This window comes from Bufo gargarizans, chromosome 7 (genome assembly GCF_014858855.1).
Source record: "Bufo gargarizans isolate SCDJY-AF-19 chromosome 7, ASM1485885v1, whole genome shotgun sequence".
Taxonomy (NCBI): Eukaryota; Metazoa; Chordata; class Amphibia; order Anura; family Bufonidae; genus Bufo; species Bufo gargarizans.
This window is the reverse complement of record NC_058086.1, coordinates 64,422,267-64,566,445: the sequence shown is the minus strand read 5'-3', so window position 1 is coordinate 64,566,445 and position 144,179 is coordinate 64,422,267. Positions and strand designations below refer to the sequence as shown.

General features: G+C 46.1%; 1 protein-coding gene and 2 long non-coding RNA genes across 3 annotated transcripts; 2 read left to right on the top strand and 1 right to left on the bottom strand.

Annotated features, from left to right (window-relative positions):
• The first annotated feature begins 30,518 nt into the window (after window positions 1–30,518).
• On the top strand, window positions 30,519–32,603 carry LOC122943489 (immediate early response gene 5 protein-like). Its single transcript, XM_044301266.1, has one exon. It carries the CDS (start codon window positions 30,644–30,646, stop codon window positions 31,427–31,429), a length of 786 nt encoding a protein of 261 aa, XP_044157201.1. The 5' UTR covers window positions 30,519–30,643; the 3' UTR covers window positions 31,430–32,603.
• A 3,966-nt stretch (window positions 32,604–36,569) lies between these two features.
• On the top strand, window positions 36,570–106,343 carry LOC122943468. The gene is made up of 3 exons (XR_006390870.1): window positions 36,570–36,676; window positions 75,394–75,464; window positions 103,868–106,343. It is a non-coding gene; the product is annotated as an uncharacterized LOC122943468 (long non-coding RNA).
• LOC122943467 lies at window positions 57,461–69,370 on the bottom strand. Its single transcript, XR_006390869.1, has 3 exons — window positions 69,245–69,370; window positions 62,866–63,010; window positions 57,461–58,151 (listed from the first exon to the last, which is right to left on the bottom strand). It is a non-coding gene; the product is annotated as an uncharacterized LOC122943467 (long non-coding RNA).
• Window positions 106,344–144,179: the final 37,836 nt, after the last annotated feature.

Here is a 144,179-nt window from a genome sequence, read left to right as displayed (position 1 = left end):
AGTCCTCCCAGATTCAGGCCTCCAGCCTGGCACAAGGCTCAGATTCCACAGAGATTGCCAGAGCTCCAATGTCAGAGAGAGATCATCACCACCACCTGACACTGCTGGCTGTTATTTATAGGCCTCTCAAAACCCGGCCTGGAACGTGGAGAGTAGTCACCCACCCAGCACTTTGGCTACTCCCAGTAAGAGCCGTCCCGGATCAGCTATTACAGCTATACTAAATAGCAAAGTGTCAAACAGCAACTGCTGCTGACACATGAAAACCGTCTCTTACTCCACCGTGGCCAGGAACCTCGGTGACACATACCTTCCGTCAACGACTGTCCCTTGCGCCTTCCTACAATACCTTCTCCTCTGCTAGCCCCCAACACCTTTGACATTCCCTGCTCATTTTAACCACCTCTCAGACAACCCATAACTTATACCTTTCAACTACATTTAACCCCTATTAAATATGGATTGCACTGACCCTCTTTATGGCTCCACATTGAGAATCCCTGCATTCGCCGTTCTGAATGTGTTCACAAACTTAGGTGCCAAAGTTTCCAACTTCCTTGACCTACAGGTGGAGTAACCAGTTGTCTTTGGAGCTGTTAGAACATATTAGTCATACAGTTACCTCAGCTTCCATACTCAGATATATTTAGAGCACTTTCTGCATGAACGCTTATGATAAGATCTTTTGCTTGTTGGAATGGTGCCAACTTATGATTATGGCCAGCTTGAAGGAGAGGAGATTCCTAATGGGATAGTAGGCCATTAAGGCATAAACAGTTAATGTGGTGGGGTCATATATGGAACAGCAGATTGAAGGGGAGCAAAGCAGCACTTTTGTTTGGTTGACCTTGGATGGTGTGTGTGTGTGTGTGTGGGGGGGGGGGGGGGGGCGGGGGGGGGGGGGAGGGTGCTGTACAGGTATAAATAGATTTTGCAGCAGGTTTTTTTACTGACTTATCTTCAGGATATGTCATTAAAGGGGTTTTCTTAGATTTTTTAACTGATGACTTATCTTCTGGATAAGCACAAACAAAAGTGGAAGAGCAGCACAATCGGACCTTTAGACCAAAACCGGAATGCAACAGCCATGATGGGACCACAGATCCACAGCAGTCCAGGAACAGCAATGAAAAATGGTAATCACAGCAGCATATCCAGTGCGTCATTTATTGGAAGCCTTGAGTGCACACACAAACAAAGTTCGACGTTTTGGCTACGCAGTAGACTTTGTCAAGTACAGTCAGGTTCATAAATATTGGGACATCGACACAATTCTAACATTTTTGGCTCTGTACACCATCACAATGGATTTGAAAAGAAACGAACAAGATGTGCTTTAACTGCAGACTGTCTGCTTTAGTTTGAGGGTATTTACATCCAAATCAGGTGAACGGTGCAGGAATTACAACAGTTTGCATATGTGCCCCCCACTTGTTAAGGGACCAAAAGTAATGGGACAGAATAATAATCATAAATCAAACTTTCACTTTTTAATACTTGGTTGCAAATCCTTTGCAGTCAATTACAGCCTAAAGTCTGGAATGCATAGACATCACCAGACACTTGGGTTTCATCCCTGGTGATGCTCTGCCAGGCCTCTACTGCAACTGTCTTCAGTTCCTGCTTGTTCTTGGGGCATTTTCCCTTCAGTTTTGTCTTCAGCAAGTGAAATGCATGGTCAATCGGATTCAGGTCAGGTGAGTGACTTGGCCATTGCATAACATTCCACTTCTTTCCCTTAAAAAACTTTGGGTCATTGTCCATCTGCACTGTGAAGCGCCGTCCAGTGAGTTGTGAAGCATTTGGCTGAATATGAGCAGAAAATATTGCCCGAAACACTTCAGAATTCATCCTGCTGCTTTTGTCAGCAGTCACATCATCAATAAATACAAGGGAACCAGTTCCATTGGCAGCCATTCATGCCCACGCCATGACACTACCACCACCATGCTTCACTGATGAGGTGGTATGCTTAGGATCATGAGCAGTTCCTTTTCTTCTCCATACTCTTCTCTTCCCATCACTCTGGTACAAGTTGATCTTGGTCTCATCTGTCCATAGGATGTTGTTCCAGAACTGTGAAGGCTTTTTTTAGATGTCGTTTGGCAAGCTCTAATCTGGCCTTCCTGTTTTTGAGGCTCACCAATGGTTTACATCTTGTGGTGAACCCTCTGTATTCACTCTGGTGAAGTCTTCTCTTGATTGTTGACTTTGGCACACATACACCTACCTCATGGAGAGTGTTCTTGATCTGGCCAACTGTTGTGAAGGGTGTTTTCTTTACCAGGGAAAGAATTCTTCAGTCATCCACTACAGTTGTTTTCCGTGGTCTTCTGGGTCTTTTGGTGTTGCTGAGCTCACTGGTGCGTTCCTTCTTTTTAAGAATGTTCCAAACAGTTGTTTTGGCCACGCCTAAAGTTTTTGCTATTTCTCTAATGGGTTTGTTTTGTTTTTTCAGCCTAATAATGGCTTGCTTCACTGAGAGTGACAGCTCTTTGTATCTCATCTTGAGAGCAACAGATTCCAAATGCAAATAGCAGACTTGAAATGAAGTCTGGACCTTTTATCTGCTCATTGTAATTGGGATAATGAGGGAATAACACACACCTGGCCATGGAACAGCTGAGAAGCCAATTGTCCCATTACTTTTGGTCCCTGAACAAGTGGGAGGCACATATGCAAACTGTTGTAATTCCTGCACCGTTCACCTGATTAGGATGTAAATAACCTCAAATTAAAGCTGACAGTCTGCAGGTAAAGCACATCTAGTTTGTTTCATTACAAATCCATTGTGGTGGTGTATAGAGCCCAAAATGTTAGAATTGTGTCGATGTCCCAGTATTTATGGACCATATACTTGACAAAGGCTACTGCATAGCCGAAACGTCATACTTTGTGTGTGCACTCTACAGGGAGTGCAGAATTATTAGGCAAGTTGTATTTTTGAGGATTAATTTTATTATTGAACAACAACCATGTTCTCAATGAACCCAAAAAACTCATTAATATCAAAGCTGAATATTTTTGGAAGTAGTTTTTAGTTTGTTTTTAGTTTTAGCTATTTTAGGGGGATATCTGTGTGTGCAGGTGACTATTACTGTACATAATTATTAGGCAACTTAACAAAAAACAAATATATACCCATTTCAATTTATTTATTTTTACCAGTGAAACCAATATAACATCTCAACATTCACAAATATACATTTCTGACATTCAAAAACAAAACAAAAACAAATCAGTGACCAATATAGCCACCTTTCTTTGCAAGGACACTCAAAAGCCTGCCATCCATGGATTCTGTCAGTGTTTTGATCTGTTCACCATCAACATTGCGTGCAGCAGCAACCACAGCCTCCCAGACACTGTTCAGAGAGGTGTACTGTTTTCCCTCCTTGTAAATCTCACATTTGATGATGGACCACAGGTTCTCAATGGGGTTCAGATCAGGTGAACAAGGAGGCCATGTCATTAGATTTTCTTCTTTTATACCCTTTCTTGCCAGCCACGTTGTGGAGTACTTGGACGCGTGTGATGGAGCATTGTCCTGCATGAAAATCATGTTTTTCTTACCTTGCAGACTCCTTCCTGTACCACTGCTTGAAGAAGGTGTCTTCCAGAAACTGGCAGTAGGACTGGGAGTTGAGCTTGACTCCATCCTCAACCCAAAAAGGCCCCACAAGCTCATCTTTGATGATACCAGCCCAAACCAGTACTCCACCTCCACCTTGCTGGCGTCTGAGTCGGACTGGAGCTCTCTGCCCTTTACCAATCCAGCCATCTGGCCCATCAAGACTCACTCTCATTTCATCAGTCCATAAAACCTTAGAAAAATCAGTCTTGAGATATTTCTTGGCCCAGTCTTGACGTTTCAGCTTGTGTGTCTTGTTCAGTGGTGGTCGTCTTTCAGCCTTTCTTACCTTGGCCATGTCTGAGTATTGCACACCTTGTGCTTTTGGGCACTCCAGTGATGTTGCAGCTCTGAAATATGGCCAAACTGGTGGCAAGTGGCATCTTGGCAGCTGCACGCTTGACTTTTCTTAGTTCATGGCCAGTTATTTTGCGCCTTGGTTTTTCCACACGCTTCTTGCGACCCTGTTGACTATTTTGAATGAAACGCTTGATTGTTCGATGATCACGCTTCAGAAGCTTTGCAATTTTAAGAGTGCTGCATCCCTCTGCAAGATATCTCACTATTTTTGACTTTTCTGAGCCTGTCAAGTCCTTCTTTTGACCCATTTTGCCAAAGGAAAGGAAGTTGCCTAATAATTATGCACACCTGATATAGGGTGTTGATGTCATTAGACCACACCCCTTCTCATTACAGAGATGCACATCACCTAATATGCTTAATTGGTAGTAGGCTTTCGAGCCTATACAGCTTGGAGTAAGACAACATGCATAAAGAGGATGATGTGGTCAAAATACTCATTTGCCTAATAATTCTGCACGTAGTGTAGGCTTCCAATAAATGATGCACTGGATATGCTGCTGTGACTACCATCTTTCATTTATCCTCTGGATAAGTCATCAGTATCTTATCAGTGGGAGTCCAACACCCAGGGCCCCTGACGATCAGCAGTTGCTTGCGGTAGCGCCGTGGCCTTCTAGCAGCTTTGCCTAGGCCATGTGACATCACGTTTATTGGTCACATGGCCTAGGAGCAGCTTAGCCCCATTGAGGTGAATGGAGCTAAACTACAATACCAAGCACAGCCACTATACATTGTACGGCTCTGTGCTTGGTGAGCTGAGAGAAGGCCGCGGGGTCCCAGGTGTCGGACCCCCACCGATCTGATACTAATGACCTATCCAGTGGATAGGTCATCAGTATAAAAGTCTCGGAAAACCCTTTAATATCAGATTGGCGAGGGTCCGATTCCCTATCAACTCTTTGAACAGGAGGCAGTGCTTATGCGAGCGTTGCTCCCTCTTCAAAATTACCTGCGCATTGTCTCACATGAGCGCCGCCTCCTCTTCAAACAAGTGATGGGTGAAGGTGCCTTGTGTTGGACCCCCGTTGATCTGATATTTATGACTAGGTACCACTTGGAACCGAACCCGAGTTTGGGAAATGTTTTTTTTTACAGTAAAAATTAGTTTTTGAAGTTATTGCGCGAACAGCCGAAACGTTGCTGATTTTTTGGTATGCTGTGAAGCTCTAATAAAGATGGAATGATGGGAGATGCTGCCACCGCTGTTTAATTTTTACGTATTCTCTGGCTGATTGGATCCGCGGCTGGTGCAGGGCTGTTGCAACTCCCCACAACAAGGACGGACCGTTGAGTGCTGCTCCTGCACTTTTGTTTTTATCCTGAAGATAGGTCATTAATATAAACCCATTGCACAACCCCTTTAATATCCAGGATAGGCTATCAATTAAAAATCCCTACTAGCTGGCCATACACATAACATCGCTGTCATGCCCCCCCCCCCCCCCAAACATCACCATAAACCTCCACCTATCCTCATGTACATTCGTTTTGGCAGAACCTGTTGAAATCCGCAGAACTTGTACTATGTAATAAAGGAAAGCCCAGATGAGTCACCGGTTTTATCTCTATTTGTCATCAGTATATCTCAGTATGGCTCACTGCCCCATATGTGCCAAGCGTTACAAAGGGCATGCTAGGTAATTGGTAGCAGGTGTGCACTCTCGTCTCGCAGACAGTGGAATACATAGGACTTAGTTTTGACACCATGTTTAGTACACAAGTGTCAGTGAGGTTCCCTCGGTGTAGTGTGCACATCACTAAACCAAGCCGTTGACTAAACCACGGCTGTGTACACAAATGGCCGGTGCTTTTCCCAGAATAGTACAGTCACTTGTGGAGTTTCCCTGTTTGCCATTTGACTCACAGATGTGGTAAGAATAACTTTAACCTTGTAGTATCTGTGATGGATTAGCTCTATCTCCGGGGTCTCAGTCACAATATTCTCGCTTACAACCGTGTTGAATGTCCAAACGTCCTGCCCTGCTGCGACCACACTAACAGAGCCTCACCAGGCCTCTGTCTGTACATTCCCCACTAACTGACACCCTGGAAGGATCTTTATCCCAGTCTGATTATCGCAGACCTCACCTGCGATCCTCTCTGGTCAAGGGAACACCCGTGCTGGAAGGGTGTGGACTGGCAGATCCCACTTCCAATCTTATCTGCCAATCCAACTAAAATCGGGCCCACACTACACCAACAAGAACCTTGTCTCAGCAACCTACATGCTGCTGAGACTATTACCTCCCGTATTTTAGCTATCCCGCCCAGCTGAGGTATCTGAGTGGGATTATACACCTCTTCCTGCACTGTCCACCTTATCACACTTATCACATTACTTAAACACCAACAAAATGCACAACAAGGCTTTAGAGAATTACAATCGTTCACCCAAGGCTTAGGCCATCCACGTGTGCCAATATTACAGTTGCTCTTCGACACTTAACTCAACACTTATCACTGTTAACATACAGTGTCAACCTCAAGATTTTCCATGACATCTAGGCACTCTTCTGCTACGGTAGAGCCTCCGGGTAAGAGAGCCCCATTCAGATTGGCTGCATCCCCCATGAGAGGTGTGTAACTGCAAGGCTTCCTCTCTCTACAAGCACTACATAGAAATCATTGTGAATTACAAGGCTGCCTCTCTGGTCCCTCTAGGCCCCTTTGCAAAAAAAAGGGTGATATTTCCGGCCAGACTTAACACTGACCCGGTAAACTCAATGGGTATATTCACATGGACGATTTTCCACAAAGATCACTGGTCTGAGCAGAACAAATCACAGTATGTTCTATTTTGGTCCAATGTTCCAGCACGGTCTGCAGGAAAGTTGGACCACGCATGGAAGTCACCCACATGCAGTCCACTGAAAGAGTAACTAAACTTTTATTCAACTTTTTTTTTAAATGTCCCAAATGCCCTAAAAATTATTTGCACACGGATTCCTTGCGAACGGTGTACAGGCAAGAGCACACATCGCTGCTCCTGCCTGTGCGCCCTCAGCTAGGCTAAATGCTGGCATAGCACATTGGTACCCTGTACCGACGTGCTATTACAGGATTAGCTGAGTAAAGCCGGCACAGGCAGGAACACTTATGTGTGCTCCTGCCCGTACACAGTTCACTGCAGGCTCCATTTAGGGGTGCACCTAGCCTTTCTGCTGCCTGAGGCGAAAAATAAAACGTCTGAAAGCGCTCATGGCCCTTCTGCTACCAACCTCATGCCCCTACCTGGTGCTGCCTGGCCTCATTTGTGGTGCATCCCTGGCTCCATTGCTATAGTGCATGGAATCCGTACTCTGTACACCGCTGAGAAGTCAGTGATTTGCAAACATAGTGAATTTAAAGTGCGGTAGAAATCAGGACTTTGACAGGCATTTGGGACATTAAAAAAAAAAGTTGAATAAAAGTTTAGTAACTCTTAAAATACTTGTCAGGGTTCTGTTGGTGACTGCACAAGTGCGGCGGCAACGTGCGGTGAGTTTTCCTATTGTCCATCTAAGAGGCGTCTAAGTGACCAGCATTGCTATGAAGCAACAACCTAACCCTATTTGAGCTGCTGCTAAGTGAAAATGATGGTGTCGAAATTGTTATCAAGTCCAAAAGACTCCTGAATGTATAATGACATTAGAAAAAGGGATTTTCCAGCAGAATATATCAGCTCTTATGGCCAATACGGCTTTTTTTTTTTTACCTTTATGCATGAAGATACTGTAGTGCTAGGGTCCCTTTACATGGGCCGACACAGCAGGCAATTATTGGGAACGAACTGTTCATTCCTGATAATTGCCTGCTCGCCAGAAGAGGTGAGAGCTGCATTTACCTCTACATGGGGACAAGCCATTTCTGCTGCGATTGTTCATCCCCATAGAGAATAATTACTTCTAGGCAGCAGAGTCATGTTTAGACGGGACGATCTGCTGCCCAAAAATGATGATTTAGGCGACTGCATCAGCAATACTTTCACCGGATTAATGAATATTTGCTTGGGAGATCGGTGACACCTTTACATTGGGAAAGTATCAGAAACAAGCTTTCCTAGGATCACTCCTCGATTATTGCCCCCATAACTGGCCCTTAGCCATAGTAGTAAACCATAAAGTTTATGTAATGTAGATGTACTGCATACGGCCTGCAATGCTTTACTGTACAGCCCATGGCAGGGCAGTCATGATATGTCGTGGGTATGTCCAGTATTAAGAATCCCATATGAAAGACCTCCATTGAAACGTTCATTATGAATATTTTCATTAAGCTGATTTTCAGATACACGTATGGCCTATTCATAGGATATGCTAAAAATATCTGGTGGCAGTTGGAACACTTTTCCCCAACGATTACTAAAGAAGATTTGACCCTCTCCTTTGGTTCAGTGTCACTCTTGGCCACAGATAAAGATGAGCACAGCTGATGGGAGTCATGGGAGCACCGTAGCCACTTCTTTTTAGCAATTGGGGCGGCGGGTCCCAGGGGTTGTATCTCCGATAACCCCACATAATATTACCTACAGTAGATGACAATGACATTGTATCGTTCATTACATTCACAGTATAATATATTCAGTGATTTGGCGGATGGAGCTGTTCCTTGCACACAAAAGACTTGAATCCTTGTGGGGGCTGATTGTTTCGGAGCCTGCTGGTCACGTCTTGCTGTGACCTCTGCCCCGCATGTAACCTCTCTGCATTCTGTGGTCTGAGACCCTCCAGGTGTCATGACTAACCCCCACCTATTCTTTTCACATTCCACCCTTTGTCTCAGATCTACGACCCCTCTGCCGCATTCCCTCCTCCTTACAGTTTTATCAGAGACAATCCTGTGTCAAAAAGCCACTAACCCAAAGCTGCGTCTGAAGACAGAAGACGACATGAATGGAAAATGAAAATAAATATTACATAAAATGCTCTTGTCGGTTCTCCATTTCCACAGAAGCCGTATGACTAATGCTCCCGCTCTTAGAATTACTACCCGCTTCCTGGTCAGATATGGCAATCTGAATAACCGAAAAGTCCCTGAGAAATCAAAACCTTTAAAGGGGTTTTCCAGGACTTGGCCTATTTTCACACTTGCGTTGTTAATTCCTGCATTGAAATCCGGCAGAAGATCTCAGTACCGGAATTTAACGGAATCCGTTTAGATTTTGCACATCAAGATGCATCCGTTCCGTTAGGATGCGGTTGTGTCAAATCAGCTGTTGGAAATTTTCACTAAGACCTGGCTGAAAGTGACCGACTGTAGAAACCAACATGGAAGTAAATGGATCCTCTGCAAATTTTTAATTCAATAAAATTTTTAATTTTTACTATTTGATCCCTGTAATCACTAATATCGGAGAAGAGAGTTGAGCTTTATTTTGTTTAAAAAAAATCTTATTATAACGGTAGCATAATATCTGAGCAGAGGTTTAAAGGGAACCTTTTGTGTATAGAGCTGAGGACATGGGTTGCTAGTTGGCCGCTAGCACATCCGCAATACCCAGTCCCCATAGCTCTGTGTGCTTTTATTGCGTAAAAAATACGATTTTATACATATGCAAATTAACCTGAGATAAGTCCTGTCCCAGAGATGAGTCAGGGACAGGACTCGTCTCAGGTTAATTTGCATATGTATCAAATCTTTTTTTTACGCAATAAAAGCACACAGAGCTATGGGGACTGGGTATTGTGGATGTCCTAGTGGCCATCTAGCAACCCATGTCCTCAGATCTATACCCAAAATCCTGGTGACAGGTTCCCTTTAAAGCGGTTTTTAATATGGATGGCCTACCCTCCTGATAGGTCATCAATATCGGATCGGTGGGAGTCTGGTACTCCGGTGAGCGCTACGGCCACCTCACAGCACACCAAGCACAGCGCTGTACATTGTATAACGGCAATGCTTGGTATTGCAGCCCAGGCCCATTCACTTGAACCATGGACCGATGAATGTGATATTACTGCCCTAGGAAGAAGACGCAGCGCTCACCGGAGCACCGCAGCTGATGGGCAGGTGTCGGACCCCGCTGATAAGATACTGATGACCTATCCTGAGAATAGGCCATTAAAATTTTACAGGAAAAACCCTTTAAATTCAGTAAGTAGGCAGCTCCGGCAGACTTTTCACATACTAAACATGCAGCGAAACCTCTCAAAAAGACCACCTCTTTGTAGACGGTATTTCCTGTGACATTTTTAGCTCTATCATATACTATGCATACCACTTTTGAAGATCACTTTTTAATGTAGTTTTAGATGGACATCTCATAGAGGTTCCAATGTCCAGTCATATGTCATGAATGTCTGGTAGGCATGGTCCCACCTCTGGGGTGAAGGTGTACCTAATTTAGGATAAGACCCACACCTCGTCATAAATTAGGTGCATCTTCCGCCAGCAAAGGCAGCGCAAAGGAGAGTAAAAAAAAAAACAGCGTAAAAATCCAGTCTTTGTAAATGACCCCCAATATTCCAATACTGAATGCAGTACTGCAACACTGGTGGCCAGCGTATAGGTTTTAAGCTGTGCAAGCGGACTGAAGCAGATCACTTGTGTTCATAGGACCGGTAATCAAGTAATAAATGCCTGAGCCCTTGTCATAGAGCAAGTAAAGCACTTGACCATGTTTTTCCTATAGTCGCAATGAAGAAAATATGGTACTAATTATAATAATCAGTGATCGGTGTGATATATGCATTAATGAAGGATCGTATATCCACATATGTTTCTGAGAAAAAAGTGCCTCAAAACAACCTGTGTCAAACATTTTGATGTCTTGTACTTTTGTGCAAATAACCATCAGTCTTTAAAGGGCATCTGTCAGCAGTTCTGTACCTATGACACTGGCTCACCTTTTACATGTGCACTTGGCAGCCAAAAGCGTCTGTGTTGGTCCCATGTTCATATGTGCCCGCATTGCTGAGAAAAATGATGATTTAATATATGCAAATGAGCCTCTGGGAGCAACGGGGGCGTTGTCGTTACTCCTGAAGCCTCTGCACCTGCCGCGCCCTCTGCACTGGCAGGGACAGGTGTGATCATGTTTTCACTGCCTGGCCCTGTCAATCAAAGTGTAGGGGGCGCTGCAGTTGCTGAGCGTCCACTGCTCCTAGAGGTTCATTTGCATATTTTAAAACATCATTTTTCTCAGCAATGCGGGCACATATGAACATGGGACCAATACAGATGCCTTCAGCTGCCAACTGCACATGTAACAGGTCAGCCGGTGTCATAGGTACAGAACTGCTGACAGATGCCCTTTAGAACCTGAAAATTAGGCTTCATGTACCCAACCGTATTTTTCATCTGTGCGCTATTTTTTTGACCCATTAATTTCTATGGGGCCATGCACGCATCTGTATTTTTTTGCGGATCCATGTGGCCAATTCAGCAAATTATAGAACATGTGCTATTCTTATCCACATTGCAGACAGGAATAGCCATTTTCTATTAATGGAAGTGAGGAGAATATGGAGAGCACACAGAAGATATACGTATGTTGTGGATCAGTTGTTTGCGACCCAAAATAGGGACATGACCGGGTGCATGAGCCATCATCGTGAGCTCAGCAGGCTATCCAAAGATTTTGAGAGCATGGTTGGAAATGTTGGTAATGTTATGGTTGGCCCAACAATGGGTCGACAATCTGCCAGTTTTAGTCTCAAGTCTATGAACAGTTGCACTGGAGTGAGAGCACAGTAGGTGACCTCACTTACCTTATCTGTGGCCAATAAAACACGTTCCAGGAATGACACACTCAGTAAAGTATTTCAATTGTAATTGTTTAAAGGTCAAAAATTTTCTAAAGACACAAACACCTGGGCTGAACGTCTATAACCCGAGGACACTAAATAGCTCACTTTCTAAGTGTTGAGATATTGGGTAAGGCTAGTTTTGCAGTAGCGTCTGACAGCTCCGACAGGCAGTTCCGGTAGAGAACAGCCTGCCAGAGCTCTCTGGATCCTGCCCGACGCTGACTGAATGCCCGCCAGTCCAATTTACTATAATGGGGACCGACGAAGATCTGGCTGCAACCCTGCAAATATGCTGAGAATCGGTCGGACAAATACAGCTGCGCGGTATACCAAGGGTAATGTCCACCGCACAGGTCACGCTCCATCTGCGCAGAGAATCCACAAGAAATCATCCAGGGCTCGGAGATGAAACCAGGATCTATATGCGTTAATATCCCTCCACTGTGCATATTACAGGACGGCAACGCATTTCGATCACTGATCTTACTCATGACCAGGGTCCTTACAGGGCTGGTTCTATCTTTGTTAGGCAGAGATGATCATGGATTATATGATGTCTGATTTTCATTTTTTATATTAATCATGGGATAACTAATTTTAAAGGGGTTGTGCAGGGGTTTTATATTGATGCTCTATCCTCAGTATAGGCATCAGATCGGCGAGGGTCCGACACCCGTCACCTCTGTTGATCAGCTGTTTGAAGAGGAGGCGGTGCTCCACTGTAGAGGCGATCTGGATTCTTAACGGCTTGTGGTACTGAAGGTGCCGTACGGCCATTAAGAATCCAGACAGCTTATACAGTGCAGTCTTCATTAGGTAAATATCAGGCAGGTGCAGCCTAATTCCTATTAACCGCAGCTGGCCGCGACCCGACCAGATCATGGCCACGCCGCGTGGTCGCATCCGAAAAGATTCTAGCAAAGCGATGCCCAGGCTTTTATGATAATTTGGTGAAGCAGGTTTATATAAAAGTGTCCTCATTGGGAATGGTTGCAACAACAGTGAAGTTCTGTGTATAATGGAGGAAGGCCCAAAATCGGCCTTCAGGGTTTATAGTAATATGACAAATATGTAAAGTTGATGTCATTTGTGTGACACCCTCCCAGTCAAAAGCAATATCGTATTGGAAAGGATGAGTGTCAAATCATGGGTGAGGCACTGGCCAGGCCTGCAGTTATCTTCTGTGCGGACATTAGAAGAAGCCATCTGTTCACAGGACAGTGTTGCACTGCAGTAAATCTGTATTCTGGCCATAGGAAGGGATGGTGTGGGGGATTCGCAATGTGAAATGTCTCCTGCAAGCTGCAACCATTAAGGCCAGCAGGTAAATCCTGTAGTCCGTCCGGCAGAGGAACAGAATAACCGAGGTACCATATCTGGTACAGCCGGACACCACCACGCATCTCCAGATCCCCAGTAACTATGATGGGATCCAGTGGTTTGCCGGCAGACAAATATCGATGCAAGCAACAGTATTTGTCTAGAAGAATGCAGGCATTTATGTTGGAAACCTGCCGGATCCCACCATAGTCAATGGGGATCCAGTGGTTCCTGGCAGTGTGTGCTGCTATGCTGGATACGGTAACTCTAGTGCTCTGTTTCTGTGCCAGAACATCCTACCGAATTTACCTGCCGGAGATGTGAACGTAGCCTAAGGCCTCATGCACACAGCCGTTGCCAACCGTGGCCCGCAAACAGCCATGTGCTCACCGCATTACGGATGCTGTGGTGTGGAACGGAGGCACGGAACCACTACGGGTTTCTGTCCGTGCCTCCGCACCGCCAAAAAATAGAATTAGTTATATTGTTTTGCGGTACGGACGGATCACGAACCCATTCACGAATGGTTCCCATGCATTGGGGACCGCAAATTGTGGTCTATAATGTGCGGAACGGCCAAACAATGGCCGTGTGCAAGAGGCCTAAGGCTGCGGAATCTGGCAGGTTTTTCCGGCAGAGAACAGTCTCTTTATCCGGCATTACCGGACGGTATTGGAATGCCCCCTGGCCCCAATAACTATAATGGGGTTCGGCGGAGAGATCCAGCCACGACCCAGTGTGCAGTGATTCTTGTCCGGCTGATTGTCAGCATATTTGCCGGGTAGTGGCCGCATCTCCACTGAACACAATTAAAGTTAATGGGGCCGGTGGGCATTTCGGTAGCGTCTGGCAATGCTGGATCCAGAGACCTCCAACAGGCTCTGTTTTCTGCTGGACCAGCCCAACAGCTCTCTTACCCCATATGTGAAACTAGCCTAAGCTGGCCATACACATCCAATCTCTGTTGGAGAAGCAGTTCGGATGACCATCTGATGTGTATGGTATCCTCCGACGCTCGCCCAATGGCTAATGTCAGGGGAGACAAGCATCAGGCATGCTGGATTTTATCTACCCGATCCTTTTTTTCTTGGAGAGATAAGAGGTGTCTTTCTTCCCTCTGCACTACATGTGCATGCTCGGGAGAGCTGAGCATGCATGTGCGCGGAAGGTTTGGCTAGCTTTAGTCCCTAGAAAAACTGTAAAAAGTTGACGACAACTATGTCCTGGTCCATAGAAGATGTGACGGGTGTACTGGGTTATAGAGAGCCTGTATACACAGAGAGAGTACCGGCTAACATGAAAAAAATAGAAAAATTCTGTTTTTTATAAATTATTTATAACTTGGAAAATGTATTGTGTAAATGAAAGCATTTTGATGGCTGGTGTTTGCTACAGACGTTATATATATATTCTGGTATTTTACCGAATTCTCACCTTACTGCCTTAGGTTTTCCGACTAGTGATCTAATCACGTATAGTTCATGTCGCATTGGCGGCAGCGGCACATTTCTAGACCCTGGTTGCTAAGGAGTTAATTTGTGTGGATGTCTCTAGACTATGGCTTTATTGTAGAAGTGACACCGGCCAAGACATGGGGAATGGGCTGTGCGGGGAAGCCATTAATCTCTCCCTGGCTGGCTGCTGCTCTCATTGTTATGCGGAGGGATGGGGGGTTGGGTGGGAGAACATGATTATAATTTCGCTGCTTTTGCCCTGAGGTTGGAGTGTGCAGTGTCTGCTGCAGAGGGCTCCAGGGACAGACCGGTCAATGCTTCATTCAGGCAGGAACCAAGACTTATCAACAAGAAAAATGTGCTAATGAGGAGCTGCTGAAGCCACATGCTGCTTGCAGATCTGTCTCTACCGCTCTCTCTCTCTCTTTGCCAGAAAATCTGGGTCGAAATTTACTGAAGGTTGGATGTATAAATCCTCCCCGTCCTGGTGTGCACCCAGCTGAGCACCAGCCTCAGACTTCAGTGCACCTACCACCTGAGCCCCAATGATGCAGGTACAGGCAGAATGCCAAGGGGGTGCAGAACTCGCACGCAGAGAGAACAGGGCAGCCGCAATTTTCTCAGTAACCTGCTGGTTCTGAAGCTTCTGAAAGCACAGAGATCTATTCTGCATACTAAAATCCTAGGCACGTCGATGCGCCGGTCACACTGCTGTGCTACGCTTCTGCCAACATCGATCTACAACTGCAACTACAGACTCTCATCCGAACCGTAAAGATGGCGTGATTCATCTAGTCGCTGCCCATACACTTCAGATAGCCGTCAGCTGAATCCCTGTACAGCCATCTACCCCAACAACCCCCCCCCCCTTTCCTGCTCAGCTCAGCCGAGCATGCATGTGTTTTTATGGAGCTAGAGGCTGTAAACTATTGCCATCTGTTGTGGCCTCTTTTCTGCCCAAGAACAAAAGGACTTGGCTATGTTAAAATCCAAAATACCCGATCCTTCTTTCCCCCTCGACTACTATGCTGTTAGGGAAAAGTCGAGAGGCCCCCGTACTTATTAAATGGTTGGCCGAACCCACCAAAATAGCGTAAGGCCCCATTCACACGACCGTATTTTTGGTCCACATTAGTTCCGCATTTTTTGCAGACCCATTAATTTCAATGGGGCTGTGCACATCTGTATGTCCATTCCGCAAAAAAGATAGAACATGTCCTATTCGTGTCCGTTTTGCGGACAAGAATAGGCATTGTTTTTACAAAAAAAAAAAAGGATGCAACACGGACGTCCTTATTTTTTTACGGATCCGCGTTTTGCGGGCCGCCATATACATATGGTGATGTGTATGGGGCCTAAAGCTGTAATTAAAGGGATATTCCCATCTGAGACGTTGATGAGGATGTGGCAACAATGTCAGATAGGTGCGGGTCCCACATCTATCTCCAGAACGAAGTGTGGCCACCCTCCATTTGCCTCTATGGGAATTCCAAAAATAGTCGAACACTGGCCCTATAGAGGTGAAAGGAGAGGTGGTTGTGGATGTGCGGTGCGCTCTCCATTCACCGCTATAGGACTCCAAAAAATAACTCCTATAAACAAAAGAGATTGGGATAAAAAAAACAAAAAAATAAATAAATGTGTTTCAGATACAGCGCCACTTTTGTCCACAGGCTGCAATGGGTATTGCAGTTCAACCTTGTTCACTTGAAAAAGTATGAGCTACAATAACACATACAGCCCATGGACCAGAGTGGCACTATTTCTAGAAAGAAAACATTTTTTTACTTTATTTTTATTTTTCTGGCCGAGTGTGCATGTGTTCTAAAAGGGGAGAGGGGATAGATCAGCTGCCAGACACCTCTGGTGGTGGCATATCTCCCGTGAGGATAACGAATCGGGCATGTTGAAATCCAATCCCTCTGGCCCCCCCCCCCCCAATATCTGCTATCGGGGAGAGCGGGGAGATTCCCATACACATTTAGATGATTGGGTTCAGTGGTCTCGGGAACTACAGCTGAGAATGGGAAGCAGTGGCACTGTTTGTTTACATATGTCTAAATGGTTGTCACCCAAGTTTCCTGAACACATTGTGGCAGGGACAACAATTATTTATTTAAATTGTATTTATTTTTTTTGGAGGGGGGGTGTCTTCTGCTTGCAGATGGACAGTATCCGCCAGAGCTCAGACAGTTCAGCTATTTCTAGGGCAATTACATGACACTTTTCGTTGTCCAATAAATGTACCCTTTGAAATGCATAGTGTTAGTAAACGTATGCTCACGCGGGCGTGTTTGTCTGTGGCACCTATGTCAACAGAAAGACACTTAAAGACGTTTCCCTTTTGTGGACACCTATCGCCCTCCCCCCATGTGGAGATGATAATGCAGCTCTGTGCGTGTCTTTGTCTCTCGCCCCCCCCTCCGCCGCAGAACGGTTATTTTGGGAAAGAGCAGCTGAGGCCGGGAAGTGCTCTGTCCAGACTGGTTCTTCGCACACACAAGCCACGTAACTCTCATGACACCGCAATGACACACTCTCCACGTCCGACCAAAGCTACCCTGTTGTCCTTCCGAACCTCACAGATTTTTCCTGTAGTGTTCATAAGGATTTATTTTCAGTGCTCTGTAATCTTGTGGGTCATGAGTGAAAGTATTAATGCAGACGCCCTCTTACCGGCAATATTACACAAGCACAGTGTCTTAAAGAGGGCCTGCCACCTCCCCTGACACGTGTGCTTTAGTAAAAACTCATATTCCCCATAAAATAACTATTCTGGAGCACTTGGGCTCGGCATGGTGCCATTCCTCTGTTATTCCTCCTAGAAATGTATGTATAGATTGCCAACTGGGTGTTTCCATTTTCCTTGCTGGATGGCGTGCAAGTGTGCAGTGACACCCCCCAATCTGGTATTACACAGGTGGCAATTTATTTTCAAATTTCTAGGAGCAATAACAGAGACATGGAACAGAGGCACAGATTTATGAGAAAGGATTCTACAGAGGTGATATATTATGGGGAATACCATTCTTTTTAAAGGGGTTGTCCTGTTTCAGGAGGAAACCGGACAAGACATGCGATCCGCCTACAGTGAAGAATAGATTGTCACCTACCCTGCAGATCCAGCTCTGTTGCTTTGGTTCTCTCAGCGGGGCTCTGTTTACCCAGCTGCAGTGGTGACATCAAGTCGACAACATTTGACCGCTGCAGTCAATCACTGGCCTCAGAAGTGCATCAAAGAGGCTAGTGATTGGCTGCAGCATCACAAATTGTTGATGTGACATCACTGCTGCAGCCGGGTAAACAGAGCCCTGCCGTGAGGGACGGAGCAATGGACGCAAGATCTGCTGGGAAAGCAACAATCCATTCTTTACTGCAGGCGGATCGCACAGGCTGCCTGGTTTCCTCCTGAAACAGGACAAGCCCTTTAAAAGGGTTTTCCATGTTCAAATTTGACATTCATTCAGACATTATTACATTAGAGGGAGATGTTGGAGCTGGGACTGTTCCTGTGCAAAGGGCTCATATATTTATTAGATTGCCTTGGATCCCCCCTAAAAACAAGGGAGACCACCAAGGCAGAATGCGATGTCAGTGGGCAGCCTTAGGCCCCTTTCACACGGGCGAGTTTTCCGCGCGGGTGCAATGCGTGAGGTGAACGCATTGCACCCGGGCTGAATCCGGACCAATTTACTTCAATGGGGCTGTGCAGATGAGCGGTGATTTTCACGTATCACTTGTGTGTTTTGCGTGAAAATCGCAGCATGTTCTATATTCTGCGTTTTTCACACAACGCAGGCCCCATAGAAGTGAATGGGTCTGCGTGAAAATCGCAAGCAAGAGCAGATGCGGTGCGATTTTCACGCATGGTTGCTAGGAGATGATAGTGATGATCAACCCCGGACCCCATTAAAGTATTATTTTCCCTTATAACATGGTTATAAGGGAAAATAATAGCATTCTTAATACAGAATGCTTAGTAAAATGTCCATTGAGGGGTTAAAAATATAAATAAAAATTACCTCACCTCATCCACTTAATCGCGCAGCCGACATCGTCTTCTTTCAGGACCTGCAAAAGGACCTTTGATGACATCAGCGCAGGTCCTGCTGAATGAAGCGAGAAGATTACTCCATCAAAGGTCCTTTTGCAGGTCCTGAAAGAAGAAGAAAGAAGACGATGCCGGCTGCGCGATCAAGTGAATGAGGGGAGTTATCTTATATATTTTTTTAACCCCTCAATCGACATTTTAGTAAGCATTCTGTATTAAGAATGCTATTATTTTCCCTTATAACCATAAGGGAAAATAATAACATCTACACAACCAGTGTCGGACTGGGGTATCTAGGGCCCACCAGTAAAATTTATTTTGGGGGCCCACCATACAGATACATTCAAATATGATAAATAATCTAACACGTTTCTTATATGAACATAGGCTGGTTGAGGTGCTGTACATTGAATATATGTATGTAGTGCAGTAAATCTACTGTGTTATGTGCCACTTGTGCAGGGGGTGGGAGACTAGGGGCCCACCTTGCTCAGGGGCCCACCGGGGGATTCCCCTGTACCCCTGTGGGCCAGTCCGAGCCTGTACACAACACCAAACCCAAACTTCAGTGAAGAAGTTCGGGTCCGGGTACCACCAGTTTTTTATCACGCACGTGCAAAACTAATTGAAATTGCCTGCGCACTCGCGCGGGTTTCCTGCAATGCACCCGGGACGCATCCGGAGCAAATCCAGGACGCCCGTGTGAAAGAGGCCTTACTCTTGTCTTTCGTATGTTGGAACTGTTCCATTTCCAGAATGTAAAATTTACAGAGAAATTAGGAACAATAGAGTGAATGTTCTTCTCCTCAGTGTTTGGCCCCAGTCTTCCCGTATTTTGTACTGTTGGTGGCTTTGAACACTACTTGCCTGTCAGGCCCCTACTGTGCATCAGGCTGTCGCCTGACGGGCTTAAATTAGTTCCCACTCTGATCCGACAGCACAGCATTGTTTATCCCCTTGTAGCTCAGACAAAGATTAGCCGCTCATAAAATTAAAGGATGGCGTTATGTACTGCGGAGCTGTGCGGCGATGACCGAGGAGCTTCAAATCGTGGATTGCTTTTCGATGGTCATTTAAAAAATAATAATATATGTTTTGTAAGGGAAAAATCCAGTAATGCACGAACACCACCCCTTATATGAGATGATTCACTTGGTCAAACAGCGAGTCACCTGGCGTGTAGAAAAGAGCTTTTGGAAGAATCAAAAGGAAAGAATTCCCCATGTTATATGCTTGTTCTGTGGATGACAGGCAGGGGCAGACTGGCCACAGACCCCACAGGGAAATTTCCTGGAGGGCCAATGCACTGGGGCCACCCGAGCCCTCCTCATGGCCAACATCCGGGTATCAAAGGATATGATGCGCTCAGCATTGATTAAAGTGTTATTCTCATCTCAGACAATGGGGGCATATGGCCAGGATATGCCCCCATTGTCTTATAGGCTGCGGGACCTGCACCTAAATTGAGAACGGAGCTCAGAAAGTGCGCAACCACCCTCCATTCATTTCTATGGGGCCGTCAAAAATAAGGCTATTTCCGTCAGGCCCATGGAATTGAATGGGAGCGGTGGACGGTCATGCACGGTGCGCTCCCATTCACTTCTATGGGGAGTGCGCTTGGTGGTGACCGGATCAGAGTCCTCCAGCCACCACTTTGCGGGGCTCTGTTCCCGATATAGGTGCAGGTCCCAGCGGTGGAACCCGCACCTATAAGACAATGGGGGTATATTCTTGTGATATGCCCCCATTGTCTGGGATGAGACAACCCCTTTAACGCTAGTTGAATCAGGTAATTATGCATCGTGCTGGCGACCACAGGTGCCCTCCTGAATTCAACTGTATGGCCGTCCTATTAAAAAAGTCACAAACATTATTTGCACATTTGCACTTTTCACATTTCTCAAAAGCCCCGTGTAAAGGTGCAACGGATCACCTGAGCAGATGAAAGCATTGCCACAGCAGTAGCTCTGCAATCCGCTGCCCAGAAACAATGATTCTCTATGGGGACGAGCAATCACCAAAGCAATCACTGATCTCCATACAGAGGAGATGATTGCTGCATGTACCGTATTTTTTGCCCCATAAGAGGCATTTTCCCCCCAAAAAAGTGGGGGGGAAATGCCCCTGCTTCTTATGGGGTGAATACTAATGAAGCGCTTCATTAGTACCGGAGACCGGAAAGCGGTGAAGGCTCTGTACTCACCGCTTCCTGGTCCTCGGCTGTGCAGTGGCTGCGCACAGTGTAAGGCCTATTGCACACGACCGTATGGCTTTTTCAGTGTTTTGCGGTCCGTTTTTCATGGATCCGCTGTTCCGTTTTTTGTTTCCGTTGTGTTTCCGTTTCTGTTCCGTTTTTCCGTTCCGTTTTTCCGTATGGCATATACAGTATACAGTAATTACATAGATAAAATTGGGCTGGCCATAACATTTTCAATAGATGGTTCAGGAAAAAACGGAACGGAAACGGAAGACATACGGATGCATTTCCGTATGTGTTCAGTTTTTTTTGCGGATCCATTGACTTGAATGGAGCCACGGACCGTGATTTGCGGGCAATAATAGGACATGTTCTATGTTAAAACGGAACGGAAAAACGGAAATACTGAAACGGAATGCATACGGAGTACATTCCGTTTTTTTTGCGGAACCATTGAAATGAATGGTTCCGTATACGGACCGTATACGGAACGCAAAAAACGGCCAGTAAATGGGAAAAAAAAACGGTTGTGTGCAATAGGCCTAAGGGAGTGCTGTGACCTCACGCTGTGTGCACCGGGGCACAGCACAGCAGACTGAAGAGGAGGAAGACCAAGAGCTGGAGGTGAGGAGCAGCGGCGTCCGGAGCAGGAAAGGCGAGTGTTTATTTTATTTCCTATGAGGCTGATGGACACTGCTGGGGGAATATATGAGGCTACTGGGGGCATATATGGGACTACTGGGGGCATATATGGGGCATGGGGCTCTTATCTGAGGTCTGATTGGGGTCATTTACATTGGGGTCTGAGCTGAGGTCTGATTGGGGTCTTATTAACATTGGGGGTCTGATTGGTGGATTAACCTGAGGTGTTATGAAAAATATTTTTTTCATATTGTCCGCCTCAAAAACCTAGGTGCGTCTTATGGGGTGAAAAATACGGTAAATGCAGATCTCACCTTCTCCGACGAGCAGGAAATTATCGGGAAATGAAAGCTTTGTTCCCAATAATTACCTGGTAAGTCAGTGCACGTAAAAGAGCCTTAGGGAGGCTGGCCCATCTCAGATATTGATGGCATATCACTAGGATATGCCATCAGTGTCGGATAGGTGCAGGTTCCACCTCTAGCACCCACTCCTATCTCCAGAACGGGACTCCGAAGTAAACTGAGAGAAGCCGTTCATGCAGGAATTACTGGTATCCTAACACCCAAAATGTGTGCCCTGCGGACACACACCACATTTTGCACTGCCTTTACCCTGGGTTCACACCTGAGCGTTCCTCAAACGCGCGTTTTATGCGCGTTTTTGTCGCGCGTTTTTTGTAATAGTAAACGCGCGTTTGACGCGCGTTTGTGTCATTGACTGCAGTGTCCTATGGCCACAAACGCGCGTCAAAACGCCCCAAAGAAGCTCAAGTACTTGTTTGAGCGTCGGGCGTTTTACAGCGCGTTCGTACGCGCTGTAAAACGCCCAGGTGTGAACCCTTCCCATAGGGAAGCATTGGTTTTCATGTCTTAAGCGTTTTACAGCGCGTTTGAACGCGCTGTAAAACGCTCAGGTGTGAACCCAGGGTTATACTACTCAGCACAAGGAATTGTCTAGGTGACCATCTTCTCAATCATCTCATCTATCATGAGAATCATACTACAAAGTCTAAGAATATCAAGACAAATCAGAAATGCAAGACATGTAAGAAAACCCACATACATTGGGCATGTTAAAAGATGAAATTGAAGTAAAGTGCTGCACAAACGAACCTCTTCAGACTCTCCAAACATGGAGAACCATTCCATCACGAGCCTGTCACATGAAGATTTTTTTTTTCCATAGGTGGAACTAGCTATTCATAGCTTGAAGGCTCATCTATCCAAAGAATATCCTGTACGCCAGCATTTGGGCATGAGGAGGGACCTCTGGAGAACCTGTCCATTAACTGGTGGAGCACATGTCTACCTGAAATTATATATATATGAAGAGAGAGAGCGAGAAACAAAAAAAGTAGCAGCACACTACTAAATGCACTAATAATGGGTGAACAGGTGAATGTGTGAACAGGGTAAAATACATGACTCCAATACTTACCGTACTATTAGGCGGGGGAAGAAGCTCTTAGCGCATATAATTAATCAAAAATATGTTGGGCCCATCTACCAGACGTCAAGGTGGCTTCTAATCAGATGGGACCTACTCTAACACGGAGTGTCTAACTCTATTGTTACTCTGATTAAAAGCACCAGGGGGTGGGCGGGGAGTGCTAAGTTCCAAAGAGGATGCCTATTCCTCTATAATATACATATAACCAAAAAACGGAACAGCACCTCCAGAGACAATCTCTCAGGTGCAAGCTACCAAGCAACAATGTAGAAAAACAAAAAAAGTAGCAGCACACTACTAATGCACCCCCTGGTGCTTTTAATCAATCAGAGTAACAATGGAGCCGACACTCCGTGTTAGAGTAGGTCCCATCTGATGAGAAGCCACCTTGATGTCTGGTAGATGGGCCCGACATATTTATGATCAATTATATGTGCTAAGAGCTTCTTCCCCGCTTAATAGTAAGTATGGGCATCATGTATTTGACCCTGTTCACACATTCACCTGTTCACCCATTCTTAGTGCATTTAGTAGTGTGCTGCTACTTTTTTTTGTTTTTCTACATTGTTGCTTGGTAGCTTGCACCTGCGATTGTCTCTGGAGGTGCTGTTCCGTTTTTTGGTTATATATATATATGTATATATATAAGCAAGCATATAGCCAACCTGAAATCATGGTCTGAAAGAACACATAGGTGGTAATATTTAGAATATCGGACATTTAAAGGGGTTATTGCGTTTTTTTTAAACTGATGATCTATCCTCTGGATAGATTATCAGCATCTGATCGGCAGGGTTCCGACACCCGGGACCCCTGCCGATCAGCTGTTCAAGAAGGCAGTGGCGCTGGCAGTAGTGCCCGGCCTTCTCGCTGTTTACCGTAGGCCCAGTGATGTCACGACTAGTATCGCTGGCCTGGGCAGGGCTAAGCTCCATTCAAGTGAACGGAGCTTAGCCCCGCCCAGGCCATTGATACTAGTCGTGACGTCACTGGGCCTGCGGTAAACGGCGAGAAGGCCTCAGAGCTACTGCAAGCGCCGATGCATTCTCAAACAGCTGATCGGCAGGGGTCCCGGGTGTCGGAGCCCCGCCGATCAGATGCTGATGATCTATCCAGAGGATAGATCAACAGTAAAAAAAAAAATGCAGAACCCCTATAAGTATAAACATGTATATAAAATGCAATATTGTAAAATTGTTATGTTTGTTGCACTCCATTTAATGGCTTTTTATGCACTAAACTATTTTTTATAGACTTAAAGGGTTTCTACCACCACATTTTGACCTCATTAGCTGTCAGACACTAGCGATCTGCTAGTGTCTGCTGTACCTAACCATGCTATTGTAATCCCTTTCTCTGCAGCGGTTCTATGCAAATGAGCCTTTAGGTGCTATGGGGGCGTCTTTTCAGCACCTAGAGGCTCCGTCTACTCACCATGTCTGCCGCCCAGCTCGTCCCTCCAGCCCGTCCATCTCTAGATTGACAGCCTCCATCGCGGCCGAATTCTCGTGCCTGCGCCGTGTGCGTCTGTATTCGCCGCAGTGACTGTCGGACCGCTCAATGCGCCGGCATCTCCACTGCGTCTGCGTCGATGACGTCAGAGTGCTCCCAGGAACTGATGACGCCCCGGCCTCAAGCAGTGGAGATGCGCAGGCGCAGTGGAGATGCGGTCCGACAGTCACTGCGCCGAATACAGACGCACACGGCGCAGGCGCGAGAATTCGGCCGCGATGGAGGCTGTCAATCTAAAGATGGGCGGGCTGGAGGGACGAGCTGGGCGGCAGACATGGTGAGTAGACGGAGCCTCTAGGTGCTGAAAAGACGCCCCCATAGCACCTGGAGGCTCATTTGCATAGCAATAAAAGTTTGTTTTTGAGGTAACCGCTGCAGAGAAAGGGATTACAATAGCATGGTTAGGTACAGCAGACACTAGCAGATCGCTAGTGTCTGACAGCTAATGAGGTCAAAATGTGGTGGTAGAAACCCTTTAACATTGACTGGAAATTAAATTCTTGTTTTGGTAAAGCTATAAGATACTAGAACCTTCCCTGTAAGGACCGATATGTAGCATGCGGCTCAGGACTGTATATTAGGAGCAGTGTGTATCAGGGATATCTGTTGATTTCAGTAGTCAGCTTTTTATGTGGAGCTAACAAGGAAGGCAAGCACAACCATGGTGGATCTATGGGGTAGTGGTGGGGGCTCCAGAGAGGGAGACCCTCACAATCAGCCTCTGGGAGTGGATACATAGACTATAAAGGGGGTTTAATGCTCTGGTTCCCAGGAATCGATAAAATTATTCCATGTTGCTCCAACACATTTGATATATCAAACGTTTTGATGGGTGGAGGTCTGACTGCTGAGACCCCCAGCAATCGCTAGAACGAGTACTGATTGCAGCTATGGCCAACTAAGGCCTTGATCAGGTGGTTCTGGCACAGAGCAGCCTGCCACATCCTCTACTTCACCGCCGGATCCCCACTGACTGTAATCAGGTCTGGTGGTGATCCGGCTGATTTCCACTATAAATGGCGGTTTTCGGCTGGACAAAAACTGTTGCATGCAATGTTTTTTTGTTGTCGGTATATACCCCCATAGGGACCCTGAGACATCAATCTTCCCCCAAAGTGAAGGGGCACTAATGGGGTATAACTACTGTGTGGGGGCACTAAGAGGGTATAATTACTGTGCGGGGGCATAACTACTGTATGGGGAGCATAGCTACTGTGTGGGTTACTAAGGGGTATAACTACTGTGTGGGGGCACTAAGGGGTAAATCTACTGTAAGGGGGCACTACAGTGGTATAATTACTGTGTGGGGGCACTGAGGGGGTATAATTACTGTGCGGGGGCACTAAGGGGTAAATCTACTGTGCAGGGGCACTAAGGGGTAAATCTACTGTGTGGGGGCACTAAGGGGTAAATCTACTGTGTGGGGGCACTAAGGGGTAAATCTACTGTGTGGGGGCACTAAGGGGTAAATCTACTGTGCGGGGGCACTAAGAGGTAAATCTACTGTGTGGGGGCACTAAGGTGTAAATCTACTGTGCGGGGGCACTAAGGGGTAAATCTACTGTGTGGGGGCACTAAGGGGTAAATCTACTGTGTGGGGGCACTAAGGGGTAAATCTACTGTGTGGGGGCACTAAGGTGTAAATCTACTGTGCGGGGGCACTAAGGTGTAAATCTACTGTGCGGGGGCACTAAGGGGGTATAACTACTGTGTGGGAGCACTAAGGAGTAAATCTACTGTGTGGGGGCACTAAGGGGTAAATCTACTGTGTGGGGGCACTAAGAGGTAAATCTACTGTGTGGGGGCACTAAGGGGTAAATCTACTGTGTGGGGGCACTAAGGGGTATAACTACTGTAAGGGGGCACTACAGGGGTATAATTACTGTGTGCACTAAGGGGGTATAATTACTGTGCGGGGGCACTAAGGGGGCATAACTACTGTATGGGGAGCATAGCTACTGTGTGGGTTACTAAGGGGTATAACTACTGTGGGGGGGCACTAAGGGGTAAATCTACTGTAAGGGGGCACTACAGGGGTATAATTACTGTGCGGGGGCACTAAGGGGTAAATCTACTGTGTGGGGGCACTAAGGTGTAAATCTACTGTGTGGGGGCACTAAGGTGTAAATCTACTGTGCGGGGGCACTAAGGTGTAAATCTACTGTGCGGGGGCACTAAGGTGTAAATCTACTGTGCGGGGGCACTAAGGTGTAAATCTACTGTGCGGGGGCACTAAGGTGTAAATCTACTGTGCGGGGGCACTAAGGGGGTATAACTACTGTGTGGGAGCACTAAGGAGTAAATCTACTGTGTAGGGGCACTAAGGGGTAAATCTACTGTGTGGGGGCACTAAGGGGTAAATCTACTGTGTGGGGGCACTAAGGGGTAAATCTACTGTGTGGGGGCACTAAGGGGTAAAACTACTGTAAGGGGGCACTACAGGGGTATAATTACTGTGTGGGGGCACTAAGGGGGTATAATTACTGTGCGGGGGCACTAAGGGGGCATAACTACTGTATGGGGAGCATAGCTACTGTGTGGGTTACTAAGGGGTATAAATACTGTGTGGGGGCACTAAGGGGTAAATCTACTGTAAGGGGGCACTACAGGGGTATAATTACTGTGTGGGGGCACTAAGGTGTAAATCTACTGTGCGGGGGCACTAAGGTGTAAATCTACTGTGCGGGGGCACTAAGGGGGTATAACTACTGTGTGGGAGCACTAAGGAGTAAATCTACTGTGCGGGGGCACTAAGGTGTAAATCTACTGTGCGGGGGCACTAAGGTGTAAATCTACTGTGCGGGGGCAATAAGGGGGTATAACTACTGTGTGGGAGCACTAAAGAGTAAATCTACTGTGTGGGGGCACTAAGGGGTAAATCTACTGTGTGGGGGCACTAAGGGGTAAATCTACTGTGTGGGGGCACTAAGGGGTAAATCTACTGTAAGGGGGCACTACAGGGGCATAATTACTGTGTGGGGGCACTAAGGGGGTATAATTACTGTGCGGGGGCACTAAGGGGGCATAACTACTGTATGGGGAGCATAGCTACTGTGTGGGTTACTAAGGGGTATAAATACTGTGTGGGGGCACTAAGGGGTAAATGTACTGTAAGGGGGCACTACAGGGGTATAATTACTGTGTGGGGGCACTGAGGGGGTATAATTACTGTGCGGGGGCACTAAGGGGTGAATCTACTGTGCGGGGGCACTAAGGGGTAAATCTACTGTGCGGGGGCACTAAGGGGTAAATCTACTGTGCGGGGGCACTAAGGGGTAAATCTACTGTGCGGGGGCACTAAGGGGTAAATCTACTGTGTGGGGGCACTAAGGGGTAAATCTACTGTGTGGGGGCACTAAGGGGTAAATCTACTGTGTGGGGGCACTAAGGGGTAAATCTACTGTGTGGGGGCACTAAGGGGTATAACTACTGTAAGGGGGCACTACAGGGGTATAATTACTGTGTGGGGGCACTAAGGGGGCATAACTACTGTATGGGGAGCATAGCTACTGTGTGGGTTACTAAGGGGTATAAATACTGTGTAGGGCCGGGGCACTAAGGGGTAAATCTACTGTAAGGGGGCACTACAGGGGTATAATTACTGTGTGGGGGCACTGAGGGGGTATAATTACTGTGCGGGGGCACTAAGAGGTAAATCTACTGTGCGGGGGCACAAAGGGGTAAATCTACTGTGCGGGGGCACAAAGGGGTAAATCTACTGTGCGGGGGCACAAAGGGGTAAATCACTGTGCGGGGCACAAAGGGGTAAATCACTGTGCGGGGGCACTAAGGGGTAAATCTACTGTGCGGGGGCACTAAGGGGTAAATCTACTGTGCGGGGGCACTAAGGGGTAAATCTACTGTGCGGGGGCACTAAGGGGTAAATCTACTGTGCGGGGGCACTAAGGGTAAATCTACTGTGCGGGGGCACTAAGGGGTAAATCTACTGTGCGGGGGCACTAGGTCTAAATTAATTGTGCGGGCACTAAGGGTAAATCTACTGTGCGGGGGCACTAAGGGGTAAATCTACTGTGCGGGGGCACTAAGGGGTAATCTACTGTGCGGGGGCACTAAGGGGTAAATCTACTGTGCGGGGGCACTAAGGGGTAAATCTACTGTGCGGGGGCACTAAGGGGTAAATCTACTGTGCGGGGGCACTAGGGGTAAATCTACTGTGCGGGGCACTAAGGGGTAAATCTACTGTGCGGGGGCACTAAGGGGTAAATCTACTGTGCGGGGGCACTAAGGGGTAAATCTACTGTGCGGGGGCACTAAGGGGTAAATCTACTGTGCGGGGGCACTAAGGGGTAAATCTACTGTGCGGGGGCACTAAGGGGTAAATCTACTGTGCGGGGGCACTAAGGGGTAAATCTACTGTGCGGGGGCACTAAGGGGTAAATCTACTGTGCGGGGGCACTAAGGGGTAAATCTACTGTGCGGGGGCACTAAGGGGTAAATCTACTGTGCGGGGGCACTAAGGGGTAAATCTACTGTGCGGGGGCACTAAGGGGTATAACTACTGTGTGGGGCACTAAGGGGTATAACTACTGTGTGGGGCACTAAGGGGTATAACTACTGTGTGGGGCACTAAGGAGTAAATCTACTGTGTGGGGGCACTAAGGGGTAAATCTACTGTGTGGGGGCACTAAGGGGTATAACTACTGTAAGGGGGCACTACAGGGGTATAACTACTGTGTGGGGGCACTAAGGGGGTATAATTACTGTGCGGGGGCATAACTACTGTATGGGGAGCATAGCTACTGTGTGGGTTACTAAGGGGTATAAATACTGTGTAGGGGCACTAAGGGGTAAATCTACTGTAAGGGGGCACTACAGGGGTATAATTACTGTGTGGGGGCACTGAGGGGGTATAATTACTGTGCGGGGGCACTAAGAGGTAAATCTACTGTGCAGGGGCACTAAGGGGTAAATCTACTGTGCGGGGGCACAAAGGGGTAAATCTACTGTGCGGGGGCACAAAGGGGTAAATCTACTGTGCGGGGGCACAAAGGGGTAAATCTACTGTGCGGGGGCACAAAGGGGTAAATCTACTGTGCGGGGGCACTAAGGGGTAAATCTACTGTGCGGGGGCACTAAGGGGTAAATCTACTGTGCGGCGGCACTAAGGGGTAAATCTACTGTGCGGGGGCACTAAGGGGTAAATCTACTGTGCGGGGGCACTAAGGGGTAAATCTACTGTGCGGGGGCACTAAGGGGTAAATCTACTGTGCGGGGGCACTAAGGGGTAAATCTACTGTGCGGGGGCACTAAGGGGTAAATCTACTGTGCGGGGGCACTAAGGGGTAAATCTACTGTGCGGGGGCACTAAGGGGTAAATCTACTGTGCGGGGGCACTAAGGGGTAAATCTACTGTGCGGGGGCACTAAGGGGTAAATCTACTGTGCGGGAGCACTAAGGGGTAAATCTACTGTGTGGGGCACTAAGTGGCACTGGACAGAATTAGAGGCATGCCTTAGTGTCAGACATATTGGTGGTGGCACTCTGCTGCTGATAATGTTCCGGTGCTGTGGACTACATTAGCTGATGAGTCTTCTTGCAGGCTCCCATGCAATTCTTGAGGACAAGCAGCTCTGCGCCGCTGCAGGGCCCTGACCTACCACAGGGGCAGCGGTCCCGGGAGGCACGAGGTGTCTGTGTGCGTGCAACCCCGCACATATACACAAGAGCCAGTCACACCCCCCCCCCCTCTCGCCTCACAGCGCGTCACATGACCGCGTCTGAAACTTACAGAAGCATTACATCAGCCTGGGAACCGACACACGATCAAAACACAGCTACTCTTAAAGCGGCAACGCCTCCTCCCCCTCCTTGCCGAGGTTATACCGCAGCTAATACAGTTATCGGTCCCGCTGCTCCGGCTCTTACTACACGAGAGGGCGGTACATTAGGTAGACGTGTTTCCATAGGATATGCACGTAGCATTCGGCGGTAACACGGGTCAGTGGCATCGCCCCCTTAAGAGCAATCTCCGCGGGTCGTCGTTCGAATTGTGAGCAGTTGCTCCCGCGGAACCCGATTGGTTCCCGGTCACGTGAGGACAATCAGGCGCCTTTGCACGGAAGGGGGCGTGAAAGCATTCTGATTGGTCGCCGGGGACGTGACGTGTCACGTATATAAGACCTTGGAGGTAGCGCGCCCGCGTTTAGTTGGCGCTGGGACCTGATCGGAGCAGTACCGCTGTCTGTGAGGTGCAGATCCGCCGACGACAACGACAACACAGCCGCAAAGCTGGGCAACGAAACCGCTCCAGCTCCTCTGTCCTGCGAGCACAAGATGCAGCACGAAGCCGCAGCCCCCGAGCCGGAGTGCAGAGAGACCCATCCGCCCGGGCTGGGCTTCCGCCTGGAGGCGCACAGGATCGTCAGCATCTCTCTGGGGAAGATTTACCATTCCCGGGTGCAACGCGGAGGGATCAAGCTTCACAAGAACCTCATGGTGTCCCTGGTGCTGCGCAGCGCTCAGCAGGTGTATCTAAGCCAGTGCCCGGAGGACTATGGAGTGTATCCAAGCCCGCAAGAGCCGGAGGCGTCCCCTGCTGCAGAGGATCAGGCGGCCGCAGCCGGGAGGGACCCCAGGACTTGTTCCTGCCCGGCTCCCCGCTCCTGCAGGACGCAGGAGGAGACTCTGCACTCCCGGGGAGTTCCGTGCTGCTCCTGCCAGTCCCACGCCGGTTGCTCCCTCCCGGACTCCTCCGAAGCCCGTCACTCCACAGAGCCCGCCAGCCCGCCCTGCTGTCGGAAGAGGAGCGGGGGCAGCACGCCGGACGGGCCGGTCCTGAAGCGGGCGAGGCGGGAGCAGAGGGAACAGGAGGTGCCGGAGCCGGGTGAGGAGGTGGAGGAGGAGATGGAGACCGAGAACGTGGCCAACCTCATCAGCATCTTCGGCTCCAGCTTCTCAGGACTTCTCACCAAGGAGCCGGGGGCGCAGACGGACGCCGAGGCCGGGCAGGAGGTGCAGGAGCTGGACTCTGCTGCCGCCTCCTCCCCCGCCGCCGGCTGCAGCGAGCCGGCCATCAGCTCCAGCATCACCCCCTGGAGCACGGCCATAGAGGCCTTCTGATCCCCCCGGAGCCGCGCCGTGCTGTCCCGTGTCCTTGTTGTCTGGGGGTTGGAGAACGTTGCGTTATTTTTGTTTTATTTTCATTTTTTCAATGATATTTTGAAACTGTAGACCACGTGACGTCAGCGTTGGAATCTTGTTTGGTTACAATGTATCACTTCTCTCAGCTCGGATTAACCCGTTCGTTGCCAGGCGGGAGCTGCTGACAAGGAAAGGGTTAAGTGCCTTAGAGACCCATCATGGCTTGTCCTCCTGGTGGTCCACTGAGCCTCACCCTTTTAAAGGGGCACTAAACCCTAGAGTTTTTCTTTAAAGCGGGAAGTAATATCTGGTCTGACTAAGCTTTGCCTTTAAGGTCTAGTGCCTGTTTAAAAGTTCCCTTTAAGAGTATTTTGTCTTAACTCTATATTTGGGTTGAGGGCATCTTACAGTTGGTCCTGAGAACCCCCCTTGTGGAAATCTATTCACTAAATTCCCCCCTCCCCCCAGGCAAGAATGTCTCCCCATCCCCCCCTGTCTCTTTTGGTCACCACGTGCAAGGGGAGTTCCCTTTTAGGGGGGGGGGGAGTTCCCATCTGCTTCTACTCCCTGCCACCCACCCATTGTATGCTGGGGCCCTTGAGTTGACTCAGCCACTCCTTCCATTTACATGTCTTGACTTGAGAGAATAAAAAATACCTGACAACATGGATATAATGCACCCCCCCCCCCTTACTCCTGGTCGCTTTTGAACAGCCAGTCATTGCCTACGATGAAATTAAAGGGACCAGCCATCTTGTTGTGGACCACGCCGGCAGTTACAGCGCCAACCAGTCTGTCTCCTTTTGTGCGTAGGCAGTTCCCGGTACTACTTTCCCAGCGGCTCTGACACCATTACGGACTTGTACACGCAGGAGGAAGTGACTGTTCAGTGTTTGTGTTTCGACCCTCTAAGTATATTGTATGTGTATTTCTCGACAGCTCTTGTCAGAGTTCGGTGCTCGCGTTGAGAGACTTTGTCCACACCCGGCCGGATCGCCCACCCGTCTCCGTTTTAGAAGACGGAGCGGTCCGGCTAGAAGCCGATGACATTGGGAGTTTACAGTATTTTTCATGCACAATGCTGTAACTTTGGAATCCTGTACAAAAATGACGTTTCTACGTGTTTGACACGTATTAAATATTTTCAAAAGTTTCCACTGGTTTTCGCTTGTTTTGTTTCTTTTGCTGGAACTTTATAAATGATCGAAACATTAGAGTAACAAGTCGGTCGGAAACGGGCGGCATTTGGTTTGCTCCGGGTGCCAGCTTGTATGTATTTGGTGGGGGGGGTTGCTCATGGGGTGGTGGATGCTGGTGTTAAAGAAGCCATTGTATGCTAAAATTGAAGGGTTTGTCCAGGCAACACACAGATGGAGGTGGGGCCCCACCGAGGCAGAGAAGGGGCTCCAGTTCACAGCCTCTATCCATACCTGTCACTATAAGGCCGGGTGACCACACACCGCTCTATGGTGGTCTAGTAAAAGGAAATGAGGGGGTTGGAGTGTTGCCTGTATGATGACTTGTGTAAAAACTGGCCTGAGGCCCAGTGATCAGGTAGATTCCTAATAAAGGGGTATTCCCATCTGAGACATTGGTATATTGCTAGGATATGCCATAAGTGTCAGGGTGCAGGTTCCTCTTCCTGAAGTGTACCCCCTAAGTGAAGAAGGCACATCGCTCATGCTAGGTATGCTCTCCATTCATCACTATGGGAGTTTCAAAAATAGTAGAGCAAGCCCCCCCCCCCACCGCACCACGCTGAAGAGTGCATCGGCCACCCCTCCATTCACCACTGTGGGAATTCTGGAAATAGCCAAGCTGGTGCTTAGCTATTTTTGGAACTCCCATAGAGCTGAATGGAGGGTGACTGTTCCGCTCCGTTCACCTTGGGGGTCCCCTTCTGGAGATAGGCGCAGGTCCTAGAGGATATACCATCAGTCTGGGATGGGCCAACCCCTTTAAGGTAGTCATATCCGCATAGTGATGCAAGAATTTCATGCCATGTTGGATGTTGTGTGGAAACATGAATATCAGATTTTAGGGGACATCATCTGTCCAGTGGAAAGTAGCTCCCTCTGCATCATATTACAGGTAGAGGCGCGTAAGACCCTAGCGCCAGACATCCAGGAAACATCTGGATGCTGATCTGCACTTGGGTATGAAATCTAAATTGTTTTGCAGGCATTCATATGTCCCCTCCAATTTTGCATAAAGGGGGACTCTTGACATGTTCCAGGGGGCCCGGATCTGTTAAGAAAAAATAATGAAGCTTGACTTGCTGCTCCGATTCCTGCTGCTTTGCACTTTCTCTCCTGACGTGACAAAGCTGGATATGGTGGAAAAGCCCTGCCCGGTCAATTACTGGCTGACGTGGGTTGCGGCTTCGGCCGGTGACTGAGCTGGCTTTTCCTAGTGTTTCTGGCTGTGTAGACTTGGGGCAGGAAGTACAGAGCACTGGAGACCAGCACAGCGAGTAAAGCTTCTAAATTATTATTAATCGATCCTATCCAGTTACTTTAAATAAAAATTCCTTTAAATAACCTTTTTAATGGGGGTTTTCAAGACTCAGGCTAGGTCATGAGTATTGGTGGGGTCTGACACCCTGCACCCCACAGATAAGCTGTTTCAGGCTGGTCCTGGAAACCATGCGATATATGGAGCTAGAAGCTCAGCTTCCATTCAAGTGATGCTGGGAAATGACCGTGTGTGGAGCCTTCTGTACCCTATAGTTTACCCAAAGGTGAGGGTGCAGGGTGTCAGACATGTCCTGCAGATCAGTATCTAAGTCCTGGACAACCCCTGGATTTTTAGGAATTTACACTCAGCCAGAAGTCCTATAGAGGTTATGGCCACCACCAGATGCTCATCCCTGGTGCCTCTGGTTGAACTGTTATTTTTCTCAGCTTTATAACCTGACTGCTCTGCTCAGTAGATATCTAGTTTCACGCTTCCCAGAATTGCTATTTTTGTACAACCTTTCTGTCCCCGCAGTAAATCAAGATACAAAGTCCTTCCTGCAGCTGATGCAAATGAGCTTCCTCGTTTCAGGCTCCTGTGATAGGCCTTCAGTGATCTCATGTTGGGAGCAGGTGCCAGTGAAATGGTCACCTCCTATCTGACCAAAGGTCACATTGAACTTGATTAATGGTTTTCCTGCCAGCGCTGATCTGTATCCACAGAGGAACTGGTGGCTTATGTAACATCATACTTATTACCCCAGGACTTGTATGAAGAGTTGTATCTGCTCCTAAAAGTATTACAACTTTTTATTCCCATCTCACATTGGTGACATATTGCTAGGATATGTCACCAATGTCAGTTAAGTGCAGATCCCACGTCAGGGACCCGCTACTATTTCCAGAACGGGGCCCTCAAAGTGAAGGAGGGTGCACCACGCAGGCTTGGCTATCTTCTACCGCTGTGGGAGTCTATTTCCAGCAGTTCCTTAGCAGTGAATGGAGAGGTGGCCGTGCATGTGCGGTGCTCTTGCCATTCACCGTTGTGGGAGTTCAGAATATAGCTAGGCTCGCTCTGCCATTTTCGGAACGCCCATAGCGTTGAATGAAGAGCACCTTTCGTGTAGGTGGTGTGCTCGTTTTCACTTTGTCCCTTTGTGGAGATAGGAGCAGGTTCCAGAGGGTGGGACCTGCACGAATCTAATATTGGTGGCATATCCTTGGGAGGATGCCATCAAAGTCTGAGATGAGACCGCTCCTTTAAAGGACTTATCTGGGAAATAACATTCATAACCTATCCACAGGACAGGTCATCAATATCACATCAGCGAGGTCCGTGTCCTAGAACTCCTGCTGATCAGCTGTTTTAGGGAGACAAGGATCTCTGGTGAGCGCTGTGGACTCCCAGCAGCTTTCAAAGTACAGCGCTGTCCATCGTATAGTGGCTGTGCTTGGTATTGCAACTCTGCCCCATTCACTTCTATGTAGCTGAGCTGCAACCAGGTCATGTGATCGATGTACGGTGATGTCACATGACCTAGGGAGAGGCCACGGAGCGCCCAACCTCTTCTAACAGCTGATCTGTGGGGGTCCAAGGAGTTGGACCAACGTCGATCTGATATCTATGACCTATTCTGAGGATAGGTCATCAATATTTTTTCTAGGATAACCCTTTTTATTCCCTATCCTTTGAAATTCACTCCTGCCTTTGTCTTGAAAAAACACACCAACTCCAGCCTTGGTATAACTGATTTTCCAAACCTCTTTGAGGCAACCAACCAAAGTTTCATTGAAAGTGGTCTTCCAGGAGAGGGTTGTCCTCTCAAAGCAGTTTACCAGTATGTTGGAACTTAAAAATCGATCACAGGACATCTGGTCGGGTTAAAAGGGTGTGATCTTCTATTTGTGGTCACTGTATGTACAGAAAAGGTTGGCAGTGGTCTCCAGCTGTTGGGAAACTACTACTCCCAGGAAATGCTTTGGGTTGTAGTTTCGCTAGAGGTTGGAAACAAGATACCACTAGAACCCAGGAGAGCATGTTCCTAGCTTAGGCCTTGTTCACTGGTGTATTTCGGCATGGAATACAAATGATATTCGGCATCGTAATACAAATGATATTCGCCGGCAACGTGCATCCCAATGAATTCAATGGAAATTTTGTGCCGTAGCTAATATGCTGCATAATTATGTTTGCTAACTTGAAATGTAAGAACCAGCTTCTTGGTGTGTATCGTGCAGCGGTCAGCCAGCTTTGTATGGATGTGGAATCCATAGCGTGCAAATCTGCTGCAGAAATTTTAAGGGTCGGCCTTGGATTTCTGCAAACTTGTTTCTACATACTTTTGAAGGTCGTATCTTCTAAGATAAGGGGCCGTCAAGTCTACGCGTCATCTACGCATCTGATCATTTTGGGACAAACCTGGTAGTCAGCTGCTGGAGGAACCCTACAGCCTACGTTATCTACCAGTATTTTAAATATCCTCGATGGCCTCTCCATGTTTGAGAACAGATGATTTGTCTCCCTGACGGTAAATAACCACACTGCGCTGTAATCTGGCTCCGGGCACGCTGCAATCACCGTATGCAAAACAAGCTTATTTACCAGGAATAGTAGATGACCTGCGAGCAAAGGATCGTGGGAACAGGCAGGAAGAGCAACGCCACTTTGGGAAGCTTCTTCCAAGCGGGACTATGGCATGCCGTCGCTGAGATCACTGAATGTATGAAACTAAATCTCATAGACAGGGAACTGGCGATCATACCAGGCGAGGTATGTACATACTAGAAAGTATAAGCAGTCGTGATGCCAACGTGACAAGTCTGATATCGAGGCGCTTGTGACATGAATACCGTATGTGCCTTCTGGCCAAAGTGGGGACAACTTGTCCCAGACTGATCAATGATTTGCATTTCTAATTGGTTCAAATTGCCGACGCACCATGGGTATCCTCTGTGCTGACCCTTTACTACTGAAATGACATGTCCTGGAAATCATGTCCCATTAGATTTTTTTGTAATTGCTGCTGTTTCGTAGCTGAAAAAACAAAAAATAAGGTTGCAAATATTTTCTACAGTCAACAAGGAATTGAGGTAAATTTTTTATTTTTAGTATGGGATGGGGGCACGTACTGTAGGTACAGCAGATCAGTCCAGAGAGTCTTGAGCGCAGCGTTATTTTATAAGGCACCACGCATACGAGCGTCTCCTTTATGCAGTCCGTGTTGCATCCGCATTTTGTGGACCAGAACATAGAATTCAGAAAGCACACCGATCATCAGCGTGCTGTCTGCATCCGTGTGATGGAATACGTCTGCAAAATGAGAACCGTGAACGGAAAAAAAATGGTTTTGCAAGTAAAACCCGGGCAGCGCGCGCGCCGCCTCCATATTTTGCAGATCTGTGATTTGCAGACCGCCAAACAGATACGGTCGTGTGCATGAGGCCTAAATCGTAGGCAGCAACATAAGTTGAGAAGATTGACCCCCCCCCCCATTATGTCATCACCACGCATGTACTACAGCAGAGCCAAGGACACCAAGGAATGCATTACGTTGCCAGGCCTTGCACAGCGCCGTGGCATAAATCTAGTCTTTGTTGGGCATTTCGCTTGCCAGAAGCTGTGCCAGTAGGTTTCCCTTCTCAATGTGTGGTTTATTTTAACATGCCGGCTGATACATTGTTCTACGATGTTGTATATATAACTGGAAAGTCAATGAAGCTAGACAACTGCAGGAAATCATTGTAGGCGAGAGATCCTTTCATGAAGTGACGGCTGCGACTTCCTGAGCCGTAACCACATGGCGGTGGAGCGTGTTCTCTGTGAGGCACGATTGGTAGGCCAAGATTTTGCCAAAGCTAACCCTGCCGCTTGAAGTGGTAAAAAGACTGATGTGATGGATAATTAGTGGTCATCATCTGGAATCTGTAGAAACCCAACTGCAACACCTGCTCAGAGAATACTCGCTGGCGCTATGGCGACAGTACCAGAACTGATCGACTAAGGACGCTAGGACTATAGATTTTACCTACCGTAATTCCTGGGTTCATGCACATGAACACAGATCCGAAAAAAAAAGATTACATAGGATGCCCTTCGTCAGGCTGAAAAGTGTCCACTGGACCGAAAGAAAGAGCCAGCGCTGGCTCTTTCCCTTGGTCCAGTGGACACTTCTGCCTGACGAAGGGCATCCTATGTGCCCGAAACATTGCTTTGTGTACCGCCATTGAAATGAATGGTTCTGCATACTGACATGGAAAAAAACGGAATGGACATGGAAAAAAAATGTTTGTGTGCACGAGGCCTAAAGCCAAGCAAATCAATTTGTCATGAACACAAACTCTCCACCTATGAGCGGCTGTGCCCCCTGCAGTTGATTGGCAGGGCCAGACATCTTTGCCAGGCTTGACAATCTCACACCTGTGCCGCCGCTCCAAGTAGAGGAGCAAGCGCGGAGGGTCTGCTAACGGATCAGCACCTGTTCATGCGCCTCTGCCTGGAAGTGTAGCAGCGCATGACCAGAGCTGCTCCGGTAGCAGAAGCAGAGCCTTTCCGCTTGCTCTACTACTCGGAGCAATGGCGAAGATGTGAGATGTCAATCAAGTGTCAGGGCGTCACTTCTTCAGCGCAGGGACATTCCCTCGCGGGTGGAGTAGTCTTGTTTATGGATGCCCAACCTGCAGCCCTCCAGCTGTTGCCAAACTACAACTCCCGGCATGCCTGGACAGCCTACAGCTATTACGGCATGTCAGGAGTTGTATTGTGGATGAGAACAGTCCTTTCTATTGATGGGAGTGAGAAAAATGCGGACTGCACACAAGAGATATTCATATTTTGCAGACCGAAATGTGGACATGGCTGTGTGCATGATTCTTTCGCAATGAAATCTGCTGACCTTTAAGTTTCTGCTGCAGAATTGCAGTTTGTCATACAGCTACTTCTTTGCTTTCTATGACATGAAGTCCATGCGGCTCAGACTTTCCAATTACGTTAACGGGATGCTGCAAGGCTTTTGTGCAGATTTTGGTGAGGAATACAGGAAAAATTCACAGTTTGAACATAACCTTTGGGTGCAAGGAGTGTGGAATACTGTTGAATGAAAGCAGTTAGATTAGTCAACATGGGAGCCACGTTTAAAACTATGGATGTTGGGGGGGTGATTGCATTCCAGAAAACTGGTGCAGCACAAGAAAAGTCTTGGATATGAACGATCTGGATTATGGAGGATAGATGGAAATGTTAATAAAGGCTTCAAAAAGCAGGACTTCTTTCTTTCTAAAACAGTGCCACTCCTGTCCACAGGCTGTATGTGGTATAACAGCTAGGTGCCATTCACATCCCAGACACGGGCCCATCTCACACTCCCGGGCATCCAGGAGCGAAAGTGTATACACATTAAGGGGGGCATTTATTAACCTCTATAGTGGCGTAAATAGGTCGCACATTTTGTCACACGCCATTTGTGTGTCAATATGTGTGACATATTCCCCTTCACGCCACTATTAAGAAGTGGTAAGAAAAGGGGGCATGCCTTGGGTGGTGCCACAGGCCTATCTTTCTTCATGCCAGTTTTTTGTTGGTTAGAAAGGCTTAAAGAGGACCTGTCCCCTCTCCTGACATGTCAGTTGTAGTAACTACTTGCATCCCCCATGTGATAACAATTCTGGAGCATCTGTTCTTATGACTCTATGATGTGCCGTTCCTCTGTTACCAGAAGTTTATGAATGAATTGCCAGCAGCTTGCAGTAAAGGTACAGATGGGTGTTACTAGTTGGGGGGGTGTCCCTGCCCTGTCTGACACCATTAGCACTGATTGGACAGTCAGACACACCCACTACTGGTAACACCCAGCGGTACCTTTACTGCAGACTGCTGGCAATTTATTTGTAAACTTCTAGCAGGAATAATACAGGAATGGCACACCATATATGCCCCACAATGGTTAATTACATGGGGGATGCTAGTAATTTTAGTAATTACTAAAACAGACATGTCAGGAGAGGGGACAGGTGTTTTTTTAAATCTACGTCAGCTAGGAGGCTGATTCGATTTAAGTGCGTCGGAAGATGCGCCAAATATATGAGGGTTGTGCGTCTCTGCATACATTTGGGCCATCTTCCAGCAGCACAGGAAGGAATCAAGACTTGACAAATGTCCCCCTGAATGCGTATGTACTACTGAACATGACTGCCGGCCTCCATGGAGTGCCAGAGGTGTCACCCACTAATGGCAGCCTCTGTTGCTGAGCAACGCTCTGCAGTGATTAGGGTTTTCCTTAGCAAAATGGCACGGCTAGGAAAATAATCATCCGGAAAAATCCAAAGACTAGAGAACCATTGAATAGGGCACCTGTTTCCTTCCTAATATGTTTTGCGTGCATTTTAAAGGGGGGCGCTATTTCTCCTTATGGAGGGTGTAAGGCCAGGCAATGCTCCTCTGGGTTTCGGAGAAGATTAGCGAAATAAGCCACAAGTTCGCCATCCTGGCGTCAATGCTGGACCTTTAGACCGGACATTGCTGGTTTGCGGTCTGGTGGGAGCCTGCTTGCCACTGGCAGTGTTACTGGGTGGGTCTCAGAAGGATCCTGTTCTTTCTCAGCCTTCCACACAATCACATGACAGGAATACCGGCGGCCTCGCCCTCCTCCCCCTCCTTCTTCTTGTCTGCCTCACAGCTCTGGAATCCAGTGAGCTAAAAGAGCTGGCTGCATTCCTCACACAACCATTCTCCCCGGGGAAGGCGGCTGAGGAGGGGGGCGGCCGCCTCACATCCTGCCCTCTTTAGGAAAATGTGGAAGGAAGGGAGGAGGGGGGATGTATTGTCCTGTTTGGGAAATCTTAACCCCTTCTGCAGCCTTGTATTTGCTCTTCGATGTCGAGGTGTTGGCCCTCCTGTAAGCACTTTATAGGTTTTGTACTCATTGCTAATTTTTGGCCCTTCTTGGGGGGTGCAAGGCGGCACTGTTTACATGCGCTGCACCATGGATACACACACGTGGCGGTATACTAAGATATACTGTACAGGACATTTCCCTGCTGCCGCATTCACCTAAACATAAAAAATATACCAGGGCCACAAAGGAATGGAGTATCACGTGTTTGACTGTGAAATCCTAAAAAAAAATTCACAGGATTCCACCAGGATCTTCCAGACTGTTGCCTGGTTATCTAATCTATCTAGCATCTCTCTATTATCTATCTATCTATCTATCTAGCATCTCTCTCTTATCTATCTATTATCTATCTATCTAGCATCTCTCTATTATCTATCTATCTATCTATCATCTATCTATTATCTATCTCTCTATCTATCCATCTATCTGATCTCTCTATTATCTCTCTATTATCTATCTATCTATCTATCTATCATCTATCTATCATCTATCTATTATCTATCTATTATCTATCTATTATCTATCTGATATCTATCTATTATCTATCTATCTATTATCTATATCTCTATTATCTATATCTCTATTTATCTATCTATCTATCTATTATCTATTTATCTATCGATCTATTATCTATTTATTATCTATCTATCTAGCATCTCTCTATTATCTATTATCTATCTATCTGATATCTATCTATTATCTATCTATCTATCTATCTATCTATCTATCTATCTATCTATTATCTATATCTCTATTATCTATCTATCTATTATCTATCTATCTATTATCTATATCTCTATTATCTATATCTCTATTATCTATCTATCTATCTATTATCTATTTATCTATTATCTATCTATCTATCTATATATATATCTTCCCTTTATCGTCCTTCTGCAGCACACAAAAAAAGGATATATGTGCTGCCTTTGGACTCAAGGAAAGACAAATTTCGGTAAGCAAATTTATTCTATCTATTCAAAAGCTTCAATGATGTGTACTGTTCAGCTAACTGAAATTGTCGCTTGCAGTTGTCTCAAGGTGTAAATACTTGCACCCGACCACCTTAGATGAAAATCGCAGATCTTCAGGTATGCTTTAAATGAATTGTTAGATTTGCAAAACTCTGTTAGCAAAAGCAATCACTAAGGCCCCTTTCACCCGGGCGAGTATTCCGCGCGGATGCGATGCGTGAGTTGACCCGCACTGAATCCCAACCTATTCATTTCTATGAGGCTGTTCACATGAGCAGTGATTTTCACGCATAACTTGGGCGTTGCATGAAAATCGCAGCATGCTCTATTTTGTGCGTTTTTCACGTAACGCAGGCCCCATAGAAATGAATGGGGTTGAGTGAAAATTGCAAGCATCCGCAAGCAAGTGCGGATGCGGTGCGATTTTCACGCACGGTTGCTAGGAGACTATCGGTATGGAGACCCGATCATTATTATTTTCCCTTATAACATGGTTATAAGGGAAAACAATAGCATTCTGAATACAGAATGCATAGTAAAATAGCGCTCGAGGGGTTAATTTTTTTAAAATAATAATTTAACTCACCTTAATCCACTTGATCGCGCAGCCGGCATCTCTTCTGTCTGTCTTCTGTGCTGTGTGCAGGAACAGGACCTGTGGTGACGTCACTCCGGTCATCACATGATCCATCACATGATCTTTTACCATGGTGATGGATCATGTGATGGACCATGTGATGACCGGAGTGACATCACCACAGGTCCTGTTCCTGCACACAGCAAAGAAAGAAAACAGAAGAGATGCCGGCCAGGTGAGTTAAATTATTTTTTATTTATTTTTAACCCCTCCAGCGCTATTCTACTATGCATTCTGTATTCAGAATGCTATTATTTTCCCTTATAACCATGTTATAAGGGAAAATAATACAATCTACAGAACACCGATCCCAAGCCCGAACTTCTGTGAATAAGTTCGGGGTTGGGTACCAAACATGCAGATTTTTCTCACGCGCGTGCAAAACGCATTACAATGTTTTGCCCTCGCGCGGAAAAATCGTGCATGTTCCCGCAACGCACCCGTACATTTTCCCGCAACGCCCGTCTGAAAGAGGCCTAAATGGTCACACAATGAAACCACTCATCTAGACTTAAAGGGTGTTGTCCAGCTTTAAAATGATTTTCGTCTGCTTCCCCCTCCTCCCCACCAGACCCTTGGAGGACAGTATGCTCCGCACTGCTGGGTTTTAGCTTTTTGGGTCCACTGCTGTGGTGTTGGCACACCACTTCATGGTTGTTTACTTCCAGAGCAGTGACCTGTCCCCCGAACAGCATGTCCATGGGTAACTTTCCGTTTAGGGGGGCGCTTCACTGCTGCAGCCAGTTATTGGCTGCGGTGGCTCACGTGACCCCTGTCCAACTTGGAGGTTGACAAGCAGGGAACTGGAGATCGTCGAACCGAAGGAGTTGGGACCCAGCAGCGGAGAAAAGGTAAGTATCTGTTCCTGATGTCCAGCGGGGACAACCCCTTTAATAGCTGTTGGCCCCACCCAAACCTTATTTTATGCAAATCAGATGTGGACCCATTTATTTAAATGGGGCCGCAAAATATGCAGACAGCACACCTTGTCCGTTCCACCGGCCGGCAAAAAATGTCCTATTCTTGTCCATTTTGTATTTTGGGAGAGAAAGCTGTAATTGCATTGCTCCACCTCCACAATGTAGATGGTGTACAGGTAAACACTGAAGAGGACACGGCACTTGCATGAGCGTCACAGGCCCTCCAAACAGCAGATCGGCAGTGGTGCCGAGAGTGATATTGATGACCTGTCCTGAGGAACACCCTTCTAAGTGACGCTCACAGCATGCATATGATCCAGCAAATGTACATATTCTAATACAGCTGGGCAGATAACTCAAGTAGGTCAACAAGGAGCGACTAGAGGCCAAGTCAATACTAAATGATATATGTACAATAATATATGTAGGAAGGACATGGAAAAACACAATATTAGACTATCCACATGCACTCTCCATAAGGAGATATAGTATCCCCCAGATCCTGACCGAGGCCTCTCACCCAGTTAAACCAGTACTCTCTGCTCTGCACTGATGAGGGGTAATCACCCTGAAACAGCTGTCTGCAGATGAGATGCTGGCTTCTTTATTATCCGCTTCACGCCTCAAGGCCTATTTAATGGGTCGAACACTGACATAGGATAGCTGCCTTACATCTGGTGGCATTAGAGGCAGGGCTTGTTTAGAGCTCATATGCATACCTTCTTCCCATGTTCCAGTATATGGAGAAATGGGATTCCCACAATACCCCAGGGAAGACTGGCGGACAGCTCTAGAGCTTTGCAATTATATATACGTATAAAGGGGAGGGGGAAGAAGAGTAACCCACATGTTCTTTACATGATTAGGATATTAGCATATTTCAGGACTATAACAGTGAGTGGCTAGCCCCATCAGATAAATTAAGGTGAGTATTATACAATTGTAATGGTTATACAATATTAGCATTATATACATAGTGACATTATTGTACTTAGCTATAAATCTATAGCAATTTTGGAAACGTCTTGTATACTCATATAGTCTGCATAACTAGCGGCATGATAAATACATATAATATATGTTGAAGAGAAATTGCTTATACAGGAGAGCGATCAGATGATCAAAGAACTCATGATTGAATAGTAAAAGACATTAGGTAGGAGGCATGATTGTCTAAAGGAATATGTTGCAGAGGCATTGGCAGTAAGGAAACTGGGTCTGCGTGTATTAGAGTCCCTATGTCCAAGTAACCGAGGTAAGAGAAACACAAGAGACCAAAATGCAATATCAGTAAATGTAGAGGATGGCTATTTAATAATAGAAATGAGGTGGGTTACCTGTATAGGACCGATGTCGGATTTCACTGCGTGCATAACGCATGGAGCAAGCCGTGAGTTTATAAAGGAGAGAGACCTTAATTAGGACAGCGTGACCCCAGTACGTGCACCGCCCATAAAGGGCTTGTATGGGTGACCGGAAAGTTATGCGACTTAAGTGTAAAGACTTTATCTATGTCTTTATCTATTTTATAGCCTGATGAAGGGCACCAAATTTGGGCCCGAAACGTTGCTATAATATGTACCACTGATGTTGAAAAATCAATAAAAGTATAATTTTTTCTTGAAGATCATCTGGTGTGCTGTCTCAAACCAAATTTAAGTATTTACAGTACAGACCAAAAGTTTGGACACAGCTTCTCATTCAAAGAGTTTTCTTTATTTTCATGACTATGAAAATTGTAGATTCACACTGAAGGCATCAAAACTATGAATTAACACATGTGGAATTATATACATAACAAAAACGTGTGAAACAACTGAAAATATGTCATATTCTAGGTTCTTCAAAGTAGCCACTTTTTGCTTTGATTACTGCTTTGCACACTCTTGGCATTTTCTTGATGAGCTTCAAGAGGTAGTCACCTGAAATGGTCTTCCAACAGTCTTGAAGGAGTTCCCAGAGATGCTTAGCACTTGTTGGCCCTTTTGCCTTCACTCTGCGGTCCAGCTCACCCCAAACCATCTCGACTGAGTTCAGGTCCGGTGACTGTGGAGGCCAGCTCATCTGGCGCAGCACCCCATCACTCTCCTTCATGGTCAAATAGCCCTTACACAGCCTGAAGGTGTGTTTGGGGTCATTGTCCTGTTAAAAATTAATGATGGTCCAACTAAACGCAAACCGGATGGAATAGCATGCCGCTGCAAGATGCTGTGGCAGCCATGCTGGTTCAGTATGCCTTCAATTTTGAATAAATCCCCCACAGTGTCACCAGCAAAGCACCCCCACACCATCACACCTCCTCCTCCATGCTTCACGGTGGGAACCAGGCATGTGGAGTCCATCCGTTCACCTTTTCTGCGTCGCACAAAGACACAGTGGTTGGAACCAAAGATCTCAAATTTGGACTCAAAGCACAGATTTCCACTGGTCTAATGTCCAGTCCTTGTGTTCTTTAGCCCAAACAAGTCTCTTCTGCTTGTTGCCTGTCCTTAGCAGTGGTTTCCTAGCAGATATTCTACCATGAAGGCCTGATTCACACAGTCTCCTCTTAACACTTGTTCTAGAGATGTGTCTGCTGCTAGAACTCTGTGTGGCATTGACCTGGTCTCCAATCTGAGCTGCTGTTAACCTGCGATTTCTGAGGCTGGTGACTCGGATGAACTTATCCTCCACAGCAGAGGTGACTCTTGGTCTTCCTTTCCTGGGGTGGTCTGCATGTGAGCCAGTTTCTTTGTAGCGCTTGATGGTTTTTGTGACTGCACTTGGGGACACTTTCAAAGTTTTCCCAATTTTTCGGACTGACTGACCTTCATTTCTTAAAGTAATGATGGCCACTCGTTTTTCTTTACTTAGCTGCTTTTTTCTTGCCATAATACAAATTCTAACAGTCTATTCAGTAGGACTATCAGCTGTGTATCCACCTGACTTCTCCACAACGCAACTGATGGTCCCAACCCCATTTATAAGGCAAGAAATCCCACTTATTAAACCTGACGGGGCACACCTGTGAAGTGAAAACCATTTCCGATGACTACCTCTTGAAGCTCATCAAGAGAATGCCAAGAGTGTGCAAAGCAGTAATCAAAGCAAAAAGTGGCTACTTTGAAGAACCTAGAATATGACATATTTTCAGTTGTTTCACACTTTTTTGTTATGTATATAATTCCACATGTGTTAATTCATAGTTTTGATGCCTTCAGTGTGAATCTACAATTTTCATAGTCATGAAAATAAAGACAACTCTTTGAATGAGAAGGTGTGTCCAAACTTTTGGTCTGTACTGTATATAGATCTCTGGGGTGGAAGAGATCAACCTGGGACGTGCACCCACGTCAGTCCTCTGGATGAGTGCTGTAGTCGTACTTCTGTCTACAAGCTCTAGAGCTTACGGGAGTAGGTTGAAAAATCCACAGAATAGGGAATAACTATTAGATCCATGGGGGTCCCAGTGGTAGGACCACAAGAACGGGGGCCCGTACCGCCTACAGCTCCTCTGAAATCAACGGAGCGTCTGGTCTTGCATGCTCATGGCTGCTCCATTAATTTCTATGGGAGTTCCGGAGATAGTTGAGTACAGTGCTCACCTATGTCTCGAATTCCTATAGAAATTAATGGAGCGGCCGCACGCATGCCCAACCGGCCGCTGGTAATTTCAGGAAAGCTGCAGGGGCATGAGCCCCCCGTTCTTGAGATCGGTGGGGGGTCCCCTATCCTGTGGATAGATGATAACTTAATGTAACCGGAATACCCTTTTAAGGGGGTTGTGTAGCATTATCAAAATGTGGTTGCTTTCATCCAGAAACAGTGACTCCCCTGTCCACAGGTTGTTTCTGGTATTACAGCTCATCTCCACTGAAGTGAATGGGACTGAGTTGCAGTACCGCACACATCCTGTGGACAGGTGTGGCGCTGTCTTTTGAAGTCAGCAGCCATATTTTTCTGATTCTGGACGGTTATGTTTGTTCACATAGAAAACGACAGAAAACCGCACAGCGGCTATTAAGGCATTCTGCCAGCAACGCGTCAGACCTATAGATTCAGCTGTCCATTACGTAGCTTGACCGTAAAGCTCCAGTTCACATCCACACAAGTTCTCTGCCATCACCCCGAGTAATTTGACGCCATGGACAGATCTGCTGCAAAACCCGCATGTCTTAAATGTGCATGTGCAGAGGAATTCCTGCAGATTTGGGTGAAAGCTGCAGCAAATATAAGACATACAGATTTTGCAGCAGATCTGTTCATGGAGTAGAATGACACCAAGTGTGAATCCATAGGGAAAGTCATGCCCCCATTTTTATGAGGCTCATTGATGATGTGATCTGTCACTATAGTGCCCTAGCTTAAAGGGGTTGTCCAGGTTCAGAGCTGAACCCGGACATCCCTCCATCTTCACACACACACCCCCCCCCCCCCCCCCCCCCCCCCGACTTGAGCATTGGAGCAGTTCATCCTCCGATGCTCTCCTTTGCCCTGCGCTAAATCGCGCAGGGCAAAGGCATTTTTTGGAGTTCCGGTGACATACCGGGGCTCTCCATGGGGCTGCCAGGAACCCCGGTGACGTCACCGGCACTGATGGGCGGGATTTAGTGCTGCCCTAGCCAGTAAAACGGCTAGGGCAGCGCTCAAGCCCGCCCATCAGAGCTGGTGATGTCACCGAACACACTGCCGGGCAAAAGTTTACGCCCGGCAGTGTGTTATTGAAAACAAAAGAGCCCTTGCCCTGCGCGATTTAGCGCAGGGCAAGGGAGCGCCTCGGAGCATGAGATGCTCCGATGCTAGCCTCAGGGGGGCTGCGTGGGTGAAAATAAGGGTATGTCCGGGTTCAGCTCTGAGTATTCCAGTTATATCAAGTTGTCCTCTATCCACAGGATAAGGGGTAACTATTAGATTGGTGGGGGTCCAACCCCGGGGATCCCAGACGATCACAAGATGGAGGGTCTTGTATCCTGCAGGGCCCCCTGAAATGAATGGTGCGGCAGTTCAAACAGGTGCGCCGCTGCTTCATTCATCTCTATGGAACGGCTAGAAATAGCCGAGCTGAGCGTGTTGTATCCGGCACTCCCATAGAGAATGAATGGAGTGACACAGCATGTGCTCAATCAGCGGTTCCATTCATTTCTTGGGGCCCTCGTTCTAGTGGTCCCCGCAGCCGGACTCCCACCAATCTAATAATTATCCCCTATCCAGCAGAAGGGGGGATGGGGGCATGATTTAAGATCGGGTCATTAATATCTAGAACCGAGAAAACCCTTTCAAGTGCTTGCCTTTAAAGAGGTTATACCATGATTGATGTAAAAAATGAATATCAGACATCATATGGTCCATGACTATACCTTTCTAAAAGCTAGAACCAGCCCTGGACCTCACATGGATCCAGAGATCTCCCCGTTCATTGCTCTGCTAGATTCTCTTCAGCTTGGCAGCTCAGGGATTGTGTCCTTTCTGCTGCAGCTCTCTCCCCCTAACTGCCCCAGCTTCTAAGAGAACATATGGCTGGTGGCAGTTGAAGATTTAAACTGAGCACGTGCGACCAGATCAGTGAGACGGACAAAAAAAAAGAACAAAATAGCTCAGTGGCTGTACAAAATTTTTAATTACATGCAATTGCAAAAGTATTTAGATCGAGGTGCTGGTTTGAAAACTGTAGAATTTTTTTTTTTTTTTGTGGGACAATCCCGTTAAAATGTCTAATCCATTTGTGTTTTAAAAAAAAAAAAAATTTAGCATATACTTCTCAACTCAGCCCCTTTAATATAATCACAATACCCTTATAAATCAGAGGATTATTGTCCTGTTAAAGGGGTTTTCAGTACTGATGGCCTGTCTTCAGGGTAGGTCGCCAATATCTGATTGGTAGAGGTCAGACTTCTGGAAAACCCCTTTAAATGCCGCATTATGTTGCACTTCTATGCTGCGACCAACTTTTTGGATGATCAGATGAAGGCCATGGTGTACACGGCCATGTTATAGTGCGCGCCGTGCATACTGCACTAGAAGGAGCCTCTATGGCTTCCTACTACGGGAGCTGAACAGGCTTCATGCACCGAAAGCAGTGATGATATCATACTCAATCCTTTTGCAAGCGGAAGCAATCTGAGCTGCAGCTGCGGTCCGCAGGAATACATTACATGAATCTCGGTGATCTGCAGCTGTCACTCCATTGGAAAGCCGTGCCGCAAAAATTCTCCATGCAGCTGCAGCCTGAATCCCTAAAATTGTCTGCGGATAAATAAGTAAGAAATGTCAACCATGCAATCATTTTTCTTTATATCATTGCAACGTGAACAATTGTGAACGCTAGATTATACATTGTAATCCATGACCAGTATGTGGAATGACCCTCGCGGTGGATTATAATCCATGATTCGTCCGATTACCACGCAATTCCACTCCTGTACCTCCCATGGATCCAGAGATCTCCCTATTCATTGCTCTGCTAGGTTTATTTCAGGGGGCACGTCCTTTCTGCTGCAGTTGAAGGATGGAACTGAGCATGTGCGTCCACCTCAGTGAGGTAGACAGAGACATTAGAAAAATAGCAAACAGCAGGTGGCGCTATACAGATACATTTTATTGAATAGCTCACTGGCTACACTAATTTTTAATTACATGCAATTGCAAAATTATTCAGATCCAGGTGCTAGTTTAATAACTGTAGAATATTTTTTTCGTTGGACAACCCCTTTAAAATGTCTGATCCAATTTCCTAGCGATTCCATCGATTTCTGTTCATTTTTGGGCACTGTAGATGCAGTGATTATTGTTTTGAGGTTGTGTATTGGATCATTACAGCAATGGTTGGAGTCCATGTCTGCAGCTATCAAAGCAAGATCTGTCTTCTGCAATGTCAGAAGCAGAAACTGCTCAGCGGCTGGGACAGAAGAGGAGCACGTTGTATTTCAGCTTCCTCGGTTGTCTGTATCATGTGATTCTGTGGATTTTCCTGCCCTCCCCGCCCCCGCTCTGTGAAAGAGCACATGGTCTCTTTCACTTCTGCAAGCATGTCTCAGCTCAAGAGTTGAAGGGCAGGTTCAGACATGTCCACCAAGAGAATAAAGAAAGTTACCCAAAGGAAGAAGCAAGAATATTGTAACCCATGGAACATCGGAGAGGGATCGCGGGATACATCGGAGAGGGATCGCGGGAAAAGTAGGCAGAGAGAATATGGGATATATATGACCAGGGTCTAAAAAGAAATAATGTCAAGTATGAATGAGGAAATGAAAGGGAAATTATATTTTCTGGGGTTTTCTCTTGTGTTTTTTAAGTCTTTTTTTTTGGTATGTAACTATCTGGTTGGTTTTTCCAAGTTGCAGTACCTCCAGCTGGCCTGTAGGCAGGGGCGGACTGGGAACATGAAGTGGCCTTGGAAAAAAAGTGCCCCCATGTCATAAGCAGATCCAAATTGGCATGAGCTAAGGTCAACACAAGTAGGCAGGGACAACCCAAGCAGGTGGGATCAGCAATACTGTAGTGCGGCACACAATACCACCCCAGCAGAACCAAATACCACAGTGCCAGACCAAATGTCCGTCTTTTGGAGGGACAGTCCCTACTTTTGACCCAAGTCCCTCTGTAGCTCTTTTCTCCTTAAATGTCCCTCTTTTGGATCTGAGGGATAGATTTGCAATTTTACAATTACAATATTGATCCAGAAAGTGTTTGTTTACTATCTGTATATTAGACCCCATCTTGTATATTATTTCATTATTTGATGCAATTCGTTATTTAGAAATTTCTCTATTCTGATCATTTTTGCGCTATTGTGAGCAAAGAAAACTATTCAAAGTGTATAAATATGCTTGAAAAATGGACTTTCACACAATGAACCACAAGTGTCCCTCTTTGACAGTCCACAAAGTTGGGAGGTATGCAGTGCCCCAGCAGCGCAATATACCTCCCTAGAAGTACCTGATGTCCCCAGTGTTAATTAATGCTTGGAGTGTCAGGTTGTTATGTAACCAAGTGGTGGATGCGAGGAGGCCTCAGATGGCTTAGACATCAGCCCACTAGAATGTTTCCCTGTATGAACTATGACCAATCTGCCTCGGTCTGTAGGCTCCCATTTGGTTTGCAGCACACTTCGAAAAGATAGTCAATGGCATGTTCCAGTGCCTATGGTTACTATTAAGACCCCTCTTAGCCTGGACCCTTGTTGTCTTAAGGGTATTTCTAAGAGTGCATAAATACATGTGGTAATGACCCTGACAAAATCTGTTGGTCAATCTGATGCCCCAGTGGGTCTCATATGATGGCAATTTCATTACCAACTCACTCCCGGAACATCTAATTTCCTCACAATGATCTACAAGGCAAAAATTTCTGCAGTAAAATCTGCCACGTGTGAGGGGGCCATCAACCCAGAGTATCGTGGGGCAATTTGGTAGGTAGAGGCGGACTTTTGTTGGGGAATCTTATAGATACCATAATAACAAGGTCTATAATTGGGTAACAGATACCCTTTAAACCAGGCATCCTCAAACTGCGGCCCTCCAGCTGTTGTAAAACTACAACTCCCACAATGCCCTGCTGTAGGCTGTTCGGGCATGCTGGGAGTTGTAGTTTTGCAACAGCTGGAGGGCCGCAGTTTGAGGATGCCTGCTTTAAACCATTGCAGAACTTTCTCCTCTCTACAGGCACCTCAGAATTACAAAGGGAACGTGTTTCATCTCGATCTTCTTCAACATATAAGCTCAGCCCTCCAGACATGGAGGGTTGTCAGGTGTTGAAATGAACTACCACCAGAAGGTGTCCCATTTTGACCTGCTGTGGTTCCCATCAGCTCTGTCTTAATCTGGTCATTGCAGTGCAAGGACGACCAGTCTGGTGAAAACATGGTGTCCAAGTTGGGTGCCAGTTGGCCATTTGTTCCCATGATGGCCACCATTCGCCTTCAGAAGATGATGGACTGGTGATGCAGAGAGAGATGACCTCTGTTTCTTCTGCATCCACTCAATGGCTGCCCACATGGCACACAGCCAGCAGGTGCAGTATCACTTCTCTTTAAATGATCCCAAGTTTCATGTTCATGGTGATAGTTCCTCATCAAGTATTTTCATCACCTACTAGTAGTGGAAACAACCATCTCAAGACCGAAACGGACCTTTCAGTTCACCACAAAGCTGATTGTGGGCGCTATTTGCTTTCACCCATTCACATGTATCCTGTATGTGTTCTGACAGAGGTGAGTAAGCAGGAGGAGCAAGGGTGAACAGAGTAGATTGGGCCCACCCTCGGTGCACTTAAAGAGGACCTTTCACTAGTTTAAAAACTAAAAGCTAACTATATCAGTGGGCAGAGCGGCGCCCAGGGGTCCCCCTGCACTTACTAGTATGTCTGGGCGCCGCTCCGTTCGCCCGTTATAGGCTCTGGTGTCTGCAGCTCCCTCTGTTGTACTGGGCGGAGTTTTTGTATTAGGCGTGTCCCTTGCTGCAGCGCTGGCCAATCGCAGCGCACAGCTCTTAGCCTGGGAGTCCCAGGCTATGAGCTGTGCGCTGCGATTGGCCAGCACTGCAGCAAGGGACAACCCTAATACAAAAACTCCGCCCAGTACAACAGAGGGAGCTGCAGACACCAGAGCCTATAACGGGCGAACGGAGCGGCGCCCAGACATACTAGTAAGTGCAGGGGGACCCCTGGGCGCGGCTCTGCCCGCTGATATAGTTAGCTTTTAGTTTTTAAACTAGTGAAAGGTCCTCTTTAACTGCTCATTTGCATATAGATTATAAGCACACCGTGTGCTGTCCACATCCGTAGTTCCATTCTGCTGCCCCGCAAAAAAAAAGATAGAACCTGTCTGATTTGTGTCCACAATTGCGGAGAAGAAAAGGCAATTCTATCATAGGGCTGGCTGTTCTGTTCCACAATATGCAGAACGCACATGGCCGGTATCCGTGGTTTGAGGATACACAATTTGCAGACCGCAAAAATGGATACAGTCGTCTAAATAAGTCCTTAAAGGGAACCTGTCACCGGGATTTTGTGTATAGAGCTGGGGACATGGGTTGCTAGATCACCGCTAGCACATCTGCAATACCCAGTCCCCATAGCTCTGTGTGCTTTTATTGTGTAAAAAAAACGATTTGATACATATGCAAATTAACCTGAGATGAGTCCTGTCCCTGACTCATCTAACGTACAGGACTCATCTCAGGTTAATTTGCATATGTATCAAATCGGTTTTTTAAAGCAATAAAAGCACACAGAGCTATGGGGACTGGGTATTGCGGATGTGCTAGTGGCCATCTAGCAACCTATGTCCTCAGCTCTATACACAAAATCCCGGTGACAGGTTCCCTTTAAGTAAAACTTGCATTTAGTGAATGCACTAAATAGCTTTTATTTCTACAGTTGTGCTGGCTTTCCAGCTTTCATGACACTTTGTGACTTTTGCTTGTGGCAGAGGTGAATGGGTTAAGCCTGATGGTGTTGATAGTAGGAAGCCAGAGACAAATTATCAGGAGTGTCAGAAATATACAAAGAGGATGAGTCACTGAGCAGAGTGAGAAAACCAAGACAGATAGCAGCAGTCTCGCCCACACATCAGTGGAAGGGGAGGGTGCAGAGCGTAAGGAAAATTGGAAGCAGGCCAGCATTAACCAAATACTGTCCACTGTTGTCATATAAGGGCATTCACATCCTTCTGAGCCTCGCAGTCTGCACTGCGCAGAAACCTCCCGAGGGTCTACAAGACAGGAGAACATATGTAAAAGACTTGGTGTGAAGATGGGGGTTATCATGAGATACTGCAAATAATTAAGAGGAGCGCTCACCACTCCTGACCGCTCACCACTCCTGACCGCTCACCACTCCTGAACTCTCACCACTCCTGACCGCTCACCACTCCTGAACTCTCACCACTCCTGAACTCTCACCACTCCTGACCGCTCACCACTCCTGAACGCTCACCACTCCTGAACTCTCACCACTCCTGAACTCTCACCACTCCTGAACTCTCACCACTCCTGAACTCTCACCACTCCTGAACTCTCACCACTCCTGAACTCTCACCACTCCTGACCGCTCACCACTCCTGACCGCTCACCACTCCTGAACTCTCACCACTCCTGACCGCTCACCACTCCTGAACTCTCACCACTCCTGAACTCTCACCACTCCTGAACTCTCACCACTCCTGACCGCTCACCACTCCTGAACTCTCACCACTCCTGACCGCTCACCACTCCTGAACGCTCACCACTCCTGAACGCTCACCACTCCTGAACGCTCACCACTCCTGACCGCTCACCACTCCTGACCGCTCACCACTCCTGACCTGTGGTTTTAATAAACTTTTTGTACTGTTTATGTAATAACAATTCTGAATAATCTGTTCTTATTAACTGTATCGTTCCTCGGTCACCTAGAAATATTATTAAGAAATTGACAGCTGGGTGTTACCTCTCTCCTTGTCAGTGCGATACTGTCAGAAGTGACGGAACAGAGACAGACAGGGTAGTCACATGCCACCAAGTTGTTAATTTATTTGAAATTTTTAGGAATAATAATGAAAGAATTGTGCAACGCAGATGCTGCTGCTCCAGAATGAGTAGATCTCCTCAAACAGACAGATCAGGAGAACTGACTCCACAAATCCTGCCTACAGGGGGTTCTTTAATTTCATTTCATATTCACCCCTAATTCTGACTTCACTGGTATAATTTAGTGCCCAGGTCGTCTCATTCATAGACAGTGCATTTGGAAAAAGTGTTGCTCATTGTGCAAAAATAATACAAAATCAAGTTTTCCCCATTATTCTGCACTCAATATGCCATAGAGAGAAAGTCAAAAACAGAATGTTAGAAATTTTTGCTAATTTATTGAAAAGGACAAACTAAAATATTGCATTGAAATAAGTATTCAGACAGTTTACTCAGGACTTTAGTTGAACCTCTGGCAGCGATTACAGCCTGTAGTCTTCTGATGATACTGCCACCACTACCATGCCTCATACGTCACTGTAGGGATGGTATTGGGCAGGTTTTTTCCTCCAGATATGACACTTAGATATGAGGATAAAAAGTTCAATCTCGGTTTTATCAGATCATACAATCTTGTTTCTCACTGTCTTACAGTCATTTAGGTGCTTTTTTCAAAATCCAGACAGGCTTTCATGTGTCTTTTACAGAGGATAGGCTTCTTTCTGGCCATTTTGCCATAAAGCCCAGATTGGTGGAAACTGCAGTGATGGTTGACCTTCTGGAAGTTTCTCCCATCTGCACACAGGATCTTTGGAGCTCAGCCAGAGTGACCAATAGGTTCTTGGTCACCTCTCTTACCAAGGCCCTTTCCCCCCGATTACTTAGTTTGGTGGGGCAGCCAGCTCTTGGTAGAGTCCTGGTTGTTCCAATCCTCTTGCCAGAACGACAGCTAAGGACAACCTCAAGTAAAGCCTTGAGATACAAGCAGAGTGAACTGATCCATCAGCATCTACAGACCCTGCTGTAAGGTGAGGGACTACAGCCAAGCTACCCGTTATCAGTATCACCTAAGTGCAGAACTGTAGCCTTCCAGTTTGCCACCCTATCCCCTCAGCTTGTGCCAGAGAAGAATTGCACTTCAAGCCTACCGCTATTTACTTCAAGTTCCATATTGCATTTAGTAAAAGAGACTTTGTTACGTTTAACTCTGGCCTCCTTCATCAGTACTTTATTTTCATTGCATCGGACCCCAGGGAGCGACGGCCTAAGGTAGGACAACATGACACAACAGCACTACATGAGGGCCACTACCACTCCTATCCTCTACACCGGGTCCTCAGTGGATTGCTGCAAATTTACTAATGGTGGACTCCAATCAAGGTGTAGAAACATCTCAAAGATAATCAAGAGAAATAGAAAAGCCCCTACAGCTAAATTTCAAGTGTCATAGCACAGGGTCTGAATACTTACAGTATGTCCATGCACCATTTTAGTTTTTCCTTTTTAATTTGCAAACATTTCTAAAATTCTGAGTGCAGAATGATGGGAGCAAATTAGAATTTTTCTTATTTTAGCACAAGGCCGCAACATAATAAAATGTGAAAAAAGTCAAAGGCTCTGAAGACTTTCTGAATAGACTGTATGACCCAAAAAGGGCAACAGCGATACACACAGGAATGGCACCATTATGAGACCAAAATAATTGTCTGCATTTTGTGTACGTGGCTAAATGTTACACGTTGGCTTAAAGGAAATTGTAAAATTGCCCAGATTTACTAATCCTATAGATGGTGTAAGATTAGATGGGCTGTCTAGATCTGAACCAGATTTATCACAGAGGCTCAGGCTGGATGATAAATCTGGTGAAGGGACAGACACTTCTCTCTGACTTTGTACCAACTAGGTTGGCTTACTTTGAGAGATATTTTTACACCAGAATTGTGGCTAAATTTTAATGCAAAATGGTGCATCTTAGTCCCTGACCTTCTCCATTGAAGCTCCACTACCTTTCTGATAAGCCCGACCCTTGTCGAGCCTGCTCAAAAAAAAAGTATAGAAACCCTAGATGTGCTAAATTGTGCCAATTTGTACAAATTTTGGGATAGATTTCTGGCACAGACATATTAGTAAATCTGGGCCATTGTGTTTCTTAAAGTGTCATTTTACTTCAATTTGCAGTATGTTCTGGATGTGGGATTTTTTTATTTTTTTCCATAGTCTTCCCTGTAAGAAGAAGTCTGGAAAAAAAAGTAAAGTTCCACCCAGAAAAAAATGCTTGTAAAAAAACATGCATGAATTGCCCTTTTTCTTTGGTGGCATCCACCTCAGATTATTAATGCCCGGCATATGCTTAGTTGAAAGAACCAAGAAATGCCAAAGAATTTTCAGACATGTACAAATATTGGGGACAAAACCTGAGCTTTATCAAAATTACCTATTTATATAATAACCAAGGAAATAGAAATTTATTTCAGAAAAAACTGTATTTGAAAATTATATTTTTATAACAATAAGGCCTCATGCACATGACCGGTCCGCAAACCGCGGATCCGCAAAACCACGGAAGCTGCTCGTGTGCCTTCCGCAATTTGCGGAACGGGCGGCCCATTGTAGAAATGCCTATTCTTGTCCACAAAACGGCCCCGTGCGGGGCCACGGAACGGAGCAACGGATGCGGACAGCACACGGAGTGCTGTCCGCATCTTTTGCGGCCCCATTGAAGTGAATGGGTCCCCACCCAAGCCGCAAAAAATGCTGCTCGGATGCGGACCACAACAACGGCCGTGTGCATGAGGCCTTATTTATATTAAAACAAGCATGAAATATTTTTGTAAAGTTACAATATTACGATAATCTAACTGCTCAGTTTTCTCCTTGATCCAGAAACTAAAGGGGTATGAATCACACAATGGGAATTCCAAGTACTGAATGCACGGAGAATATGAATGAAATAAAAATAGTAAACAAAAATCTTCAATAAAACATTCTCATGTAAAGATCCTGAGACCCTGCAGTGCACCCACAATTCTAGTTACTCACACCAGAGCCAGATGTGGGCAACCAGTTTTTTTTTTAAACTATATTTTCCAGTCTGTCTTTGTAATTAGCAAGGTCATGGCACAAGTCCAAGTGGGTGAATTCATGAATTGAAGCAGACTTTACCCATGAAAGAATTACCCAGGCAGACATCCAAGCTTCGGCATCAGAAAGAAGATCCTCGCACACGTTGTAGAAGACATTTTCTTTCTTTCTGTAACTCATCCAGCAAGTTTTTTTTCCACAGAAGGTTGAAGGTATCTGTAGTACGGTAAGCCCCTTGCACCGTGGGATAACACCTATAGGGTTTTTCTTGGGCTCTCACACACAGGAAACTCTTGGTGGTCACTTGAAGGCTTAGTTCTCTCCACATGAAAGCAAAGACATATCAACGTTACAAGACAAAAGTCAGCTATTCACAGGCGGTTGGCAATGGTGGCTTTCACTTATGGCCCTGTGCCACCATTTGGCAGCTTGTCTGGGTTCTCCATGGTGTTCTGTAACCACATTTCTTCCACAAATTCCACACCACAATTCTTACCCATCTTGACTTGAGCTTAATGGTTCTACTCTTAAGTAATTAGTGAAAGAGGCCTCTCCCTCTCGACACATACGGCCAACCACTTTTTTGGAGCCAAGGTGGTCTCTCTGACATTCCCACTCCAAGCTCAGCATCCCCACAATCCACACTTGGTAAGGAGGCCACAGGATACACTATTAGACAAAGGCGTTGTACCCTGCTATAAGCTGATACTTTGCCTCCACAAGAACAAAAAATTGAGGTGCTTTTTCTCATGGTGTCTCAGAGACATTGTTTCTGCGAGGAATACAATACATCATGGCAACACCACACGATGGCACATGTAATGTCAAAGGAATCTATGTATGTATCTGTCTTCCATTGACAAGATATATATTAAAAACAAAGCCAGACCTTCCACCTCCACCTTCCATATCTAGTTGGCTATACAGGTGAAACTCGAAAAATTTGAATATCGTGTGAAAGTCCATTTAACTCAGTAATGCAAATTAAAAGGAATTGCATTAATGCAGCTTAAAATTAGAATTTTGTGAAAAGGTTCAATATTCTAGGCTCAAAGTGTCACACTCTAGTCAGCTAATTAATCCATACACCCTGAGCAAAGGGGACCTCAAAATTGAGACTTTGGGGTTTCATAAGCCATAAGCATCCAAATTATAACAAATAAAGGCTTGAAATATCTCGCTTTGCATGTAAAGAGTCTATCTCATATATTAGTTTCACCTTTTAAGTTGCATTACTAAACTAAATGAACTTTGCACGATATTCTAATTTTTCGAGTTTCACCTGTATATATGTTTTATTAATGTACCCATTTATTTGACTAAAATAGTTTACATAGATTGGCTGGGGATGGCATAGATCTTGTTAGGGGCCTTAAAACCTATAACCTACAATTACCAACAATAATAGTTAAAGGCTATGTACACCTTCAGGGACATTTTTTTATGATTGCATTTTACTCATTTTGGGCTAAAAATCCTTTTTTCAATTGGTCTTTATTAAAAATGTTCATCTGTTTCTGAGCAACAGGGGGTTAAACATCAGTCTATTTGCAAGCTGTCACTTTGTTTTCTTTCAATCATGTCACGTGTAGCTCTGCTGACCTCATAAACTCTTATTTAAGCCATAGTCTTATCAGTTTGATAAGAATTGAGCTATGAGTGTCTACAAGGTCAGGAGATCAGAGACAAGAGCTACATATAAGCAGTCAGATGACACAGAAAGTGATTTTTAAGCCCTGTAACTCAGAAACTGATGAACTTTTTAAATAAAGACCATTTGAAAAAATAATTTTTAGCCCAAAATGAGTAAAAAAACAATTATAAAAAATTGCCCCAAAGGTGTCCATAGCATTAAAGCTGTTGCCCACTTTTTGGTTACTGTTGACCAATGAGTTTGTGAGATGATTATATGGCACTTACTAATATAACCTGCACTATGTTCTATATTTCATAAGGCATGTCCCATTGTTTACAAAGTCTTTTGAGCTGTCCACACAGATGGCCTGTCCATAAGATGGCCACTGATGGAGGGTCATCTGACCAGGCAAATTTGATGTGTGTGATGTCTCCTCCATTCAGTTACACTGCACCTGCACTGAACTCCCAACAGAAGAAATACAGATTGTAGGTGCAGTGTATTTGAATGGAGGAGGCATCACATGGGGGTGATTTACCTGGTCACATGACCCTCCATCGGTGCCCATCTTATGGACAGGACCTCTGTGTGGACAGCACAAAATACTTTGTAAACAAGGGACAATACCATATGAAATATAGAAAACAGTGTAGAAATTCAACAAAGGCTATATTAGTAAGTGCCATATAGTCATCTCACAAACAGATTGGTCAACAATAACTAGAAAGTGGCCAACCCCTTTAAGTTTGTGGTACTAAAGCGATCACATTCAACTAATGGACAATCTTTCTATTGGTTGATAAAAGTCTAGGACTTGTTTTAAAATTTTCTTGGTTGATAAGCTAGAATAATTGGTAATATCACTAACATCTACCACTAATGTCCAATCAGTGGAGGTCCAACCACTTCTTCCTTTGTTGCACTGCTTAGTCCTCATGCACTCTGAATGGAAAGAGATCAGTTCAGGATGCATCAGGACGTCTTCCGTTCCGTCAGCATTCCGTTTTGTGACCGGACACAAAACCACCGCAAGCTGCGGTTTTGTGTCCGGTCATAAAAATGAGAAAAAAAATTGATCTGGCACTGGTGAGGGATCAGTTTTTTTCCATTTTGATTACACACAACCGCATCCTAATGGAACGGAAGCATCCTGATGTGCAAAATCAAAACGGGTTCGGTTAATTCCGGCATTGAGATCCTCTGCCGGATCTCAATGCCGGAATTATCAACGCAAGTGTGAAAGTAGCCTTAGACAGCCAGATCAGGCAGGCGATTGTCGGGAGGGAAGTTTTTCTTCCCCGCGCTCGCCAGCAAAGGAGACCGCCGCTATTACATGCAGCGATCTCCTCCACAGCATGGGGAGGACCAATCGCTATGCCATCGCTTGTCCCCATGCTGTCCAAGTTGTTTGCCGGCAGGGCCGGTGCTACCATAAGGCAGACCAAGCGGCTGCCTTAGGGCGCACCCTGGGGGAGGGTGGAAAAATGTGACATGGAGGGGGAGAAATGTGACACGGAGGGCTGATGTGACATAGGGGGGTGATTTGACATGGAGGGGGAGAAATGTGACATGGGGCTGATGGCTGACATGGGGGCATGATGGCTTACATGGGGGCATGATGGCTTACATGGGGGGCTAATGGCTGACATGGCGGCATGATGTCTGACATGGAGGGCTGATGTCTGACATGGGGGTCTGATCTGAGGTCTGATTAACATTGGGGGTCTGATTGCTGGTCTGACTTGAGGTGTAATGGAAAATATATTTTTATTATTTTCCTCCTCTAAAACCTAGGTGTGTCTTAGAGGGTGAAAACTACGGTCCTCAAACCAGCGATTGTTTGAAGCAGAGAGAAGATACCAGGACCACACAGAGGAGGAGCAAGCTGCTGCAGACGGGACCAGGGCCAGGTGAGCTGCGAGGGGGGGGGGCACCAAAATGGAGCTTCGCTTGTGTTGGCAAAACTCCTTGCACCGGTCCTGTTTGCCGGCAGCGGATTATGATCTGCCGCTGGCAGATCGTGCTGATCATCACTAACGAGGGTTCCTGCCAGTGTCGCACTGGGGTACCTAGGGCCCACCAGTAAAATTTATTTTGGAGGCCCACCGTACGGATACATTTGAATATAATAAATAATTTAACAAGTTTTTATATGAACATAGGCTGGTTGAGATGCTGTACATTGAATATATGTAAGTAGTGCAGTAAATATAATGTGTTATGTGCCATGTGTGCAAGGGGTGGGAGACTAGGGGCCCACCTTGCTCAGGGGCCCACCGGGGGATTCCCCTGTACCCCTGTGGGCCAGTCCGAGCCTGGTTCCTGCGAACGCTTATTAGTGATGAACTGGCCGACAATTGGCCAGTATAATACAATCAGAGGAGCCAAGGAGGAGAGCTGGTCTGTAGCCTATAAACCTGAAGACCATTGGCAGACTATAGACTCCAGGACTTCAAGTGCTCCTTCAATTGCCCTGTCCTTGCCCTTGACCATCTGAACCCGAAGACAAAATTTGGCTAATGCAAGAACATGAATGAACTGCATATAGCACATCTCCTTGGGTGCCTCCTAAATCCATCTGGCCTTATTCTGGGATTGCTGCATAGCGATAGAGGAAAAAACAGCACATAAAATATTACCGTTCTGCAGCAAGTCAGAATATTGTGGTTAGAAAATGGGTGAAAATATTATATTATGTTACACTCAAATATTAAAAAATCTAAGTAGAATGAAATGTTAGTAAGGGAAATATAGTGTAGTAGAATAGTAGAGAGATCAAAATTACAGGTCTGGGAGAAAGATGTGCCTCAATGGGCCCCATCAATCTGGCTGTATATTGATTTTTTTGTATGTAACGACTGGATTTGGATCATGTAATCATCTCAGACGTCTGTATCAAGCTGGTTTAAGGTGTTCTCTTGTGGAACAGACGACCATGGGAGCCTGACATAGAATATGTATGTGTTAAAGCAGTAGAACATGGATTTCATAGGAGCAACCTCAATATGGTTGCTCATATTGAGCCCAATTTGACTCAAATATTGGGTAGACGTAAGAGCTGGACAGGATAATAAGTGGTCATCATTTTTCTTTTGACCTTGTGCCTAGGTAGCTTTCTATGGGAATTTTGGCAAGCATACCCTCACTTGTAACAGTGGACGGCTCAGTTGTGAAGTCTATGGTCTGTAATAACCCAAGGTTTTACGTAGGATGCCCATTTGTCAATTAAGCTGATTAGATGGCTTGGAAGAGCCAAATCAATAAACCATGAATCAACACTTGGGGCATTAGTCTTTTTAAGGATCTTTACATGGAGAAGAAGCCATTTGGTAGATTTGGCTGATAGAATATGTTATTTAGCTTGGCTGGCGTTCTTCATTACCCGAGTCATTTCTTACCCTTATCCATCTCTGTAGTCTGCGTCAACGTCTGACATTTGGGTCTGTTCCTCCACCACCTCTCATCTCATTTAACGACCTTCGTAGCCCGGGGTCTAGATGCCATTGAAGCCTCTCGTGGTCATAACTGATGAACTTTTGCTCTCTAGGATAGGGAAAGTAATGGTTACGGATTCATACTAAATGTCACGCTTGCCTGAAGTCATGTATGGAAAGCGGCGCGCCGATAACAGTTCAGACCTCCACCAATTTGCGAATATGGCCCCAAGGAATCTGTTATCTTATGAGGTGAAATGGTATCTCACACCATTACATTCTGAGATCCCGGGGCAGATTTACTGCATACTATTGTACAAAATGTGACACCGGGGACAACAGAGATGGAAGAGATGAATCAAAGCATGAGCTGCATGGACCCATTAATCATACCGGATGAGGGAACGGATGTCAGATGGCTTATTACACAATTCCTTTTTCTATTGCTATTGATCTGGAACATAATCTCCATCATCTTTAAGACTCACTAAACGTTACCAACCTTTAATGCTTTGAATGGTGATGAATTTTCCAAAATTCTAACCGGTACATTTGTCATTAGACCCCTTTTTTTTTTCAGAATAATTTTTTATTACCAGGTTAATAGGAGCAGGGAAAGGCTCATCTGCATGGGTGACAGCAAGACAAATGTCCCCTTAGGTTGGCGTGAAGCGTTTATGCTGCACGGACATAGTCTAAAAGGCGGAGCAGATCTGTTTCCATTTGCATCGGCAGATATTTTTGTCTTAAAGGAGGTGTCTCAGAATAGGGGAACCCATCTATAGCCTTGATATACCCTAATAGGGCATATAGATAGGGGGTTTCCTTGTGAGACTACCTCTTTAATGAGAAGGATCTCCCATTAATATGTTTGGATATTAAAAATAAATCCCTTAGGGCTCATGAGTATTTTTTTTTCCGTTCCGTTTTTTTACAGCTCCATATGCGGAAACATTTACTTCAATGGGGCTTGAAAAAAAATGGAAATCACTCCGTGTCCGTGTCCACATGTCCGTTCCGCAAAAAAAATAGAACATGTCCTATTCTTGTCTGTTTTAAGGACAAGGATAGGCATTGTTATGACAATAGATCTTCAAAAATGGACGTCACACGGATGTCATCCTTTTTCTTTGCGGATCCGTGTTGTGCGGACCGCAAAATACTTATGCTCTGTTTTAGGAACTACATGTAATAACAGTTCGGGAGCATCTATTCTTACAACTCTATGATTTTAACAAAAAACAAAATGGCTGCACACCGTTATATATACAAACAATAGAGCTAAGAAATGGGGGTCATTCTAGATAAAAGTGGTACAATACCGACTATAAATGAATAATGGAAGCTCTTAGCGCACATACGTGTCGGGCCCATCTACCAGGCGTCAAGGTGGCTTCCATAATTTTTTTGTAATTATGTTTGCTTCATGGATATGCACCTGTGATTCTGAAGGTTCTAGTCAAAATTTTCTTGTGATTTGCCATTCCTTTATTATAACTACTAGAGTAAATTGCTAGCAGTTTGCTATGAAGGTCCTGATGGGTATTACCAGTTGAGGGTGTGTCCCTGCACAATATGGCATTATCCAATCAGTGCTGCCAGTATCAGAACTGGTAACAAGGTGCTGGACCTTACTTGTCTCCTGGAAGAACAATAGGATCAGGTGTTGAAAGACAAATGGACCTGAACCTTCTCTCTCCTGACATCCTCTTAGAGTCCGGAAGTCCCCATTTGAATATCGTCCGGTCCCAGTGAAAACGGCAAGGTGAGCCGACAATACTCTAATGTGTATAGGGGACTTTATACGGCAGTATATCTACTCTCACCGCTCTCTGGCCGCAGCAGGGCTTAGGCTGCGTCCACATCTGTGGTTTAACATTCCGGTACTCTGTTCTGGCAGAGGAGCAGAGTCCTGGAATCGCCATATCCGACATAGCCGGACACCACCGAGGCCTGCCAGATCCCTATTCACTAAAACGGGATCCTTTGGGTTTCCAGCAAGGATGCCGCATGCAGCTGTTTTTTTCCAGCAGAAAACTGGGAATCTAGTTGAAAACCCTACTGATCCCATTATAGTGCATAGGGATCCAGCGGCCCCTTCAGATACAAAAAGTATAGTAGTCTGCTCCTCCGCCGGAAAAGCCTGCTGGGATACTGAACCGCTCATGTGAACCTAGCTTTTGCAATTTCTCTTTGTCAGGCCTCCTACAGTGAGCACATATGGCATTCATGTCACACATATAACCGCCATAATGCATCTCAACAGGGGGCCGTGTGTACGTACCTCTAATGGAAAGCTCAGTCCAAGATATGCACCTCATATGTGGCTTGCAATGCTGCGTACAATATGGCAGTACAGTATTTTTGCATTATATTGATGGCCAAAATGCACATGGTCCCGGGCAGGAGAGCTTACACATACCAGGGCCAATTTTCTTTAAAAAAAATTGTCGTTTTTAAAAGGTTTTAGAGTCATAAGATCGAAATGTCTTCTAGGTATGAAGTCAGTTATGGCCATGAAAGCCTCCATGACTACATTATGCAATCACAGCTAGGAAGAGGGTTAAGCAAACAGGGAAATGTGTGTTCTTGGAATGATTAACAGACGCGGGCAGTAAGCTTCTTATAGCAGTCAGCAGCACTGAGTCCCATCAGTGCCCCCCTTTATTTAGTCTGATAATGCCGCTCTTCCTGTGTTACCGCAATTTAACATCTGTTAGCAATCTCTCTCTTGCTTAATTAACACCGGATTCGTATTCTGCTACGCGCGAGCTTGGCACGAGCAGGCACGGTGACAGATACAATGTTTCTGTGGGTCATGTACAATGTATCGTATAATAGAGGTAAACGTTTTGAAAGCAAACAAATGTTTCTTTTTTTTTTTTTTTCTGATAAATGATCGTTGTCAGGGATTGCGACTAGAGATGAGCGAACTTGTGTTTTAAGTTCGGCGTCTAAAGTCCGGCTTCCGGTTAGCGGAGAATCCCGATATGGATTCCGAATTCCATTGTGGTCCGTGGTAGCGGAATCAATAATCGGCCATTATTGATTCCGCTACCAGGGACCACAACGGTATTCGGAATCCATATCGGGATTCTCCGCTAACCGGAAGCCGGACTTTAGACGCCGAACTTAAAACACAAGTTCGCTCATCTCTAATTGCGACCTCCGCTGTAATACTGCAGCAGTAGCCGTGTTTGCGCAATGTGCGCTTGCATTTCCAGGCTTTGGTGGCCAGGATCAGAGGAGGGAGAATATTCACGCATGAGCAGCAGCTCCCTGCCCGGCCACCGATTTGCATCAACGGAACAGCTCCTGGACGCGCGCAATAGACCAGGAACTGTACAATACGGCAATGCAGAGAGACAGCTCGTACAGGCAAGTGGTGCAATGACGTTAGCAGTCAGTCAATCAAAGTGATGGTGCAACCCCCACAGCAGGCAGAAGGCGGTGAGCTGCGGCACTAGAAAGAAGGTTAAAAGGGGAGATGGGACAACCCCTTTAAGGGATGATTCACAATAAATTATCAATGCACTTAAACAGGTTTTCCTGGAATTTTTCGTACCTTTATTTTTAAATGACTATATGAACAACTTGGCATCTGTCAGCAGTTTTGTACCTATGACACTGGCTGACCTGTTACATGTGCGCTTGGCAGCTGAAGACATCTGTGTTGCTCCCATGTTCATATGTGCCCGCATTGCTGGGAAAAATTATGTTTTAATATATGTAAATGAGCATCTAGGAGCAATGGGGGCGTTGCCATTACACCTAGAGGCTCCGCTCTCTGCAACAGCCACGCCCCCTCTGCACTTTGATTGACAGGGCCAGGTGTGATGATGTTTTTATTGCTTGGCCCTGTCAATGAATGTGTAGAGGGGGCGCGGCTGTTGCAGAGAGAGCAGTGCTCTGGGTGTAATGACAACGCCCCCATTGCTCCTAGAGGCTCATTTGCATATAATAAAATATAATTTTTCTCAGTAATGCGGACACATATGAACATGGGACCAACACAGATGTCTTCAGCTGCCAAGCGCACATGTAACAGGTCAGCCAGTGTCATAGGTACAAATCTGCTGACAAACAGGTTCTCTGGGAAATAAGAAAATTAAATTACTGAAAATACTTAATCATTACTTTATTATAAATATATTCCCAAATACTTTTCATTAGTTATAATGGCTCATTTTGTCTGGGGAGCAATCACCGGGAGAAATAAAATGGCCACTGTTCTATTAGTACACACAAAACCTGTCCTAATCACCTAGGAGGACAAGTTACTTCAGAGCACTGACCTGAAGAGCTGCCTCATCCTCCTCTCTGCTCTGCGTGTCAGAGAGTGTCATGGTTCCTGTGACTGATGATGCCTTTTGCAAAGTAACAAAGCCAGGTGGCTTGGTGCATCATGGCTATGGCTGAAACTACTAACATGCATTGCTACCAGAGAGGTGACACAGTTGGGTGTGTCCCTGCACAGTCTGAAGCTAACCAATTAGTGCTTTCCAGTGTCAGACTGTGCAGGGACATCCCCCCAACGGATAACCCTCATCTGGACCTTCATTGCAAACTGCTAGTAATTCATTCATTACTTCTAGCAGGAATAATAAAGGAATGGCACAACATAGAGTCATCAGAGGAGATGCTCCAGAATTGTTATTACATGGGGCGTGCATGAAGCTATTAAAACAGGATGTCTAATTTGCTTTATTTAGTTTTTATTAGATGCATTAGCTAGGTATCAGTAAAGGCTCATGCACACGACCGCATATATTTTGCACTCAGCAAAAACGGATCCACCAAAAATACGGATAACGCCTGTGTGCATTTCGTATTTCGCGGAATGGAACAGGTGGCCCCTAATAAAACAAGCCTATCCTTAACTGTAATGCGGACAATAATAGGGCATGTTCTATTTTTTTTTTTTTTTTGCGGAACGGACATACGGAAACAGAACGCACACAGAGTAACTTCAGTTTTTTTTGCGGACACGTTGAAATTAATGGTTCCGCATACGGTATGAAAAAAAAAAAACACGTAACGGACGCGGAAAGAAAATCCTTTTGTGTGCATGAGCCCTAATCTGTATACGTTGAGTATATTTTCACTCTATACAGAACCTACCGTGACGCCCCCTCCTCTTATGTCTAGGTCTATATACTGGCGGCACGTGGATGGCGGTTCATAAAACACAGTTATTATTTAGATGCGCATTTCCTTTTACGCTATGGCTGCTATAAGGGTCGGGGATCCATAGCAGCGCCGTGCTTCTGCACCCTGCATGCAAGCAATAGGCAGCCATCAGATTATAGACATTACCCACCGGTGTCTGAGATAGGACGAGACCAGCGTTCCTGCTGGGATGGCGATGACAGTCTCCCTTAGAAACCAGCATTTATTACCATGACGTCACCAACAGATGCAAAGACTTCAGGTTTGGTGGCCCTCAGGACATAGCAACAGCATGGAGAGGCGCCCAACCGGTTAATACCTTTTTTTTTTTTTTTTTACGTCCGTGTGAGCAGATAGGAGGGAAATCTGCGATCCCCGCTGCGAATGTATATTTGGAATTTGATGGATGAGCTTTAGACGCAGCGCTGGGCTCTTGCGGTCCTGCTTCGTGAAATGCTGACAAGTAATCATTCAGGGGACAGCTGTGGTGACATTGAGGGATCGTGGCTGCAGAAAGGAAATCACAGCGGTAGATTCACCGAGTGCCGTCTCCTAGGCTGGGATTACGCATGACGAATACCCCAAGTTTATACCGTTGCCCCTGATCAACCCCCCTGCTATTATTATTGGGGCGTATAGATCTCATAAGGGGGTCCCCATCCATGAGCCAAAGCAAAGAGCCGCTAAGAACAACAGCGCTCGCTCTGGTGGACTCAAGATGTCCATGTGATCTACGGGTGGACATTTATCCGAATGCCCACCGTGGACTACCATGTCCCTGCGCCAGTCGCTTCTACCCCTGGCAACTGCAGTGGCCCTTATATTAAAGGGGCTGCCTGTAGTGAGATATATCCGCGCCTTTCACATCGCTTTATTTTAGCAACATGATGATCAGGCTTTACGGTCAAAATGATTATTACGTGCATAGCCATGTTTTTCTTTTCCAACCGGCCCATGAGCAAAGTATTGAAAAATTTGATTCAGCAAATTTTACACCCCCAATTTTTTTTAAATTGTTTTGTGACATATAACTTCGTTAGTGAGTGGCGATTGTGCCGCCTCCCGTCATTGTACTCCTCAGATGCCGCGTTCATAGCTGATTGCGGCATCTGACAGTAATAATACAGTGTAAAATAAAAAAAACTATAAAAATAAAAAAACATACGGTACTTACTTCCTCCATTTGATCGGCCGCCGCCATCTTGATTGAAGATCTAGCCCGAAATCTCGCATGACCCGTGATGACGTCATCACGTTGGCCAGCGTGGTAACGGTACATACATCCAGGGCCGGCCTTTGGGGTGTGCGGGCTGTGCGGCCGCACAGGGCGCCATAGCAACAGGGGCGCCGGGCGGCCGACAGCCCGCAGTGACGCGAATATTTATTCTGCAGGGGGCAGGGCCTGCGGGCGGGCGGCGGACTTACTACACAACACAGTCAGACTCACACAGGGCGCTGGGCGGCAGCCTGCAGTGAAGCGAATCTTTATTCTTCTGCGCTCCCTCCGGTCCGGACTGAAGGAGTGAGGAGGGGGCGGGGCTCGCGGCCGCTCTGAGCTACGCTCTGCTGCCTGGCTGGCCTGCCTGTCTCTTTAAGAGAGCAGACCAGTGGCTGCTGGAGCTTAGCCACTGAGCTCCGCCCCCAGAGAGGAGACAGCGCGCCCAGCCAGCAGAGTCAGCAAGGCCCACGCGGCAGCTAGAGGGCTTCAGGCACAGCTAGAGAACAAGTAGGTTTTTTTTATTTGAAGAAATGATTATGAATGATTTATGTGAATGTGCCAACAGTGCCATGGGGGATGGGGGGACGGGACAGAGATGTGCTGATGCTGCCCAAGTGGAGGGGACAGGGTGGGAGAAGTGTGCCAATGCCATGGTGACTGGGGGGGGGGGGGCAGAGTCTCTGTTGTCCCCCCACCCCCCAGTCACCATGGCATTGGCATATTTCTCCTCCAGATGGGCAGCATCAGCACATCTCTGCCCCCCCCCCCGCTCCCCCAGTCACCATGGCATTGGCACATTTCTCCCTCCCTGTCCCCTCCAGATGGGCAGCATCAGCACATCTCTGTCCCCCCCCCACCCCCTCCCCCGCGTCACCATGGCATTGGCACATTTCTCCTCCAGATGGGCAGCATCAGCACATCTGTCCCCACCCCCGCGTCACCATGGCATTGGCACATTTCTCCTCCAGATGGGCAGCATCAGCACATCTGTCCCCCCCCCACCCCCGCGTCACCATGGCATTGGCACATTTCTCCCTGTCCCCTCCAGATGGGCAGCATCAGCACATGATGTGCTGATGATGCTGCCCATCTGGAGGGGACAGGGAGAAATGTGCCAATGCCATGGTGACGCATCTGGAGGGGACAGGGAGAAATGTGCCAATGCCATGGTGCTTCGGGGGTGGGGGGGGACAGAGATGTGCTGATGCTGCCCATCTGGAGGGGACAGGGAGAAATGTGCCAATGCCATGGTGACGCATCTGGAGGGGACAGGGAGAAATGTGCCAATGCCATGGTGCTTCGGGGGTGGGGGGGGGACAGAGATGTGCTGATGCTGCCCATCTGGAGGGGACAGGGAGAAATGTGCCAATGCCATGGTGACTGGGCGGGGGGATGTGCTGCCGCCAGCCCACTGGCCCATCTGGAGTGGGAAAAGTGTGCAATGGGTGAGGGGGGGGGGGCTCATAGAGGACAGGGGGACAGTGTGCTTTCCTGCTACTACATCAACCCCCCCCCCCCCCAGGGATTTTGGGGGCCATTAAGGGTTGGACTTTAACTCCTTTCTGCTGATGTTGAGTGTGCACATAGCCACCAATCATATTCCTCTCCCCCAGCACATCAGTTACCTTTAGGGGAGGGGCGGGGGATATGATTGGTGGCTATGTGCACAATCTGCATTATCCAACCACTAATGCCCCCCAAAATACCCGGTGTGGGGGGGGGGGTATGACAGGCAGGAGGAGCAATGTGTATGCGGGCCCTTGCCCTGCACTCGCTCAGCTGTGCTTGCATACATATCGTGCCCTGTGTCCACTGTCCTGTGCCCACTCTGCTAAAGCCTGGCATAGCCCAGCTTTACCAAAGCAGACAGGCAGGAACTGTGATGTGATCATATTTATCATATGTATGTGTGTGTGTCCGTCCCTGTGTGTGTGTGTGTCTCTTCCTGTGTGTCACCATCACCATGCCCACTGTTCCTATGTCTTGACGCAGCTGCATCAGGACGTTCTGTGCGGAGGAAGAAGGAAGAGGAGGCAGCGCCGCCAGCAGGGAGTCCGTGCGAATGCGATAGACACAGGAAGGCACACTAAGGACTAAGGTAACACTACCACATAATCTACACTAGTGTTATCTGTGGTTTTACATAGGACTGCAGGTAACACTACCACATTATCAGCACTAGTGTTATCTGTGGTTTTACATAGGACTGCAGGTAACACTACCACATTATCAGCACTAGTGTTATCTGTGGTTTTACATAGGACTGCAGGTAACACTACCACATTATCAGCACTAGTGTTATCTGTGGTTTTACATAGGACTGCAGGTAACACTACCACATTATCAGCACTAGTATTATTTGTGGTGTTACATAGGACTACAGGTGACATGTACTACATTATCTGTAGACTGTACTCAGAGAGTTATCATTGTGTTATCTGTAGTGTTACATAGGACTGCAGGTGACATCTACTACATTATCTGTACTCATAGAGTTATCACTGTGTTATATGTGGTGGTAAATAGGAGTGCAGATAAAACTTTTGTGGTATATTCACAGGAGTCCCATAGATTTTTTTCCTCTTTGTGTGTGTTTATGCGACCAGGTGTAAGGGGGGGGGGGGGGGGGGGCGCCACAAGGTTAGCTCGCACAGGGCGCCTGAACACCTAAGGCCGGCCCTGCATACATCACTGCGCACGGAACTTCAATTAAGATGGCGGCAGCCGGCTCATACAGAGGAGGTAAGTATGACTTTTATTTTTATTTTTTACCGCCATTCAGGGAAAATCGTTTCGCTAACACAAAGCACGAGAAAATTTGGCTTTGTGACGAACCGAATTTTCTCTGAAATTCAAATCGAGGATGTTGATTCGCTCAACACTAGTATCTACCTAGAATACCAAAAATCCAGGCGGCACTCCGCATATGATCCTTGATGGTACTCCCCCCATGGGGAGCCTTTCTCCAGCATATTGGGGGTCATTTACAAAGACCAGCTTTTTACGCCGGTCTTTGTTTTTACTTTCCGCCGGCGGAGGAGGTGTAATAAATTAGGCGCCTCCTCCTGCTGTGAGCACCTAAATGACTGCGCTCTATGAGTGAAGTCGTTTTTTGCCTACGTTTATGTCTAAAATTGGCATAAATGTAAGTAAATATACCCCCACCACTCCCAAATGGCGAGGATGGTGTAAAAAAAAAAACGCCCGTGCCCATTGTTTCCGATTTGCGCTGGCGGAGAATGCGGCTTATTTATCATGAGGTGTGCGCCTCATCACAAAGTGGCATAAATATAAGTAAATAGGCCTGAGCTGATGGCGCGGCCCTGGCCCACGCCTCTTTCTTGCCGCTCCCAAATGGTGAGGATGGCGTAAAAATGCCCATGTGGCAAAATATTGTCGCATTTAAAAAGTCACAAAAAGGGGGTTTGTAACTTTTCAAAAAGTGGCGAGGCGCGTTTACTAAAATACACCCATCGTATTGGAATTGTATTACTTTAATAAAAGGTAGACAACCCCAAAATCCTCCCGGAAACACCCACCTCTGGGTGCAGGTTTAACTAAACCATGCTGAATTTACTGGGATCTTCTCTGAAAATTCGGAACAATCCCATCAAATACTGGACTGTTGTCAACTATGCAATATTTTTTAACATCTCTATTGATTTTAATGGTATTCTTGCGGTTGTAAATTTCACTAGGCTGCACCAGTTTTCCTCCATTAAATATTTGGATTTTGGCCATCGGAATAATACCGTCTATTGATTAAAAAAAGGAGAGACCTGACAGTCTGTTTCTCCCATTAGTCTGTGGCTTCCATGAGGCTACATTATGTGCGCTATTTTGACCTGTTAATAATAGATGAGTTAGCGCTCTAGTGTGAACAGAGCCTAAGGGGCACATCAGTTTCTGGTTTGCTCTATTTCACATGATGTAGTCTATTTTATTAGATGCAAAAAGTCATTTTCCTCCCCTGGCTCAGTGGGTAATAAACATAAAAAGCACACAGTTTGCTCACTGCACAGGGGATAGAACAACCCTGCCAACCAGGGCCGGTTGGCAGTGTTCACCAGGTTGATTAGCATTCTGAGCACGTTAATTAGCATAATGATTCTCAGAAAAAGGCTTTTTAACTAGCCATTTTCTTTTTGCAATATATCCGAGCGCATGCAATATCGTACTTATGGATGTTCAGTCCTTGCAGGGGATGAGTTGTGCTGTGATCAGGGGCGCCTTCAGTTGCTTTAGTGCCGCTGCAGTCTTGTAGTCACAGGACATAGATGTTCTCATGCAATGTCACGCAACCTTGTAGGAATACGTCACAGTTCACATCAGTGCCAATCACTTCTATTGATCTGCCTCGTTATAGGAGCAGACCAGAAAGCTCAGGCTATTTTCGGAAGTCCTATAGAAATGGATGGGAAGCACCCCCACGCTCCTTCACTTTGCAGGCTCTAGAGCTAGGTACAGGTCCCAGAGGTGGGCCCCACACCTATCAGACATTGGGGGCATATCCTAGCCAATCCCTTTAAAAATTCATGATAGGAAACAATCTTAATGATCAATAGTTGTATCCTGCATCAATTGAGGAGCATAAGTAAACCCCTGGTATCCCCAATGTTCCCAGTATTTATACATTTCTGGAGAATCCCATTTAGGTAAGGGCTACACGGCGACACTAGTCATGTGACACCTGTAGCGGCCAGGATTGCTGAGTATCGGTGATCCCATAGAAATAAATGGGATTGCCGTGGCAGTCGCAAGAGATCCAACGCGGCTGGATTTCTTGTGACTCCCGCGGAGATCCCATTCATTTCTATGGGATCACCGATACTCATCGATCCTGGCCACTACAGGTGTCGCGTGACCAGTGTCGCCGTGTAGCCCTTACCTTAAGGCTCCATTCACACGTCCGCAATGTGTTTTGCGGATACACGGAGCCACGGATCCACAAAACACGGAAAGCGGCAATGTGCGTTCCGCATTTTGCAGACCGCACATTACCGGCACTAATAGAATATGCCTGTTCTTGTCCGCAATTGCGGACAAGAATAGGACATGTTCTATTTTTTTCCAGAAACGGAAGCACGGATGCGGAAGTGCGGATCCGCAAATGTGGATGCGGACAGCACATTCCGGCCCCATTGAAAATGAATGGGTCTGCACCCGTTCCGCAAAATTGCGGAACGGATGCGGATCCATTTTGCGGACGTGTGAATGGACCCTAAAGAGGACCTGTCCCCTCTCCTGACATGTCTGTTTTAGGAACTACTTGCATTCCCCACCATGTAATAACAATTCTGGACCATCTATTCTTATGACTGTGCAGTGCCATTCCTCTATTATTCCTTCTATAGGTTATGAATGGATTACTTACTAGCAGTCTGCAATAAAGGTCCAGATGGGTGTTACCAGTAGGGAGTGTGTCCCTGCACAGTCTGACACTATCCAATCCGTAACATAGTAACATAGTTTTTAAGGCTGAAAAATCTGTCCATCCGGTTCGGCCTGTTATCCTGCAAATTGATCCAGAGGAAGGGGAAAAAAAAACATGAGGTAGAAGCAAATTTTCCTCTTTTAAGGGGAAATATTCCTTCCCGACTCCAATCAGGCAATCAGAATAACTCCCTGGATCAACGACCCCTCTCTAGTAGCTATAGCCTGTAATATTATTACCCTCCAGAAATACATCCAGGCCCCTCTTGAATTCCTTTATTGTACTCACCATCACCACCTCCTCAGGCAGAGAGTTCCATAGTCTCACTGCTCTTACCGTAAAGAATCCTCTTCTATGTTTGTGTACAAACCTTCTTTCCTCGGTGATGCCAGTGTCGGACTGTGCAGGGACCCCCCCCCACACACACAACTGGTAACAACCATCTGGACCTTTACTGCAGACTACTGGAAATGCACTTATAACAGGAAAAATAGAGGATGGCACAACACAGAATCATAAGACTGGATGCTCCAGAATTGTTACTACACGAGGAATGCAAGTAGTTACTAAAACCGACATGTCAGGAGGTGAAAGTACCACCTGCAGCAGCCAAATATTTGTGATTATGTTTTTTTAAATATTTATTTGTCATTTTTAATTTCAATTGCAGTGGCCATTTTTGCAAGAGTGACATCAAGAGGTACAGCTGTATCGGTGGCCTGGTACTTTCAGCAACTTGCGGTAAAGTTGTCACTTTGGTATTGATTAAACCTGCTGAGGGATGGTCGTCAGTATACGGCTTCCCTGTTATCACATTCTCAAAAATGACTGCCACCGCCAAACAGGAAAATGCAAACATTGTGCGTTGTGCGGCCGTTCCGTGCATTGGGGACCGCAATTGCGGTCCCCAGTTCACGGGCAACATCCGTGCAGCGCGCCGGACCCATTCAACTTGATTGGGTCCGTGGTCTGTCCGACATGTCATATTTATTTGCAGTGCGGAACAACGGAAAGAAACACCACGGAAGCATTCCATAGTGCTTCCGGTGTTCCGTTCCGTGACTCCGTTCCGCATCTCCGGAATTGAGGACCCATTCAAGTGAATAGGTCCGCATCCGTGATGTGTGGTGCACGCGGCCGGTGGTCGTGGATTGCCGACCCGCCAGTTTGCGGGCCACAATACGGCCACGGCCGTGTGCATGAGGCCTTAACCGCACATAAAAGCCACACGCAGCTGTTAATCACCGTAACAGAGCCGCGTCGGATTAGCCTCAGACTCGCAGTTTGATCTGTCCGGACAATTAGTTTTTGTCTAATTTATCAGTGATTTGTTGACTGAGGGTCAAGTGGTTTTTGAGCTACTGAATAACACAGGGGGCGTTCCAGCGATGATTGATCCTCCTGACAACTACTCTTATTACATGTCCACGCAGGACGGTAGCTTTTTGCATCCCCCTGGGCTACTTTTATCCCTGCCGTCCCCTAGGCTGAGTGGACAGGAACGGTCAAGTGTCACATTTTTGGTTTATAGTGTCACAGAATGGGACGTCTAAATGATGGACAGTGAAACCTCTCCAAAAAAAGCCACTCCCTTATCCAGACCAGATTTTTATGTCTACCATATAATATGCAATCTGGTCATCTTCTATGAGAAGACCACCCTCCTAAAAGACCACATTTCGATGCAGGTTTGGTTGGTTGCCGATTTTTTTTTAAATGAAGGCATTACTCATTTTGGCTTAAAATCTTTTTTTTTTCAGTTGGTCTTTATCAAAAATGTTCGGCAGTTTTGGTTCTACGGGGTTAAAGAGGTTGGCCCATCTCACACATTGCTGGCATATCACTAGGATATGCTGCCAAAGTCTGATAGGTGCGGGTCTCACCTCTGGGACCAGCACCTGTCTCTATAACGGAGCCCGCAAAATGAAGGAGGGTGGACTGCACATGTGCGACCACCCTCCATTCATTTCTACGGGAAACGCTGGCTTGGCTATTTCTGTCAACCCCATAGAAATGAATGGAGCGGTGGCTGCTCTTGTATGGTGCACTTCCCATTAGTTTCTATGGGACTTCAGAAAATAACAAGTGTGCTCACATGCTTGGTCCGTTCCATTCTAGAGATAGTCCTGGGTCCCAGAGTTGGGATCCGCACCTATCAGACATTGGGGGCATATCCTAGTGATATGCCCCCAGTATGTGAGATGGGCCAACCCCTGTAAGTTCCAATCTATCTGCAGAGTATCTTGCATTCAGTTTCACTGCTCTGAAGACTTAATGAGTAGCTCTTATCTCTGAACTCCTGACCGCTCAAAAAACTCAATTAAGCCATGTTCTAATGGATTTGATGAGAATTTAGCTATAATGAGGACCTGTCAGGAGTTCAGAGATTAGGGCTATACATCGAGACTCCAGAGCCAGCAAAGTGAGTGTGAAACCGAAAACAAGATACTGTGCAGATAGATTGAAACCTAACCCTGTACAAAAACTACTGACATTTTTTATTTAAACAGACCAATTAAAAAAAAAAAAATTTAGGCCAAAGTGAGTCAAATGCAATCATAAAAAAGTGATAGTTTTTAATTTTAAAGGGGTTGTCAGCTTTAGAAAACCCATAGTCAAATATGCTATTATGGAATTCTGAATTAGAGTAGAAGTTGGTTAGTCCCCCCGTTCAGGACCCTACATTTTTGACTAGAACAGAGAGTGGCTACAAAGACCCATGCATTGCACAAAAGCCCATTCATTTCAATAGGAGCTGTGTAATGCTTCCTTTGTGCTTTGGTGGCGCTATTAGGGAATTGAACTCTTGATAGGGCCGCCATACCACATACAACTTGTGGACCAAGTGTGGCGCTGTTTTTAGAAGAAAGCAGATATGGTTTTAATCTTAACCCTGGACAGTCCTTTAAATGATTAGAATAGGAAATGACATAAATAGCCTTTGCAGAATATCTTGTTATTATTGCAGTGGATCCTTTTACAAACAGGAGCGATATTTACTCCCAGTTTTCCTTCTTTTGACCTATAGGGGTAGAGCACAGACAGCAGCGGATTCTAGGCAAAAGCAATATATAAGCCCCGTCCAGACGTGGTCATTCCTGTTTGGGGGTTGTCCATAGGGTTGCCACCTTTTCCAACAAAAAATACCGGCCAAGTTAAGCCACACCCCAAAGTGGGTGTGGTTGTGGGGGCATGGCTTAACATGGGGTGTTAAGTCCCTATGTCATAATGTGGCTCCAAGTATTAATAGTGCCCCTATTAGTATCCCCCAGTAATAGTAATGCCTCCATTAGTGCCCCCAGTAATAGTAATGCCCTCATTAGTGCCCCCAGATTTAATAATGCCCCCATTAGTGTGCCCCAGTAATAGTAATGCCTTCATTAGTGCCCCCCAGAATCAATAATGCCCCATTAGCACTCCCCAGAATTAATAATGGCCCCCATTAGCGTCCCCAGAATTAATAGTGCCCCCATTAGTTCCCCCAGTAATAGTAATGCCCCCATTAGTGCCCCCAGTAATAGTAATGCCCCCATTAGTGCCCCCAGATTTAATAATGCCCTCCATTAGTGCACCCAATAATATTAATGCCCCAATTAGTGCCCCCAATAATAATAATGCCCCAACTAGTGCCCCCCAGAATTAATAATGCCCCCATTAGTGCCCCCCAGAATTAAAGGGTTTCTACCACCAGATTTGGCCCTATTTAGCTGACTGACACTAGCGATGTGCTAGTGTCAGCAGTCCATAACAGTGTTCTTACTTATCATCTGTCTGCTGCGTTCACCTTAAAAACGTACTTTTATAGATATGCTAATGAGCCCCTAGGTGCTATGTGGGCGTCATTAGCACTTAGAGGGCTCCGTCCACTAACCATTTCAGCCGCCCATCGCGTCCCTCCAGCCCGCCCCGCTCCTGTTGATTGACGTGAAACTTCTCAGTATCTCGTACCAATTCCCGCGCCTGCGCCGTGCGCTTCTGTATTCTCCCGGCGCCAGTAATAGTAAATAACCCATTAGTGCCCCCCCCAGAATTACTAATGCCCCCTTCTCTTCTCTGTGAAGAACTCACCTCATCCATTTGATGGCGCCTCTGTGAACACTCGCTGCTCACTTTACTGGAAGCTCATCGTGGTGACGTCTCGCAGGTCCTGTCCTGAGCTTCCAGCAGCAGCGAGTGTTCTCTGCGGCGCAATCAAATGGAGGAGGTAAGTGCTTTTTGGGGAGGGGGCGGTAGTTAAACGGCTGTACTAATTAGCGCCCCACAATGGAAGCGCTCATTAGTAACAGTCTATATAAGGAAATGCCGGCAAATATTATTTCCGGTGGAAATAAATTATCAGCAGGGGCACTAAATTACCGGCTTGGCTGGTGAGATACTGGCCGGGTGGTAACCCTAGTTGTCCCGGCGGGGGCTTACATGTCTTAATTTGACCAACGAGAATGTTTGTAGTTGGCCCACCCCTGAGTGTAGGGTTGTTTGTATTGTTTGTTATGTCATTGCTGTTCATGCATTTCCCTGGTATACCCTCTGCGATGATGTAATTGCCTTTCAAGCAATTATACGGTGTTGGGATTTGCACGTTAAAATGAGAGGTAGAGAAAGTCAGCCCTTGAAGCAGCGGCGCTGTTTGTCTCTGTGTCGTTACGTGGGCCGGGGATATGTCGTAGCAACTATCCAGGGAATGCTGGCTTGTGTTGACAGTCATCTGGTTGCTATGCAGCTGGCTGTCATGGTTACCTGTGCACAACAGATGAGGCTGGCGGGAGGTGGTGTGAGAGCTGGGAGGGGGAGAGGAGAATCGCTGTCAATGGAAGCAGATAGGGCTCGTCACGGGAAAGCTTTCTCCGTCTACCCTTTGAAGGAGAGCCGCTCCATTGTCTCCCTAGTAACAGCTTCTATTTCCATCCGGTGATATCTTTACTATTGGACTCCGCCGTCCTCTCCGAGTCCCTTCTACTTGTTTCTTGCCAGATGTACCTGCCCTGTATTTTCATCGCTCAGTTTACTAGGAGCATGCACGTCAGCCTTTAGATTGCAAGCTCTGAAAACCAGGAGGGCTCTGTAGGCCTGTATTAGTGTATATGACTGAATCCAAATAAAATTGTTGGATATTTTAGGTATTTAAAGGTGTTTTCCGGTTTGCATCAACATCCTTTAAAATAATCCTTTATGAAAGTAGCTGTAATTTTGTAATGCAGTTCTTTTTTTTTACCTTTATTGCTCCTATCCTGTGTTCCAGGCTGTAGTCACATGACCATGTCCGTGCAGCTTTTTCCTATTTCCTGTGATGTTATGTCCATGGGTGGGGCAGTGATAGGGGAGTGTCTATGTAACTAGCTGGTGGGAGGAGCTATAGCCTAGCTGGGCGTTGTTAGGGACAGTGATAGGGGAGTGTCTCTGTAACTGGGTGGGAGGAGCTATAAACTAGTTGGGCGTTGTTAGGTACAGTGATAGGGGAGTGTCTATGTAACTGGGTGGGAGGAGCTATAAACTAGCTGGGCGTTGTTAAGGACAGCTATAGGGGAGTGTCTATGTAACTAGCTGGGTGGGAGGAGCGATAACCTAGCTGGGTGGTGTTAGGTGCTGGAGCTGTGGCAGAGGAAGGAGAAGTGCATCATGGGTTTGGTTGGATACAGGGACAGGAAGTGCTACATACAGGATGGAAACAAACCCGAGGGATTGGTTTACATGGTGAAAATGGGTCAGGAGAGTCCAAATAAAAAAAAGAAAGCATGGGGAAGATGTACCTGAGCATATCTGTTAAAAAACATAGTAATTCCCGGATATCCCCTTTAACCACTTCAGCCCCGCTAGGTGAAACCCCCTTCATGACCAGAGCACTTTTTACACTTCGGCACTACACTCCTTTCACCGTTTATCGCTCGGTCATGCAACTTACCACCCAAATGAATTTTACCTCCTTTTCTTCTCACTAATAGAGCTTTCATTTGGTGGTATTTCATTGCTGCTGACATTTTTACTTTTTTTGTTATTAATAAAAATGTAACGATTTTTTTGCAAAAAAATGACATTTTTCACTTTCAGCTGTAAAATTTTGCAAAAAAAACGACATCCATATATAAATTTTTCCCCAAATTTATTGTTCTACATGTCTTTGATAAAAAAAAAAATGTTTGGGCAAAAAAAAAAAATGGTTTGGGTAAAAGTTATAGCGTTTACAAACTATGGTACAAAAATGTGAATTTCCGCTTTTTGAAACAGCTCTGATTTTCTGAGCACCTGTCATGATTCCTGAGGTTCTACAATGCCCAAACAGTAGAAAAACCCCACAAATGACCCCATTTCGGAAAGTAGACACCCTAAGGTATTCGCTGATGGGCATAGTGAGTTCATAGAACTTTTTATTTTTTGTCACAAGTTAGCGGAAAATGATGATGATTTTTTTATTTTATTTTTTTCTTACAAAGTCTCATATTCCACTAACTTGCGACAAAAAATAAAAAATTCTAGGAACTCAGCATGCCCCTCACAGAATACCTTGGGGTGTCTTCTTTCCAAAATGGGGTCACTTGTGGCGTAGTTATAGTGCCCTGGCAATTTAGGGGCCCAAATGTGTAAGAAGAACTTTGCAATCAAAATGTGTAAAAAATGACCGGTGAAATCCGAAAGGTGCACTTTGGAATATGTGCCCCTTTGCCCACCTTGGCAGCAAAAAAGTGTCACACATCTGGTATCGCCGTACTCAGGAGAAGTTGGGGAATGTGTTTTGGGGTGTCATTTTACATATACCTATGCTGGGTGAGAGAAATATCTTGGCAAAAGACAACTTTTCCCATTTTTTTATACAAAGTTGGCATTTGACCAAGATATTTTTCTCACCCAGCATGGGTATATGTAAAATGACACCCCAAAACACATTCCCCAACTTCTCCTGAGTACGGCGATACCACATGTGTGACACTTTATTGCAGCCAAGGTGGGCAAAGGGGCACATATTCCAAAGTGCACCTTTCAGATTTTGCAGGCCATTTTTTACACATTTTGATTGCAAGGTACTTCTCACACATTTGGGCCCCTAAATTGCCAGGGCAGTATAACTACGCCACAAGTGACCCCATTTTGGAAAGAAGACACCCCAAGGTATTCCGTGAGGGGCACTGCGAGTTCCTAGAATTTTTATTTTTTTTGTCACAAGTTAGCGGAAAATGATGATTATTTTTTTTTTCTCTTTTTTCCTTACAAAGTCTCATATTCCACTAACTTGCGACAAAAAATAAAAAATTCGAGGAACTCGCCATGCCTCTCACAGAATACCTTGGGGTGTCTTCTTTCCAAAATGGGGTCACTTGTGGCGTAGTTATAGTGCCCTGGCAATTTAGGGGCCCAAATGTGTGAGAAGTACCTTGCAATCAAAATGTGTAAAAAATGGCCTGCAAAATCCGAAAGGTGCACTTTGGAATATGTGCCCCTTTGTCCACCTTGGCAGCAAAAAAGTGTGACACATCTGGTATCGCCGTACTCAGGAGAAGTTGGGGAATGTGTTTTGGGGTGTCATTTTACATATACCTATGCTGGGTGAGAGAAATATCTTGGCAAAAGACAACTTTTCCCATTTTTTTTATACAAAGTTGGCATTTGACCAAGATATTTTTCTCACCCAGCATAGGTATATGTAAAATGACACCCCAAAACACATTCCCCAACTTCTCCTGAGTACGGCGATACCAGATGTGTCACACTTTTTTGCTGCCAAGGTGGACAAAGGGGCACATATTCCAAAGTGCACCTTTCGGATTTTGCAGGCCATTTTTTACACATTTTGATTGCAAGGTACTTCTCACACATTTGGGCCCCTAAATTGCCAGGGCAGTATAACTACGCCACAAGTGACCCCATTTTGGAAAGAAGACACCCCAAGGTATTCTGTGAGAGGCATGGCGAGTTCCTCGAATTTTTTATTTTTTGTCGCAAGTTAGTGGAATATGAGACTTTGTAAGGAAAAAAGAGAAAAAAAAAATAATCATCATTTTCCGCTAACTTGTGACAAAAAAAATAAAAATTCTAGGAACTCGCAGTGCCCCTCACGGAATACCTTGGGGTGTCTTCTTTCCAAAATGGGGTCACTTGTGGCGTAGTTATACTGCCCTGGCAATTTAGGGGCCCAAATGTGTGAGAAGTACCTTGCAATCAAAATGTGTAAAAAATGGCCTGCAAAATCCGAAAGGTGCACTTTGGAATATGTGCCCCTTTGTCCACCTTGGCAGCAAAAAAGTGTGACACATCTGGTATCGCCGTACTCAGGAGAAGTTGGGGAATGTGTTTTGGGGTGTAATTTTACATATACCCATGCTGGGTGAGAAAAATATCTTGGCAAAAGACAACTTTTCCCATTTTTTTTATACAAAGTTGGCATTTGACCAAGATATTTTTCTCACCCAGCATAGGTATATGTAAAATGACACCCCAAAACACATTCCCCAACTTCTCCTGAGTACGGCGATACCAGATGTGTCACACTTTTTTGCTGCCAAGGTGGGCAAAGGGGCACATATTCCAAAGTGCACCTTTCGGATTTCACAGGCCATTTTTTACACATTTTGATTGCAAGGTACTTATCACACATATGGGCCCCTAAATTGCCAGGGCAGTATAACTACGCCACAAGTGACCCCATTTTGGAAAGAAGACACCCCAAGGTATTCCGTGAGGGGCACTGCGAGTTCCTAGAATTATTATTTTTTTGTCACAAGTTAGCGGAAAATGATGATTTTCTTTTTTTTCTCTTTTTTCCTTACAAAGTCTCATATTCCACTAACTTGCGACAAAAAATAAAAAATTCTAGGAACTCGCCATGCCCCTCACGGAATACCTTGGGGTGTCTTCTTTCTAAAATGGGGTCATTTGTGGGGTAGTTATACTGCCCTGGCAATTTAGGGGCCCATATGTGTGAGAAGTACTTTGCAATCAAAATGTGTAAAAAAATGGCCTGCGAAATCCGAAAGGTGCACTTTGGAATATGTGCCCCTTTGCCCACCTTGGCAGCAAAAAAGTGTCACACATCTGGTATCGCCGTACTCAGGAGAAGTTGGGGAATGTGTTTTGGGGTGCCATTTTACATATACCCATGCTGGGTGAGAGAAATATCTTGGCAAAAGACAACTTTTCCCATTTTTTTATACAAAGTTGGCATTTGACCAAGATATTTATCTCACCCAGCATGGGTATATGTAAAATGACACCCCAAAACACATTCCCCAACTTCTCCTGAGTACGGCGATACCAGATGTGTCACACTTTTTTGCAGCCTAGATGCGCAAAGGTGCCCAAATTCCTTTTAGGAGGGCATTTTTAGACATTTGGATCCCAGACTTCTTCTCACGCTTTAGGGCCCCTAAAAAGCCAGGGCAGTATAAATACCCCACATGTGACCCCACTTTGGAAAGAAGACACCCCAAGGTATCCAATGAGGGGCCTGGCAAGTTCATAGAAATTTATTTTTTTCGCAAAAGTTAGCGGAAATTGATATTTTTATTTTTTCTCACAAAGTCTCACTTTCCGCTAACTTAGGACAAAAATTTCAATCTTTCATGGACTCAATATGCCCCTCAGCAAATACCTTGGGGTGTCTTCTTTCCAAAATGGGGTCAGTTGTGGGGTGTTTGTACTGCCCTGGCATTTGAGGGTCTCCGCAATCATTACATGTATGGCCAGCATTAGGAGTTTCTGCTATTCTCCTTATATTGAGCATACAGGTAATGAGATTTTTTTTTCCGTTCAGCCTCTGGGCTGAAAGAAAAAAATGAACGGCACAGATTTCTTCATTCGCATTGATCAATGTGGATGAAAAAATCTCTGCCAAAAAAAAAAAATGGAGGGGAAAGGCGTCTGCCAGGACATAGGAGCTCCGCCCTACATCCATACCCACTTAGCTCGTATGCCCTGGCAAACCAGATTTCTCCATTCGCATCAATCGATGTGGATGAATAAATCATTGCCGGGATTTTATTTTTATTTTTTATATATATATACAAAGTGTTTGCCAAAGCATAGGAACGCCGCCTCCTCCTCAGCTCGTATGCCTCGGCAAACGTATCTGTCACTGCAGAGGAGAAATCTCGTCTTGCAGCGCCGCATACACCGACTTGCGTGTAATCTGACAGCAGCGCAATGCTTCTGTCAGAATGCACATCGGTGCTGCAGCTGGTCGATCGGTTGGTCCACCTGGAAGGTAAAAAGACAAAAAAAAAAAAAAGAAAAAACCAGGCCGCAACGCAATAATTTTATTAACTTTGCAACAGAACATGTAACTTTAACTTTTTGAACTGAACATTAACGTGTTTGCTTACTGGTGTGTTTTTTTTTTTATTTTTATTTTTTTTACCTTTATAGAACAAACCTCTCCTTCCCCATGGGTCAATGTGCAAAGCGCAAATCGCCCAAAGATGTGGCGAAATGCGTTATGCACTTTGTCCCATGTGAAAGGAGACGTTTGCAGCAGCAGTGAGTGAATGGGCCCTAATAGCCCTGTGTGCCTGTCCTGGTGAGATGATCCCTATGCTAATAGTGTACCTGTGAGTGGTACTTCCGGAAACACTCTCCAAAGCATAGGGCAGGGTGGTCAGGACAGTCAGGACAGAAATAGCGGGTGTCACGCCTTATTCCACTCCTGCTACAGACACAACATCTTTTTCGGGGTGACTGTTGGGTTGAGGTACCAGGAACGACATTGGGGAAATGTCGCTCGTGTAGACGGCTAACTACACTGGTGGTTGGGGCCACGGAACCTCCTGGGTACAGGAGGTTCTCGATGATCTCTTCCTGAAATTTGAGGAAGGATCCAGTTCTCCCAGCCTTACTGTAGAGAACAAAACTATTGTACAGAGCCAATTGAATTAAATATACAGACACCTTCTTATACCAGCGTCTGGTTCTGCGGGAAACTAAATACGGAGACAACATCTGGTCATTGAAGTCCACCCCTCCCATGTGGAGGTTATAGTCGTGGACTGAGAGGGGCTTTTCAATGACACGGGTTGCTCGCTCAATTTGTATTGTCGTGTCTGCGTGAATGGAGGAGAGCATGTAAACGTCACGCTTGTCTCTCCATTTCACCGCGAGCAGTTCTTCGTTACACAGTGCGGCCCTCTGCCCCCTTGCAAGACGGGTGCTAACGAGCCGTTGGGGGAAGCCCGCGCGACTAGTTTGCGCGGTACCACAGGCGCCAATCCGTTCTAGAAACAAATGCCTAAAGAGGGCCACACTTGTGTAAAAATTGTCCACATAAAGATGGTACCCCTTGCCGAATAAGGGTGACACCAAGTCCCAAACTGTCTTCCCACTGCTCCCCAGGTAGTCAGGGCAACCGACCGGCTCCAGGGTCTGATCTTTTCCCTCATAGACCCGAAATTTGTGGGTATAGCCTGTGGCCCTTTCACAGAGCTTATACAATTTGACCCCATACCGGGCGCGCTTGCTTGGGATGTATTGTTTGAAGCCAAGGCGCCCGGTAAAATGTATTAGGGACTCGTCTACGCAGATGTTTTGCTCTGGGGTATAAATATCTGCAAATTTCAGGTTGAAATGGTCTATGAGGGGCCGAATTTTGTGGAGCCGGTCAAAAGCAGGGTGGCCCCTGGGACGGGAGGCGGTGTTGTCACTAAAGTGCAGGAAACGCAGGATGACCTCAAATCGTGTCCTGGACATAGCAGCAGAGAACATGGGCATGTGATGAATCGGGTTCGTGGACCAATATGACCGCAATTCATGCTTTTTTGTCAGGCCCATGTTGAGGAGGAGGCCCAGAAAAGTTTTAATTTCGGAAACTTGGACTGGTTTCCACCGGAAAGGCTGGGCATAATAGCTTCCCGGGTTAGCGGTTATAAATTGTGTGGCATACCGATTTGTTTCTGCCACAACTAAGTCTAAAAGCTCCGCAGTCAAGAACAGCTCAAAAAATCCCAGGGCCGAACCGATCTGAGCTGTCTCAACCCGAACTCCAGACTGGGCGGTGAAAGGGAAAACTACAGGTGCGGCTGAAGTTTGGGACTGCCAATCAGGGTTTGCCAGCAGCTCTGGGATTCTAGGGGCTCTACGGGCACGTCTTTGCGGTGGCTGCGACGGGGTCACTACTGCACGTGCCACCGTACCAGCTTCAACTGCCCTTCTGGTGCTCGCTACTTCACCAGGTTGTACGGCAGTGCTGGTACTAGGTCCAGGGAGGGCTGGGCTGCTGGTGTATGCCTCACCACGTAATCCGACAGCACCAGCCCCACTCTGCTGCTCTTGAAGCGGATCCTGCGCAACCTGCGGTCTAGCGACACGGGGCCGGGTACGCCTGGTTCTATCAGGGACCTCAGCCTCCTCGTCCGAACTTTGGGTCAGAGAGCCACTGCTTTCTACAGGTTCGTATTCTGACCCGCTGGATTCATCAGATGAGGGTTCCCACTCCTCATCCGACTGGGTCAGAAGCCTGTAGGAATACCCCCTGTTAGAGGAATACCCCCTGTTAGACATGTGGGCAACTAAATTTAGGGGTATTCCCTGAGACTACCCAAGAAAAAAAAAGCAAGCCTGTCTTACAAATGGGAGCCTAGCGAAGTACCGGAGGCCGCTGCGGTTGATAAAAAATATCAAAACTGATTTTTTTATCGCCGCAGTGCGTGTAAATTGAATGTGCAGCGATCAAAAAAAAATTTTTTTTTGGTCACTGCGGTGGGGCGGGTGTGGGCGAACGCACGTGTGGGCGAGCGATCAGGCCTGATCGGGCAAACACTGCGTTTTGGGTGGAGGGCGAACTAAAGTGACACTAGTACTATTATAGATCTGACCGTGATCAGTTTTGATCACTTCCAGATACTATAAAAGTACAAATGCTGATTAGCGATACGCTAATCAGCGAAAAACGGACTGCGGTGCGGTGGGCTGGGCGCTAACTGATCGCTAACTACCTAACCAAGGGACCTAAACTATACCTAAAACCTAACGGTCAATACCAGTGAAAAAAAAAAGTGACAGTTTGCACTGATCACTTTTTTCTTTTCACTTGTGATTGACAGGGGTGATCAAAGGGGTGATCAAAGGGTTAATTGGGGTTCAGGGGGGTGATCTGGGGCTAAGTGTGATGTTTGGTGTACTCACTGTGAAGCCTGCTCCTCTGCTGGATCCAACCGACGAAAAGAACCAGCAGAGGAGCAGGCAGCCATATAACAGATCATATTTACAAATATGATCTGCTATCTGGCCTTTTGATTGGATTTTTTAAAAATCAGCAACCTGCCAGCCGCGATCATTGGCTGGCAGGTTGCTGACGAAATGGTCCTGAACGAAATGCCGGCGCGAACTGCGCACGCGCGGGCGCATACTCGCGTCATCTCTCGTCTCGCGTGATGACGCGTATATGCGTGACTCTGCGCAGCGCTGCCACCTCCGGACCGCACATCTGCGTTAGGCGGTCCGGAGGTGGTTAAGTGTGGGTTGTTTCTCAGCGACAAATACCAATGTTGTTTGTGACTTTAAACTAAGGGATCTTGCACAGGCAATGGCAAATACATGGGCCCTATATAGTATCACGTGGATTACTTATGGGTCCTTATTACGATTCTTAAGGTAAATACATATTGTTTATAGCTATTTTATTGAACCTCCCATGAAGCTGGACATAGATGCGACTGTAAGGATACAACCCCGTGGTGTGGCTGGCCACATGCAGCCAAGCTACAGCAGCATGCAGTGGGACAACCTCACCGTGGGGTCACACCCTTAGGCCTCTTGCACACGACCGTATGTATTTTGCGGTCCGCAAAAAACGGATTTGCAAAAAATAGGGATGACATCCGTGTGCATTCCGTATTTTGCAGAACGGAACAGCTGGCCCCTAATAGAACAGTACTATCATTGTCCGTCATGCGGACAATAATAAGACATGTTCTATTTTTTTGCGGAATGGAAATACGGACATATGGAAACGGAATGAACACGGAGTACCTTCCGTTTTTTTTTTTTGCGGACCCATTGAAATAAATGTGTTCCGTATATGGTCCGCCAAAAAAATGGAATGGACCCGAAAAGAAAATACGATGGTGGGCAAGAGGCCTAAGAGGTTATTCTATTTCCACTCACTCAGTCTTGCACTCATCTTCCGTTCACATTGCCAATTGAGCATAAGAGCTCATGCACACGAATGTAAGTGCTCCGTGCCCATACTGCGGACCACAAGCGGCAGGTCTGCAATATACGGGCACTGGCCGTGTGCACTCCATGCTGAGGATGCGAACCGATTGACTTGAATGGGTCCGCGATCCGCAAGATACAGCCAAAGATAGGATGTGTCCTATCTTTTGCAGAGGCACGGATCAGAAGCCCACGGAAACATTACGAAGTGCTTCCGTGGGCTTTCGGGTCTGTGACTCCCGGGGAAGTAATAGGGTGAGATATAACCAGAATGCACCCTATAAAGCTTTCATGTTTGGTAATTAGGTGAACCGCACATTTCCTGTATATCACCACATCACTGAGGCCAGTTATCGGCTGCAGCAGAGCATATGATGTGCACACTGCGGGGACTGGAAAATGGACACAGTGGAGACAGGAGTGGCCAGGAACAGGTAAGTACAGTATGAATTTTCTGTTTATGGAGGCATTATATAAAAAGCAATTACTTCTGGAAAACCCCTTATAGAAAGCATGGTTACTTGTTTTCAAAAAGAGCACCACACCAATTCCCAGGTTCTGTATGGTATTGCAACTCAGCCCCATTCACTTCAATAAAGCTTAGCTGCAATACCAGACGCAACCTGTGCACAGGTGTGGCACTGTTTATCAAAAAAAGCACTTATGTTTTTCTTATTCTGTACAAAGTCTCGACGTATAGTACAAAGTCTCTGCGAATAAAGCAGGCAGGTATATTGGTTTAGATTTCTTGGACCGGATGGTGCATGCTTACAATTAGAGTTGAGCGAACCTGCCTTTTGGTAGGTTAGGATTCGGGGTTTAAGTGAATTACGTAATGGACTACGTTCTCATGGAATCCATCACGTAATTCAATGCCGGCATGCCGCATAATACAAGTGTATGGCCACCCCCGAGGGTTCCGCTCTGCTGGTCATACACTTGTATTATGACGGCAATTAAAACAGAACTGAATTGAATTACGTTATGGATTCCGTAAGAACCCGGAACTCGAACTCGAACCTGCCAAAAGGTAGGTTCACTCAACTCTACTTACAGTGCAGTACTGTGTACCCTGTCTCCAATATTGAGTGCCGGCCAGGTGTAAGGTACACATGCTCAACCTTGCAGTAAAGGAGAGTGTACAACCAGGGCACTGTACACGTTCACATTATCCCTCATAGTCCTATCACCAGCAATTTGTAACTACAGGCGGTGAGTCATACCATGATGACAGCCAAGTAGTTTAAAAAACAGGACACGTGGGGCGATAACGCAGTACACACTGGTATGTAGGACGCATAGGGACAACTGGATTGCATAAGCGGGGTGTTACCATAAAAACCCGCCAGATACTAACTGCTGGAAATGAATGCAAATCTCTGTAATTATATGCATGCAGCGTCACCACATTGTTCCACAGGGTTACCAGAATTTATTCCTTTTTTTCGGGACAAGTTATCCCAAAATCACGGACAGCTAACAGTTTTTACGGACAAATTGGAAAACCATAATGAATGATAAATATTATAAGCAATACATGTCTATAAGAACTCATTACCAGCATTTACTCTGAACTATAAAATAATAATAATTTCCACCAAAATAATCTAGCTAAGCACCACCAGCCTCTAAAAAAACATCACAAACTAATTTTTTTTTTTTCACGGACAGAGGAAAAAAGCCACCTATTTTTACGGATTGTCCAGAAGTATCTGGACAGTTGGCAACCCTGTTGTTCCAGTTGTCCATCTATTGCCTTGAGGCGCCTAAGGGTATGTTCAGACAGCTTAAAATCTACTTGGATTTGGGCGTGTATTCCGCGTTGGAATGCGGCAAATCGGCGTACCATTTCTGAAGGGAATTTGCTTTGCAGTTCAACGAGGCCAGACTAAGATTAGTGGAGGTCTTGGACAAAACATGAAAAGGGGTTGCTTGCAGTTTTTAGGAATAAAGAAGATGTTAAGGTTAAGGTAAGGTTAGTGTGAATTCACCCTTAGATTACATTCCCTACAAAAGAAAGAAGAACAAATACAGGGGGAGATTTATCAAACTGGTGTAAAGTAGGAGGAGCTGTGAAAACTGAAAGGTGGAATCTGATTGGTTGCTATGTGCAACTAAGCCAGTTCTACTTAAAGGGGTTATCTCATGATTAATGTAAAACTGAAAATCAGACATCATATAGTACATGACAATACCTTTCTAAAAAAGTTAGAACCAGCCCTGTACCTCACATGGATCCAGAGATCACCCCATTCATTGCTCTGCTAGATTCATATCAAGCTGAGAGCTCAAGGTGAGTGTCTGTTCTGCTACAGCTCAGGGGGCGTGTCTGTCCTGCTACAGCTCAGGGTGTGTGTCTCAGCTCTCCCTATCACAGCTCAGGGGGTGTGTCTCAGCTCTCCCTATCACAGCTCAGGAGGCAGTTGAAAGATGAAACTGAGCATGTGCGGCCTTCTCAGTGAGCAGGTCAAAGAAATAAAGAAATTAAGTGCCACTATAGAGATACATTTTATTGAATAACTCAGTAGCTACCCAAAATTTTTCATTACATGCAATTACAAAAGTATTCAGATGCAGGTGCTGGTTTGAAAACTGTAGAATATTTTTTGTTGAACAACCCCTTTAACACCAGTTTGATAAATCTCCCCCACAGTTTCTACATATTGTGGGCGTTAGTGATGGACGAACATCGGCCGGGATGTTTCGCGAACACGCGTTCATGATCAAATGTTTGGAAACTGCGCGTTTGCGAACCGCGCATTCACGGCGGGCTTCATTTACTTTAATGGCAGGCGAACTTGAAAAGCCTTCAGGTCATATTTGCAGCCACCAAATACTTACTAGAAGTGCACAAGTAGTCCCACAAGATGGACAATGACATACCAGAGGGAGATCAATGGCAAAAATTCACGCAAAAAATATGTATTTTAATCAGGGGCCATTTTTATGCGTCTTAAAGGGAAACTCTCAAAAATGTGCCCTGCTTGGGCCTAGACATTTTTTATTTTTGGCCACGGGAGTTCGGGCCCCAAAAATTATGCATTCAACAGATAGAAAAGAACAAGTGATTATGTGGCTGGAGGTATATTAGACGGTCAGTGCATAACAATTTTACTGTAGGCCAGTGGAGTACAGGCCCCAAACATTAGGCATTCACCTGGCAGAAAAGAACAAGTGATTATGTGGCCGGGAGTACATTAGACGGTCAGTGGATAACAATTTTACTGTTGGCCAGTACAGCCCCCAAAAATTAGGCATTCGCCTGACAGAAAAGAACTTGTGATGATGTGGCTGGAGGTACAATAGGCGGTCACTGGCTAAAAATTTTACTGTAGGCCCGTACAGGTCCCAAAAATTAGGCATTCACATGACAAAAAGAACTAGTGATTATGTGTCTGGAGGTACATTAGGCGGTCACTGGATAAAATTTTTACTGTGGGTCACTGGAGTAGAGGCCCCAAAAATTAGGCATTCACCTGACAGAAAAGGCCTTTTATGCTGCTGTATATATATAAGACAAGGACCATTCTTTGTTCTGGGTGGTGGTGGATATGTGTGGGCTGGCATGAGGAAATTCAATTACACGTGGTCGTCACAGGTGTTGAATTCCTCCGAGATCCATGCCTCATTCATTTTTAGAAATGTGAGGTAGTCCACACTGTTGTGAGCTAGGCGAGTGCGCTTATCAATCACGATCCCCCCTGCTGCGCTGAACATCCTTTCGGACAGGACACTGGACGAGGGGCAAGCCAAGAGTTCCTTGGCAAATTGTGCCAGCTCTGGCCACAGGTCAAGCCTGCACACCCAGTAGTCCAGGGCTTCCTCACTTCTCAGAGCGTCCACATTGGCCGTTAACCCGATGTAGTTGGACACCTGTCGGTCTAGGCGTTCCCTTGGGCTGGATACGGAGGGCCGCTCTAGATGGGTTGGCTGCAAGAATGATCTCATATCTGAAGTGACCAGCACATCTTCAAACCGCCCTCTACTTGCAGGCACGGTAGGATTGGTACCCGCACCTGTTTCGCTGTGGGTGGAAATTCCTCTGCCAGCGCCCGCAACAGCAGAATGCAGTATTTCTTGAAGAAAGGCCTGGAAATGCTGCATTCTGCCAGCCCTCTGTGATGCTGGTAACATGTCCGCCATTTTGTCTTTGTACCGGGAGTCTAAGTATGTTGCCACCCAGTACTAGTCCTTGCCCTTTATGCTTTTTATACGGGGGTCCCTCTTTAAACACTGGAGCATAAAGGCCCCCAATTGCACTAAATTGGAAGCGGTGGAGCGCCCTGGCTCCTGCTCATCGCCCAGTTGAATGTCGTCCTCGGTCTCCTCTCCCTAGCCACAGACAACACCAGGGATCCCTGAAAAGTTTAAAGTCCCCCTCAAAGCCTGCACTTCTTGCTCCTCCTCCTCCTCCCCCCAGCCACCATCCTCCTCTGACTCCTCTTCAGACTCCTGCTGACCTGTCTCAGATGGAGTAGCCCCCCCTGGGAATTCATTCAGCATTGTGACTTCCTCATCTTCCAGCTCCTGCTCCTCAATGGCTTGATCAATAACACGACGCAATGCACGCTCCAGAAAGAAGGCGTAAGGTACGATGTCAATTATGGCGCCCTGGCTGCGACTGACCAGTTTGGTGATCTTATCAAATGGGCGCAGAAGTCTGCATGCGTCGCGCATGAGCAGCCACTGGCGCGGTGAAAAGAAACCAAGCTCCCCAGAACCTGTCCTGCTACAGAGTTCGTATAGGTAGTCATTAAAGGGATATTGCTGCTGGAGCAGCCTATCAAGCATATACAAGGTGGAGTTCCAGCGCGTTGGGCAGTCACAAATCAGACGTCTGATGGGTAGGCGGTGTCGCCGCTGAATGTCAGCAAGGCAAGCAATGGCCGTGTTCTGGGGAGCTTGGGGGGGGGGGGCAGCGAAAGAGGCGGTAGCAGTGGAAAAGGAAGAGTCAGCCGAGAAGAAGATGGAGGATGGAGTAGCAGGAGGAGAAGAAGAGGCAGGCCTGCATGCAATCCGTGGCGGTAACACCAAATCCACACGGGTGCCATGGGTTACATGCTTGACGGCCATCAGAAGGTTCACCCAGTAGGCAGTAAAAGTTATGTACCTGACCTGCCCATGTTGGTAGACCATGTGTCTGTGGTCAGATGTATCTTGGCACCAACACCGTGTGCCAGAGATATATTCACTTGCCGCTGAATGTGGCCATATAGCTCTGGGATGCCCTTCTGGGAGAAATATTTTCTTCCGGGGACCTTCCATTGCGGTGTGCCAATAGCCACAAATTTTCTAAAGGCCTCCGAGTCCTCCAGTTTATATGGCAGTAGATGGCTGGCTAGCAGTTCCAACAAGCCAGTGGTCAGCCGCTGGGCAAGAGGGTTATCCGGCGTCATCAACTTTTTATGCTCGAATATTTGGGCCACGGAAGCCTGCCTTCTGCCAGATGAACACGACGACGGTACGGTGGAAGACAAATGGGAAGAGATAGGAGAAGGAGAAGAGGCAGGATGTGGAGCGCCGGGAGTGTGGCTTTGTGGGTTCTGATGGCGTTGCTCCCACTGGGCTCGGTGATGGGAGGCCAGGTACCTTCTTAAGGCGGTCGTCCCTAAGTGAGTGTTGGGCTTACCACGACTTATGCGTTGATAGCACAGGCTGCAGATGGCAATACTATTGTCAGCAGCTGACACGTTAAAAAAAGCCCACACTGCGGCGACATGTGCTGGCGTCCTGGGAGGGCAAGATGTGACCGTGCATGGTGGATGGCTCTCTCCAGATACATTTGAAGTCTTCTTTTTGCCTCCTGTGTACTGCGAGTTCTGCCTGCTTCTCCTCCTTCTCCTCCCTATCTGCTGCTCCGTCACTCCCTCTGAACTCCCCTCATCTTCCTCTCTTGTGGGCACCCAGGTGACGTCCATCGACACATCATCATCGTCACCTTCACCACCACTGACATTAGAGATCTCTGAGTAGGCAGCAACAGCTGGGACCACTCTCCTTGGGCTGATCTGGGTACTGTCGTCAGACTGCTGGGTGGCGGCCTTTGCTACCTCCTCTTCCTCATCCGATGCCAAGAATGGCTACGCATCGGTAAGGTCTGGGAATGGATGGCAAAATAATTCATCTGACTCGAGTGGAGGGGCTATGGTGGTGGTGCTGGTGTCTTTGGGGGGTGCATACAGCAGAGAGTGAGGAGGGTGCAGATACAGAGGATGAGGAGGGTGCAGAAGCGGAAGGCTGAGTGAGCCACTCAACCAACTCTGGTGCGTCCTTTCACGTAATCGCACGCACCTTCTCCAACTTCCCACTTAGGCTCCGGCCTGGTGCACCTGCCCGACCCCTACCACCCCTGCGGAACGGCCTGCCTCTTCATCTGCCTGTCATCTTCCCTAGAGAAGAGCAGTATTTGGTGGAAGCAGGTATATCCCAGGCCTCAATCAGTATTTGGTGGAAGCCGGTATATCGCACCCCTCAATCAGTATTTTGTGGAAGCAGGTATATAGAACCCCTCAATCAGTATTTTGTGGAAGCAGGTATATAGAACCCCTGAATCAATATTTGGTGGAGGCAGGTATATGGCACCCCTCAATCAGTATTTTGTGGAAGCAGGTATATCAAATCCCTTAATAAGTATTTTGTGGAAGCGGGTATATCAAACCCCTTTATCAGTATTTTGTGGAAGTAGGTATATCGCACCACTCAATCAGTTTTTTGGGGGGCAAAAGGTATATCACATCCATTGCAAATAGTTGTTCTAATAGTGTTTGTCCCTCTATATACTGTACCTGCGCTATCGTAGCAGAACCGCACACAACTACTGCACAATACAAATGCACTATAATATACTTTCTATGTTAGAAAGTATATTATAGGTATATCATACCCCTCAGTATATCACACCTATCAATAGCACACCTATACCAGTCCTTCAAAGGACTTTTTTGGCCCTATTAGCTAGCGTTTGGTGTCCCTAAAAGTCTGTCCCTGCTCCACAAAGCAATCTTTCCCTACACTGGCAAAACACAGAATGTAAAATAGCTGCCAGATCGGGTTCTGTTAGAGGGTGGGGTGTGTCCATGTGCTGAAACATCTCAATTGGCTGTCCTGTCCCACCTGATGGATGTGTCATGGGTCAAAGTTCGGCACAATGCAAAAGAATATGGCACATATGAACATCGCCATATGTTCGCATGTTCGGCGAATTGTGAATGAGCAAACTTTGTCACGAAACGACCGCTGGGCGAACCGCAAGGCCATCTCTAATGGCCATATGTAGTACCTACATAATAGTGCCAAGCAGGCTCAAAGTACCTAAATAATACATTAACCACATCATTGAGATGACCTTCCAATGAGAAAGTCTAAAACTGAGTGTATGGTGTAGGAGTAAGGTGGTGTGGACCCCAAAATAGTGGAGATCCCTAAGCATGTGCCCACTTTGCTAATTTGTCCCTGTATTACTTAGCATAAAGGGATTCTCTTAGGCCTCTTTCACACTTCCGTGTTCGTGATGACATCTGTCATAGGATGGTCGGTGGTTCATCCAGGAAGATGTCCGTGTTTGGTCCGTATGTTCATTTTTTGCTCTTCGTGTGTCATCCATATTCCAAAAACCCCGTTAGGCTGAAAATTTACTTCCAGAGCATATTCTAGCAACGATTCATGAAAATCACAGACCACACATAGATGCCATTTGTGTTGTGTGTGTGGTTTTCATTGACCCATAGATTTATGTGCGTGAAGGATCCACAGTCATGGACAAAAACAGAGTATGCTTCTGTGGTATCACCATGGACCCACGGCACGTGGAAAACCTTGATGTGAGAATACACACATTAAAGTCAATGGATACGTGTGCTCAGTGGTCCAACTAAAACTGACTGGACCCCGCAATGCAGACCTCCTCCTAGGGACACCTCCACTCTTTGTGCAGCACTGTGTCTAGGCATGCACTACACTGTGACCGGACGTCGCACAGCATCAGATAATAGTGCGCTCTGGTGGACCTGAGCCCTCCTCTCGGCTGCTGGCCGGGCATATAATGATCTGATGATTCTAGCATTAATTAATGCTAAGATCAACAGTAACTTACAGTATTTACCTGGCCAGTGGTTGCAAGTGCCCTCCTGACTTCAACTAACACCATCCTCAGGACAGCGATACAGTTGAATACTGTTGCATGGGCAGCAGTATTTTGTGCTGCACTGTGGTATTTGGTTCTGGATGGGCAGTATTTTGCGCTGCACTGTGGCATTTGGTTCTGGATGGGCAGTAGTTTGTGCTGCACTGTGGTAATTGGTTATGCTGAGGCAGTATTTTGCGCTGCACTGTGGTATTTGGTTCTGGATGAGCAGTATTTTGTTCTGCACTACGATATTTGGTTCTTCTGGGGCAGAATTTTGTGCTGCACTGTGGTATTTTGTTCTGCCGGGGCAGTATTTTGTGCTGCACTGTGGTATTTGGTTCTGCCGGGGCAGTATTTTGTGCTGCACTGTGGTATTTGGTTCTGCTGGGGTGGTATTTTGTTCTGCATTGTGGTATTTGGTTCTGCTGGGGCAGTATTTTGTGCTCCACTGTAGTATTTGGTTCTGGATGGGCAGTATTTTGTTCTGCACTACGATATTTGGTTCTTCTGGGGCAGAATTTTGTGCTGCACTGCGGTATTTTGTTCTGCATTGTGGTATTTGGTTCTGCTGGGGCGGTATTTTGTGCTCCACTGTAGTATTTGGTTCTGCTGGGTGGTATTTTGTGCTGCACTGTGGTATTGCCGGCCCTGCCGACTTCTCTTGTTCCTCCCTACTAATGTTGACCATGCCTACTTGTGCTGCCCTACCTTCTATCAATTGTGGCCCGCCATTAACATGGGTACAATTTTAGTTTTTTTTCCAGGGTCTCTTTAAGTTCCCAGTCTGCTGTGTCCCCTCCTTAAGCTGTGCACTGCCAGGACCGAGCGCAGCGCAGGCTCCCACAGAAGAAGATCAGGGAGTGGTGAGTAATACCAGTGCTAGGACTAGGAGGTGGAGAACCATACTCACCGCTCCCTGGGCCCTAAAAATAAATCCATTTGTCCCCCGGGGCCTCTTCCTGATTTCGAGCCCCGTAGCAGCCACTTCCCCTTGCTTCCATGGTAGCAACGCCCTTGTGTGTGCTGTCTGTGGATCACCACCCGTGATTCACTGACATGTAAAAGACGCCTTAGACTAAAACACTGAGACCATCTACATGGGAACAGCATCTCGTCCCTACAAAGGGCTGTGCCTACAGCGCCTACCCTTGAAGTGCGCGTCGGCCCCTTCACTGGGATGATCAGTGGGGTATTTTTCTGACTAATATTCAGCTATTTTATTATACTGGTTCAAGCTTCACCATAGAGGTTTTTTTTAGCTGGTGGTGTGATTTACATTCACATAGTCATCTGTAGAACTTGTGGTCTTCTAACCGGCCAGCGCCAGACTACTTGAGGATCTGTAGTGTAACGAGAACATGAACGGTAGTTCACTTTAATTGGCGGGCCAGCAATTTCAGTGGTTTATGTGGAAGCATGAGCGAACATAAAATAACAGAAATCCCACCACATGGGGGGTCATTTCCATTTCCATGAGACAGTCCCCCTGGACAGATGCAACATCATAAGTGGCGGGACCTAATCACATGATGGAGTCTACAGATGAAGCCCATGTGTTTTCAGATGAAGGTAATGCACACGTTTGCATCCTGTTTCCTGGCAGAGAGTCCCGAGACGTCTGGCAACGTGCAGACCACAAAAATGCAATTATCATACACATAGTATGGATCCTCCTGCGAGAAGCCTTTTGCGGTCGCCAGTGAAACTTGAGGAAGCGAATCATCCTGGAGCCCTGTGGTCTGAAGGAGAACCTAGGCGACATCAAAGATGCCTTTGTGATATACAGTGCACGGCAAAGGATCTTCATGTTTTGTTGTTTCCTGTAGTCAGCCATGTTAGGGTGCGTTCGCATGAATGTATGTATTTTACGGTCCAAAATACACGGATCTGCAAAAAATACAGATGTTGCATCAATTTTGTGCAGAACCATTGTAACAATGCCTATTCTTGTCCGTTTGGTGTTCTATCTTTTTTTGCAGACATACAGATGCGGACAGCACACAGTGCACTGTACGTATTTTTTGTGGCCCCATTGAAATGAATGGGTCTGCATCTGATCCGCATTTTTTGCGGACAAACAGTCATGTGGATGAGCCCTTAGGCTGAGAAAGGCTCTGGTGCTTCCTAATAATATTAGTGACTGGAGGTCAATGATCACTGCCCAACATGTCCAGTACATCTAGATGTATAGGGCCATATATATTAGTCTTTTGTTGGCCAAGCCCACCAAGAACGAACAACACTCTAATGTTATGGGGAGCTCCCGATTCTCGCCCGACAAACGATGATGAGGAAGACAAGGATTGGACAAAATTATTATTAACCTTTTTGGTCTCCAGTGAGATAAGAAAGCCGGGAAGACGTTGAGGGAGATAGCAGCCAGCAGAATGATTGTTGCATGTATTGGTGGCTTATGGCTTAGATGGCTTTTACACAGTCAGTGTTTGGTCAGTGATTTCCATCGGTGATTGTGAGCCAAAACCAGGAGTGGAGTCTCCACTGAGATAAGGTATAATGGAAAGATTTCCTCCTGTTCTGGTTCTTGGACCCTCACCTGGCTTTGGCTCACAATCACTGATGGAAATCACTGATCAAACACTGTTTGAAAGCCGCCTTACAGCTAACGCTCATCATGTAGAAACTACAACTTTAGGGCTCATGCACATGAACATATTTTCTTTCTGTGTCCTTTCCTTTTATTTTTTGTGGACCGTATACGGAACCATTCATTTCAATGGGTCAGAAAAAACCCCGGAAGATACTCTGTGTGCATTCCGTTTCCGTATGTCCGTATTTCCGTTCCGCAAAAAAATAGAACATGTCCTATTATTGTCCGCATTACGGACAAGGATAGAACTGTTCTATTAGAGGCCGGCTGTTCCATTCCGCAAAATACGGAATGCACATGGATGTCATCCGTATTTTTTGTGGATCCGTTTTTTGCGGACCGCAAAATACACATGGTCGTGTGTGCAACGAGCCCACTATCAGGGCGTCTGGGGAATCCCTTGCCCCTTAGGAGGTTTCTACGAAATATGTCCCTCTTATAGAGCAAGTAAACGTGATGCCAGTTACAGTTAAGCAACAAGGACATGGAGTCCCCTTTGTAGATGGTAGTGTTGGCACCCAGGGTAGGATTGACAGAGTGGTGTAGAGTGGCCTACAATGTCCCTGTAGATGTTGTATACACATGTCACGGTGCTCCTACCTGGATATCCTTGGATCCCAGACGTGAAGTGGTCAGAAGCAAAGGGTAGTTGAACTTGGATAATGAATAAGTAGAATAAATGGAGTACAGACTTGTAGTAACGTTGAACACAGCTTTACTTGGCATAAATGGTAATCCAAACAGTTTCCAAACTTTATCTTGGTCATCAGCAGGTATTGGCTTAACTTTGGCAGGCAAACACTTCAGCTCTGCTATGCTAACTGGTGTGAATGGTAACTTTTCCTCTTCTGCTGGAACTTAGTTTAGATGTCTGTAGTCTGTCTCTTACTTTAATCCTAGGAACTTCTTGTCCTGGCTTTGAGTACCTCAAGCTCTAGCTTCAGCTTGGATGAAGGCAATGCAAGCCCAGGAGGGGACAAGCAATCATGTAGACTTTAGAGGCAGGGCCTCCGGGCCCAGCAGAGCAGGCAGCGCTCTGCTGGCCGACCTACAACCTCCCCTTAGGAAGGGGTAGACTAGAGTCACCCTAACTAACTAACTCCTCCCTCCCTAGAGAGGGCTGGAAGGGAACTAGGAGGCTCCTCTCCAGGGAAGCTAACACTCTGCCAATATTGCTGCCACCTGCTGGTGAACCAAGCACATTACATTTGAACTTCACATTTGCAAGGAAATTCATATACACATTGCAGGAAAGGACATTAAATTTAGGCGATGACACAGGATGCACCAACCAATATAGTGGGGGTACAAAGGAGGTGGTAATGCCTACTCTGGGTCATTACATGTGCATGAGACCTTAGGCCTAGTTCTTACTTCAGTGATTTGGTCAGTGATTTCCATCAGTGATTGTGAGCCAAAACTAGAAGTGGAGGCTTCACAGTGATAAGGTATAATGGAAAGATCTGCACCTGGTTTTGGCTCACAATCACTGATGGAAATCACTGACCAAATTACTGAAGTGTGAACTAGGCCTTAGTGTTTTACTAGAGTTCCCCTTTAATAATTGTAACATTACTTCACATTTTCCATCCAGGATTGACCCTAAGGCTGGGTTCAGACCTGAGCGTTTTACAGCGGGTACGATCGCGCTGTAAAACGCCCGACGCCCCAAAAAGTACAGGAGCTTCTTTGGGGCGTCTTGTCGCGCGTTCCCGTACATAGACTTCAGCGGGAACGCGCGACAATGGGCGTTCGCTTGTTCCGGAGCCGCGATTGTAATCGCGCATACAATCGCGCTCCATACCGAACGCTCAGGTCTGAACCCAGCCTAATAGAGGAGATTTCCCAGATTTCGTGCATAGCTGGCCAGTCTTCTGTAATCCCAGCAAGCGGTCCAGCTGGCGCCGTTAGTCACTGACTACTCTGTCGAGGCCTGGGCGAGGAGGTGCTTAGGGGGGCACTTTCTTGGACAGTACTGTGCTTATTCTGGAGAGTGGAAGGTCTGCTCTCCCACGCAGCGCATTTCGGCTCCAGACTTATCCATCTGTTACACATTAGCGTTATGCATTATTAAACATTTACAGATCTTTGACCATATTTAAAGATATAAACCTACTGGACAGGGGAACACAAACCAGACGCCTGACTGGGTGTGTAGGTGACATTGTGCATCGGCCAATTTAATATCCCATGATATTGTATTTATAGAGAGTAGGGATGAGCGAACGTCATGTTTGAAATTCGGGTTTAGCCTTATTTCCGTTATGGATTCTGTTATCACAGAACATAACAGAATTCTATGACGGAATGCACCACAGAAGCCTTTGGTATTCCGTTTTGCATTCCGTCATAATAGAAGTCTAAAGGCAGCATAACGGATCCGATCGGTTTCCGTTATGCAAGACAGGACTCCTGCATAACGGAAACCGGACGGATCCGTTATGCTGCCCATAGACTTCTATTGTGACGGAATGCAAAACGGAATGCCTCTTAAAGGCTTCCGTGGTGCATTCCGTCATAGAATTCTGTTATGTTCCGTGCCATCTCACCGTAAAGGTAGGTCCAGACTAGAGATGAGATAAATATTTAAAAATTCGATTCGGCTGCTTTGCCAAATAAAAATAAAAAAATTGCTTTGTGACGAATTACTTCTTTGTAAGTAGTGGGTGCAATGACAGGGAGCGACGATTGCGCCTCCCCTCCGTCATTGTACCCCTCAGAGCCCGCATTCATAGCTGACCACAGCACAACAGTATAAAAAAAAAAATCATACTTACCACATCATAAATCATACTTACCTTATCTATTTGCTCGCGACGGGCTGTCTGCCGGCATCTTAATTGAAGATCTAGTGCGAAATCTTGCGCACCCGGGATTTCATGTGAGATCTTCAATCAAGATGGCGGTGGCTGGCCCATCCTGAGCAAATGGATGATGTAAGTATGATTTTTTTATTTATTTTTACCGCCATTCAGGGAAAATCGATTCGCTATCACGAAGCACGAGGAAATTTGGCTTTGCGGCGAATCAAATTTTCCCTGAAATTCGGATCAAAGTCCACTTCATGGACTTCGATTTGCTCAGTACTAGTTCTGAAGTACTGCAGTCACTATGATTCTGTAGCAGTAAGGTCTAAAGAGGCACACAGCATTATAAATCAGTATAATGCCCTGCGCTCCTGCAAGTCCAGAACGGAGGATCACACTCGCACACGGAGCGTGATTCCCGCAATTGACTCACTCACTTAGTCATAGCAACGACTGCCCTCGTATGCCTACCTCCAGCTTATTCTCTTGATGCTAATAGAGGGGGATGTTGGGAGTTGTACCCCCATGTTGCCTCTAACTGGCAAGAATCATCTGCGACACATATGGCCCGGTGTTATGACCTCAGCACCGGTTGGAAGAATTCAGCCTCATGTGTTTATGGATTATCCGGTCACCAGGAAAAATACTGCAGTCACCATGATGGCCTCACAATCCTATCTGTCCATTCCATCTGTATACACCTTGTATGTACATTGCCTATATAACATTTTCTTACTATAATGTTATTAAAGATTAGCTGTCCCCTCTTATGACCTATTTTAGTAACTACTTGGATTCCCCATGTCCTTAATTTTCTATGTTGTGCCATTCCTCTATTTTTCCTTCTAGAAGTGTATCAATGAATTGCCACCAGTCTGCAATAAAGGTCTATTTGGGTGCTACCAGTTGGGGGTGTGTCCCAGCATAGTCTATTACTATCCAGTCAGGGCTGTCAGGGTCAGTCTATGCAGGGGCATCTGGTAACCCCCAGCTGGACCGTCATTGTAAACTCATAGCACTTCATTCAGGAATAATAGTGGAACAACACAGATGACCCAGAGGTTATATTATGAGGAATACAAGTCATTACTGAAACAGACATGTAAAGAGAAGAAGTGACAGGTCCTCTTTAAAGAGGTTGTCTCATGTGAGACATTGGTGGCAGATCTCTCGGATAGGCCATGAATGTCAGATAGCTGCAGGTCCCACCTCTGGAAATGCGTTGTGCGCTCTCCTTCACTTTCAGGGTCACGTTTTAGAGATAGGTGCGGGTCTCAGAGGTGGGATATGCACCTATCTGACACTGTGTAACACCCCAGAGTGGTGTTACCACTCCTGCACCCTACTAAGGTTTATGGATACATACATAGGAGTTACATCACTCCCATTGAATTGTAAATAAACAATCACATAAAATAAATGTTCACCCTACTATCTCTAATGCGCTAATATAATGTCATCTTATGTATTCCAGGTCCTCCACAATGTGCATTCCTATTATTGTTATGCAGCTGTTTATTTCATGTAATATGCCTGATTCACAAGCAGGTGGCAACGAAAATGGCAGACCTGTATGTAGATAGAGTGGAACCTTCCATTTTATTCTAACACCCCTCTGTGGAGAAGTGGGCTAGTCCCACTTCCTGCAGGAAGGGTGGGGACCAGTTTCTAGTTAGTCTAGTTTACCCCCTGCTAGGGGAAGGTATGCAGGGCACGTCTCTGCTGGACGTGTCCAAGCCAGCCAGAGCACCCTCAGCTCTGCTGGCCATTGAGGCCAAAGCTTAAAGTGTCAGGAGCCAGGAGTAAAGTTCCCTGGCCTAATCTAGAGACAGACCATACAGAGAGAAAGTGCAGCATTCAATAAAAAGCAAAGTCATACAGTCAGCAAGTCAGCACAGCAGAGCTAGAGAGAAACAGATGTAGCATAGTTGAGTTTGCCTGCCAGTTTCATGCTAAAGCCTGCTTGGGACCAAGACAAAGCTTGAAGATTGTTTCTGATGAATGTTTATTGAAGGTAAAGCTGCTGTTCAACTACATACGAGGTCTGGACTACATTTTTCTGTCAAATCCCTTAATTATTCCCCCTATTTACTGCTTTAGAGCCAAAGCCTGGGGTCCAACCGTATCCAGGTAGGAGCACTGTGACACACATAAAGGAACATTTTAGGCCGCACTATACCACTCGGCATTCCTAGATCTGGTACACGTTTTTATATAGAAGGCCCTAGGGGGAGGCCGCCCATTGCAACTGCATATCCTAACAATATAGCCTGTGTCCCATTTACTGGTCATAGACCTTGTAAAGTACCAATGGCCATAAATGGGGCTGTTGCTATCAGTCTCTGATCGTCACACCTGGGATTTTTTGGCACTCATCTCCAGTGTTATTTCCCAAACTTAAAGGGGTGTTCCCAGTTCAAACATTGATGGTATTTCGCTAGGATATTCAATCAATGTCAGGTGCGGGTATCACCCAGGGGTGCACCTCCAATGAGGCCAGGTGAGGCGACTGCCTCAGTCGGCGAAAAAAACTGGAAACAAGTGGGGGCGAAGGCGGAGCCATGGGAAATGAGCGCTTCCATTGTGGAAGTGCTCATCTCTCTATAGTCAACTGTATGACAGTATACCTTTAACAGTATGGCTGGAGGAAGGTGCCATTTCAATTTTCACCTCAGGCAGCAGAAAGGCTAGGTGCACCCGTGGTACCACCTCTGGGACCTGCTCCTATCTCCAGAACGAGGCCCCTAAAGTGAAGAAGAGCGCACGCTGCACATGCACTGCCACCTCTCCATTCACCGCTATGGGACTGCCAGAAGTAACTGAGCCAGGACTCGGCTATCTTCAGGCCTGCCATAGCAGTGAATGCAGGGTGACCACGCATGCATGGCTTCTGTCTGTTCCCTTCGGGTGTCCCGTTTTGAAGATGTGGGTCCCACACCTATCTGACATTGATGGCATATCTTAGCGACATGTCATAAATGTCTCCAGCGTTGGACTGGCCCACCCGAGAACCAGAGGGTCCTGCGGTGGGTCCAGGCTCTTATACCATAGGGGGCCCCAACGGTCCTAAGAAAAAAAAAATTGTAGGGGCCTTTGGAGGCAATAAATTGCCACCAGGGATATTTCTTTGAATCAAAATCTATTAGACTTTATTGATGATATGGAGGTTGGGCCCCGAGAAATATTTTCTTTGGTGGGTCCAAGGAACCGCAGTCTGACGATTCTGATCCTGTATAAAGGGCGTTGTGCACACCTGTCCTGTCTAAGCGTTCCTGGATAGCATTTCGATGAGTACGCGTGTAACCCCCTCCTCAGACAAAGACCTCCACACATGCTGCACTGCCCGGTAGTGAACGGGTGATGCTGTATAAACCTCAGCTTGTTCCCCTGCCTACATTCCATGTTTGTCCAGAAAACAGGGTGGGAACACATGACCCCAAAAAACCTTGCAGGGAGGAGATCCACACATGGGCTGCCAGAACAGACAGGAAACAGGTAATGGAGGGAAGGAATCGGGTGCGCTGCCAAGAAAGGAGGAGCACAGGATTTCCCCCCCCCCCTTTGCTTCTGGGATAAAATTGAAACCAAATAATTTGCAGCCAGAAGTCAGACACAAAGGATACGGCTGTGAATGCAGGAACAGAGGGCTGATTGTGCTCAGCTGCTCCTCAGCCTGAAAGGAGGGGGCCATGGAGTCAAAGCCGCCGCTGTTGAAACGATAAAAGAAGAAAAAACTTCTAATAAGGAAACTTTTCTTCGCCTCGTTTTGAAAAAAAAAATATTGCAGAAACAATATAATGTTTTTATTATATTTTATCATTCTGTTTCAAAATATCTATTTTATGTTTCATTTATTATTGCGCACTCATTGAATTTTATGTTAGGATTTCCTGACATGTCTCCTTCACAAAATACTTGTATTCCCCAGTTCTGGAGCATCGTTTATTAGAACTCTGTGTTGTTCTGTTTTCCCTCCTAGAAATATATGACTAAGGACTCATACACACGTATGTGTGCTGGTCGCTCCGTGCATTGGGGACCGCAATTTGCAGTCCCCAATGCACGGGCAACATCTGTGTGGTTTCCACAGACGGATGCAGACCCATTCAACTTGAATGGGTCCGTGATCCATCTGCACTGCAGAAAAAATAGAACATAGCACCTAGAGGTTCATTAGCATATCCATAAAAGTTCTTTTTTTTTAGCAAAACGGCTGGACAAAAAACTGTTAGATTAGGATTGTTTGGTACAGCAGACACTAGCGGATCACTAGTGTCTGAAAGCTAAATAGGGGCAAACAAAGTGGTAGAAACCCTTTAAAGGGGTTGTCCCATTAAGGAAACTGATCCCCTATCTCAGGGATGGGCAAACTCGGCCCTCCAGCTGTTTTAAAACTACAAATCCCATCATTCCCAGTCTGCCTACAGCTATCAGCCTACAGCAGGGCATGATGGGATTTATAGTTTTAAAACAGCTGGAGGGCCGAGTTTGCCTATCCCTGCGCCTATCTGATAAGTGATCAGCAAGGATCCGACTGCTAGGACAACAGGGGACCGGAATACCTCCCAACTTTTTGGATGTTCAAAGAGGGACACTTATGGTTCATTGTGTGATCTGTTTTCTCATGCAAAAATAATCAGAATATAAAAATTTCTAAAATCCCAACTGCATTAAATAATGAAATAGTATATAAAACCGGCTCTTATATACAGAGAGGCACCAGAGAAACACTTTCTGGGTCAATATTGTGAATGTAGTAATGCAAATCTATACCTCAGATCAAAGAGAGGGACATTTAAAGAGCAAAGAGGAACAGAGGGACTTGGGACAAAAAGAGGGACACTTGGGAGGTCTGGACCAGTTACTCCCAGTTTCAAAAGTGTGGCAGGAGTAGAGTTGAGTGAAGCGAGCCTCGGATGCTTAATCTGAAGTCGCGTCATTCAAAACCTCAGAATTATACTGTATGGAGATCCGTCTCCATACAGTATTAGAATCTATGGGCTCCGATGAGCCGAAGTTAGTTATTCACGAAGTCGCGCGTGACTTTGTTGAATAATTTCGGTAATTGATTTTTAAAGTCCGACAGGGTTCCGTGCCCCTGTTCAGCACCGGACCTTCCGGATTGCGGACCCATTCAAGTGAATGGGTCCGCCTCCGTGATGCGGTGCAAAAACGGCTGTGGAGCATATATTGCAGACGCTCTGTTTGCGGAATGCAATACGGGCACTGCTGGGCAGCATGAGCCCTAAAAGGACAATTGGGTGTCACCAGCTGGGGGTGTCTCCCTGCACTTTCTAATCAGTGCTGAATATTTAGGAACACGGTAAAATGTAGACTAGTACCTCGGAACCGAAGCCGAGTTCGATTTCAAGTTTTTAAGTGGTTTTCCACTTTAAAAATCAACTACCGAAGTTACTCAACAAAGTCACACGCGACTTCACGAATAACTGACTTTGGCTCATCGGAGCCCATACATTCTAATACTGTACGGAGACGGATCTCCGTACAGTATTATTTTGAAGTTTCAAACAAAGCGACTTTAGATTAAGCATCCGAAGCTCGCTTCGCTCAACACTAGGCAGGAGCATGTGCGTCTGCAGCGCTATTCAGTTCTGTGGACCTTAGGCCTCGTTGACATCCCCGTGAAGCCTTTTACTGTGATTTTGAGATCCCCTGCCATATCTCAAAAACGGACAGCAAAAGCGCAGTTGTGAAAGGAGTCTAACATTATATTTAGTTATACCTGGTGTACGTGACTTTCTAATGAGAATTTTCCTGTAGTTGGTTGCAGTTTTTTGTGAAGCTGCGATGCCTGAAGTAGATTCTTTCTTACAGCAATAAATAGCAGACAGACATTTACTTCTTTTACTATTATTTCCACTGTGGAGTGAGTGGGATATTCAGCTGACCATATATTTGATGTTCCCAGCATGCGGTTATTTCAGCAAACTTCCTAATCTCACCATTTTTTTTTTTGCCATAAGGAGAAGTTAACGTTTCCATGATAAAATGAACCTGCAATACTGTTGTATAGTTTTATATCAGCAAACAAGGGGTTGTTTTATCCAAATCTCCTGTTCTCACAAAAAAATGCTGTAAATAGTAAACTATGGAGTCTTCCACCTTCACCAGGAGGTCCTGGAGTCTTTAAGGGATTTCCCTGAATACTATCTAATGTATATGGCCAGCTTAAAGAGGTGCTCTTCTTTGAACAATCTACTAGAAGGTTCCCTTTACAATAAGCTGATGACAAAGGGTTCTTCGCTGTTTCCGCCACCGATCAGGTGTTATATGGGGGGACCCTGGCAGTACCTGCAGGGCAACCACAGGGGAAGTATTACACAGTGTCCATTCTGGTCAATTGATTGATTAAATTGTGTGTGTCATATAGGATATGTGAGACATACTTTCTAACCACTCTTCGCTATGTCCAAGCGATGAGGATCCTGAACAGAGAACCCCCACTATTACCTCAGAATTCTGTAACAGAGAATATGAAAATATATTTTCTGAACTGGACAACGCATTTAAAGGGGTTTTCCAGGTTCAGAACATTGATGTCCTACCCTCAGTACAGGTCATCAATATCAGATCGGTGGAAGTCCAACTACCAGCACCCCCTCCAACCAGGCTGTTAAAAGGCGGTTTGCTCAAAGAGCCTCTTCATGGTTTACATTGGTCCATCTACATGCAAGCCATCTACTTAGTAGTGGTAGTGCAAGATATTGCAGCTTTGTCCCATTCAAGTGACTAGGTCGAAGCTGCAATACCCTTCAGCACTGCTACCTGTGGCATGCAGGTAGAAGACCTCAAGTAAACAATAAAGAGGCCAAGAAATATTGTGCAAGCACTGTGGCCTATTCAAACAGCAGATCTGCAAGAGTAACGAGAGATGGCCTACCACCAATCTGATATTGATGGCCTATGCTGAGGATAGGCCATCAGTATTTTGAACCTGGAAAGCCCCTCTTATTCTCTTAGTTGCTTTTCTCTGGAGATGTCATCAACGTACCCAATGGGCAGGCTGGCTGGTTGGTCAAACATTATGTTGACCTCCGTTTCTGGTAAAACTCACTAAAGTTCACTCAACTGTGCCTTGTTTGTATCCTCTAAAGAGGACGAGGTAAGTATTGAAATAACAAAGGACTCTGATACCATTATTCACGGTTCATCTTCTTCAGAGGAAGGCGATCTGTCGCTTTGTCTTGTGCTGATTGCCATATTCAGCTGTGGCTCCCCTCTTCCTTTAGATTTGCAGCTGTGGTTTCCTCCTTATCTTCGAGATCTCAAGCAGAACAGGAAAGAGTGGGTTGAATTCAGACAAATGTCATAGACACATATGTAAGTGACGTGTGCATTTGGTTCTGAAACCATTGACTGGAAGTGGCGTTTTGTGTGATGTATTGAGGCTCTGGAGGTTTGTAAAGAGCAGTCAGTTGTAGTTGGTGTAGTGGTGCCATCAAAACCAGGGTGTGAAAACGTATGTGTGTGACAATGTAGGAAATGTCTAACCATATAGGTAGTAGAATACCCTGCATTTGTTATAGTGGTTTAGGATTGTATTTTATTTGAATTACTTTTTCTTGTTACTAATTGTATCATTTCCTTGTTTGCAGCTCTCATTCTGTATGCATTAGTCTAATACAGCATTTATACAACATTCTGTCTCCTCTTTAAAGGGTTTTTTCCAGAAACAATATTTATTATCTATCCACAGAAGAGGTGATCACTGGGTAGGGAGACCACCACCGACCACAAGAATGTATGTCCTCCGTTTGAACTGAGTGCACTACTGTTTCATGCAAAGTCTATGGGACTGACAAATATAGCCAAGTACTGTACTGAGCTATCTCCATCAGTCCCATAGACTTTGTATGGAACGGCAGCATGCAGACTCAAACACCGCTCCATTCAAATGGGGGACATGGAACCTGTTTCCATAAACAAGGACTATTCAGGATACAGCACCCTCATTGGTTCCCTCCTGTAGGTATAGGGTGTGTATATGTGGCCATCCGGCCATAAGGTTTGTCACTTCGCCTACCACCCCTTGGTGTCTTCTTCTGGGAGAGCCAAACCTTGACTTGGGCTTCTGGCCAACACCTGGGGTGGTAAACCAGGTGGGAGCTGGAGCAAGATGGGCTCTTCCTTGGCTTTGGCTGAGTTTAGCCAACTGTCTCAAACCCTTGCATGGCCTTCTTACTCAGAGGAATGAGGATTGGTTATCCCCATTCCTCTGAGCGTTATCTCTTATGGAGAGCACTTGCAATAAACTCCATCCTTGTGCACTTTTTTTGCACTAGAGTGAAGAAAGTCACAATCTTAGGCTTTCGATTAAATTGGTCTGACCTGTGGATAGATGATAGGTGGTAGTTTCTTGTAAAAGTCTTTTAATAGGTAGAATCAGAGGTGGACATAGACAGTGCAAGAAAAAGTGTAAGGACCCCTAAGCCCCTATTAGATTTGATGATGTTTGGGCCAATTATCAGAAAGTGTTCATAGGAACTCTCGTTCCTGTTAATTGGCCTGTATAACAGTGCCCCCGACCAGGCGATAAATTAGCAAATACTGGTTTGTCAGCTGATTTGCATCTTTTATCAGAACGAAAGATGTACGATTATCGTCTGCACATCTCCATGCGTAATCAGGGATGTGCTGCCAATGATCATTAGAACTAAACAGGGGAAGAACCATTTTGGTAACGATCATTCCTCCTCCATTCACTTTGCATCGGTCTGTGTAATAGACCAGTACAAACCAGTGCTTATTGACATGTTTAGTATTCATCGTTGCTCATACTGCCTCAACTCTGGGCAGTCTAATTGGGCCCTCAGTCTTTGCTCTATCGAATTCAGGGCCCTTGTGCAACCGCAAAAGCTGTTTATATGGTTGCATCTGTTTTTTTCACCCCTGGGCACAATACAGTCAATGACAATCTTCATTCTGCCGACAGATTCACATGGTAACAAAGACAAATTTTGTTCTCTTTCCTTTTTTTAAAAATAAGCTCTGTTTGCGAATAAGCAAATATGGAGCCCATTCTAAGACCCGGTGTAACCCTAGGACGGTGCTCTATATAACTTGTTTGGGTGTTTGAGGGACAGATTAAAGAGTACCTGCCAATCCATTAAAAAATCTATGATTAGCGATGAGCAGCATAGGCAATATTCGAATTTGCAATATTTCGCGAATTTCTGGCCAAAAATTTGAGAATTCGTGATCTCCAGTCATTGTTTACTTGATTGCGAAAATCTGCAATTTAATATATTCGCGAAAAAATTCACGATTAAAATATTCAACACTATTTTCGAATACCAATATATAGCACTATATTTTAAATATTCACAAATTCTCGAAGTAGCGATATTCGCGATTCGAATATTCACACTCAACGCTATCTATGATATATATATTTTTTTTTTAGCTCTGATTGCTGAGGCCCCCACCCATTGTTAAAACAAAGGGCGCACCAAAGGGGTCACAGCTCTGACAGATCATTGTCCGTTCTTTTAAAGGGGCAAAATGTTCCTTATAACTGGCCATGCTTAATGCAGTGCAGGGAGCAAATCAGCCAGAATCGTTATGTCATATGCCTTCCATGGGGAAATGGTTTATGTCATGGCTTCATCTAACTTTATTATTATACTCACTTATATAGCGCTGACATATTCAGCAGCACTTTACAGATATTAGCATCAACCTTTCCCCAATGGGGCTCACAATCTCAGTTCCCTATCAGTATGTCTTTGGAGTGTGGGAGGAAACTGGAGAACTCGGGGGAAACCCACGTAAACACGGGGAGAACATCCAAGCTCCATGTAGATGACTCTGCAGTATTTCAGGAGCACAGTTTGTTTAGCCTCAGTACCTGAGAGGCCACCAATGTACGAGTCCATCCACTAGCTGCTCCATGCGTCAGTCACCAGTCCCTGGCTCCGCCATAGTTTTTGCAGAGCGGATTGTCTTATAGACATAACTGTCTGTCTCTGAGGTGACAGCGGCTTAGTGTGAGATTAATGCAAGAAGCAGCCAGAACCACAGGGCACGCTGCCAAGATCCAGAGGTCACTGGAAAGCAATGCACACCCCTCAGGATATCTGGCAGAATGTGGCAGCAAAAAGGAAGGATGATATCTGGATGGGAAAGGAAGAGGGAGAGGAACTGGTGGATATGAAAAACACTATACATGGAAATAAAGGGGCAGACTGGACTGAGCCGGATGTGGATGCCGTTGACGGATGAGGGCATGGGATGGGCGGGCAGACTTACATTTCTGTATTACGTTGCCTGAAAATGTTACTGTAAACTGATGTTCATGGTACGACATATACTTTAAAGAAACCAAAAAAGGCTCACATTCTGGTTTTGCACATAGCCACCTACCTTGCATCAACCCTCATGATTGTTGGGGATGTGATGGTAGTTCAGAAAAAGACAGCAAATCCAGCACTCCAGAAGAATGTAACAAAATATAACATTTATTACATACGTGTTAAAATGTGATACATCATGTCCAAGTGCAGAGGTAGCGCACCATCTGATAGTAGCGCACCATTAGATGTGCGCTACCTCTGCACTTGGACATGATGTATCACAGTTTAACAAGTATGGAATAAATGTTAGATTTTGTTACATTCTTCTGGAGTGCTGGATTTGCTGTCTTTTTCAGAATTTTCTGGAAGGCTGAAGCGGCCTGAATCCTGTGCACCCACTGGAGGTGAGCGCATATGTTACAGCAGCAGGTGTGGAACCACCAGATTTGTCTTGGGGCTTCTCCTAAGTCCATTGGGACAACCAGAGGAAATGATTCTGAGGGCCCACTCTCTGGGCATACAGGTCCTTAAAGGGGTTCTGCACTTTGTTTAAACTGATGATCTATCCTCTGGATAGATCATCAGCATCTGATCAGCGGGGGTCTGACACCCGGGACCCCCGCTGATCAGCTGTTTGAGAAGGCAGCGGTGCTCCAGCAGCGCCACGGCTTTCTCACTGTTTACCACCGGCCCAGTGACGACACAATTAGTATCAACTTGCCTGGGCGGGGCTAAGCTCTTGAATGGAGCTTAGCCCCGCCCAGGCCAGTTGATACTAGTCGTGACGTCACTGGGCCTGCGGTAAACAGTAAGAAGGCCGCGGCGCTGCTGGAGCACCGCTGCCTTCTCAAACAGATGATCGGCGGGGGTCCCGGGTGTCGGACCCCCGCTGTTCAGATGCTGATGGTCTATCCAGAGGATAGATCATCAGTTTAAACAAAGTGCAGAACCCCTTTAAAGTGCCTTGTTTTTATTAGGGGTCCATTATTGTCAGAGCTTGGGCCCACCAGAAAATCCTCTGGTACTCTGGTGGGCCAGTTTGAAGGTGCTGGCAGTCACCTGGTTTTCACTCTTTAACCCCATTTCGCTGAACTTCGCTGCAGGGAAACCAACAGGCCGCACACTTCTTGGAGTAGTCTCCTGGGGGTTGACACACTACTGTGGAGCACTGAGGGGTCAGGCAGACTCGTAGTCAGGGACAGGCCGAGGTCAGGGTAGGCAGAGTTTATGAAATCCAGAAAACAGTCAGATGTCAGGTCAGGCAGCGAAAGTTCAGAATCCAGGAAATAGGAGGAGGTCGGTACACGGGCAGAAAATGAACTATAGCACAGCTTATCAGGAATTAGTGGACCAGTAACTTTTTTGCTCAGGCACCCTACCACTGGGTGGCCAGCCATAGGCTGGTGAAGATTAGGGCGTGCATACACTGGCCCGGTAGAGCCAGAGAGAGTGCATGTGCTCCCTAAAGGCAGATGAGAGATGCTTGGCTGCCAAGAAGGCTGGCGCCTCTACATAACTTCGGTGATGCACCGCCAGCTATAGGGCTTATTAAGACCGGTGTCTAAAACACCAGTCTTAATAAATGTGCCCCTATGTACCTCTTCTTTTGTACTGAACACAGTGCATAGAATATTGAATATAAATGTCCAGAGGATCTGATAATAATTTATAATGTTGATTAGAAAGTTGCATAACTTTTCATTATATAGTGATTACGCTTCTTATTATGCAGTGATTGAGTCTGGACAAACCCTTTAAGCAATAATTCTCTAATTTTTTTATGTTGACCCTACTGCAAAGTATAAATGCTTATGAGGGTAAAGTAGTCAGAATATACATAATCAGCGTGATTGCTGTGTATAGCCTGTAATGATAATGGCTCAATTACAGCTATAAAAACTATATTCAGCACACTAAATATATACCTTAGGTGTCACTGAGTAGGTAGTAAATGGAGGGGATGTGAGCTCATCTGTACATAATGCTCTATCTCATGTCTGTGTGAATTTGGCTTCAGGTGCTGCTCTGGGTATATTAAAGAGGATCTGTACCCGAGACAGGTCTCTTTAAATAAGTGTATTTTTTAGTTTTACTAAGTTAACAGGAAAGAATAACAAATTATTATTATTTTTTTAAACATTCCTATTTTGTAGCCTGATTTATTTTCTGCTTGTAGATTTTGTATCCTATTATTGTAGGTGCTAATGGAGGTGACCATATTGCCTGAGCTGTTACCAAGAGCATTTAGGGATATGTGTAACACCCCCAGGGTGGTGTTACCACTTCTGCACCCTATTACTGTCTTTATTGATCTAACCTGAATCTTATGCATTTATTTCCAGGTCCTCCACACTGTGCATTCCTAATAATGTTGTTATGTAACTGTTCATATGTAATGTGCCTGGTTCACCAGCAGTCGGCAGCAAACATGGCAGAGCTATCTTAAATAGAATGGAACCTTCCTTTCCATTCTAACCCCCCCCCCCCCCCCTCTGGAGAGAGGTGGGTGAGTCCTATTTTCTGCAGGAAGGGTGGAGCAGAAGTCCAGTTAGTCTAACTTATCCCCTGCTAGGGGACAGGTGTGCAGGTGCACGTCTCTGCTGGACGTGCCCAAGCCAGCCAGAGCACCCTCAGCTCTGCTGGCCATTGAGGCCAAAGCTTGAAGCCTCAGAAGCCAGGAGGAAAGTTCCGTGGCCTAATCTAGAGACAGACCATACAAAGAGAAGTGCAGCATGCAAGAAGAAGCAAAGTCATACAGTCAGCCTGTCAGTACAGCAGAGCCAGAGAGAAACAGATGTAGCAGAGTTGAGTTTGCCTGCCAGTTTTAATGCTAAAGCCTGCTGGGACCAAGACAAAGTCTGTAAACCGTTTTGGAGAACATTTATGCAAAGTAAAGCTGCTATTCAACTACATACAAGGTCTGGACTCAATCTTTCTTTCAAATACCTCAATTATTCCCCCTATTTATTGCTTCGGAGCCAAAGCCTGGGGTCCAGCCGTATGGAGGTAGGAGCACCGTGACACACAAAAAGGGACATTTTATGCCTCACTATACCATTCAGCATTCCTACACCTGGGACGCGGGTTCTATATATAGAGGGCCCTAGGGGGAGGTGCCCGTTGCATATGCTTTACCACAGCCACCATAAGCCATAGGTCACAATGGATTGGAAATATTCTATGGGAGAGTTTTCTAGGTATGCTCTGTGACCTGTGCAGAGGTCATTGTGCAGGGAGGGGGAGTATATAAGCTGGGACCATTAAAGACATTGCAGACATTACTTATAACAACTGATGAATGTTCTGCCTTGAAGAGGTTACCTAACCCGCCATTGCCTGTAGGGCATACTATATGATTGTGTTCATATTAGGTCTGTAACGGTTGTGGAGATTTCACTTTCATGTTTCACACCATGAAAATTCACTTTTCTTATGCAATATTTTAATTATAGTTTTTTTTCCTTGGACCATATACTTACATGAAATTGCATTTTGCTTCTAATAGCATCTGATTTAGCAGCGGTTCCTTAGGTGCAGATGACTCTTCAGCGTTCAAGCGATTATTTGCAAGCTTCGTCACGCTCACTCCTCAGCTTTATGTGTAATCCAGGTAGGATTAGGTTTTCATGCATAGTTTATGGACAAGACCAAACTGATCACAAACCTGCAATACAATGAGACCTGGACCGGTGGAATTCTATCCTGCTGTCTCTTCAGACATTCCTGTGCCTTTACCCATTCCCTCCCGGAGTCGCCTGTCCCACTGCTCAAAATCTGGACAAGTAGAAAGCATCAATACGAGCTATTGATTCCTATGCACCTTGCCCCTGTGTTATTTCATAAGAGAACCTATGATGGTGGGAAATACTTACCTTATTCAGCGGTATGTACAGGGTAGGTGGCTCCCCCTGGCCAAATCTAACAGGTCCTCTGGAGCTGCTTCACACTGTTATTTTGAGGGCCAGGTGATAGGATGACCCTTTAATTAACCCCTTTGACATGGTAAGCACACATGTAGAGCACCAATGATGTCCATTTAAAGGGCTTTCCTGGGAGTAACATATTAATAACCTATCATCAGGATAGGTCACCAATATCTGATTGATGGGTGTGACGCATCCCCATCAATAAACTGTTTCAGGATGTTGTAGCTCTTCGGTGAGCGCTGCTACCACTTCCTCGACCAATGAAGTCACGTTCACCGGTCACATGGCCTAGATGCAGCGCAGTCCCATTCAAGCGAGTTGCGAGGAGGCTGCAGTGCTCGCCGCGGGGCGCTGCTCTTTCTGGGTTTAGGAGTCCTACTCAGTGAGTGTCTGGGCATACAGAGACAGCAGTCAATTTCTGAGTTGGACCACCCATTGGACAAAACTATATATAGATTTACTCGGCTTTATAACATGCTGCTTGCATTTCAGGGCCAAGCATCCGAACAGTGAAGGCATGGGGGGGTTGACAGGGGTGAGGAGGATTTGAAGCTAGGCCAGCCCCTCAGTCCTCATTTGCAAAAGAATAAAATAATTTTGCTGCAATGGTATATCCTATTGCAATAACAAAGACAGGTGCACTCTGCGGTCTTACTAACTTACTACTGATGTAAAATTGAGAGATTAGCCAATATATCCTACTGTGGAGGACATATCTGAGCCCGAGCACCGCGCCAAGGTTTCTCAAGTAGCTCGGGACCTAACGCTAAACCTACCTGTGCCGTATGGGCAATACCAGGAGCCAGTGGGCGAATTACAGGAGGGCAAGGTCTGTCTCACAGCAATTTCCCAGTAACCTCCAGTATGTGACTATACATACAATGGGAGGAGGGAGAGAACTCTGAGCCCCAGCCAAGACTGGCTGCTATAGCCTGGGCCTCACATGTGCACCAGAATGCTGCCTGTGGATGGAAATAAAGGCGCATTCAGACTAGGAGTTTTTACACCTCCAAAAAATTTCATATACAAACTACAGATTGGCGTGGTATTAAAAAGCAGGAAGTGCTCAACCCCATATGCAGGGGGGGGGGGCAGATCCAGCACTTGTGGTCCGCTGCTAATGGCAATCCCCAATGCATTTTTGCTGGGGTTTACCATTAGCAGCGGACCACAAGTGCAGGATCTGCCCCCCCCCCCCCCCCGGTATAGATGCACCACTGCATATGGGGTTGAGCACGTCCTGCTTTTTAATACAACGCCAATCTGTAGTTTGTATCCTATTGCAGCCACAGAGGGCTCATTTAATTCACCACGATCAACCCTATAATAAAGAATAAAAGTGAAAATTTTGCCGCAACAGTATAGCCTGTTGCAGCTACAGAGGGTTAATTTAATTCACCACGATCAACCCTACCAGACAATATACCTGGTTTCATAGGGTTGATCTGCAGCAGGCCCCTGGGGAGCTAGTGCAGAGGATGGGAGTGGTAGTGTCCCTGAAAAGATGCTGTGTCAGGGTGTATGCCCTCAGGCCGTTGCTCCCTCGGGTTTGGTCCAGTGAAAAGGTGGTGTGAAGGAATCAGGCAGATGTAGAAGCATAACATACATTTTTCTTTACTGAATGCAAAGGATGAGTTACAGTACATCCAGCTGCTATTGGAACAAGGGGCAATGTCTGTATCCTCAGATGATGAGGTATGGTAGCAGGCAAGATTGCAGACAATAGCACTGGAGAGTAGTCCTACTCTCTCTCTTTCTCCTGATTTCCGTTCGCTAACAGCAATAAGTGTGCCTGTCCTGAACTGTGGTGATGGGCGTCTTAACTTGTTATCCCCTCCCCTGCAGCAGAGTCTGTAAAACTGTAGTGCTGCTTACTCTGCTGACTGTAAAATGCTGTAGCTTGCAGATCTTCTGGTGGCCTGGGACCCTACAGTCTCCCTGGAGTAGTGGTCCTTACAGACGAGCTGTATCACTGGTCTCAAAGGACCTTGGAGCAGGTGCAGATGGATACATTCCCTCTCTCTAGAACTCCCTCTCCTGGCAGGGAGTAGGACTAGCCCTCTCCTACAAAGAGGTGAGGAATATAATGGTACTGCAGATCCTGTCAGATGCTCTTTAAATAAAACTATAACTAGCATTGTGATAACGAGACCCATGACTATAAGATTCTAAACACGAGAATATACAGCCATCGTCACCACTTCTACACATTCAGATCACCAATTCCAATGCCACTAACCACTGCTGGGATGATGCAATGTGTCCACATATGATGTAGGGCTCTGCTTAGGCTACTTTCCGTTTAGGCATTCCCTTCCGTTTGGTTGCGCTCCCATCGCGGACAGAATAATACTGCAAGCAGCGTTTTTCTATCAGCGATGTGGTGCGGAGCAAGACGGAACCGTCCTGACACATAAGGTGAGTCAATAGGGACGGATCCGTTTTCTCTGACACAATAGAAAACGGATCCGTCCCCCATTGAATTTCAATGGTGTTCATGATCATGACGGATCCGTCACGGCTATAGAAACCATAATACAACCGGATCCGTTCATTATGGTAACGGAAGCATTTTTGCAGATCCATGATGGATCCGCAAAAAACACTAATGGGAAAGTAGCCTTACGTGTAAACCAGAACTTTGCCGTTGTTTGGACACACCATGTTCCCCTATGGATGAATAAACATGTCACAAAGTAGCAAGTCAGCAGAAATGACTGATGATCAAAAGAAACAAACTCTGTACAATGTATCCGTCTAGCCAGGGCGGATTGACAGCTTTGAATTACTGTTTCCAAAGTGCTGCGCTTGCAAATTTTCTAAACACCTGTCTATTAGAAACCTGCAAAAGTGACCGAACCGGCCTTTTATGAGTGAAGTCCCCCCACCACGCACACCATATCACAGGCTTAACAGAGTCCTCTGAACCCTGATTCTTCTTCTTACAATACATTCAGTGTCCACGTTATGTCTCCCAGGTCCAGTGCTGGGTCATCTCCTCTACTTCTCTTTTTGAATTTTCTTCTCCTTTTCCTGTCCCCTGTGTTCCCACCACTTCACCCCTCCTCCTCCTCTCCCAACCACAGAGTGAAAGCCTTTTTGTCTATGGTGCCTATGAGCGTTCCCCCGATACAATTATGGCTAGGTCGGTCCATGGTGCACAACGAATCTTTCTTTCCATGCTTTTGGCAGGCTGCCATTTTAGGCTGCGTGGATTTTTCTAGATACAATTGTTCACATTTGGTACTAATATTGGTCTTCCTTCTGTCTGGTCAGTAGATAAAAGCCCCCAATGCTGCTTTATACAGTCTAGCCTTCATCCCTGCAAGTGGCCCAGATGAAGATATGAAGAGCATTGTAACGGGTAGAAGTGCTGGTATGGAGATCTATTTCTTCTTTTTAATTTGTGGAAATAAAAGTCATTATTTTATGGTTCCCTGTGCTCACACTGACTTCCGGGGGAGCCTGAGATGGGCTTGTGTTTATGCACAGCAGCCAATCTTAAGAAGCAGAGCTTCAGCGGAGAGGAAGTAGCAGCATGAACTGATGATGAGTGGAGACTCCCTGTAGACACTGGAGCTAGGCTGTAGTCACGGACCACAGCTCGGCCCAAATATAACAGCCAACAAGCATGCACTGTAATGGATAGGGACTTGCATGGTATTTTTACTCTTACAACTGGACATATACTTTAAGTATCTCCACCGGGCTTAGGCTAGGTTCACACCAGCAATAAATTCTTCTGGCAGAGGGAAAGCTTGCCGGAAAACATTGTATCTGGCATGCCGGATATTACCTGACCCCACTGGAGCCCATTGGCTATAATGGGACTCGGCAGGGATCCGGCCTGTTTCCGGCATTAGAACAAAAACTGCTGCTTGAAGCATTATTTGTCTGGCCAAATCCTGACACTAATGTCGGAAACAGGCCAGATCCCTGCCGAGTCCCTAGTCAAGGGGCTTGGCGGTGCTCCGGCCATTTCTGGCAGTGCTGGATATGATGTCTTCCAACAGGCTGTTCCTTTGCCGGAAGAATTTACCACTACTGTGAAGCTAGTCTTACTTAAAGGGGTGGTCCGGGTTCAGAGCTGAACGCTGACATATCCCCTTCTTCACGCAGACAGCCCCTCTGAGATGTGAATCGGAGCATTTCATGCTCTGACGTTCTCCCTTGCCCTAAATCATGCAAAAGCTTTTTCTGCAGATCCGGTGACGTACCAGGTGTCTGCTAGGTGGAGGCTCCCGCCTAGCAGTGTTCCCGATGACATCACCGGCACTAGTGGGCAGGCTTTAGCGTTGTAAAACATTAGTGCCGGTGACGTCACCAGCAACACTCGCTAGGATGAAGCCTCCGCCTAGCAGTGTAAAAATGTAACTAAGAAAGCACTTACCTTGCGCGATACATCACAGGGCAGGAGAGAGCATCGGAGCATGAAATGTTCATCTCAGAGGGGCTGCCTGGGTGAAAAAAGGGATATGTCCGAGTACAGCTCAGAACCCGGAAAACCTCTTTAAACTATTCACTTGTGTTATCCTTCCTAAAAGCCTTCTTAAAATTGGACCTGTCACCTCTCCTGGCATGTCTGTTTTAGCAACTACTTGCATTCCCCTTTTAATAACAACTCTGGACCATCTATTCTTATGACTATATTATGTGACATTTCTTTATTATTCCGAGATGTTTTTGAATAAATTACTAGCAGTTTGGAATGAAGATCCAGATGGGTGTTACCTAACGGAGGTGTGTCTCTGTATAGTCTGATATTATCCAATCAATGCTGCCAGTGTCAGGGACACACGCCCTGGTAACACCCGTCTGGGCCTTCATTCCAAACTTCTAGCAGGAATAATAAAGAGATGACTCATCATAGGGTCATAGGACCAGATGCTCCAGAATTGCTATTACACGCAATTAGCTAAAACAGACATGTCAGGAGAAGTGACGGGTCCTCTTTAAGACAATGATTCATACTTGCTCTTTACATGGAAATTGTGGGAAACATGCAAATGGTGTAAATAATGTTACAGAAACAATACTATAGTCATACAAAATACAACAAAATATAACTTGTAGAATTTGGACCTTTGGGATGTCTGTCATCTCAATTACCTCCAAAGGTTTTAGTAGATAAACTTTCAGAAATCTCTATGCCTAACAGCAAATTAAACCAACCCTAGGTAGCAAGACAGAGTGTATCAGTATAGCAGGTCATTTAGTGTCAGCCCCAGTGATGTTTTGCACATATATTTGGTTGGAGCTGTGTGAGAAGGTGCAGTACCTCAGGGCAAGGTCACTGCAAAGAATACATTGTTGTAATGTTATGTTGCTACGTGAAATGTTGTGAAATGTTGTGATTTACTGTATTTGTATATCTAATAGCACTGTATGGACAGTTTAGGGTTAACACCTTGGCTCATCCTCCTTAAAGGGGTTGTGTCACTTCAGTAAGTGGCATTTATCTTGTAGAGAAAGTAAATACAAGCCACTTACTAATGTATTGTAATTATCCATATTGCTTCTTTTTCTGTCTGGATTCATTTTCCCATCACATTATACACTGCTCGTTTCCATGGTTACAGACCACCTCGCCATCCATGAGCGGTGGTCATGCTTGTACAATATAGGAAAAAACACCAGCCTATATGGTTCCGGCCACCAGAGAGGCTGACACTTTTTCCTATAGTGTGCACAAGCACGACCACCACTGATGGATTGCAGGGTGGTCTGTAACCATGGAAACGAGCATTGTATAATGTGATGGGAAAATAATACAGACAGCAAATGAAGCAATATGGACAAATCACAATACATTAGGAAGTGGCTTGTATTGACTTTCTCTACATGATAAATGCCACTTACTGAAGTAAGACAACCACTTTAAGTTGCCAGAAGATAGACCTAGGTCCGTCCCCTGGTTAGTGAATAGTGAGACTCTAGCTGAGGAAGAGAGAAGACCTACTTGTGCAAGTTCTTCAGTGCTAGGCCCAAGCTCAGAGAACCTTCTTCTCTGAGGCAATATACAGTCAAGCAACTTTATCAAAAGTGCTTCAGAGAGAAGAAGAAGTTAGAAGGTCCAAGATCTTGGAGTCAGTTAGGTATTGTGCACGTTTATGGCAGAGAAAGGCTTTTCTGCTGAGAGGAAATATTCTTAGCATCCTAAGGCCTCATGCACACGACCGTATTTTGTTTCCGTGTCCGTTACGTTTTGTTTCCGTGTGCTGTCCGCATCAGTATGTCCGTTCCGTTGCTCCGCCCAAAAAATAGTGCATGTCCTATTTTTTTTCTAGTTTGCGGACAAGGATAGGCATTATTGCAATGGATCCGCAAAAAAAAAAACGGATAGGTCAGCCTTTTTTCTTGCGGATCAGCAATTTGCGGACCGCAAAACACATACGGTCGTGTGCATAAGGCCTAAATCTGTACCCCTCAGAACAGGAATTCTAGAAACATGTACAAGAAACCACAATGCATGCCTAAGGTTCTACAGAGAGAAGGGGTACTACATACCTCCCATACCTCTTTTGGAGGGACAGTCCTTATTTTTGACCCAAGTCCCTCTTTGTTCCTTAAATTTCCCTCTTGGTAATCTGAGGTATAGATTTACATTATTAAATTGACAATATTGACCCAGAGAGTGTTTTTCTGGTTCCTCTGTATATTCAGATATTTTTGCTCTATTCTGCACTAAGACTAAAGTATTAAAGTGTATTGATAATCAGGAAAAATTGATCTTTTAAACAATGACCCATAAGTGTCTCTCTTTGACTGTCCAAAAAGTTGGAAGGTATGGTACTACCCATACATTGCTCTTGGTAAAAAATTGCACCGTCATCTACTTGGAACTGTGCCTTGTTACTCTCTGATGTACTACTACTCCTATTCTGCACTTAAGGCTTATTTATTGATATCACCTGGACTGGTTACTGATTCCTCCATCACCCGTCGGCCACTTCATCCACAACCCTGCCAAAACGTTTGACATCAAGGGGACCCCATTTCACACCAGACAGGAGCCCAAACAGCAGGGTGTGTCCCAAAGGAAGAAAAGGACGCGCCCTACAGTCAGTGCATGGCCCAGGGAGAACCAGAGGGGGGATTTGCCACCGTGAATGCTACTACCACTCTCAGGACCAAAACTTCCACTCCCATCCTCTGCCCCCCTCTCCTGGGCTGTCTGCGAGTGTACCACTGTTCTGAGATTCCAGAAAGTTCCCACCGGAATCTATTGCATCTCTGAGCATCGAAACCTTAAAAAAAAAAAAACGGGGCCTCGTGTGACCCGACCTACAGGTTGCACAACTCTGATTCAACCAATAGAAGTGCTTCAAGAGGGGTCACAGTGTGGGAGAGCCTGCCGTACTCCGACATTTCTAACATTTTTTTGTTAAATATAGCCCTACCCTAAGAGAACCAGATTTTACTGTGACTAAGAGCCATAGATGGCCTTCAGCTGTCCTTGGCGTCACAAGTAAGGGTTACATGAATATGCACATGGCTGAAACGTTATCTGTCAAACCACAAAACAAACAATAACGTACTTTACTATAAGGAAAGTCCACCTTACACGCGCTGACCAAGCAGGCAATTATCAGGAACAAACCATTCATTCACGATAATTGCCTGATCATTTAGCAATCACCTCCACTGCATGGGGACGGGCGATCACTACTGCGATCAGTCATCCTCATACAACTTCATTGTTCCTGGGCAGCAGATCCCGGTTTACACAGGACGATTTGCCGCCCAATCTTGGGTGCCGCATAAAGGATGAACCAGCATTGGCACCTTTACACGGGGCAATTATTGGGAGCGAGTGTTCATGTGAATGTTTCTCCTTGATAACTGCCCAGATAATTGGCCTTTGTAAAGTTTTAAGGGGTTCTCCAACTTTGTCTTTCCTTTGATCTAATTAGTTTTTTCTCTGAGTTCTGTATAATAGGCCTATGCAGGCCATAAATGGATATATCATTCCGACATATGACATTTATTATTGTATGTGAATCACTTGAAAATAATAAAAATCTTTTAATAAAAAAATAAAAAATAAAATAAAGGTTTTCTAACTTTGAAACAATTTTCGGCAGCGCTCCTCCCGGGTGGACCTGTGCAGGGAAGCATACTTACTTGCGGTCCGGCACTCGGTTCAGGCTCGCCCATGCCCTGCTTGTCAACTTGTGCTGCTATAGCCGATTACTGGCAGTTTTTAGCATATGTTTGCTCATTAAAGTCTATGGGTATATGGGCATATGCACCGATAGCGCACCACAGATGTGGATTCAGCATAATGTCTCGCAGTTCAGTAATTGGGGCTCATTCACATGACCATATCCGTTTTTGCAGACTGCAAATTGTGGATCTGCAAAACGCAGATACCGGCCGTGTGCCTTCCGATTTTGTGGAACGGAACGTCTTCTCCTTCTCCAAGGCATAAATGCCTATTCTTGTGTACAAATATGGGCAAGAATCGGACAGGTTCCATATTTTTTGCGGATGGATCTGTTATTTCCCTTTAACAGCGCCACCCTTACCCACGGGCTGTGTTTGGTATTGCAGCTCACGTCTATATACTTCAATGTAAGCTGCAATATCAAACGCAGCTCAAGGACAAGGGTGGCGCTGTCTCTGAAAACAAACAAAAAAAATAAATAATAATAATTCCAACCCCTTTAAAATGAAAATATACAGGGAGATGTATCAAAACTGGTGTAAAGTAGAACTGGCTTAGTTGCCCGTAGCAACCAATCAGATTCCACCTTTCATTTTCCAAAGCAGCTCTGAAGAATGAAAGGTGGAATCTGATTGGTTGCTATGGACAACTAAGCCAGTTCTACTTTAGACCAGTTTTGATAAATCTCCCCCATAGTGTTGATTGCAAAATGCAATCTGTCCAAAACCGTCTTTGGAGATTCTAGAGGATAAGTGAAAACAATGGGAAGATGATAATTCTGCGGTCAAGATAGCCAAGCATGTGACTCCTCCGTGATCAGCTTCCAGCTGGACTTCCTTGATGTTAGATAGTGGCAGAGCACAATCTCCTATACGGCAGGCGTCATTTACTAACATTGCACTTTGCCCATGAGCTACTGAGCCGCATTAATCAGTCAGTCATTAACTTTTCCAGCTGTTTAGTGTAGGTGAGAGTGAAGGTCTTTTTACATGGACGGATGATCCGGCACATGATCGGGGTTGGCGATCTGTATTAAAAAAAAATCATCCTTCCTGTGCAGCAGATCGTTGTCCAAACATAGCCCTTCTCTCTGCTTAAGCTCTGACAATTAGTCTTCGGCTGTATCCACTTTGCGATCCACAAAATGTGGAGCTGCAAAATACGGATGTGGTCCATTCGTATCCCGCACTTTCCAAGGGCCCTATGTAAGAGATGCCCTATGTAGGACATATTCTACCACTTGCGGCACGGACAGCACTCGGGTGACATCTGTGTGCTATCTGCATTTTTAACGGCCCCATAGAAATGACTGGGTCCGCAAAAAAATGCGTATTGGACTGAAAATACGGTCATGTGAATGTAGCCCCATTGAAAACATCTGCTTCATTCTGCCAGGACCTCTCTATATATAAAAGGACCCTAAGCGCATTGCAAGCTGTTTGTGATGAATATCCAGATGGGGGCTACTAGTTGGGGGTGTGTCCCTGCACAGTCTGACTCCGGCAGCACTGATTGGATAGTGTCAGATTGTGCAGGGTCACACCCCCAACTGGTAACATTTCGACTTTCATTGCAGAATGCTGGCAGTTCATTCATAACGTATTTCAGGAATAATGAAGGAATGTCAGAACACAGAGTCATAAGAATAGATGCCCCAGAATTGTTATTACCTGGGGGATGCAAGTAGTTACTAAAACAGACTTACCTTCTCTTCAACCAGCTGATCGGTGGAGGTGCTAAGTGTCAGACCCCTGCTGATAGGATAGAACCATGAGGGTAGTTCATCAATAAAAGTAACTTGGACAACCCCTTTAAAGCTGCTGTCTTTCCCCCCGCCCTCATTAGATTTAACATCTAATACTAATAGGGTTATCGGGGGGTAATAGTTTTCAGGTTATATGGCCGATATGACAAGTTAACTAGTCAGACATATATAAGCAGAAGTATGAGACTAGGAGCAGACTCATCTTTCGGACATTAGGACAATACCCAGGGGCTTGGTTAATTACAGTACAACATCAATTGAAAAAAAAACACAAAAAACAGATCCTCCTGTGATACATTTTAATTACCCACATCAAGGGTATTGTGGCTATTGCTCTTGATAATGCACCTGAGACCTTTCATACTTGGGTATCTTACCAACCAGATCACTCTCTCGCTAATGAATGGATCATTACCTGAAGATTTGACTTAACAGCTATTACCTTCATTTGCATTATATTACCCATGGTGCATTGCCTAAAAAATAAGTCCTCCACTGTGTCTCCTTAATGAAACAGTAGCCTCCTTGAGATGCATCTTAGCCCTCGTTCACATTTCTGTGTCTGTTTGATGTCCATGGAAAATCTGTCTGTGTTTCAGCCACAAAGATGTCCATGAAGAATCCGTGTTTGCTTCGTGCGCCTGTTTTTTACCCTCCATGTGTCATCTGTATTCTAATACACCTACAATGATGAAGTCCTCCCTATGGGGTTTGTTGCATGACATTTTGTGGCAAAATCTGCGACTTTTCCCTATTCACGTCCTTCCGACAGGGGGCGGGGAAGAGGGAAGGCCCCTCTCATCATTTTCTATGCCAGTTTATGGCATAGAAAATGGCTTAAATCGAAGCCAGCAACGATGTTGGTGTAGATTTGTATGTCGCACTACCTGCTGGAGGAAGCACCAAAGTTATGTAGAGACATGTGCCTCCACATAACTTATGGGCTTCCCCCAGCAGCACAGACAGACTTAAGACAGGCATGGGAAACGCCTGTCTTAATAAATGAGCCCCTAATTGTCTATTTCCACAGATGCCACAAAAATCCACGGTGGAGCATGCATGTGCATTTCAATGGTCAGAGCGGACTACGGTTCTTCTAGACACCCCTGGCTGCAGCTTGCCTCCCAGGGGTACAAAGCTCTATGGCCGATCCTGCTAATATCGTCAGGTTTTGAAAAGTCTTGTCTAATGTCTAAGAGTGCCATGACCTCCATAGCATTGATGGAATATGATAAATCTCCATTTTGATTGCCGTAACCTACTTTCTAAGCACAGGCAACATTCTCTAGATGGCATTACACAATATAAATGAGCACCTGGCGATGTACATGTAGGACAGTCCTGAGACACATACAGTAAGTTTAGATGACAAGACCATAATGATTTAAATGATACATTCAGCTTACAAGAAGTTGCATTTTCCCACACCTTTCTTTGCAAAACCACTTATTAGGAAACCTGTCCTGTAGGTTCCTCAGACAATTGACCTCCTTCTGGCTCAGCCTGGGGCCAGATTAGTAACTGTGAAACAAGGCTGGTGACTCTCACAAATTGTAGTCATAGCCATCAACACCTTCATGCTTACCTTCCCATTATAAGGGGCAGTGAAAAGGACATTATTTGCTTCTTGTATAGATTACAAGAGGTCAAAACATGACCAAGACTAAACAGAATAATGTCCTACCCTGGGTGATACTTATCTTGATCTAGATCAGTCCTATATGTCATTCAACTGTCTAGGGTTCTACAAAGGGGATATACATGGGATATACAAACTGGCTGGACACTTACTGTTAGTTACATGACCCACGAAAGAGAGTAAGAGGTCATAAAACTAAGCTCCAGTAGAAGAAGCAACGCTCTGAAGGTCTTCAGACAGTCAAGTAGAGAGTGTATTCACGCAATGTGTAAGTGACATTTCAGTCCCTCAGTGGAACCATTCTCAAGCTCGAGGGGCTTTCATGGAGGGACTGAAATGTTGCTTATACAATAAGGCATTGGGTATACAGTGGCAAGGTTTTATGTTGGAGGTCTGCGCTTACTGCCTTTCCTCTCCTCCTGGGCATGGCCTCCACTAATCTCACCTGCTGTGATGCTCCTGTTTGCCAGCGGCTTAGGCTACTTTCACACTGGTGTTTCTGGGTCCGCTTGTGAGATCCGTTTCAGGGCTCTCACAGGTGGCCCAAAACGGATCAGTTTAGCCCCAATGCATTCTGAATGGATAAGGATCAGTTCAGAATGTATCAACTTAGATAACACCCTTAGGATTAGCCCTCAATCAAACTTGTTCTGTTGACACAGTGGATGCACCTCTCCTTCATAACACAAGGTTTGGAGTCCAGTCTTCTTTGAGGCTTGCACCCTCTGCCCTTTGAGGATTTTGGCTTTGGCTGTGCTGCTCCACCTCTAAGATATTTTTTAGGTCATATACCTAGGAAACCCTTTAAAACTTTACCAAGAACACATTTTCTGCTGCCAAAATTGCTCCAATGTAAGAAGGATTATACTCCTATGGCCTTTTATCCCTAGCAATGAAACTTTTGGACTCTATTGGGTTGACACAGAGGGGCATTGATAAAAGAGAAGCTTTTGTGCACATTGTAACTGCTACCATGTGACAGGTGAATGAGGGACGCACTGGGCCATTTGCTTGTAGCCCCATTCTACTTGTGCCCTAGAAAATACAAAAATCTCTTGCATCATATAAGGATTCACTGACGCCGATCTTAGTCATTTACCTTTCGGTGACAAACAGTCCTGAGCAAACAAGGAAAAGTGGCGACTGAACCAAACAAGACAAACCAGATATTCGACAAGGTAAGCGATAATTACCCCATGGTTTGGTCTTAATGACGGACTAGGTAGACGAGGAGGAATGACCTGTAAGTATCGGAGGACATGATTATACTAATTACTATTTTGTAATCGTTCTTTGGAAACATTGAGGTGTTCATGGCTCCTTCCGCCTCTAGCAGATCAACTTGGTTATGTGGACACTTGTTACTGATGCTTGGTCAACGACAACCGGGGGGACATAGCGTGCACTGATCCAGAACTTTCTGGGACACTACATTGCCGAGCGGCAGACTTTGTAACAGCTGGGATATTCTGGGACATTTGTGTGTCACCTTCGTTTTTGTTTTTTTTCTACTGGGTGGCCATGTCTGCCTATTGTATGCGGGATACAGATGGTGTGATATCTGGGCCAGTGCAAACCATTTTCCCTCCAGGAACAAGCTGCCAGACGTATATGCGCTAGCCACTTCTCATCCAGCTGTTCTCTTGGCTGGAAGCAAATGCAAAAATCCCACAAATATATAAGTGGGTGAGGGGTAGTGTGATGTAGCAAAAGGATGAAGGGGATAATGTCCGTGCATGAACTGCATGGGACGGATGGAGGTCCTTTATCATTCTGGTTGCTACATGGTGACTGCTGAAAAGACCACGTAAGCCTTCATTCACGTTTAGGCAGCGTCACATAGAGCAGTTCTAGTATAAGCTCTATTCTAATGGAAAACTATAAGGTGATGCATATTCTTGCAGTTGCAGCAAAAAAAAAAAAAATCAAAAAAAAAATATCAAAATGGCTACCAGACTACTGCAAATGTGAATGCAGCCTTATGGGGAATTGTATGGCTTGCAGTCAAAGAAATGTCCCCACTGCACTTGTCCTTAAGACCACCTTTGGAGTTACCGTCCAAGGGAAGTCTAAGATTAACACTCTATTTTGGGGGGATTTTTTCCCCTCTTCCTTCTACCCACTGCACTAAAGCAGGTCTTTATGTAGCGGCACTGATCTTACCGTATTACATAAAAGTGACCCTAGTCCATTGCATTGGGCCACTGCCCCGGTGCCAGCCAACGTCAAGAACATTGCAGCTTCCGATATGAGGTCACCGTCCCAACAATCTCATAGACCCAGATTAGTCCACAATGCCAGGAAGAGTCAAAGGAAATTCCTCCCTTCTGTTTGGGGAGACATGTGATGTGTCTGTTTCCTAACAATAATGGATCTGATGACAACTGGAGACATTGGACAGGTGAGAACTCAAAAATAGTTCTGGCTGAAGCTTTTCTGCATTGCTTCCAAGTGTCTCTCCTTCAGGGACTGTTCCTACTTGGGATACTTTGCTCATGAAATGTCCCGATTTTAAAAAAACTGACCAATCATTTTTATTTTATAAGGGTTATTTCATGAGAATGACCCATGTCTATATGTTCTATTAGAATATATGGACATCATAGGGGAGGAAGGGGTCCCCGTTCAGGCCTCCTCTCTATGAACCAGAATGGAGAGTTAAAGGAATTGGCCCATCTCATACATTAGGGGTTATATCGCTAGGATATGCTTCCAAAGTCTGATAGGTGTGGGTCCCACCTGTGAGACGAGCACCTATTAATGGAGCGGAGCCTGCAAAGTGAAGGAGAGCAGACCAAGCATGCAGGGTGCTTCCCAATCATTTTTATAGGAGTGCCGAAAATAGCCAAGCAGCGTGCAGAGAAAATCTTAAATATTTGCACAGATGAATTGACAGATTTGCAACAAGTATGGGGTTAATTCATTCATTTCACTCACATGACATGCATCCTAGGTCATTGTAAAAAAAAAAAAAAAAAAAAAAAAAAGTTGATGCTTGAGTGACATCTAGTGGTTACGACCGGAATTTCCATAACACTGTAATACTTGAGTGACATCTAGTGGTTACGACCGGAATTTCCATAACACTGTAATACTTGAGTGACATCTAGTGGCCGGGAATCAATATTTCTCAAGCTCTAGTGCTAGAGTGACATCTAAGGGTGGAGACTAAGGGCCAGATTTATCATTACACTTACATCTTACTCCACTTTTACATATGTCCAAAGTCACCTTTGGCTAAGTCAGATTTATTAATGGTCCTTTAAGGCCGAATGCACACGGCCGTGTTCCGCGGCCGAGAGCGGTCCGTGGTATGCCGGGCTGGATTCCTGTTTAGAGCAGGAGCGCACGGCGTCATTGGTTGCTATGACGCCATGCGCTTCATGCCGCCGCTGCATTACAGTAATACACTATACGAGTGTATTACTGTACAGCAGCGGCGGCATGAAGCGCACGGCGTCATAGCAACCAATGACGCCGTGCGCTCCTGCTCTGAACAGGAATCCAGCCCGGCATACCACGGACCGCTCTCGGTGCATTCGGCCTAATACTGTGATAAACGTGGTTTGACAGTAGCAATTTATCCTTCAGTAAGCGGCTTTACAAAAGTCGAACGTCTTTATGAGAAAGTCGCATGTTCTATTAAAAAGTCGCATAAGATAGGCATGGTCCTAACTGGAGTAAAATTGCACAATTTTTTGCAACTTTTTAAATTGTCGCAGTAGTTAATCTGTCTAGAGATGCATTTACATAAGAAAACACACCCACTTTCAGAAAATTGGCGAGCATAGCGCAGAGCCAATAAAAGTCGCAAATTTTTGCGCTGTTTTAATGATTGCGCAATTTGTTTTTTACTTTTTCACTCTATTATTTTGACTTGAGCTAATTATAGATCTGGCAATAAATATTCACTAAACTCTTGTAACTTGAGGGACATCTAGTGGTTGAGACTAAAACTTCAACAAGTTCTAATACTCCAGTGACATCCAGCGGCTGGGACATTGAATATACACTGATGAGCAAAAGGGTAACAGTGCTTTCAACTTTTCACTTTCAGGCTCCATATCTCACCATCCACTACAGCTTCAAACGTGAGACTGCCATCTTAATTTTATAGACAATCATCTTGGCTATCTCATACATAAATTGGACTTGCAACTATTTAGCATATAATTAGTTATGCGGATTCCTGTCATGTAACTGCATTGTTACTGTTTTGCTTCTTGTATATTACAAATTACAACCTGTTATCACATTCCCTAATAGCTCAGTGCAGGGGCGTAGCTAGAAATGACTGAAAACATTTTTATGCCCCCACCCCTCCCGGGTCTCCCACCCCCACATACCTCTCGGACCTCGCCGCCACATCTGCAGCTCCTTATGCACTTACGACGGTTACGTGTAGGACTGAGCACAGACAGTTGGTCACTGGCAAAGCATTTGTGCCAGTGTAGGAAATGTATGAATCTAAATATCTGTGTATTAAAGAAGATTGTTACATTGTACAGGGGTCTGTAACACAATAAGGTGAAAGTACATATCGTGGGGTGTGTATGTGTATTAGACAGAAGGTAGGGATATGTATCTTGTGTAGTTTGGGTATTAGGGAGAATAAGGGGTATACAGGTCCTTCTCAAAAATTTAGCATATTGTGATAAAGTTCATTATTTTCTGTAATGTACTGATAAACATTAGACTTTCATATATTTTAGATTCATTACACACCAACTGAAGTAGTTCAAGCCTTTTATTGTTTTAATATTGATGATTTTGGCATACAGCTCATGAAAACCCAAATTTCCTATCTCAAAAAATTAGCATATTTCATCCGACCAATAAAAGAAAAGTGTTTTTAATACAAAAAAAGTCAACCTTCAAATAATTATGTTCAGTTATGCACTCAATACTTGGTCGGGAATCCTTTTGCAGGAATGACTGCTTCAATGCGGCGTGGCATGGAGGCAATCAGCCTGTGGCACTGCTGAGGTGTTATGGAGGCCCAGGATGCTTCGATAGCGGCCTTAAGCTCATCCAGAGTGTTGGGTCTTGCGTCTCTCAACTTTCTCTTCCCAATATCCCACAGATTCTCTATGGGGTTCAGGTCAGGAGAGTTGGCAGGCCAATTGAGCACAGTAATACCATGGTCAGTAAACCATTTACCAGTGGTTTTGGCGCTGTGAGCAGGTGCCAGGTCGTGCTGAAAAATGACATCTTCATCTCCATAAAGCTTTTCAGCAGATGGAAGCATGAAGTGCTCCAAAATCTCCTGATAGCTAGCTGCATTGACCCTGCCCTTGATAAAACACAGTGGACCAACACCAGCAGCTGGCATGGCACCCCAGACCATCACTGACTGTGGGTACTTGACACTGGACTTCAGGCATTTTGGCATTTCCCTCTCCCCAGTCTTCCTCCAGACTCTGGCACCTTGATTTCCAAATGACATGCAACAGTCCAGTGCTGCTTCTCTGTAGCCCAGGTCAGGCGCTTCTGCCGCTGTTTCTGGGGAATGCGGCACCTGTAGCCCATTTCCTGCACACGCCTGTACACGGTGGCTCTGGATGTTTCTACTCCAGACTCAGTCCACTGCTTCCGCAGGTCCTCCAAGGTCTGGAATCGGTCCTTCTCCACAATCTTCCTCAGGGTCCGGTCACCTCTTCTCGTTGTGCAGCGTTTTCTGCCACGCTTTTTCCTTCCCACAGACTTCCCACTGAGGTGCCTTGATACAGCACTCTGGGAACAGCCTATTCGTTCAGAAATTTCTTTCTGTGTCTTACCCTCTTGCTTGAGGGTGTCAATGATGGCCTTCTGGACAGCAGTCAGGTCGGCAGTCTTACCCATGATTGCGGTTTTGAGTAATGAACCAGGCTGGGAGTTTTTAAAAGCCTCAGGAATCTTTTGCAGGTGTTTAGAGTTAATTAGTTGATTCAGATGATTAGGTTAATAGCTCGTTTAGAGAACCTTTTCATGATATGCAAATTTTTTGAGATAGGAAATTTGGGTTTTCATGAGCTGTATGCCAAAATCATCAATATTAAAACAATAAAAGGCTTGAACTACTTCAGTTGTGTGTAATGAATCTAAAATATATGAAAGTCTAATGTTTATCAGTACATTACAGAAAATAATGAACTTTATCACAATATGCTAATTTTTTTAGAAGGACCTGTATATCTAGTGCTGATACACGTGTAGGTGAAGAGCCGCTCTGTATCAGCACTAGATATATACCCCTTACTCTCCTTAATACCCAAACTACACAAGATACATATCCCTACCTTCTGTCTAATACACATACACACCCCACGATATGTACTTTCACCTTCTTGTGTTACAGACCCCTGTACAATTTAACAATCTTCTTTAATACACAGACATTTTCTACACTGGCACAAATGTACTAACCATCTGTTAGCTACCTTCAGAAATAAACAGCTCATGAACCGGTCCGGTAAATAAGGTTACAAGCTGCTGGGGACTACACCCCGGTCATGAGGAGCGAGCGGGAGACGCCACCGGCCGTGCTAAGGGGAAACAGGAGCAGCCAGTGCCAGTGACAATCGAGATGTGGAACTGAGCGAGACGGCGACCACCGTGAAACAACGGGAAGAACGGAAGCAAGCCAGAGCCAGCCCTCAGCTCAGCCACTTGAACCGTACGTCTACGCGCCAACCACTCACACTCCAGCAGCGCGCAGCTTCGCTGTACGCTCCTCCTCCTCCTCTTCCACTTCTGGCCAGTAGGACTAGTCAGAACTGCCGCCCAGACTGCGGGACCACTCCAGGGGCCAAGTCCTGGGAAAAAAAGAGTGGGAACTCACCTAAGAACCATTGCCCCCCCCCCCCAAAAAAAAAAATATTACGCAGAAAATTCAGTGCAACATAAAACGTAAACAAAAACTGGAATTTGCGCTATATGTCTGTTCGGACATAATTTGTCTCTTTCATATTATAAGCTCCCCTTATATATAATTTATTTACAGTTCTAAAAACTTAGGGGTGCTGGCTGGCTTGGCCTCAGGGGTGCTGGCTGGCTTGGCCTCAGGGGTGCTGGCTGGCTTGGCCTCAGGGGTGCTGGCTGGCTTGGCCTCAGGGGTGCTGGCTGGCTTGGCCTCAGGGGTGCTGGCTGGCTTGGCCTCAGGGGTGCTGGCTGGCTTAGCCTCAGGGGTGCTGGCAGGCTTGGCCCCAGGGGTGCTGGCAGGCTTGGCCTCAGGGGTGCTGGCAGGCTTGGCCTCAGGGGTGCTGGCAGGCTTGGCCTCAGGGGTGCTGGCAGGCTTGGCCTCAGGGGTGCTGACAGGCTTGGCCTCAGGGGTGCTGGCTCGCTTGGTCGGGCAGAAGGAGTGTGGGAGACTGTGAGGCCTTTTTTCTCCAAGCTGCTCCGGAAAAAAAAAATTTCATTACACCTCAGGTAAGACCACCAATCAGACCCCCAATGTTAATCAGACCTCAGCTGACAGCCCCAATAAGACCTCAGATAACACCTCAGCTCAGACCCCAATATGAATGACCCCCAATCAGACCTCAGATAAGAGCCCCATGCCTCATAGCAGCCCCCAGTAGCCTCTACATCAGCCCCAGTGCCTCTCACCAGCCCCCAGTGCCTCTCCATCAGCCCCAGTGCCTCTCCATCAGCCCTCCAGTGCCTCTCCATCAGCCCCCAGTGCCTCTCACTAGCCCCCAGTGCCTTTCCATCGGCCCCCAGTGCCTCTCCATCGGCCCCCAGTGCCTCTCCATCAGCCCCAGTGCCTCTCACCAGCCCCCAGTGCCTCTCAATCAGCCCCTAGTGCCTCTCAATAATCCCCCAGTGCCTCTCCATCAGCTCCCAGTGCCTCTCACCAGCAGCCCCCCAGTGCCTCTTCATCAGCCCCCAGTCAGTGCATCTCCATCAGCCCCCAGTGCCTCTCACCAGACCCCAGTACCCTATCCATCAGCCCCCAGTGCCTCTCCATCAGCCCCCTGTGCGCCCTCCCAGGTATTAAAATCATTGGTGGGCAGTGCGCCCTCCCCCCCTCCCCGGTATTAAAATCATTGGTGGGCAGTGCACCCTCCCCCCCGGTATTAAAATCATTGGTGGGCAGTGCACTCTCCCCGGTATTAAAATCATTGGTGGGCAGTGCGCCCTCCCCCTTCCCCTCCCAAGTATAAAAAGGATTGGTGGGCAGTGCGCCCCCCCAGTATTAAAATCATTGGTGGGCAGTGCGCCCTCCCCCAGTATTAAAATCATTGGTGGGCAGTGAGCCCTCCGCCCAGTATTAAAATCATTAGTGGGCAGTGTGCCCTCCCCCCAGTATTAAAATCATTAGTGGGCAGTGTGCCCTCCCCCCAGTATTAAAATCATTAGTGGGCAGTGTGCCCTCCCCCCAGTATTAAAATCATTAGTGGGCAGTGTGCCCCCCCCCGGTAATAAAATCATTGGTGGGCAGTGCGCCCTCCCCCCAGTATTAGAATCATTGATGGGCCATGCGCCCTGCTTCCCGGTATTAAAATCATTGGTGTGCAGTGCGCCCCCCCCTGTATTATAATCATTGGTGGGCAGTGAGCCCCCCGCCCAATATTAAAATCATTGGTGGGCAGTGCGCCCTCCCTCCGTATTAAAATAATTGGTGGGCTGTGAGCCCACCCAGTTCTAAAATCATTGGTGGGCAGTGGGTCCCCATCATTGGTGGCAGCGGCAGTTCCGATCGGAGTCCCAGCAGTGTAATGCTGGGGCTCCGACCGGTTACCATGGCAGCCAGGACGCTACTGAAGTCCTGTCTGCCATGGTCAGTTAGTCATGCTTATAGCAATGCGCCGCACAGACCTGTGACAAGTTACAAGAACAAAGAGCGCCGGGCGGCCACAGCGCATGTAAGTATATTGCTGCAGAGTAACTGGCCATGGCAGACAGGACTTCAACCTAATCAATTACACTGCTGGGACTCCGATCGGAACTGCCGCTGCCACCAATGATAGGGGGCAGCCTCTCCCGCCAACCCCCCCTATCACACCGCCACATGAATTTGTTTTAAAAAAAAAATCCTCAGCCCTGCTCAGTGTGTTGTTAGGTTGATTCCCAAGCGAAAGGTCACTGGTTTGAATCTAGGAGCAGCCATCAAGGAGATTTCCCAAGAGAAGAGAAACTGCATCATCCAAGTCATCAATAGTGGTATCTCGACCAAGAAAATTGCTAAACTGCATCATGTGAGTGCCATTAAAGATGGAAGAATACGAAATGAAGTCCTTCCATCCATTCCAAAGCTAAGAGGTGGACGTCTAGGCAGTGGTGTACATAGAGAAGTAAGGGCTTCATAGCAAGGATCAAAGCAGGCCCTCCACACAGGACAGAAGGGGTTCTGCCTAAACCTCTTTTAATGACCCTTGAGCCATTTTCTCCACTGCCTCGTTTGCTAAAAGTTGTTCCTTTAGAGGGTAGAGTCCTGACCAAGTTTTCACCCCTAGTAGAAGAGGGGATGATCCCAACTAGGCCCCCTCTTGCCCTGGGCCCCCTCTTGCCCTGGGCCCCATGGTGTGCCACTATGGTAGTTATCAGGCAAAATGTTTCAGTCAGCTCATCATGGAAGTGGAGGTGGCTTGTGTGCTTTGTAATTGTGAGACATCCATGCAAGTGCAGCATATCACTAGTGTATGTGGGCACTGCAAAAGCTTGTTGTGTCATATGTTATATCATGCTGTATTACATTCTTATGTGAAATCCCTGTTACCAGGCTGTTAGGTGCATTACACACATTCCACCACTAGATGGGGGTAGCACCACAGTATATATAGCACAATTCAGGCCTAGTTAAGTAGTGGGAGTTAGAGTTTGGAGGAAAGAGGAGATGGAGTGAGGAGCAAGGGGGAAGGAGAGGACCCCACTCCTCTCAGATCTCTCGGGCTCCACGGCCCAGAGGAGCCAATTCATGGTCTCAGTGTCAAGCCAGGAAAATAGGCAGAGGGGAAGTCTGTATTCTACCGTCTACTCTTCCGGAGTGTTAAGTGGATTTTACTAAGTTTATTGTGGAAAGACAAAGGAAGGACAATAGCCATTATTCTATGCTCTAGGCGCCTTTGTAATAAGGTGAAGGATTTATTAGCTTCTGGCAACCTCACCGTTATTTCAAGGACAGATAAGATATCTGTTACATCACTTCAACTACCTTTACAAGACAAAGACTTGAACTACCTTTACTGAGACTAAAGCAAGGCAAAGAGCTGAATATCAGTGAGTACACAATTACCTACTATAGCATGAGACATAACTACATGTACAGCCTGTTACTGGGATTTAACACATCCAACCTGCATGTTTATCAGAGACAGTTTTATAACTGGATGCAAAGTCAGGGGCCCAGCCGCACAAGCACTCAGAAACCTAATCACCATCAAGGGCACCTTGATCACCACCTGGCCGGTGTCCCCTGTAATAGAGTGTGCCCCGGAGAATTCCAGTGCTGTTCTCCCCTTCACTGCACTGCTGGCCCAGGGAGGCATCTGCTAACTGTGAGTACCCAATGAACTGTTGCACCCGTTGGTCCACCGTGAACCTCACGTGTTCTCCCCTGCGGACCGGCACGTTGCACAAGCATCATGCGATGCGCATTACAGAAGTCTGGAATGGTGGCACGGAAAAAGGTGAAGAAGCCTAGACTTCAATATCATCATAAGAAGCTTTGTCTCGAGTTTGCAAAAAAGTATGGGTCTGGAAGAAACAAGGGAAAAAAGTTCGGTGGAGGAAGCCTGATGATATGGGGTTGTTTCACAGCCAGAGGAGTTGAATACTTGACCGACCAGGATCGATGGTGGTTACAATGCTGAGTTATATGTGAGTATGCTACAAGATGAATTTCTCCGTACACTCGAGTACCATGGGTATGAAAAGGACGACATGGTGTTCCAGCAGGACAACGACCCAAAGCATACCTCGAGATTGGCGAAGAAATGGTTCATTGTCAATGAAGTAGAGGTGCTGGATTGGCCCCCACAGTTCCCAGACATCAACCTAATCAAAAACTTGTGGGTAGAGTTGAAGAAAAAGCTGTATTCGTACCCAAGTGAGTCGACCCGTATGCACTAACATTGGGAATGTGTAGAAGAGACCTGGGAACAGATTCAGGTTGAGACACACTTGAATCTGATCGAGAGCATGCCCAGAATGATTCAGGCAGTGTTGAAAGCCAAAGGCGGATTTACAAAATAATAAAAATAAAAATTTTGAATTTTAGGAGCAAAACAGTAACAATGCAGTTACAGCTAAATAGTTGCAAGTCCAATTTAGATATCAGATAGCCAAGCTGATTGTCTATAAAATGATGGTAGTCTCACGTTCGAAGCTTGTAATGCTACTGTTATGTTTCTATGTCATACACTGTTACATCAGCAGATGGAGGGTGTAAAAGGGCCTGAAATCCAGCTCATCTGTGAGGAACACTTCTCCAAGGGAGACTTAAAGGGGTTCTGCTGTTCTTTTAAACTGATGATCTATCCTCTGGATAGATCATCAGCATCTGACCGGCGGGGGTCGTTCAGCTGTTTGAGAAGGCAGCGGCGCTCCAGCAGCACCGCGGCCTTCTCACTGTTTACCGCAGGCCCAGTGACATCACTACTAGTATCACTGGGCTGGGCCTGAGGGAAACCGAGAGAAGACCGTGGCACTCCTGGAGTGCCGCTGCCTTTTCAAACAGCTGATTGGCGGGGGTCTCCTGGGTGTCGGACCCCTGCAGATCAGATACTGATGATGTAACCAGAGATTAGAACATCAGTTTAAAAGAACTGAAGAACCCCTTTAAAGGTCCAAGTGCTGCAGAAAGCGTCAAAGCTACAGTGCTCGATAGTAGAGTGACAAGCTATCACAGTTTTACAGACACTGCTGCAAGGTGAGGGAAAACTAGTTAAGACACCCATCACCACAGTTTGGGACAGGCAAACCTGAAAGCTTGCATAACATAGTGGATACCTACAGCCACAGGTGCCAGCTTTATAGCCATAGTGAAGGGGAATCAGGAGAGAGAGACATGGCAGTCTGCAACCGGACTGGTCCTCAATGATGTGCGGTGATGAACCCAATGTGATAGGATTTGTCCTGAACAACAAGGCAGCGAGAGAGATGCTGCTGCCACTCCTGCTATCCATGCGTCCCATGCCCACTAGTGCGGCACATACAAATAGAACTTTTGCCTCACCACCCAGACAAGCACCTGCAGAGGTAGGTAAGGGCTGGAAACTGCTTCTTCAACAATAGGCTTTGTACAGGGCAGCCTGCTAGGCACTAGGCCGCCCACTGCTGTTTTCCTCCCACCACCGCTGGAGCCAGAGCTTCTGCTCTGGCCATGTCATCTAGGCAGAGGTGGCAAGGGGGTACCCACATCAAGCAGCCAGAATTTGGTATTGTTAGCCTTATTTAGTCCGCCCTTGCTTCCTTAGGTCATTTAAAGGACTCCATCATTTATCCAGAACAATTGGCAAGTTGTGCTTGTTGTGCCTCTCCATCCCCTTCTTAGGTTATTGCTAACATCTTGCCTGAGATGGACCTGCAGCGTTAGAAGATTCCTGATTCCTACACAAGGAATAGACTCATTGAGCCCCCATTTGTGTTAACGGAATTCTATGCTGGCAGAGTTGCAAATAGGAGATATCATTGTGTTCCTGTTTCAAGTAACGTTTTAAGTCTGGAACTGTCATCACGTATCCGAGCTGTAGTGTGCCTGCGGTTTGTGATTGAGGGACTCTTGCAAGAGCTGCAGAGGGTTTGTTGCAGCTGAGCACTGAAGCTAGGGCATTAGATAGAGACCAATCCCTTGCTTCCAACAAGGATTGCCCTTCTCACTTGGTTTAGCATAACTCGCGTACAGTGGTGCACCACCAATGATATTGGTTCACTGCCTAATAGAGCAGTTAAAATGTAATATTATTTAATTTTAACCGCTTTATTAGGCAGTGAACCAATATTTTGATATAAGAGACGGAAAACCACCCTATATAGTCATCCGTTAGAAATGCACCACCAATGAGGCCAAGTGAGGCCTCAGGCAGCACCAGATAGGGACAAGAGGGGGGCAGCGGAAGGGCCATGGGCAATGAGTGCTTTCATTGTGGCACCATTTCAGTTTTTATCTCAGGCAGCAGAAAGGCTAGGTGCACCCCTGCTGCTCATGTAGCACATAGCATAAAATGGATATAAATTATACATTTGTTACATAACCTTTTCTCTCCACAGAAATAGGATGGAGGCAGCCAGTTTGATCTGCGTCTCTGTACAACTGCAATCTACTATGTGTAGGAGAGCAAGCACAAGCTGAAGGTGACGCCTTTCAACAAGGGTGTGTGCAATACCCCAGATAGGGTATCTAAAAATGTTTTTGGTTTGTAATGGTTTGTAATGCTACTGTTATGTTTTTCAGTGTCATACACTGTTACATCAGCAGATGGAGTATGGGTGGCACTGGGAATAGAGCTAACCATTCAATTCCCCCCCTCTTGATATGAGTGGGCTGGTCTTACTTCCTGTCAGGAGGGAGAGCTAGCTAGGCTAGTGAGGAGACAGGGAACACATCCATCAGCTCCTGCTCCATAGGATCTTAGAACCAGAAATCTAGCTTGTCTGTGAGGAACTGTGCAGAATGACCAGATACCACAGCTTTACAGACACTGCTGCAAGGTGAGGGAGAACGAGTTAAGACACCCGTCACCAAAGTTCAGGACAGGCAAACCTGAAAGCCACAGGTCCCAGTTTATAGCCATAGTGAAGGAGGATCAGGAGAGAGAGACTTTGTCAGCCAGCATACTTCTGAGTGCCATCAATTGCCATCTAACCAGCCACATACCTCATCATGTGGTGACAGAGACTGCACCTTGTACTATATTACTGGATATACAGCAAGTTATCCTTTGCACTCAATAAAGAAAGCTGTTTGAAGTTCTCCTATGTCTGCCTGATTCCTTCATACCTTTTTACTGCACTGAATCTCAGGGAGCAACGGCCTGAGGGAGTACACATTTTAATGCAATTCATGGCAAAATCTATGTACACTCACATTAGTAAATGTGGACTATTATGCTCTGTGTGCTAGTCTATAATAGCATGTTGATTATTTACATGTGTATAGTGGTCACATGTTGTCAATGGGGTTGGTTCTACAAGGTAAGTACTACTCTATTCTTTATTTCAGGTTGTGCCCCAGGTTTGTCCAGTTTCTTTTTTATTGAAACCAGACAACACCCTTTAAAGGGGTTATCTAGATTTTTCATATTGATGGCCCTATTTTCAGGATAGGTCATCAATATCTGATCAGTGGGGGTCTGACTCCAGTGAGTGCTGCCGCCTCCTCACAGCTCACCAAGCACAGTGCCACACTTTGTATAGTGTCTGTGCTTGGTATTGTAGTTTAGGCCCATTCACTTGAATGGGACTGACCTGCACCTAAGCCATGTAACCAATGTATGTTGACATCACTGGCCTAGAAAAAGTGCTAAGCACTCGAGGAGCATTTCGAACAGCTGATCTACGGGCATGTCCCTATAACATTGATCTGATATTGATGACCTATTGTAAGCCGTGTACCGGGGTGGGCTCCCCAGAATACAGCAAAGTCACAGACAAGGAAAGCGACACTGACACCAGCTTTATATGCAAGAACAGAAAACTTTACTTAAACAACAAGTAATAACATAAGCAACACCAAAGCAATACAAACATGCATAGAAACGCTATATCCCAGACCCACAGTAAATGTCCCTGTCCAATGGACAGGCCTAGCCGATGGCGGACACAGCAGAGCCTGCAAGTTGTGCTGTGCCGCTACAGAGAACACCCCTAGCCGGTGGCAAACGCAGCAGAGCCTGGCAAAACATCCTAACTGACTAACTAATGCTAGGCCTAGGCTAGTCTCTGAAACTTCAGGCGCCACACAGTATATTGCAATCAGTAACCAGGTGTACTGACCTGTGTCCGTTCTGGGCCCGAGGATGCAGCCTACCAGAGATGGCCACCAACTTCTCAGCAACCGTGCGGCCTTGCTTGATAGTGAGGCCTTTTGTCCACACACTGGACTGGTCTTCCTGGGACAACCTCTCTTTCAAAAGAGCTGGATACAGAAAGGATATTACAGCTACTCTCCTTCTTCTGAGTGTCCATTAACTGCCGGACATCTGCAAGCCAGGGTGGAATCAGATTCAGTCCCTCACAGCACAAGCCTTCCACCATGCCAGATCAACACACTTCCTGGTTCACTCACAGGCAGCAGCATGAGTCATCAGCTGTTTTGCATATTCAAATCTCAAAGTGTGTTGGCTGTAGCTGCAAAACAGGGGCCTCTAGTGCCCGGAATTCCAAATGACAGTTTAAGTACAGACATTATGCAAAAATAGCTGTTTCACAATCTCCCACTATCCCCTCCCAATGTGCCAGTAACAAGAGCTCCCCCCCCAATGTGCCAGTAACAAGAGCCCCCTAAACACTTATACTTACCTCCTTGGCAGCGATGCGATGCAGGCCTCTTCCGGCCTGTGTCCCGTGCTGTACGGCTCAGGCAGCGTGATGATGCCATCGTGCCGCCTGTGCCAGCCTCTGATAGGCTGCTGGCCTAGTGCCTGCAGCCTATCAGAGGAAGAGGAAGGGACACACCTCTCCCTCCCCTGCCCCACAGCACAGGCATCTGTATCACTGTCCTGAGGAAGGCGCTACAGATGACTATGGAGATGAGCGATTCCACAATGGAAGCGCTTATCTCCCTGTGCCCCGCTTCCGCCGCCCCCGACTTCTGAGCAATTGCCCCGTTGCCCCTTCCTGGATACGCCAGTGGTTACAGGGCTGTTTGTTAGAAAGGTATTGTTATGTGCTATCTGATTTTACATCAACAATGGGATAACCCCTTTAAGGCATATTGATGCTAGGGTGGGGGGGGGGGGACGAAGGCTAGCCATCTGATCCAAACTCGCGAAAAAAACAAATGTAGCACACACTGCTGAAAAAGTTAATGCTGGCTAAGATAGAAAGGTCAGAA

Excerpts from the sequence above, each read along its gene's own strand:
- LOC122943489 (XM_044301266.1), top strand. The coding sequence starts at position 30,644 with ATGCAGCACGAAGCCGCAGCCCCCGAGCCGGAGTGCAGAGAGACCCAT.